This window comes from Bufo bufo, chromosome 4 (assembly GCF_905171765.1).
Source record: "Bufo bufo chromosome 4, aBufBuf1.1, whole genome shotgun sequence".
Taxonomy (NCBI): domain Eukaryota; kingdom Metazoa; phylum Chordata; class Amphibia; order Anura; family Bufonidae; genus Bufo; species Bufo bufo.
Window position 1 is genome coordinate 627,201,157 of NC_053392.1, and position 144,179 is coordinate 627,345,335.

General features: G+C 45.3%; 1 protein-coding gene across 1 annotated transcript; it reads right to left on the reverse strand.

The window, feature by feature from the left end:
- Window positions 1-2,460: 2,460 nt before the first annotated feature.
- Window positions 2,461-120,938, reverse strand: ZFAND3 (zinc finger AN1-type containing 3). Its single transcript, XM_040430776.1, has 6 exons — window positions 120,537-120,938; window positions 74,593-74,633; window positions 38,842-39,021; window positions 27,144-27,209; window positions 15,763-15,927; window positions 2,461-5,408 (listed from the first exon to the last, which is right to left on the reverse strand). Exons 1-6 carry the CDS (start codon window positions 120,605-120,607, stop codon window positions 5,254-5,256), a joined length of 678 nt encoding a protein of 225 aa, XP_040286710.1. The 5' UTR covers window positions 120,608-120,938; the 3' UTR covers window positions 2,461-5,253.
- Between the last annotated feature and the right edge of the window lie 23,241 nt (window positions 120,939-144,179).

The following is a 144,179-nucleotide window of genomic DNA, read 5'->3' on the forward strand; positions in this document are numbered from 1 at the left end:
TATATACAAGAATATAACTACTATAATACTGCTTCTATGTACAAGAATATAACTACTATAATACTGCCTCCTATGTACAAGAATATAACTACTATAATACTGCTCCTATGTACAAGAATATAACTACTATATTACTGCTCCTATATACAAGAATATAACTACTATAATACTGCTCCTATGTACAGGAATATAACTACTATAATACTGCTCCTATGTACAAGAATATAACTACTATAATACTGCTTCTATGTACAAGAATATAACTACTATATTACTGCTCCTATATACAAGAATATAACTACTATAATACTGCCCCTATGTACAAGAATATAACTACTATAATACTGCTCCTATGTACAAGAATATAACTACTATAATGCTGCTTCTATGTACAAGAATATAACTACTATAATACTGCCTCCTATATACAAGAATATAACTACTATAATACTGCCCCTATGTACAAGAATATAACTACTATATTACTGCTCCTATGTACAGGAATATAACTACTATAATACTGCCTCCTATGTACCAGAATATAACTACTATAATACTGCCTCCTATATACAAGAATATAACTACTATAATACTGCTCCTATGTACAAGAATATAACTACTATAATGCTGCTCTTTTGTTCAAGAGTGTAACTGCTATAATACTGCCTCGTATGGATATTTACTTGGTTGCGGTCTATGGGTGGTATGCATCCAGTATGATACACTATGTGGCATTATTCGAATGTTTCCCAGTGCAGGTTCTGTTATTGCGGTACAGTTTACGGGCTGCAGAATGATGTCACCTGCGCAGTGGATATTCTTACATTACACAATGTGATCGCTGCGGAGATAATTAGCAGTGCGGTGATTTCTGGATCAGCATTTTCGGCCTCAGTTGGATTCTTGCCGTAATAAATCATGTTCAGGTTTCTTCTTTCGTCCCTTCAGGTCGGAGGACTTTGTGTCTTATGGAAGGGAAATCCTGAGTGGATATTACGGGGCTTGGATTGCGTCTGGAACAGAATTCCTGCCCGGATCATCCACGGAAATCACCTTATATTATCTGTATGGACTGACTCATCAGTCCGACCAGCACTACAGCAGCAGCGGGGCTGGGGGGAGAGGGTGGCGGGCTGGAATAAACTGGAATAAACCATCTTGTGTTTTGGTTGTATCCTTTTCCGGTTCTATTGATATGGCCTTCAGTGTAAAGAATGGGGGTTTCAAGTATGGCTGCCCCACGTGTAGATTTGTACTAGAATTCACTCCTGTTCTATGATATTAATAATTTTCATATATCTTTCATATATATTGTTCCCCAAGCTGTGGCTTTTCCCAAGGTAAAACTACAACTCCCATCATGCCCAGAGAGCAGCATGCTAGGAGTTTTAGTTTCGCAACAGGTAAGGAGTTGCAGTTTGCAGAGTCTAGGTATATTTGCATGTTAATATCACGTGATGCAACAAGGACACCATACTCTACATTGCAGACTGCATCCAGAGTAACTGTTGAAAAAAACAAAAACACGTTACAAAGTAACTTTTCACTCTCACCATGCTTTACACTGCAGGCTACAATATAAGAACTGGAAAAAAAAAACAGGTACAAGCCCTAAACTTTTACCGGCAACAGATACACGAGCGGAGTCAATTTTTTTTTTATTTCAACCATTTAATTTTTTTCTTTCAGCAGGAAGGGAAAAATAGGAATAAAGTTACCAGAATTTTTTTTTACAATGTTAAACTAAAACCATCCTAGGCTACATGTGGTAAGTGAATCTAGAACACAAAGAAAGGTTAAATAAGATTTTTTCCTTTTTTTTTTTTAGGATACAAGAAATTAAAACTTTTCCTTACATTTAACAAACTTCACAGAACAGACACTGCAGTGGAAGAAACCCAGTGATCTACTGCCATGAGGCAACACAATGTTCATGGTAGTCTGCTCTGGTCAGAATCCTGGGGTGAGGACCTTTCTCTTCTCGTTCAGGAGGAATGGGGCTGGGAGATACCAATATAAAAATCCCAAAACTTAACTATAAAACAGAAATGAGGTCATGTACAGAAGTGACTACTGCATCATCTGCTGGTGAGTGTGGTGGGACATAGTGGTCTTTTGAAAGATGAACCATCAAAGAAGATCCAATGATCTTCCTTCACTGTTGAGAGAAGTTCGGTTCCTAAAAGAAACGAGAGGCTACTAATCATGTCTGTGACAAAAACACAACTGGGAGTAGAGAGTGGGCTTCATCTAGGGGGTCCAGATATAAACGATGGGTCACAGGATGGGGTCAACACCTGCAGGACATATCACGAGATGCTTCATGCTCAAATGTTTCCATTCATATCATAAGTATAGATTAGATGTGCATAAGTGCCAAGGGACCTGATAGGTCAAGGCAAACACTGTGGATGAGCGAGCTACCAAACAGTCATCAGCTCTTAATATTGAGGTGATTGGAATACAAAGTCAAGATAAAACTGAATTTCTACTGGTTTAAAGTGCAGTTGTAGTTTACGAGGAACCTGGTAAGAAACAGTAGAAGACCTGGAAAGAGTTCATCCGAGCCTTTAAAGACAGAAACATGTTGTCAAGTAGACATGTGAACACAATATGGTTCTTGAAGGTCTTAAGACCTGAAAAACTGTATACATTTGCTTGGCACCTCTCTAATCCTCCCTTGGGCCTGAGAGCATTTAAGACGGAAGCAAGTAGCCTTAAGGAGGCATGTGAATACCAAATATAGTTCTTGAAGGTCTTAGACTTCAACTAAGGTCTGAGAAATCCTATGAATGTCCAATTTAGCATTCCATCTTTTGGGCTTGCTTGGTTTCACCCCACTGTCTACCTTTCTCATTACGTGACAATTTATTTTTATTAACCAACCCACAAAGACTTGAAAAGTGTCTATCTTAGCCTTTAAGACGGAAGCAAGGGACCTTAAAGAGCTGCGGAATATGGTGGCGCTAATATAAAGTTTATTATTATTATAGATGCATGTGAAAATGCTATATCGTTTTGGAAACTAAGACCTGAGAAACCCTATGCATGGCCAAGTTGTCATTCTATTGTTTGGGCTTGCTTGGGTTTCCCCCATTGTCTCTACTTTTCTCATTAGGGGTCATTCGTTTCTTTATATTAACAAGCCCACAAACACGTGAAGAATTTAAGGAGGCATAAGAGCATGCTATATAGTTCTCGAAGATCTTCGACCTTAACTAAGGCTGAGAAACCTTACAATGTCCAACTGGCATTCCATCCTTTGAATTTGCTTGAGATTCCCCTATTTCTGATACGTTCTACTCAAGAGCAAGGTTTTATTGAACTGCCTTTGCAGATGTGAGGACAGTTGAGCCCTAAATTACCTCAAAGAGGCACATAAGCACGCTATATAGTTCCTGAAGGTCTTAGACCTCATATAATGCTGTCAAACCCTACAATGTCCAATTTGGCATTCTATCCCTTGGGCTTATTTGAGTCCCCCACCCCAAATTGTCTATTTTTTCATTAGGGGACAGTTTTTTTTATTTTTTTATTATGTTTTTTAATAAACCAGCTCTTGAAGGTTTTAAGAATGTTCATCTGAGCCTTTAAAACAAAAGCAATTGGCCTCAAGGAGGAATGTGAGTATTTTATATAGTTCTAGAAGGTCTCAGACCTCAAGTAAAGCCCAGAAACCTTACAATATCCAAGTTTCACTCCATTCTTTAGTTTGCCACCCGCCCCCCGTTTATCAAACCTCTTACCCAACAGCAAGGTTTCTGGGAACTGTCCTCATACATCTAGAATCAAGCCTTACAGCTTAAGAGACATGTGTGCTTACTACATAGTTCTTGAAGATCTTAGACCTTAACTGAGGCAAAGAAACCCTACAACATCCAACTTGGTATTCCATCTCTTGGATATGCTTGGGTTCCCCCATTTCTTATACCTCCAACTCAAGTTCAAGGTTTCTTGAAACTGATCCTAAAGATCTAGAGAGAGTTGAGCCTGTAAATGACCTTAAGGAGGCATGTGGGCATGCTATACAGTTCTTGAAGATCTCAGACCTCAACTAAGGCCTGAGAAACCCTAAGTCCAAAATACATATATATGCTATTATTAGCTGACCCTTGAAGGTATGGAGGATCTCCATCTAAGCCTTTAAGACATGAATGACCTTAAGGAGACATGTGTGCACCCTATAAAGTTTTTAGACTTTAACTAAGGCCTGAGAAAACCTAAACATATCTACCTTACAGTTCTCCACAACCATAATTTCCTCATTGAGGGCAAGTTTTTTTTTTCTGACCCTGCCCATGAGGATCTCCCATCCCTTTGGCTGCATAGAATCAAGGATGAGGAGCCCCCTTTTTTTTTTACACACAAAAATTTGTCTTTGCGGTTGTTCCTCAGCACAGTTACCGAGTTCTGTTTGCTACAAAATATTTCATTTAACCCTTCCCTATCCCAAGTATATATATATATATATATAGCTACAGAAAGTGGGTCTGTAGGCTGCAGCCATGGCAAGTGTGCTGTGAACTAGCCTTATCTGACCAGAAAGACCGTCACTTGGCAAATAGCAAACAAAAGCCAATCAGGTAAATCTAAGTCACTCTGGTAATATTGGGTGAGGTATAATCGGTGACCCCCCCCCCCCCCCCCCGGATTGATTTCTCGAATGAAAAGTGCATTGAGATGATGACAACTGCTGACCGTCTTGGCCGATGAGTAACAAACCTGACTGGGGGAGGTAAGGGGTGACCCCCTGGCCCAGTGAAATCCCTGATGCTTTTAATATAACACTCAGACACAGGACAAGAGTGACCACTGGGACCTTCACTAGCGAGGTCGAGTGACTTTGGACGAACCCAACTTTTTTATTGATAATCGATGCTTATTATGGGCTAACATCAAAACAATGAGTGAGACGATGGTGAGATGGTCCGACCGGGGAACGGGGTTGGAAGAGAAAGACAAAAACAATTATTATTATCATTATTACTTAAATCAGTGAAACAAAAATAAATGAACACAATTATAGATTAAATAAGTTCCTGGAGCTTTCATCATGGACGACGGCGACTGCCAACGTCGTCTAGATAAAGTACCTGCGCGGTTCTCGGAAAAAAAAACGAAAAACAGAAGGAACCTGATTGGCTGTAGTCTGTGACTTGCTCAGTAGTGAGAGCCTGCTTGACATTGTCCTAAATAAGGCTAACATTAGTGAACTAATAGAAACAGCATTTGGTTGTAGGAGGTTGGTGGCACTCAGGAGCAGCCCTCGCCGATACGCTGGCAGGACCTGCCCACTTTGCGGTCTAGCTTCACCATTTTCAGGATGGCCTCTTCGCGTCCGCGGCCCATGTGGTCGAACGTGCAATCGTGCTGCTCTGGGAGACGGTGTAACATACAGAAGACGTAACCTGCAAGAAGGGGAGATACAAAACAGATCTGTGACCCCCAATGTAGAATTTTTGAAATATTCCCCCCCTTCCCCACACACATTCCCAGCCAAAAAATAAATAAAAAATGCAATAGCATGAAGAAACGGTTAATAAAATCTTGGCGGAGAAAGAGAAAACGGCATTTACATATTTCACTTTTATGAGACTCAACTGCCAAGAAAAATAAAAAATACACGGCCGAGCGGCTGCCAGATAAGAGCGCGGAGGGGTAGGTGAACCGACGGGTGATATATGCGGCTGGTAGGACGATATAACACACAGGTGGACGCTCATCAACCTCTTCATAATCTTGTAACGTTATATGACAAATTGTTATATACTGATCGTCCAGAACGCGCCAGGAAATCCCTCGGCGCCTCCGAACGCCGCTCTCTATGAAACGCTCTGCGCAGCTGTACAGGAAAGAAGAGTACATGTCTGTCGCAATGCAAAAATAGCACGAATCAAAATGTGTGAACACTTATGCAACTGGGAAGTAGAGCGACTACAGGAATCACAGGATTCAAGTTAAAGCAACCTGCACCCCCACAAACTTCAAAGATGCAGCAGCAAACATGTCCTTCCATTGGAAAATGGCAGCTGAGCCTATGTTCTCCATTCAGGCGGATATTTGGGAATTAGTGATACGAAACGCGTTGCATCATGCAATTCAAGTCTTTCAAATCCTTCTTCCCCCCCATGGAAAATGTAGCAGACATTTACTTCCACCACAGTATGATAGCTGACAATACTCTCCATTCCGGCTGATGTTTGGGAATCAGCGACTCAAAACGCGTTAAAGTTGCATCATGCGATTCACGCAGTGCAAGTCCCTCCTGTGGAAAATGTAGCAGTAATGTCCTTTTGTTGTAGTATGAGAGAGGAGGCTACGTTCTTCATTCATGCTGATATTTGGTAATTAGGGACTCGAAATGCATTACAGTTGCATGAAGCAATTCCAGTCGTGCAAATAACCCCCTTGTGGAAATGTAGCAGCCTCCGCTCCTGTTTTTGGAGTATGACAGCCGACACCGTGTTTGACATTCAGGCAGATGAATTAGTGACTTGAAACGCGTGAAAGCTGTACCATGCCATTGTAGTCACCTGAATCCCCACTCGGAAATGCAGACGTATACCATTTCCTTCTATTGGAGTATACCAGCTGATAAAATCATTCTCCATATTTTGGAATTAGCGACTTGAAATGCATTACATCATGCAAACCCCCTTGCCCCATGGCAAATGTAGCAGACATTTCCTTCCGCCAGAGTATGACAGCTGACACAATGCTCTCCATTCTGGCTGATGTTTGGGAATCGGTGACTCGAAACGCATTAAGGTTTCATCACGCATTTCAAGTCACCCGCATCTCCCCCATGGAAATGTAGCAGCATTTATCATTTCATGCTATCGGAGTATGACAGCTGGCACCACGTTCCCGCTCAGGAAGGTGTTTTACAAATATTGACTCGAAACGCATGAAAGTTGCATCACAAAATTCTAATCATGTCATTCCTCTGCCCCATGTAAAATGCAGCAGCATTTAATATTTCTTACTACTGGAGTATGCAAGTTGACACCAAGTTCACTGTTCAAGCAGGAGTTTGAGAACTCGTGGTTTGAAACGCGTGAAAGTTGCATCATGCAATTCTAGTCAGCCGAATCCCCCCCCAAAGGAAATGCAGAGCATATAGCATTTGCTGATGTATGACCGCTGACTCGAAACACATCATAGTTGTATAATGCGTTTCAAGCCACCCCATGAAAAAGTAGCAGCACTCCTCATTTCCTGGTATTGAAGTAAGACAGCTGACGACATGTTCTGGCTGATGGTTCAGAAAGTGACTCAAAACGCGTGAAAACTGCATCAGGTAATTCCAGTTATGAGAGACGTGGCTGTGTGACACCACATACATAAGAATCCACCAAAATCTAGACCACATGCCATCAATTGCATTGGTTCGAAACAATTTTGTTGCCACAGACCACTACTCCCAGCAGCCATTCTAGGCTGGATCAAACAAACCACTGGTGCAGACCTGGCTGCTATTCCAACCCCCATCCCCATAACTAGGAATACGTGAGACAGGGGCCATACTGCTCGTCACCCAGCTTTTCAGGACACAGATGAAGTATATGCAGGGAGGGGCCCTCTGATGTGGCCGCCATTATATCAGTGATGTCATCAGCAGGGGGCGGGGCTGTGACAACCTCTCAGACATGATATACAGGGCAGGTTGTCAGCAGTAATAGCTGTGTGTTGCAGGACCGGTGCCGTTATATTTGGAGGGGCCCGGGCTCTTGTATGCAGAATATCTGACTACACCTTCCCCGTTTCCTCGCTCTGCCGCCAGTGATTGCAGCTCTGGGTAAATTAGACGATTTCTCAGCTTCTCAGATTTACAAGGTTTCGCCGGTTTCCAATTTCTGACATGTTTTTCTGCAAGAATGAAAATGAGTTTCTGCACCTGGTAATGAAATGCAGGATACGTTATACCGCTCGCCGTCCCCGCGCACAAAATGTCAGGATGTTAACAGCGGCTGGGGGATAGCGCTCTGCATACACAAGAACTGCTGTGACATGTACACGCCAAGATTCTGTCACATACATGTGAGCAGCAACATGGCCCGGTCTGAACAGGGTCTATATCTGGGCATACAGTGACCTGGCCCGGGGCGTGCGACAAAATCCTGGGCCCTATGCGTCCTCAGGGTCCTGTCCACTCCTGTGACTCCCTCCTGAGCCCTATGCGTCCTCAGGGTCCTGTCCACTCCTGTGACTCCCTCCTGAGCCCTATGCGTCCTCAGGGTCCTGTCCACTCCTGTGACTCCCTCCTGAGTCCTATGAGTTCTCAGGATCATGTCTACTCCTGTGACTCCCTCCTGAGTCCAATGAGTTCTCAGGATCCTGTCCACTCCTGTGACTCCCTCCTGAGCCCTATGCATCCTCAGGGTCCTGTCCACTCCTGTGACTCCCTCCTGAGCCCTATGCGTCCTCAGGGTCCTGTCCACTCCTGTGACTCCCTCCTGAGCCCTATGCGTCCTCAGGGTCCTGTCCACTCCTGTGACTCCCTCCTGAGTCCTATGAGTTCTCAGGATCATGTCTACTCCTGTGACTCCCTCCTGAGTCCAATGAGTTCTCAGGATCCTGTCCACTCCTGTGACTCCCTCCTGAGCCCTATGCATCCTCAGGGTCCTGTCCACTCCTGTGACTCCCTCCTGAGCCCTATGAGTCATCCGGGTCCTGTCCACTCCTGTGACTCCCTCCTGAGCCCTATGCGTCCTCAGGGTCCTGTCCACTCCTGTGACTCCCTCCTGAGCCCTATGCATCCTCAGGGTCCTGTCCACTCCTGTGACTCCCTCCTGAGCCCTATGCGTCCTCAGGGTCCTGTCCACTCCTGTGACTCCCTCCTAAGCCCTATGCGTCTTCAGGGTCCTGTCCACTCCTGTGACTCCCTCCTGAGCCCTATGCATCCTCAGGGTCCTGTCCACTCCTGTGACTCCCTCCTGAGCCCTATGCATCCTCAGGGTCCTGTCCACTCCTGTGACTCCCTCCTGAGTCCTATGAGTTCTCAGGATCCTGTCCACTACTGTGACTGCCTCCTGAGCCCTATGCGTCCTCAGGGTCCTGTTTACTCCTGTGACTCCCTCCTGAGCCCTATGAGTCATCAGGGTCCTGTACACTCCTGTGACTCCCTCCTGAGCCCTATGCGTCCTCAGGGTCCTGTCCACTCCTGTGACTCCCTCCTGAGCCCTATGAGTTCTCAGGATCCTGTCCACTACTGTGACTCCCTCCTGAGCCCTGTGCGTCCTCAGGGTCCTGTCCACTCCTGTGAGTCCCTCCTGAGCCCTATGTGTCCTCAGGGTCCTGTCCACTCCTGTGACTCCCTCCTGAGCCCTAAGTGCTCACAGTGTCCTGTTCACTCCTGTGACTCCCTCCTGAGCCCTTTGTGTGCTTAGGGTACTGTCCACTCCTGTGACTCCCTCCTGAGCCCTTTGTGTCCACAGTGTCCTGTCCACTCCTGTGACTCCCTCCTAAACCCTTTGTGTCCACAGTGTCCTGTCCACACCTGAGCCCTATGCGTCCTCAGGGTCCCGTCCAATCCTGTGACTCCCTCCTGAGCCCTATGCTTCCTCAGGGTCCTATCCACTCCTGTGACTCCCTCCTGAGCCCTATGCATTCTCAGGGTCCCGTCCACTCCTGCGACTCCCTCCTGAGCCCTATGCTTCCTCAGGGTCTTGTCCACTCCTGTGACTCCCTCCTGAGCCCTAAGTGTTCGCAGCGTCTTGTCCACTCATGTGACTCCCTCCTAAACCCTTTGTGTCCACAGTGTCCTGTCCACACCTGAGCCCTATGCGTCCTCCGGGTCCCGTCCACTCCTGTGACTCCCTCCTGAGCCCTATGCTTCCTCAGGGTCCTATCCACTCCTGTGACTCCCTCCTGAGCCCTATGCGTCCTCAGGGTCCCGTCCACTCCTGTGACTCCCTCCTGAGCCCTATACTTCCTCAGGGTCTTGTCCACTCCTGTGACTCCCCCCTGAGCCCTATGCATCCCCAGGGTCCTGTCCACTCCTGTGACTCCCTCCTGAGCCCTAAGTGTTCGCAGCGTCTTGTCCACTCCTGTGACTCCCTCCTGAGCCCTATGCTTCCTCAGGGTCCTATCCACTCCTGTGACTCCCTCCTGAGCCCTATGCATCCTCAGGGTCCTGTCCACGCCTGTGACTCCCTCCTGAGTCCTATGCATCCTCAGGGTCCTGTCCACGCCTGTGACTCCCTCCTGAGCCCTATGCGTCCTCAGGGTCCCGTCCACTCCTGTGACTCCCTCCTGAGCCCTATACTTCCTCAGGGTCTTGTCCACTCCTGTGACTCCCCCCTGAGCCCTATGCATCCCCAGGGTCCTGTCCACTCCTGTGACTCCCTCCTGAGCCCTAAGTGTTCGCAGCGTCTTGTCCACTCCTGTGACTCCCTCCTGAGCCCTAAGTGTTCGCAGCGTCTTGTCCACTCCTGTGACTCCCTCCTGAGTCCAATGAGTTCTCAGCGTCTTGTCCACTCCTGCGACTCCCTCCTGAGCCTTAAGTGCCCGCAGTCTTGTTCACTCGGACGGATGCACTAATGGCGTGTGCAATGGTGGGACTCCTCGGGGGCTCTCAGGGTGGTAGGAGTCATTGGGCAAGTGTCGGGTCAGTGGCAAAATAGGGGGAGAATGGGGTACAAAAGCAGAACCTGGAAAAAGATGTCCACAGGGAAGGACGAGGTAAGTCACTGACTGCTATCAGAGGAAATATCATGGAGTCAGTGAATATAATCCTAATTTTGTAATCCTCCCCGAGAATTCCCTCATCCGAGCGTTGCCCTAATGTGTCCATAAGGACTAATGATGGGGCAATTATAGGATGCAAGAACTATATAGAGTATATAGCATCCAAATCGGAGTGCTTCGTATATAAATATAGGGTTTACTGCATATGGGTTATGGGCTCCAGTGTCTACAGTATATACAGTATGTAAGGTCTGCCAATGTGTACAGTGTATATGTAAGTTCTGCAGTGCAGTATATAGTGTCTGCTGTGTGCAGTATATAGTGTGTGCAGTATATAGTGTCTGCTGTGTGCAGTAGTGTGTGCTGTATATAGTGTGTGCAGTATATTGTGTGTGCTGTATATAGTGTGTGCTGTGTGCAGTATATAGTGTCCGCTGTACATAGTGTGCAGTATACAGTGTGTGCAGTATATAGCGTCCGCTGTGTGCAGTATATAGCGTCCGCTGTGTGCAGTATATAGTGTGTGCAGTATATAGCGTCCGCTGTGTGCAGTATATAGTGTGTGCAGTATATAGCGTCCGCTGTGTGCAGTATATAGCGTCCGCTGTGTGCAGTATATAGTGTGTGCAGTATACAGCGTCCGCTGTGTGCAGTATATAGTGTAGTCCGCTGTGTGCAGTATATAGTGTAGTCCGCTGTGTGCAGTATATAGTGTAGTCCGCTGTGTGCAGTATATAGTGTAGTCCGCTGTGTGCAGTATATAGCGTCCGCTGTGTGCAGTATATAGCGTCCGCTGTGTGCAGTATACAGTGTGTGCAGTATACAGCGTCCGCTGTGTGCAGTATATAGCGTCCGCTGTGTGCAGTATATAGCGTCCGCTGTGTGCAGTATACAGTGTGTGCAGTATACAGTGTGTGCAGTATATAGCGTCCGCTGTGTGCAGTATATAGCGTCCGCTGTGTGCAGTATACAGTGTGTGCAGTATACAGCGTCCGCTGTGTGCAGTATATAGTGTGTGCAGTATATAGCGTCCGCTGTGTGCAGTATATAGCGTCCGCTGTGTGCAGTATATAGCGTCCGCTGTGTGCAGTATACAGTGTGTGCAGTATACAGTGTGTGCAGTATACAGTGTGTGCAGTATACAGCGTCCGCTGTGTGCAGTATATAGCGTCCGCTGTGTGCAGTATATAGCGTCCGCTGTGTGCAGTATACAGTGTGTGCAGTATACAGTGTGTGCAGTATATAGCGTCCGCTGTGTGCAGTATATAGCGTCCGCTGTGTGCAGTATACAGTGTGTGCAGTATACAGCGTCCGCTGTGTGCAGTATATAGTGTGTGCCGTATATTGCGTCCGCTGTGTGCAGTATACGGCGTCCGCTGTGTGCAGTATATAGCGTCCGCTGTGTGCAGTATACAGCGTCCGCTGTGTGCAGTATATAGCGTCCGCTGTGTGCAGTATATAGCGTCCGCTGTGTGCAGTATACAGTGTGTGCAGTATACAGTGTGTGCAGTATATAGCGTCCGCTGTGTGCAGTATATAGCATCCGCTGTGTGCAGTATACAGTGTGTGCAGTATACAGCGTCCGCTGTGTGCAGTATATAGTGTGTGCAGTATATAGCGTCCGCTGTGTGCAGTATATAGCGTCCGCTGTGTGCAGTATACGGCGTCCGCTGTGTGCAGTATATGGCGTCCGCTGTGTGCAGTATATGGCGTCCGCTGTGTGCAGTATACGGCGTCCGCTGTGTGCAGTATATGGCGTCCGCTGTGTGCAGTATATGGCGTCCGCTGTGTGCAGTATACGGCGTCCGCTGTGTGCAGTATACGGCGTCCGCTGTGTGCAGTATATATCGTCCGCTGTGTGCAGTATATGGCGTCCGCTGTGTGCAGTGTACGGCGTCCGCTGTGTGCAGTATACGGCGTCCGCTGTGTGCAGTATACGGCGTCCGCTGTGTGCAGTATACGGCGTCCGCTGTGTGCAGTATACGGCGTCCGCTGTTTAGTTTCCGCCATCGCCTGCACAGGCAGTGGCGGCAGTGCAGATGGAGCGGTTCTCAGTTCAGTCACGTCTGTCAGCAGCCGGCCAGGCGGCAGAGATATTACCCAGACTCTCACTGATCTGTTCTGCGCTGATTTTACAAACAAACCGCCTCTTAACTCTGCTGGTTTCATTTTCTCTTCCAGTTTCAATTTACGGGACGTCTTCGGTGCGCGGCTCGTGGGCGGCTCCTCTGTCTAAAGTCACCTTCCAGCTCGCCGAGAAGGAAAGCAATACTGTCATCGAGACAGGAGCGGGGAAAATCCGGGCTGGAAGCGGCTCCCAGCAACTGCTGGGGAGACTGGTGACCAGCTTACTGCCAGAGATGGCGCCTCTCTTGTCCATAGTGCAGTACTGCAGCTCAGGACCATGCAGGTGAATCAGCTGCAATACCAGCCGCTGCCAAGAGACAGGAGGGGCGCTCTTTCTGATCTTTATCTTATAAAACCCCTGTAATCATTTCTTAAAGGGCCAGTCATGGCATATTCTTAGATGCAGGTCCCAGCACTGGGATTTTCGGGGCACGTCATTGGAGAAGTGAAGGATGGGGTTAACGGCACAGCGCGCCAGCACGAACCAAGGATCCTAAACAATTAGCGATTCCTCTCACCTCCCCGCTCGGCTAAGTGCGGGCGCGCACAACTCATCCTACAAATTGCTCTTTTGAAGATCAAAGCCGAGCGGAATTTGTCTGTGTGCGCTGCAGATGGGATTGTAATTTAATGAATCCCCCCCCACATAGCGGCTCGGGGGCAGGGATTCACGGACGACAGAGCACAAAAAACGGGAGGTGTAAAGATTGGGGGGCTGGTGGCCTCGTCTCTCCTGAGCGCTCTCTTTGGCTTTAATTGGCACCTCATTAAAAAGTAATGAAAGTGACATCTTCTGTTCTCGCCGCTCCCGGCTCCGAGGGGCCGAGCCAAACTCACAACACGTTCAATTTATAAAGCAAAGCCTCTTAAGAATTATTTATGAGAAGCGATTTCCTGCCGGAGCGTAATAACCTGTAATTGGGGCAGTGCCGCTCCCCCCAACCTCTGTGGCCCCTTGGGCCCTGTTTTGGGCTACCACACAGGGCCCCATTGCATAGTCCCTACATCCAACCGGCACGCAATGCAAGAAAAAGCCCATCATGACCCAATCCTGCTCATAGAGCTAAGGGTTTGTTACAATGTATCAGTCAAAGCTATTCACGACAGCGCACGTCTCTTGTTACAATGTATCAGTGCAAGTTCAGGCTTGTTCTGATCACGGAAGACTGCTAGGCAGGATACAACTGTAGCAAAACCTCAGCTATGTGAGCAGGAGAAGGTCAGAGTCCGTCTCATCCTATTCACAAACAGCAAGCAGAGATCTTGAAAAAGGTGAGGAAAAGCTACAGGTGTTCTCATTGTAAAGTGATTTTGCATAAAACTGGAAAATTCCTTTAATTGACCCCGACTCCTGTGCATCAAATAAGAGTTGAAGACCAGATGCAGTTTATGCCCTGACCCTATGGTTGTCATGGTTACCGCGGATCCGATGTCCCAGGTGTATATTCCGGTAATGACGGAGAGATGCTGGGGGTTCCTGGGGCTCCTTGACGTCTCAGGGCCACTGCATATTAGCAAATTAATGATGGAAATTTGATTATCTCATTAAAAGAATTTTTAGCTTTGGGGACAATCCTTCTGATTAATGTTTTATGGTAATTTCTAAGCAGAAGAGCAATAATAGTGACCTGGAAAACGAGGCTGGGGGGAAAGCAGCTGGGGAGGGGGAGGAGGGGCTGTAAAACGCATCGGTTACATTGTATCCACACAAAGTAACTTTATCTGCACCACACAGAGTTAATAGTGTCTTACATTGTAGTCACCGCTGCAGTAAAAATTCTAGAACCATTTGGATCCAGTTAAAGGCAGCACTTTTTAGTATTGCATCTTACTCATTTTAGGTTAAAAAAATTAAATAAAAATTTCACTTGGTCTTTATTAAAAATGTTCAGCCGTTTCTGAGAACAGGGGTTCAAAAAATGTTCAGCCGTTTCTGAGAACAGGGGTTCAAAAAATGTTCAGCCGTTTCTGAGAACAGGGGTTCAAAAAATGTTCAGCCGTTTCTGAGAACAGGGGTTCAAAAAATGCTCAGCCGTTTCTGAGAACAGGGGTTAAAAAAAATGTTCAGCCGTTTCTGAGAACAGGGGTTCAAAATCAGTCTGTTTGCAGGCTGTCAGTTTCCGTTTCCTTTGAATACCATCATCTGACGGCTCACGTGTAGCTCTAATCTCTGATCACCTGAACTCCTAAACACTTAAAGGGCTTGTTCGCTTTTTTTATATATTGGTGCCCCATCCTCTCACCTTCAATAGGACGGCTCTGTAGCTTGAATGGGGTCAGAGGGGCTGTAATCACATCGCTGCGACGGCGAGCAGGTAAACTGTGAAGAGAAGTCAGCGCTTGCACAAGCGCTGCGTTCTCTTCAAACTGTTGATCGGCGGGCGTTCCGTCAGTTGGCCCCCCCGCCGATCTCGTACTGATTACCTATCCTAGCAGACAACCCCTTTAAGCCATATTCTTATCGGTATATTATGAACTGGGCTATAACGAGAGTTCATGTGGTCAGGAGTTCAGAGATAAGAGCTACACATGCTCCGTCAGATGATGGGATTCAAAGAAAACTGAAATTACCAGCCTGCAGACTGATTTTTAGTCTCTGTATCTCAGTAACTGCTGAACAGGAAATCAGCAGAATTCTGAATACTGCTCTGGAGGTGACCAGATGAAAAAGCAAGGTGCGCAGCAGAGGGGCATAGACCCTTTGGCCAAAGCAAGTTTACAACTTGAAAGAAACGCTTATAATGGCTTCTACTGTTTTGCAATGCTTGTCATATGGAGATTGATGGGGATAAGACCCACCGCCACTGGTCGAGGATATACACGACCTACAGGAGAAGCCGCCATTGATGAATGCCGGTGCTATAATAAGCCCCTTGTCCTACAGTCCCAATCATCGCTGGGGGGGGGGGGGGCGGGGGAGACATTCGGCTTGTTTGATCCACTCACCGCAGCGACAAGACCCCAACTCCTGTTGTACCAGCTCCAGTTTTATTTGGCAGCGGAAGCAGCGGCGTCGACTCTTCTGTTTGGGGCGGTTGCTGTCGGGTCGTTCCTCACTGTCTAGTAGTCGAGGCCGTTTTATAGGGGAAGCGTCATCCTCTGACTGGGAATCTGGAAGAGAAACATTGTCACATTAACGACTTAATAATGAAAGGATATGATACAAAGTAACAGCGGATGATGAGGGTGATTGTACACCCACGGTTTGCCATCATGGACCTGGAACCCACAGAGACCTGTATAGTGCAACATCTGGAGACCAGTCCTGCTCAAGGAGAACCAAGTACTGGGGATTACAAAGTTATGGGGGTTCTTGTGGCACTGGATCTTACTTAAAAGGCCACTCTCTTGGTGCTCTCTGTCTCATTGGCGTGGGCAGGTCTGGTGCCCCCGGTCTCATTTGCGTGGGCAGGTCTGGTGCCCCCGGTCTCATTTGCGTGGGCAGGTCTGGTGCCCCCGGTCTCATTTGCGTGGGCAGGTCTGGTGCCCCCGGTCTCATTGGCGTGGGCAGGTCGGGTGCCCCCGGTCTCATTGGTGTGGGCAGGTCGGGTGCCCCCGGTCTCAGACGTGGGCAGGTCCAGTGCCTTTAGTTTCAGATGTTGGCGGGTCTAGTGCCCCCGGTCTCAGGCGTGGGCAGGTCTGGTGCCCCCGGTCTCAGGCGTGGGCAGGTCCAGTGCCTTCAGTTTCAGATGTTGGCGGGTCTAGTGCCCCCAGTCCCAGATGTCTGTCAGGGACATCAGGACCCCCCAGGTATCTTATAAAGTAGTAATGGGAAAGCTGGACGCCAGGGGGGCTCTGGGGATCTGAATGGAGGATGCCAATGGGGGACCCTGGGGCTCTGAATAAAGGACACAGTGGGGGCCCTGAATGGAGGATGCCAGTGGGGGCCCTGAATGGAGGATGCCAGTGGGGGCCCTGGGGCTCTGAATGGAGGATGCCAGTGGGGGCTCTGAATGGAGGATGCCAGTGGGGGCCCTGAATGGAGGATGCCAGTTAAGGTCCTGGGGCTCTGAATGGAGGACACATTGGGGGCCCTGAATGGAGGATGCCAGTTAAGGTCCTGGGGCTCTGAATGGAGGACATGGTGGGGGCCCTGAATGGAGGATGCCAGTGCAGGCCCTGGGGCTCTGAATGGAGGACACGGTGGGGGCCCTGAATGGAGGATGCCAGTGGGGGCCCTGGGGCTCTGAATGGAGGACACGGTGGGGGCCCTGAATGGAGGATGCCAGTTAAGGCCCTGGGGCTCTGAATGGAGGACACAATGGGGGCCCTAAATGGAGGATGCCAGTGGGGGCCCTAAATGGAGGATGCCAGTGGGGGCCCTGGGGTTCTGAATGGAGGACACAGTGTTGCAGGAGACGTATCACTGCTGATTTCCCAATGATCAGTGTGAGATGCAATGGCAGCCAAATCTTCCGAGGCCCAGCTTTCCCATAGAGTATATATAGAGTCAGATATTTACTGCAGCTTCTTACATGTGAGGGGGACTGGGAGCCCAGCACAACCAGTATATACGGTGCTGTGGGATCATGTCCAGACTACTGGTTTCCGTGGCATGTGACATCCCTGGAGGGATCTGATCAGCTCTCTGCACCTCTATTATCCGGCTTTGTACGTGGGCCTCATGTCAGTAATCAGAGGACGACTCTTCCAGCGAAGGTTCTGTCGTCTGCGAGCGTACGCCGAGAACAAAGCACAGTGTGGTACGGCGGCTGCGGCGAGGATGAAAGTGGCGGGAGATTGTGAGATACACCGCACACTCCTGTGTCTGAGGAGCAATATAAATGTAAATCCACATAGCCCGGAGCCCAGGCGTGCCCCCGCACCGATACGCCCGCGTTCCAAGGCTATTCCTCTCACCATCAAGCACAGCCGGGACCGGCGACGACAGAGGTGCTGATACTAGTTTTATTTCTCATTTGTAAAACATAAGAACATTCTGGCTGCTTTGAAAGACGGCGTGCACCTGTCGCCTACGAGATGCGCTGATGGCGTCTTGGGGACTGGAGCAAAATTTATTATGCCCATCAGATATACAGAGATCTTCCCGAGTAAGAGCCATCAACAGTGTCAGAGGGAAGCGGCTGTGGTGCCTGTAGAGGCGGGCGGGCAGCCCGGGCAGGTCCTCCAGAGCTGCCCCCTTACCCCTGCATGGACCCCACAGGAGCCGCAGAAGCTACAACTTTATAATAGACCGCGTTTCAGTTTCTCACCATGTTCAAGATCTCTGCTTGCTGTAAACAAATGGATTTTTTTTTTTTTGCAATTATATGACAGAGCAATCCTCCATGTAGATCTGGTGACTCATGGAGGTGCAATGTATTCCTATGGCAGCCGCATACAAAGGAGAGCTGGAAAAACATCTGTGTGCACTGCCTCCAGATGCTGTGGACTGCAGTCAGGAAGGACTTTGTTTAATTAGGTGGATCTACGAGTATGAGGTAAGACAGCAGACCCTGAACTGACAAACCCCAATGAGAACGCTCCACCCATAGCTAACGCATCTGCAATAGATGCACTCAAACAAAGCCAATGGACGAGGATTCGAGACGACTGCACAGAGTATCCACTATACCCCTCGAAGAGGCACAGAAACTAAAGGGATATAAAGACATACTAATCAAACCCAGACTAAGCAAGCTGATGGCAGAACCAGCTTCAGGTGTAAGGTGCAGCAGATGCCTCCAACAGAATTAGTGAGAAACAAGCAAGAGACCTGCTGCTCGGCGCAGGCGATAACTACTGCACAGAGGTTGACCCGTGCACGATAACCGGCGACGCCAGACCCTTTCTTTAAAATTAGGCAAAGAAAACTTCAAAAGTTTTTCATCTACAGATGTTAAGTATTTTTTTTTTAGCTTCATGAACTATGGAGAACATGGAGGACCCTGGGGACTCCTGGGAGAGTCCCTTGTCCCCCTGAGGTAGGAGGTAGCAGTTCCAGTAGTCTGTAATTAATAGCTCCACGTCTTGAAAGTTGCAGCTACCTGGCAAATCGAGGCATCAGTATTCAAAGCAGACTCATTAACGGGATGAGACGTCTGGAGAGGAAGCGCTTGAGATGCTGCTGTGAGGAGTCAAGAGCCTACTGACCCCAAAACTAATCTAATTATGTTTTTCCAAGAAAATACAACGCGTCACATCAAAAGAGTCCATAGCCATGGAGATCATAAGGTCCAGGCCCTAACAAGCTACCGTGTGAACCGCGCCACAATGCTGGGCCGCTCCGTGCAGAACCTCATGAAGCGGTCGGCTGATTAGAAGAATATGGCTCAGGAGACGGTTACAGAGGATATTTATATCTTCTCTACATTCTATCCATTATCTTATATCTAGAATATTTTTATCTACCGCGATGGATACTGCAACCACATACTCCACAGCGCTGTACAAACCCCTCTAGACACATCTGACCCCCTCTATGCTATGCTTTCCCCCCCCTCTCCAGGCCCCAATCTCCCCTTCCAAACCTCTCTGGCCCTCTCCAGGCCCCTCTGTCCCCTAACAAAGCCCTCTGCCTCCCTCCAGAGCAGTCTATCCCCTCCTTCAGCCTGCCCCCTCCAGACTCCTCTCTTTCTCCTCCTCCAGGCTAGCTCTCCCCCATCCTGAGTCCCTCTGACACCCTCCATATTCCTCTCTTTCTCCCTCTCCAGGCTAGCTCTCCCCATCCTGAGTCCCTCTGACACCCTCCAGACTCCTCTCTTTCTCCTCCTCCAGGCTAGCTCTCCCCCATCCTGAGTCCCTCTGACACCCTCCGGACTCCTCTCTTTCTCCTCCTCCAGGCTAGCTCTCCCCCATCCTGCGTCCCTCTGACACCCTCCATATTCCTCTCTTTCTCCTCCTCCAGGCTAGCTCTCCCCCATCCTGAGTCCCTCTGACACCCTCCATATTCCTCTCTTTCTCCCTCTCCAGGCTAGCTCTCCCCATCCTGAGTCCCTCTGACACCCTCCAGACTCCTCTCTTTCTCCTCCTCCAGGCTAGCTCTCCCCCATCCTGAGTCCCTCTGACACCCTCCATATTCCTCTCTTTTTCCTCCTCCAGGCTAGCTCTCCCCATCCTGAGTCCCTCTGACACCCTCCAGACTCCTCTCTTTCTCCTCCTCCAGGCTAGCTCTCCCCCATCCTGAGTCCCTCTCACACCCTCCATATTCCTCTCTTTCTCCTCCTCCAGGCTAGCTCTCCCCCATCCTGAGTCCCTCTGACACCCTCCAGACTCCTCTCTTTCTCCTCCTCCAGGCTAGCTCTCCCCCATCCTGAGTCCCTCTGACACCCTCCAGACTCCTCTCTTTCTCCTCCTCCAGGCTAGCTCTCCCCCATCCTGAGTCCCTCTGACACCCTCCATATTCCTCTCTTTTTCCTCCTCCAGGCTAGCTCTCCCCATCCTGAGTCCCTCTGACACCCTCCAGACTCCTCTCTTTCTCCTCCTCCAGGCTAGCTCTCCCCCATCCTGAGTCCCTCTGACACCCTCCATATTCCTCTCTTTCTCCTCCTCCAGGCTAGCTCTCCCCCATCCTGAGTCCCTCTGACACCCTCCAGACTCCTCTCTTTCTCCTCCTCCAGGCTAGCTCTCCCCCACCCCGAGTCCCTCTGACACCCTCCAGACTCCGCTCTTTCTCCTCCTCCAGGCTAGCTCTCCCCCACCCCGAGTCCCTCTGACACCCTTCAGACTCCGCTCTTTCTCCTCCTCCTTCAGGCTAGCTCTCCCCCATCCCGAGTCCCTCTGACACCCTCCAGACTCCTCTCTTTCTCCTCCTCCAGGCTAGCTCTCCCCATGCGGAGTCCCTCTGACACCCTCCATATTCCTCTCTTTTTCCTCCTCCAGGCTAGCTCTCCCCATCCTGAGTCCCTCTGACACCCTCCAGACTCCTCTCTTTCTCCTCCTCCAGGCTAGCTCTCCCCCATCCTGAGTCCCTCTGACACCCTCCGGACTCCTCTCTTTCTCCTCCTCCAGGCTAGCTCTCCCCCATCCTGCGTCCCTCTGACACCCTCCATATTCCTCTCTTTCTCCTCCTCCAGGCTAGCTCTCCCCCATCCTGAGTCCCTCTGACACCCTCCAGACTCCTCTCTTTCTCCTCCTCCAGGCTAGCTCTCCCCCACCCCGAGTCCCTCTGACACCCTCCAGACTCCGCTCTTTCTCCTCCTCCAGGCTAGCTCTCCCCCACCCCGAGTCCCTCTGACACCCTTCAGACTCCGCTCTTTCTCCTCCTCCTTCAGGCTAGCTCTCCCCCATCCCGAGTCCCTCTGACACCCTCCAGACTCCTCTCTTTCTCCTCCTCCAGGCTAGCTCTCCCCATGCGGAGTCCCTCTGACACCCTCCAGACTCCTCTCTTTCTCCTCCTCCAGGCTAGCTCTCCCCCATCCTGCGTCCCTCTGACACCCTCCATATTCCTCTCTTTTTCCTCCTCCAGGCTAGCTCTCCCCATCCTGAGTCCCTCTGACACCCTCCGGACTCCTCTCTTTCTCCTCCTCCAGGCTAGCTCTCCCCCATCCTGAGTCCCTCTGACACCCTCCATATTCCTCTCTTTCTCCTCCTCCAGGCTAGCTCTCCCCATCCTGAGTCCCTCTGACACCCTCCAGACTCCTCTCTTTCTCCTCCTCCAGGCTAGCTCTCCTCCATCCCGAGTCCCTCTGACACCCTCCAGACTCCTCTCTTTCTCCTCCTCCAGGCTAGCTCTCCCCATCCCGAGTCCCTCTGACACCCTCCAGACTCCGCTCTTTCTCCTCCTCCAGGCTAGCTCTCCCCCACCCCGAGTCCCTCTGACACCCTCCAGACTCCACTCTTTCTCCTCCTCCTTCAGGCTAGCTCTCCCCCATCCCGAGTCCCTCTGACACCCTCCAGACTCCTCTCTTTCTCCTCCTCCAGGCTAGCTCTCCCCATGCGGAGTCCCTCTGACACCCTCCAGACTCCTCTCTTTCTCCTCCTCCAGGCTAGCTCTCCCCCATCCCGAGTCCCTCTGACACCCTCCAGAGCACTCTATCCCCTCCTTCAGCCACCCTCCGGTCCCTCTGTCTTCCTCTGGCTCCTCTGGGTGAAGGATTGGGTATTGAAACTCAACATGCCTGATCCATTTCTCCCAGGACATCATCTCATCACATCATCGCTAACCCCAAGGAATCGCAATCTAATCTCACAAAGAACCCCCGATCATCCACACCAAATCTAGAAAATTCTGTCAGGAAGTTCCTTATTCCATCCCCTCGAGCAAGAAATTTGTGCAGAGATGCTATTTTGTTGTTGTCCTTCAAGTAAAGAAAACTCCTGGGTGACCACCTCGTCCCCTCCATGCTAGAGGCAGCCCAGGGACCAGTACATAGTGAGAACCATGCAAACAGCGCGTCATAGCTCAACTTCCGAGACCCCTGTGATACATGGTGGGAGGAACTCTATTGGCCTCATTTTTCAGGTCTTTCCACCTTCAGATTTTGAGCCTGCGGTGTTCTAGTACAGACACCCACGCTGGGTTACCGCATTATGGGGACACAGACGCGCTGAATACACGCGGCTTAAATATCGTCAATTAGGAGCGAAATAAAACATCAGTTTACGGGCAACGTGTAAATGAAATTCAGATGCCGACAGAATCCCGGAGCATTCGGCTCACCCTGACTGCGCTGAGCAGCAAGAGCTCAAGACGAAATAACAGTCCAAGAGAGCGATGATGGCGCCGAATGAAGCTCAACCTCCACATGACAGCTAACCTAGGAAAAGCAGGGAACCCATGATACTAACGGCAGTCTTCACGGATGGGACAGATGATGGGAATTGTTGTCAGTGCCCGGCCGGTGACTCGTCTCATCATTAATTCATGTGTTTATTTCACTCTTCTCCAGTTCTTCTGCCGCCGCTCAGCTCTGTTTATCTGCCTTTGGACCTACGTGTTCCTTGTTCCCCGATGAGATCCGTGTCTTGTATACAGAAACAGGTCCAGAATGCTGAATGAGAAGTCAGAGGAAATCTGTGTCATCCCAGAAATCAGCCCGGGGACTGAACCGTAAAGAAACACGATGGCTTCCTTATAACCTGCCACGAGGAGCATTTGAGACCAGAATGTAGATGAAGCCATTAAGAGGACTCCATGAAGAAACGCTCATCTTGTCATCTCACCAAGTCGGGTTTTGAGAATTCAGAATGTATGGAGGTCAATGCAGATGATGAGAAGAAATGAGGAAGGCGAGGGTTACATGAACGAAGGAGGGTTAGGAGCTTCCAGTATTTCTCCACCATAGAGATGAACATATGGAGACTTCCTATCCCCCACTTAAGTCACCGCATCCGCCCCCGACAACTTGACTTCGATGAGTTGTAGATGGTCGTTCATGGTAGACAATTCTCAGACATCAAGGCGTCATCTATGGTCATACCTATTCCATTTCATGAAGTCCTTCCTCATCAAGCTTCAGAGGGAGCAAGGGGAATTATCTGCAACCAGGGCCAGCCAACCACAAGGAGCTCACAATATGGATTCCATGTACTGAAAGTCCCCAAAATAGATAAGAGTAGTCAGGAACTCAATAGGCCGGCCCCGGAGGCTGCACCGCATCTTTTATAATTTAACTCTTTTCCTGTCTTTGACCATTTTATTTTATTTTTTTAACGCAGACAACCCCTTTAATCGATATGTAAGAAAAGTCCTACAGCTTTCTAATAGATTTTATGTATTAATTATTCACCATTTTTAAAATGTCTACTTGCTGTCAGTGAACTGGAGGCAGGAATCCTGCGCACAGCTCCTCCTGTTCTCAGCTGAGACGTGGATACAACTGTATTCTAGACAATGCTCTGCACTCCAGACTGATACATTGTAGCAAACTAGCAGAGACAAGTGCATAATAAGCTTAACTCACAGAGCATTGTCTGGACTGGATACAACTAGAACAAGCCCTCAGTTTAGGGTGGGGGGGGGGGCAGTGACCTTCGCTTCATCTAGAAGATGCAGAGATACAAATATATGTAGTAATAAAGGCTACTCCCGGCCATCGGCTGCAGCGACCTCTTCTCCGCTTATAGCGCGGTATTCATTGCACACCTCAGCGGGGACCTCTCATATCAGCGCCGCGATGGCGAGCGGATTCTTTATGTGCTAATAAGTGACCGAGACGACGTCAACTGCACTGAAATAAGTGTCATCGGGGGCAGGCAGGTGGTGCTATATTCTGGGCGGGGACCACCTACGGTAAAGCCCCTCGTCTGATCACATCCATCAATCCGGCCAATTAGACACAGAGCAAAAGATTTCTCCACATCTCAACTAAATGAGGACCCCCTGACGGCATTCTCCGTGATGTCACCGCTGATCTCTAGTGAATGGATAGGCTGCATTCTCAGTGATGTCACCGCTGATCTCTAGTGAATGGATAGGCTGCATTCTCAGTGATGTCACCGCTGATCTCTAGTGATGGATAGGCGGCATTCTCAGTGATGTCACCGCTGATCTCTAGTGATGGATAGGCGGCATTCTCAGTGATGTCACCGCTGATCTCTAGTGATGGTCAGGCGGCATTCTCAGTGATGTCACCGCTGATCTCTAGTGATGGATAGGCTGCATTCTCAGTGATGTCACCACTGATCTCTAGTGATGGATAGGCGGCATTCTCAGTGATGTCACCGCTGATCTCTAGTGATGGATAGGCTGCATTCTCAGTGATGTCACCGCTGATCTCTAGTGATGGATAGGCTGCATTCTCTGTGATGTCACCGCTGATCTCTAGTGATGGATAGGCTGCATTCTCAGTGATGTCACCGCTCATCTCTAGTGATGGATAGGCGGCATTCTCCGTGATGTCACCGCTGATTTCTAGTGATGGATGGGCGGCATTCTCAGTGATGTCACCGCTGATCTCTAGTGAATGGATAGGCGGCATTCTCAGCAGATAGTTTACATTCAGCGTCTCGCCCGTGTTTTTGCGCCGCTGTCTGATATCTGGACGGTAGATGGGTTTCTCTATGGCGGTATATTTGGAGATCAGACACAAGGGGATGTAATAGAGGAGCAGCTGTGGACCCAGATTCTGCTCCGGAGTGATCAGAGTCCGGCCGGCGCAGGCGCTCATCGTACCGCCCTCCACACAGTAACACGGAGGCTGCGGCACTGGGGGGGTGTCCAGTTCGGCCAGACACTGCATCGCAGACCCCATCAGTCTAATCGTAGCAATACTGCACAGAGGTGGGCGAGGACCCCCGATGCAGACCCATTCATCTGACGGAGGGTATTTCTGCAGTGTGTGAATACCTCCTGAGCGGGTGGACAGGACGAGCGGCGGCGGCACAGGTTATTACATCAATCTCTCTCTCTGATCCGCTTCCCTCCGGCGGTTCCCTGCGAGCGCACTAATCTGACGGCTCCCCGCGGTGCAGAGGTCTCGGCCTCTCTAACAAGTCTGCAGAAGCCTCCTGTCTTCGAGTGTTCAGCTGCTGAGACCTCGGATGCCTGCGCCTCGTGCCTCGCAGCTGGTGACAGCACAGATCTGGAAGCCTCACAAGTGGGAAGACGATTTGCGAGTAATTAGTGATTTTCTCCCTGGGGATGAAACGAGCTTCTTGGAAGTCAGAGCGACGGGATCCCCGTGAGTCTCGGCTTCATGTTCGAAACGTGCAGAACGTTTACCGCTAAGAGTCAATGAGAGTTCAGAGATCGGGAACCCGCAGTACAATCCTGTCCTCACGCACACTTGGTGCTTAGTGTTCTGCTTTTACTACCGTCTCCCCCTCCATTGACTTCTATGGGGAAACCACGCGAGGTGTAATTTCCACATGCCGCTGTGTGGTGGCGTGTGATAACGCTCAGTCCTTGCGCTGGAGAGCTTCACTGCATCTTAAAGATACGGGATCTGGGTCTCTAGACCTGCCATCACCCGGGTGCAGCTCTTGTAGATGACCAGGGGTGGACTGGACATAGACCATGTACATAACGATCTGATGCTCTCAGTATTAATTAATGCTAGGAGCATCAGGTATTTTGCGCAGCACTATGGTACTGCAGGCCCCGCCACTTCCGTTGTCCAACCTGCTTGTGTTGACCCACCTTGGGCTTGCCTACAACATGGGGCCACTTTTACTTTTTCCCCAGGGCCACTCCTAGGTAGGTCTACCGGACTGCGGGTTACTCCAGAGCAAGAAGTGGTGACTGACAAACAGCCCTGAGCGAAGACCAGATGCCTTAATACGGATGCCCTATCCTCAGGATACGTGACGTCCGGCCCCGAGAGGTCCACTGCGGAGGGGTTAGCCGATCCGTCAGTCCTCGCTCCCGGCACTTCTCTAATGCAGATGTTTCTCCCTCGGATCACGATCAGATTCCTGGCAGGAAGGAGAAGCTGAATGGTGCAGGATGAGGAGGATGATACTGCGAGACGAGGCTCTAAAGCTTCATCAGCGCCTGCGCAGGCCCCTCCGCTGTACCCCACTTACAATTACTGATGAGAGGCATTACAGCCTCTATGCTTCAGCTGCTGCCCGCTCCGCTGGACGCCAACCGAGTAATAACTGATATTTACAATCACCTCGCTGCCTGCAGATGGGGGCGAAGGGTTAACCCCTAAATGACCGACCCCGGGAAGTCTGACAACTCCAAGTATTACTAGAGGAAAGGGTTAAAAGGACTGCAGGTGACATCTACTACATTATCTGTACTCAGTTATCACTGTGTTATCTGTGGTGTTACATAGGACTGCAGGTGACATCTACTACATTATCTGTATATTGTTATCACTGTGTTATCTGTGGTGTTACATAGGACTGCAGGTGACATCTACTACATCATCTGTACTCAGAGAGTTATCACTGTGTTATCTGTGGTGTTACATAGGACTGCAGACGACATCTACTACATTATCTGTACTCAGAGAGTTATCACTGTGTTATCTGTGGTGTTACATAGGACTGCAGGTGACATCTACTACATTATCTGTACTCAGAGAGTTATCACTGTGTTATCTGTGGTGTTACATAGGACTGCAGGTGACATCTACTACATTATCTGTACTCAGAGAGGTATCACTGTGTTATCTGTGGTGTTACATAGGACTGCAGGCGACATCTATTACATTATCTGTACTCAGTTATCACTGTGTTATCTGTGGTGTTACATAGGACTGCAGGTAATATCTTTTCACATTACATAGTCCTGGTGTTTGGTGGATCTGTCACATTTTATGCTACTTTTCTGTCTGAACTTGTCCCAATTTTCGCTCTGTCTTGGGGACTCGGAATTCGCTTTAGGCGTAGCGCTGTGTTTTGGACGAGACCTGTACATGTGAGGCAGCACCAGTTATATATCATTGGGGGGCATCGCTGCGCAGGATTACAATACTGAATACTGCGGCCCTTACCTGTGTCACAGGATCTTTTGGTTGGTGTGGTTAGAGAGACGTGAGCTGTATCTGTGCAGGGCCCACCTGGAAATACAAACAAACCAGTCAAAAGAGGAAACGGCCTAAATAGCAATTACCTAGAACAACACATCCATCTCATGCCTCATCAGCCAGCTAATCTGTTCCTCCGCTATACTTTAAACTGTAGCTCTGCTCTATTAAGGCACAGCAATGATCAATAACCCCAGCTTAGAGTTTACATTCGCCTGAAAGCACCTATCATCTTACTGGAGACCCGGAAAGCTGCTCTGCCCACCATGCTTTACATTGCACCTCTGGTTGTACCTCCAAAAACTTCTGCAAAGATATTAGGGAGTTGCCTTATGAGCAATTTCCTAATGACAGTCACTAGTTCATATTCCTCCACCTATGGACGCTCCCGGTCAGTGATGGCAGTCTTGATAGCAATGTGGAATCAACTAGGCTCATAGCGCAGTTTTCCAACATTTGCGCAAAAAGTTCACGCGCGGACACTTCAGAAGACGTTGTTTTCTACGTAATCAGCTTTCTATAACCAGAGATGTATAAAGAGAGCCGAGAATCATCCGTGAAGTTCAGCGCTTTCCTCATTTCATGTGCAGTAAATGCATATGAAAGCAGCCGAGAGATAAAGTCGTAGACAGCGAAGAGAGCGGCGGTGCGAGCCGCCGGAGCGGAGCCGGCCCTTAAATAATCGAGAGGATTATCAGGTCTCCAATGGTCCTGAAATGAGAGAAATGCCAGATTTGTAATGCAAATTGCCTAATGAAGCAGCGGGAGTGAACGCGCGGTCTATTTCTGGCGAGGGGCGACTGACGCACTTCATCATTAGCGCTCTCGCTGGGAGATCTGCTCGGCCTTCCCTGAGGTGAACTTACCTGGATTCCTCCATCGCCTCAGTCCAGCCGCTGGGACACAAGCATTTTAGGTTCTAATTAATGGGGCTGCGCTGGGCTTGGGAAGTCCAATTAATGGAGACTGTTGATGGATCTTCCTCTCCAGAGAACATGGCTGAGCGTAGAAACTATACCGTGTAGCAGTGCTGGGAATAGCGCAGCGATCTGAAACCGCGCACTGAATATATACAGCACTGGAAGGAAGCGTCCGTCTCCGATCTCATCCCTACAGAGAGCTCTACTGTGCGCGGACTTCATTAGTGGGGCAGGAAGCAGCTACCTTCCATCAGCCATATTGTCCGTCATCAGTTTCCCGGTCGTGAGTCTGGGTAGGCAAGGCTTCTTCACGTTCTTGTCAACCAATCATTGTAAGATAATCACTGTCTCAAAGAAGAAGTAATACAAGTCATGGATATCTCCGTTCACGCTAACATGGTCCAATGCGGGGACTACACTCTGCTTCAGGGCTAGGAGGACTATTTATGAGGACCATGGACAGCTCCCTTGCCCCCATTAGTCACTATAGATGAGACTACATATGCATAAGGACCATGGACGGCACCATTGACTCAGTCAGTATAGAGGACTATAGATATGTACGAGGACCATGGACAGCACCATTTGCTTGAGATGTCAGATTTAGCTCAGGACCGATGGAGAGCTCCACTTGATCAGGGACTAGATATCTGGATGAGGATTATGGAGAGCTCCACTTGATCAGGGACTAGATATCTGGATGAGGATCATGGAGAGCTCCACTTGATCAGGGACTAGATATCTGGATGAGGATCATGGAGAGCTCCACTTGATCAGGGACTAAATATCTGGATGAGGATTATGGAGAGCTCCACTTGATCAGGGACTAAATATCTGGATGAGGATTATGGAGAGCTCCACTTGATCAGGGACTAGATATCCGGATGAGGATTATGGAGAGCTCCACTTGTGAGACAAGATACCTAGATGAGGATTGTGGAGAGCTCAACTTCATTAGGGACTAGATATCTGGATGAAGATCATAGAGATTTCCCCTTGATCAAGGACTAGATATCTGGATGAGTATTATGGAGAGCTCCACTTGGTCAGGGACTAGATATCTGGCTAAGGATCATAGAGAGCTCCACTTGATCAGGGACTAGATATCTGGATAAGAATCATGGACAGCTCCACTTGATCAGGGACTAGATATCTGGATAAGGATTATGGAGAGCTCCACTTGATCAGGGACTAGATATCTGGATGAGGATTATGGACAGCTCCACTTGTGAGACAAGATACCTGGATGAGGATCGTGGAGAGCTCGACTTCATTAGGGACTAGATATCTGGATGAAGATAATGGAGAACTCCACTTGATCAGGGACTAGATCTGGATGAGGAGATGAGCTCTGCATTTATAAGTTTACTGGCAAATGACCATGGAAAGCTCCAATCTCGGGCTACTCAGTGATAACATAAAAATGGTCAGAGACTATGGGTGCTTATACATGTTTATAAGTCATTAACATATTAGCCAAAACAACAGACTACCATCAAGCTACTTTGTCTACCATTGAGGAATGCAGACTACCACAACAGACTGTAGACTACCACCAAGGAATGCAGACAACCACTGAAGGACTACCACTGAGTATCACAGTCTACCATACCAGACCCTAGACTACCACCAAGGGATACACACTACCATTTGAAGACTACCAAAGAGAATGCAGCCAGACACCGAAAAACGCAGCATCACAGAGTACAACACCAGATCATAGACCACCACCAAGGAACGAAGACTACCACACCTGATCGTAAATTACCACACCAAAGAGCACAGACTGAGAACTGCAGACTACCGCCAAGGACAGGAGACTATCGCAAAGAAATGTAGTCTACCACTGAGGAACACAGACTACAATACCAGACATATAGTACCACCAAGGAATGCACACTACCACCGAGTACTACAGACTACCACACCAGGCCAGAGACTATCACAGAGGAATGCAGACTACAACAGAATGTAGAATACCACCAAGGAATGTAAACTAGCATGAGGAACAGAGACTACCACCAATCATTGTAGACGACTACACCAGGCCGTAGACTATCAAGGAGGAATGCAGATTCCCCCACCTGATTGTAGACTACCACCAAGTACCACAGACTGCCAGACCATAGACTACTTCTGAGAAATGCTGAATGCCACTGAGAAACAGACTACCACAGACTTCTTACCAAGAACCATACACCACCACACAGGGTTAAGGGTCCCTATACTCATTTGCGGGGGGCTTCAGATCTAGGACATAACCATGAGACAACTGCAACCACTAAAACATGGTGGATGTTCCTTTTTAAAAACAAAAATTTTGTGTAAAAGCAAAAGCGTTGATGACAGTCACACAGATCGCCCTGCAGACATCTCCGCAGCCGGCACCATCACATGAAGAGACTGTGGCCAAGGGACATTACATAAAGCTCTGGGGTGATTTAACACCTGGTTTTCGTCACCCATTTTGCATTAGCGCACCAACATCATCTTCCATCCTGACACGGAGATGGCCCATAGATCACCGAAACGCCTCTCCTAAGTAAGAAGCCCACGCCACAAATAACATCCTGCCACTTGTAATGTGCGCTGCGCTCCCAATGATAAAGTCAACCCAATTTGTTTATTACCATCCACTGACGAAGAGATGAAAGGTTCATCAGCTCTTCACAGGTGGAATGTGGCAGGACGGAGAATTTACCGGGATGGATGGTGATAAAAGCTTCTCGAAAAAAGTCTACAAACTCAATTCTCCCGAGATTCGGGCAGTTTTTGTTGGTTGCATTTTTTTCCCTCTCTAAGTAGCAGTATTTTTAAGCTGGTCTGCAAATCAATGCTGGCCTACATCCAGCTCGTCCATCGCTCCCTCGTCACGTAGACGCTCTCAGGAGATCTTGTTAAGCCAACGGGCCAATTCAATGTATTCACTGCATAACCGTGAAGCAGGGATTTTTTTTCCCTTTACTGCAGATGGGTTAAGATAAATGGATAGCCCCGGTAACCGCTTCTGTGTTGCAGCTTTGATAATTGGACGCCGTTTCAAACAGGGAGACAAATTAAAGCAGCTGTTTAACAACGCGGCACAAGACGGACTCTTTTGTTACCGGCAAAAAGCAATGACCTTCAGATGCTTTATTTCCAAGGAATAAGAGTAAAAAAACAAGACAAAAAATATGTTTAACTTCTTCAGACAGAAGACGTGTAGACAAAGACGTGCTAGAACAGAGGCATCGCCAACACCACGAGTGACGCTCAGAGCAGGAACCAACCAATCAACACTGATCTTGTAGGACAGGGCAGCAAAGTCCCACCTGGTGGTGAATGAGCTTCACCAGAAAAACTACCGCAAACACACTGCTTACAAACCGAGCAGTAACGAGAAACTGAAAATCTGTACAATATGTGCACAAATCGCGAACATCATACAAACAACTGTATGGAACCAAATCTAGAACGTGACTGAGAAAACATCAGAGCCGAGGAAACAATGAAGCTTCTCCAGGAACCGACTCATCTGAGGACGAACGTTCTTCACAACTTCACCCAAGCTTAACATAGAAAGTATATTATAGTGCATTTGTATTGTGCAGCAGTTGTGTGCAGCTCTGCTAACATACCGCAGCTATACAGAGGGACAAACGCTATTGGAACAAATCATTTCTACTGCTGTGATTTACCAGTTGTCTCCCCCAAAAAAGTGATTAAAGCGGGGGTGCTATATACCAATAATATACTTTTATATAGTGCATTTAGGTAGTGCAGCATTTGTATGCGGTTTTTGCATTACTGCAGCTACACAGAGTGACAAACGCTATTGGAACAAATAATTTATTTTCTGTCCGCTGAATGCATAATTTTTGGGGCCTGTAGTCCACTGGCCTGCTGTAAAATTGATATCCAATGACCATGTAATCTACCTCCAGCCACATACTTGTTCTTTTCTGTACAGTGAATGCCTAATCGTTGGGGCCTGAAGTCCAGTGGCCTACAGTAACATTTTTATCCATTGACAGCATAAAGTACCTCGAGCCACATAATCAGAATTTCTTTTATGTCAGGTGAATGCCTACATTTTAAGGCCCGTACTCCCGTGGCCTAAAATAACATTTTTCTAGGCTCCAACAGGGCACATTTCAGAGAATTTCCCTTTAAGACGTATAAAAATGTCCCCTGATTGAGATACATATTTTTGGTTGGAATTTTTGTCATTGATCTCCCTCTAGTAAGTAACTGTCCATGTTGTGGGACTAAGTATTTGGTGGCTGCAAATATGAGCTGAAGGTTTGTCAGGTTCACCTGCTATTAAAGTGAATGGGGCCCGCCACGAACTTGCGGTTCGCGAACCGTCCCGGCCAATGTTCATCCATCACTAATTATCACATCTGATCAGATCCATGTCCCTGACTATGAGCAGCACTATAACAGTTATATTCTTGTACACAGGAGCAGTATTATAACAGTTATATTCTTGTACATATGAGGCAGCATTATAGTAGTTATATTCTTGTACATAGGAGCAGTATTATAGTAGTTATATTCCTGTACATAGGAGCAGTATTATAGTAGTTATATTCTTGTACATAGGAGCAGTATTATAGTAGTTATATTCTTGTACATAGGAGGCAGTATTATACTAGTTATATTCCTGTACATAGGAGGCAGTATTATAGTAGTTATATTCTTGTACATAGGAGGCAGTATTGTAGTAGTTATATTCTTGTACATAGGAGCAGTATTATAGTAGTTATATTCTTGTATATAGGAGCAGTATTATAGTAGTTATATTCTTGCACATAGGAGCAGTATTATAGTAGTTATATTCTTGTACATAGGAGCAGTATTATAGTAGTTATACTCTTGTACATAGGAGGCAGTATTATAGTAGTTATATTCTTGTACATAGGAGCAGTATTATAGTAGTTATATTCTTGTACATAGGAGCAGTATTATAGTAGTTATATTCTTGTACATAGGAGCAGTATTATAGTAGTTATATTCTTGTACATAGGAGCAGTATTATAGTAGTTATATTCTTGTACATAGGAGCAGTATTATAGTAGTTATATTCTTGTACATAGGAGCAGTATTATAGTAGTTATATTCTTGTATATAGGAGCAGTATTATAGTAGTTATATTCTTGCACATAGGAGCAGTATTATAGTAGTTATATTCTTGTACATAGGAGCAGTATTATAGTAGTTATACTCTTGTACATAGGAGGCAGTATTATAGTAGTTATATTCTTGTACATAGGAGGCAGTATTATAGTAGTTATATTCTTGTACATAGGAGCAGTATTATAGTAGTTATATTCTTGTACATAGGAGCAGTATTATAGTAGTTATATTCTTGTACATAGGAGGCAGTATTATAGTAGTTATATTCTTGTACATAGGAGCAGTATTATAGTAGTTATATTCCTGTACATAGGAGGCAGTATTATAGTAGTTATATTCTTGTACATAGGAGCAGTATTATAGTAGTTATATTCTTGTACATAGGAAGCAGTATTATAGTAGTTATATTCTTGTACATAGGAGGCAGTATTATAGTCGTTATATTCTTGTACATAGGAGTAGTATTATAGTAGTTATATTCTTGTACATAGGAGCAGTATTATAGTAGTTATATTCTTGTACATAGGAGGCAGTATTATAGTAGTTATATTCTTGTACATAGGAGCAGTATTATAGTAGTTATATTCTTGTACATAGGAGCAGTATTATAGTAGTTATACTCTTGTACATAGGAGGCAGTATTATAGTAGTTATATTCTTGTACATAGGAGGCAGTATTATAGTAGTTATATTCTTGTACATAGGAGCAGTATTATAGTAGTTATATTCTTGTACATAGGAGCAGTATTATAGTAGTTATATTCTTGTACATAGGAGGCAGTATTATAGTAGTTATATTCATGTACATAGGAGCAGTATTATAGTAGCTATATTCTTGTACATAGGAGCAGTATTATAGTAGTTATATTCCTGTACATAGGAGCAGTATTATAGTAGTTATATTCTTGTACATAGGAGCAGTATTATAGTAGTTAACATATTGTACATAGGAGCAGTATTATGGTAGTTATATTCTTGTACATAGGAGCAGTATTATGGTAGTTATATTCTTGTACATAGGAGCAGTATTATAGTAGTTATATTCTTGTACATAGGAGCAGTATTATAGTAGTTATATTCTAGTACATTGGAGGCAGTATTATAGTAGTTATATTCTTGTACATAGGAGCAGTATTATAGTAGTTATATTCTAGTACATAGGAGGCAGTATTATAGTAGTTATATTCTTGTACATAGGAGGCAGTATTATAGTAGTTATATTCTTGTACATAGGGAGCAGTATTATAGTAGTTATATTCTTGTACATAGGAGGCAGTATTATAGTAGTTATATTCTTGTACATATGAGCAGTATTATAGTAGTTATATTCCTGTACATAGGAGCAGTATTATAGTAGTTATATTCTTGTACATAGGAGCAGTATTATAGTAGTTATATTCTTGTACATAGGAGGCAGTATTATAGTAGTTATATTCTTGTACATAGGAGCAGTATTATAGTAGTTATATTATTGTACATAGGAGGCAGTATTATAGTAGTTATATTCTTGTACATAGGAGCAGTATTATAGTAGTTATATTCTTGTACATAGGAGGCAGTATTATAGTAGTTATATTCTTGTACATAGGACAGCAGTATTATAGTAGTTATATTCTTGTACATAGGAGGTAGTATTATAGTAGTTATATTCTTGTACATAGGAGCAGTATTATAGTAGTTATATTATTGTACATAGGAGCAGTATTGTAGCAGTTATATTCTTGTACATAGGAGGCAGTATTATAGTAGATATATTCTTGTATATAGGAGGCAGTATTATGGTAGATATATTCTTGTACATAGGAGCAGTATTATAGTAGTTATATTCTTGTACATAGGAGCAGTATTATAGTAGTTATATTCTTGTACATAGGAGCAGTATTATAGTAGTTATATTCTAGTACATTGGAGGCAGTATTATAGTAGTTATATTCTTGTACATAGGGAGCAGTATTATAGTAGTTATATTCTTGTACATAGGAGGCAGTATTATAGTAGTTATATTCTTGTACATAGGAGGCAGTATTATAGTAGTTATATTCTTGTACATAGGAGGGAGTATTATAGTAGTTATATTCTTGTACATAGGAGGCAGTATTATAGTAGTTATATTCTTGTACATAGGAGCAGTATTATAGTAGTTATATTCTTGTACATAGGAGGCAGTATTATAGTAGTTATATTCTTGTACATAGGAGGGAGTATTATAGTAGTTATATTCTTGTACATAGGAGGCAGTATTATAGTAGTTATATTCTTGTACATAGGAGCAGTATTATAGTAGTTATATTCTTGTACATAGGAGCAGTATTATAGTAGTTATATTCTTGTACATAGGAGCAGTATTATAGTAGTTATATTCTTGTACATAGGAGCAGTATTATAGTAGTTATATTCTTGTACATAGGAGCAGTATTATAGTAGTTATATTCTTGTACATAGAAGGCAGTATTATAGTAGATATATTCTTGTACATAGGAGGCAGTATTATAGTAGTTATATTCCTGTACATAGGAGCAGTATTATAGTAGTTATATTCTTGTACATAAGAGCAGTATTATAGTAGTTATATTCTTGTACATAGAAGCAGTATTATAGTAGTTATATTCTTGTACATAGGAGCAGTATTATAGTAGATATATTCTTGTACATAGGAGGCAGTATTATAGTAGTTATATTCTTGTACATAGGGGATGGTATTATAGTAGTTATATTCTTGTACATAGGAGGCAGTATTATAGTAGTTATATTCATGTACATAGGTGGCAGTATTATAGAAGTTATATTCTTGTACATAGGAGGGAGTATTATAGTAGTTATATTCTTGTACATAGGAGCAGTATTATAGTAGTTATATTCTTGTACATAGGAGGCAGTATTATAGTAGTTATATTCCTGTACATAGGAGCAGTATTATAGTAGTTATATTCTTGTACATAGGAGGCAGTATTATAGAAGTTATATTCTTGTATATAGGAGCAGTATTATAGTAGTTATATTCTTGTACATAGGAGCAGTATTATAGTAGTTATATTCTTGTACATAGGAGGCAGTATTATAGTAGTTATATTCTTGTACATAGGAGCAGTATTATAGTAGTTATATTCTTGTACATAGGAGCAGTATTATAGTAGTTATATTCTTGTACATAGAAGCAGTATTATAGTAGTTATATTCTTGTACATAGGAGCAGTATTATAGTAGATATATTCTTGTACATAGGAGGCAGTATTATAGTAGTTATATTCTTGTACATAGGGGATGGTATTATAGTGGTTTACTATTGAGGTATTTGCACCGTTGCTTATCTTGGATGATGCAGGATCGGTGAGGGTATTACTGATGGTAAGAAGGATAAATAGTACACATTGCCCATGTAGGTTAGTTTGTATATGAGCCATCCTATGGTATAAAAATACCCAATGTCATGAAGCACTTAAAATAAAGGATCATAAAGGGATTATTTCAGCTAACTGCTTGCAAGTAACATGCGGATGCTCACACCCTGTTCTGTCTCGTTCCTCTCGTTCCAGTGTATCAGTAATGGACGGTCCGGTCGTCGCTGTCCTCACAGGACCTGTGACTTGAGGCGACACATATCAGCCTCTTGGCGTCTCCAGGCATCTGATTCCTCCACTAATGAGATCACTTAAGAAAAATGGATTCATCATTCGTCCGGCTGGGAAGGACCGTCCGTCCTGAAGCTCTCGGAGTGCGCTGTACTCGGCGAGGGCGCTCATCAGATAGCGGCAGCTTTTCCGGCAGATTTATTGGTCTATCAAGCTTCTCTTAATTAACATGACATTTACATAACAGTAGCTCATTAATTTCAGGCTACGGGCGCCGGGGGCTAATTACTGATGCATTACCCCTTCTCAAACAGGTTGTCAGATTTCTGCTATTATCAACATCATCATCTCCGGAGCGCTAATGATTTACCTTTTTCACATTAAATGTGTCTCTCGGCTGCAGTACTGCAAACTGCAAAAAGGTGCGACCGCCGGCGTCTGACGGATCCTTAGTCTCTGCTGCTTAGGGGATGTTTCCGCCTGAATCCTTCCAGGATTCGTCCTCCGGGGAATGGCTGATCCTCTCTGATCTCCCACATCCCCAGCGCTGCGAGGGTCCGCACATTAATATGGCGGTGAGACGATGGAAACATCTTCACTTCTTTACATTCAAGCCTGTTAAAGTCTAAGTCTTCATATGGTTGTTTCTGGTGATCCGCGCTGGTAGGGCTGACACCCACTGAGTGTTAGGCTGAGGCCAATTAACTGGTTGTCACCTGATGTTTTATACATATGAATGACTTAACACCTGCTTACTTATATCCTACCAGTCTTTCTTTCTTACTAACTGGTTTGCATGTCAGTCCTTACTGTTACCATGGCATTCTATTCATGCATTAGAAAGCATGTGGTTGTTGTCAGGGATTGTCAGGGCCATCACTGCTGCCCCCGGACTTCAACAGGATTGCCACACCTACAAGGGTACGGGTAAGCTGCTGCTTACCACGAGGTTGGCGCTGCCGTGGGGGCATGTCTATGAGGCAGACACTACAGTGTGGGCACTTCTATGGTTACACTGACACATATGGAGCTGGCACTGCTACATTGACCATTGTACAGGATTGGCACTGCTACATTGACCATTGTACATGACTGGAACCACTACATTGACCATTGTACATGACTGGCACCACTACATTGACCATTGTACATGACTGGCACCACTACATTGACCATTGTACATGACTGGCACTGCTACATTGACCATTGTACAGGACTGGCACCACTACATTGACCATTGTACATGACTGGCACTGCTACATTGACCATTGTACAGGACTGGCACCGCTACATTGACCATTGTACATGACTGGCACTGCTACATTGACCATTGTACAGGACTGGCACTGCTACATGGACCATTGTACAGGACTGGCACCGCTACATTGACCATTGTACAGGACTGGCACCGCTACATTGACCATTGTACAGGACTGGCACCGCTACATTGACCATTGTACAGGACTGGCACCGCTACATTGACCATTGTACAGGACTGGCACCGCTACATTGACCATTGTACAGGACTGGCACTGCTACATTGACCATTGTACAGGACTGGCACCGCTACATGGACCATTGTACAGGACTGGCACTGCTACATTGACCATTGTACAGGACTGGCACTGCTACATTGACCATTGTACAGGACTGGCACTGCTACATTGACCATTGTACAGGACTGGCACCGCTACATTGACCATTGTACAGGACTGGCACTGTTGCACAGATTCCTTGGGTTATGTGAGGTCGTGGCGTGTAGCCATGCGTATATACTGCGTGTGCTGCCTGTAGACCCGATCGTCGTACCCACAGAATTGGGTAGAGGAGAACGGTGTAGTGGCGGCTGTGGATCGCCTGCAGGATGAACTGTATGTGCAACCCATCACCCGCCTGTTACATAATTACCCTGTGACTAATTGTGCCGCCTCTGATCCATCACTGGGCATGGACAGCGACGACTCCGCGAGTCTCTGCACTGGTGCACTCCAGGCATTACAGTGCCTGCAGCTCTGGATGTGAGCAGAGCACAGGGCGTGGTGTGTAGCAGGGACTTACATTCCTCTTCGCTGGGAGAAGCTACATTCAGGTCCGTGGAGAGCGGCTGGCTGGGACTACTGCTCTGCGAGGGTATAGAGGTATTTCCGTTGTCGCTGTTTATCTCGCTAGGGAACAGATCTGATTGGCTGCTGCTTGTGCTGGGGGCGGAGTCTTCGTCCGGCTGTTTCTTCTGGAAATCTTTAGATAAAAACAGGAAAAACAAATTAAGACTTGTTACAGGGAAACCATCATCATGTCCAGTCACACGGTGTGTGGGCGTGGCATTCACACGGCACCGCCCCCTTCTAGCACCTGCCTATTGTTTCCACCCCCTGCTCATGCAGAGGACGTGGCGGTATACATGGCTCCATTCCCTGTTAGCCATCAGCCCCTCTGCCTACTGCCTCTCCTCCCTGCTCATGGAGATGACGTGGCGGTATACATGGCTCCATTCCCTGTTAGCCATCAGCCCCTCTGCCCCCTGCCTCTCCTCCCTGCTCCTGGAGATGACGTGGCGGTATACATGGCTCCATTCCCTGTTAGCCATCAGCCCCTCTGCCTACTGCCTCTCCTCCCTGCTCCTGGAGAGGACGTGGCGGTATACGTGGCTCCATTCCCTGTTAGCCATCAGCCCCTCTGCCTACTGCCTCTCCTCCCTGCTCCTGGAGATGACGTGGCGGTATACATGGCTCCATTCCCTGTTAGCCGTCAGCCCCTCTGCCTACTGCCTCTCCTCCCTGCTCCTGGAGATGACGTGGCGGTATACATGGCTCCATTCCCTGTTAGCCGTCAGCCCCTCTGCCTACTGCCTCTCCTCCCTGCTCCTGGAGATGACGTGGCGGTATACATGGCTCCATTCCCTGTTAGCCGTCAGCCCCTCTGCCTACTGCCTCTCCTCCCTGCTCATGGAGATGACGTGGCGGTATACATGGCTCCATTCCCTGTTAGCCATCAGCCCCTCTGCCTACTGCCTCTCCTCCCTGCTCCTGGAGATGACGTGGCGGTATACATGGCTCCATTCCCTGTTAGCCATCAGCCCCTCTGCCTACTGCCTCTCCTCCCTGCTCCTGGAGATGACGTGGCGGTATACATGGCTCCATTCCCTGTTAGCCGTCAGCCCCTCTGCCTACTGCCTCTCCTCCCTGCTCATGGAGATGACGTGGCGGTATACATGGCTCCATTCCCTGTTAGCCATCAGCCCCTCTGCCTACTGCCTCTCCTCCCTGCTCCTGGAGATGACGTGGCGGTATACATGGCTCCATTCCCTGTTAGCCGTCAGCCCCTCTGCCTACTGCCTCTCCTCCCTGCTCCTGGAGATGACGTGGCGGTATACATGGCTCCATTCCCTGTTAGCCGTCAGCCCCTCTGCCTACTGCCTCTCCTCCCTGCTCCTGGAGATGACGTGGCGGTATACATGGCTCCATTCCCTGTTAGCCATCAGCCCCTCTGCCTACTGCCTCTCCTCCCTGCTCCTGGAGAGGACGTGGCGGTATACATGGCTCCATTCCCTGTTAGCCATCAGCCCCTCTGCCTACTGCCTCTCCTCCCTGCTCCTGGAGATGACGTGGCGGTCTACATGGCTCCATTCCCTGTTAGCCATCAGCCCCTCTGCCTACTGCCTCTCCTCCCTGCTCCTGGAGAGGACGTGGCGGTATACATGGCTCCATTCCCTGTTAGCCATCAGCCCCTCTGCCTACTGCCTCTCCTCCCTGCTCCTGGAGATGACGTGGCGGTATACATGGCTCCATTCCCTGTTAGCCATCAGCCCCTCTGCCTACTGCCTCTCCTCCCTGCTCCTGGAGATGACGTGGCGGTATACATGGCTCCATTCCCTGTTAGCCGTCAGCCCCTCTGCCTACTGCCTCTCCTCCCTGCTCCTGGAGAGGACGTGGCGGTATACGTGGCTCCATTCCCTGTTAGCCGTCAGCCCCTCTGCCTACTGCCTCTCCTCCCTGCTCCTGGAGAGGACGTGGCGGTATACATGGCTCCATTCCCTGTTAGCCATCAGCCCCTCTGCCTACTGCCTCTCCTCCCTGCTCCTGGAGATGACGTGGCGGTATACATGGCTTCATTCCCTGTTAGCCATCAGCCCCTCTGCCTACTGCCTCTCCTCCCTGCTCCTGGAGATGACGTGGCGGTATACATGGCTCCATTCCCTGTTAGCTATCAGCCCCTCTGCCTACTGCCTCTCCTCCCTGCTCATGGAGATGACGTGGCGGTATACATGGCTCCATTCCCTGTTAGCCATCAGCCCCTCTGCCTACTGCCTCTCCTCCCTGCTCCTGGAGATGACGTGGCGGTATACATGGCTCCATTCCCTGTTAGCCGTCAGCCCCTCTGCCTACTGCCTCTCCTCCCTGCTCATGGAGATGACGTGGCGGTATACATGGCTCCATTCCCTGTTAGCCATCAGCCCCTCTGCCTACTGCCTCTCCTCCCTGCTCCTGGAGATGACGTGGCGGTATACATGGCTCCATTCCCTGTTAGCCGTCAGCCCCTCTGCCTACTGCCTCTCCTCCCTGCTCATGGAGATGACGTGGCGGTATACATGGCTCCATTCCCTGTTAGCCATCAGCCCCTCTGCCTACTGCCTCTCCTCCCTGCTCATGGAGATGACGTGGCGGTATACATGGCTCCATTCCCTGTTAGCCATCAGCCCCTCTGCCTACTGCCTCTCCTCCCTGCTCCTGGAGATGACGTGGCGGTATACATGGCTCCATTCCCTGTTAGCCATCAGCCCCTCTGCCTACTGCCTCTCCTCCCTGCTCATGGAGATGACGTGGCGGTATACATGGCTCCATTCCCTGTTAGCCGTCAGCATGGCCGACAGTCGAGGACCAGGAGACTATCAGCCTCATCATCCCCAGGATGGGGCTCGTGGAGTGAGATGCATTCATTATCGGTGGAGCTGCTGAACTGAGAAACGTTTCAGCTACAAGTGCGTGCAATTAGCGGGGAAGGCGAGAAGCGAGACGTTAGCAGCTCGCCGCCAAACGCAACAAAGAATAATTGACTCCTTTTAATTGATCTGAAAGCGACGCTTCTGTCATGGAGAGGGAGGAAAGAGCATCCAGCGACGAGGCGTCAACCAGGGGGTACGCGGCGGCGGCACATAGGGTCAATTCACACCAGGCAGATTTGTGTGTAGAAAATAAAAAACCCGCACATAAATCCGCATTATTCGCGGTGCAGATTTTCTGTGTGCATAAAAACCCCACTGATGTCTACGGGGAAACCCACAAACTATTGACATGCGGCAGATTTTAAAAGGTCAATTTCAGCACCTAAGAAAAAAAGCAAAGTGTGAAAATCTCATTCACTCTGCTGGTATTGAATTACGGCGCGCGAGATCCGCGCAAAAAAACTCGCGTAATCTGCATCGTACGCAGCCGGCCTCAGGGTCAGATTGGTTACAGAAATGTCCGCTCCGACTTTATTCATGAGAATTGGGTTTGCAGTTCAAAAGCATGGGACGGATTTTAGGCACGTGTGTGTGTGTGTGTGTGTGGGGGGGGTACAGAAGACCCTTACTAGGCCTTAGAGCAGGGACCGGCGACCTTCGGCCCTCCAGATATTCTGAAACTACGGCTCCCGGAATGCCCCATTCACTGCTGTGCGAATTGTGAGAACGGGCGGGCATGTTTGCATGCTGGGAGTTGTAGTTTCACAGCAGCTGGAGTGCCGAAGGTTGCTGAACCCTGCCTTAGAGGAACGCTCCAGAAAGGGAGGTCCATGACAGTCTGACTCCATGCACAGAGGTCAGTATTTCTGGAGTGCCCCTTTAATATATCATTCTGATTGGAGTCATTTAGGAATGCGTCAGTGGTTTCCTTTCTGTGGCACCAACCACTTACCTACTCTCCTACTGTCTCCTATTGTGCCCGCTTACCAGTTCCTTGACTACGGGCTCCGTTTGTCGCGGGGTCTGTGCGTCTCTCTGGTACCAGACAACAAACCAAACCTGCAGAGTCTTTGCTAACTGACCCAATGGGTGCAAAGCAGCGTGACTGTAGGATCAGACTACACAAGGTCTGTTTGTAGTCTGTTACCATGGAGACACAGCTCTGCACAGCAATAGTAGACACAACATTTCAGGACATTTCCATTAGAATACATTGCTTGCTCGGACCTTCCCTCTAAATAGGGCTAATTGCAAAGCTGACGCACAAAAATCGTTTGTCTATGGATGTGGAGTAATCACAACAAAGGGACCTTTAAGAACCTGAAAATGGTGGCCGCACCGCGAAACTGCGAAACCTACCGCCACCTAACCTAGTGGCCAATGCATCACGGCGAGGCAGTGCACTGTACAGCAGGCAGAGCTTCCTGTGACCACCTCTACACATGGTGGTCACCCAGCTGCCGGAAAGTGGTGAGGGGATGTCGCCTCTCACCATCTCATAGACCCGCCGCTGCCGCTGGTGAAAATCCTGAGCTATCGGAGCAGCGGAGACACTTCTGGTCCCAAACTGTCAGGGAACATTCGTCATCCTCCGACGGCCGCTGAGCGAGGACGAGCAGAAAAATTCGCGAGAAGAAAATTTCCATACGCTCATGAATCAAAATGTCAGCCGTGCGGCACAGAAAGAGAAACTGACCTATATTTGTGAACCCAAAAGGTCAGAGCTGATAAATTCTTCTTAGGCGGACTGGGGGGTACACAGCAGAGCTGTGCGGGCGCCCGCGTCTTCGGCTTTACATAAATATTCAAAGCGGCGCCTCTTGTCAGGTATAAATGGCGCCCAAAATGAGAAAACGGCGGCGTCTGAGGCGTACATATAAAATAGCAAAATATGTAATTATCGCAACCCACGAAGTTAAAATAACTGGTCCGGTATGACATACGTGTTACAATGGTGCATGTGTCAGGCCACACCCCTTATTTAAAGGAAACTGTCAGCAATGAGGGAAAGCATCGATTGCCCAGCTCCAGTGTACACAGGGCATGCTTCGGTGTGCTGCATTGTGGGACTTGTAGGGTTAACACCAGGCGCTAAACTGTAGCCTGGAATAGACTGCTAGAATCCTAGCCCCACAGCCTGCAGAACTGTGAATGCAGCTCTGGAGGTTTACACCAGGAGCAGGCGCAATGACGTGCATGGAGGCTATAATGGGAGAGCGTAAATTATAAGCAGGATAATGGTCTCCTCCAGTAGATTATATCTGCATGGTGCACGCCACCCCCATCTTAGCCAAAATCTCATGTGTGACCTCCACGACCCCCAACCAGCTAACGCTTGCCTTCACCATAGGGCGCACAGTGTGCCGTAAACAGCAAAACTGCTGCAGAACTTCTTCCATCATGAATTAACGGGCACATATATATTGTTATAGTCCAGCACTGGAGGGGTTAACACGGCAACACTGAGTCTCCCTCCATCTTTGAGGGCCCTCCAGGGGCTCCCAAGCACAGCCCAGAAACCTAATACATACAGTAGGTTATTCCCGGGATGCGGAGGGACGCTGAGGGTCTGCGGGGGGCAATGGCAGCGTCTACAAATCCCCTTCCCTGACCTGCTCCCGCATTACAGCTGCTGATACAATTGTAGCCTCTGGAAGGAAAACGGTCGGAACTGCAGGGTGAAACAATGTATCAACAAACTATCAGAACATAAGATGATCTGCACAGATACACTGTAACAAACCCTCCACTGCGGGACACCAAGAGACTGAGAGAGTTCCAGAACTTGCTACATGAAGAAGGTTTAGGAATATACGGACAGGCAGATATTCTACAGGTGTCCGGGGAGGATACCCCAGCCTGACACTAACCCCTCATCACCCGCGTGGCAGATTAAGCCTCAATGTGTGAACGACGTCTTAGTTTCAGGAATCTCCACAGCTTTCTGAATGTGACAAACGCGCCAGCCGTCCCCGCACACAGACTGCCGCGCTTGTTGTGATGTCTCGTATCGGGCGGGTTGTAACTTACACGGAAATGGAGGCTATAATTATTATTTCCTGAGAAGAAAACGGCACAAAGAAAGCTCCAGAATCACATCCAGAGCTGTAATCCCAAATATACTGCCAGCTACAGGGCTGTGCACAGATACAGAGCTGCTCATGGTGCACTGTGGGAGTAGTAGTCTATAGACCGCCGTCAGAGAGCTATCACATTATTCAATGGGGTGTTACATAGGACTGCAGGTGACATCTACTACATTATCTGTACTCAGAGCGTTATCACTGTGTTATCTGTGGTGTTACATAGGACTGCAGGTGACATCTACTACATTATCTGTACTCATAGTTATCACTGTGTTATCTGTGGTGTTACATAGGACTGCAGGTGACATCTACTACATTATCTGTACTCAGAGAGTTATCACATTATTCAATGTGGTGTTACATAGGACTGCAGGTGACATCTAATACATTATCTGTACAACCAGTTTGCCCACTAGAGGGACAGAATAGAAATATTCTTATAACTCTGGGCTGCTTTGTGTTCGGGCTTCACACTTCTCTTCAGGTCAAACAAATAAACAGAAATACGTTTTATAAACCTTTACACTCTACAGACAGGAGGCGCTCTACCACGTCTTCAAGCAGTGATATGTGGAGGAAAATAGTCTAAAATAGCAGAATACCTGTCATATTGTGCAGAGTTATGAAACTGTTCAAATTCAACCAAGGGCAAAATCTGCTAAGTTTGTATATTCTCCCCGTGATTGCGGGCGTTACCTCCCAGACTGCAAAGACAGACTGATGGGGAATGTAGATTGTGAGCTCCAATTGGGACTGCAAATGATAATGTCTGTAAAGAATATATTGGTGCTATATAAGGAGTACAAATCTTATAATACTGCTCCTATGTACAAGAATATAACTACTATAATACTGCTCCTATGTACAAGAATATAACTACTATAATACTGCTCCTATGTACAAGAATATAACTACTATAATACTGCTCCTATGTACAAGAATATAACTACTATAATACTGCCTCCTATGTACAAGAATATAACTACTATAATACTGCCTCCTATGTACAAGAATATAACTACTATAATACTGCTCCTATGTACAAGAATATAACTACTATAATACTGCTCCTATGTACAAGAATATACCCTACTATAATACTGCTCCTATGTACAAGAATATAACTACTATAATACTGCTTCTATGTACAAGAATATAACTACTATAATACTGCTCCTATGTACAAGAATATAACTACTATAATACTGCTCCTATGTACAAGAATATAACTACTATAATACTGCTCCTATGTACAAGAATATAACTACTATAATACTGCCTCCTATGTACAAGAATATAACTACTATAATACTGCTTCTATGTACAAGAATATAACTACTATAATACTGCTCCTATGTACAAGAATATAACTACTATAATACTGCCTCCTATGTACAAGAATATAACTACTATAATACTGCTCCTATGTACAAGAATATAACTACTATAATACTGCTCCTATGTACAAGAATATAACTACTATAATACTGCTCCTATGTACAAGAATATAACTACTATAATACTGCTTCTATGTACAAGAATATAACTACTATAATACTGCCCCCTATGTACAGGAATATAACTACTATAATACTGCCTCCTATGTACAAGAATATAACTACTATAATACTGCTCCTATGTACAAGAATATAACTACTATAATACTGCTCCTATGTACAAGAATATAACTACTATAATACTGCTTCCTATGTACAAGAATATAACTACTATAATACTGCCCCCTATGTACAGGAATATAACTACTATAATACTGCCTCCTATGTACAAGAATATAACTACTATAATACTGCTCCTATGTACAAGAATATAACTACTATAATACTTCCCTCTATGTACAAGAATATAACTACTATAATACTGCTTCTATGTACAAGAATATAACTACTATAATACTGCTTCTATGTACAAGAATATAACTACTATAATACTGCTCCTATGTACAAGAATATAACTACTATAATACTGCCTCCTATGTACAAGAATATAACTACTATAATACTGCTCCTATGTACAAGAATATAACTACTATAATACTGCTCCTATGTACAAGAATATAACTACTATAATACTGCTCCTATGTACAAGAATATAACTACTATAATACTGCTCCTATGTACAAGAATATAACTACTATAATACTGCTTCTATGTACAAGAATATAACTACTATAATACTGCTTCCTATGTACAAGAATATAACTACTATAATACTGCCCCCTATGTACAGGAATATAACTACTATAATACTGCTTCTATGTACAAGAATATAACTACTATAATACTGCTCCTTTGTACAAGAACATAACTACTATAATACTTCCCTCTATGTACAAGAATATAACTACTATAATACTGCTCCTATGTACAAGAATATAACTACTATAATACTGCTCCTATGTACAAGAATATAACTACTATAATACTGCTCCTATGTACAAGAATATAACTACTATAATACTGCTCCTATGTACAAGAATATAACTACTATAATACTGCTCCTATGTACAAGAATATAACTACTATAATACTGCTTCTATGTACAAGAATATAACTACTATAATACTGCTTCTATGTACAAGAATATAACTACTATAATACTGCTTCCTATGTACAAGAATATAACTACTATAATACTGCCCCCTATGTACAGGAATATAACTACTATAATACTGCTTCTATGTACAAGAATATAACTACTATAATACTGCTCCTTTGTACAAGAACATAACTACTATAATACTTCCCTCTATGTACAAGAATATAACTACTATAATACTGCTCCTATGTACAAGAATATAACTACTATAATACTGCTCCTATGTACAAGAATATAACTACTATAATACTGCTCCTATGTACAAGAATATAACTACTATAATACTGCCTCCTATGTACAAGAATATAACTACTATAATACTGCTTCCTATGTACAAGAATATAACTACTATAATACTGCTCCTATGTACAAGAATATAACTACTATAATACTGCTTCTATGTACAAGAATATAACTACTATAATACTGCTCCTATGTACGAGAATATAACTACTATAATACTGCTCCTATGTACAAGAATATAACTACTATAATAATGTCTCCTATGTACAAGAATATAACTACTATAATACTGCTCCTATGTACAAGAATATAACTACTAATATTCCTGTACATAGGGGGCAGTATTATAGTAGTTATATTCTTGTACATAGGAGCAGTATTATAGTAGTTATATTCTTGTACATAGGAGACATTATTATAGTAGTTATATTCTTGTACATAGGGGGCAGTATTATAGTAGTTATATTCTTGTACATAGAAGCAGTATTATAGTAGTTATATTCTTGTACATAGAGGGAAGTATTATAGTAGTTATATTCTTGTACATAGGAGCAGTATTATAGTAGTTATATTCTTGTACATAGGAGCAGTATTATAGTAGTTATATTCTTGTACATAGGAGCAGTATTATAGTAGTTATATTCTTGTACATAGGAGCAGTATTATAGTAGTTATATTCTTGTACATAGGAGCAGTATTATAGTAGTTATTTTCTTGTACATAGGAGCAGTATTATAGTAGTTATATTCTTGTACATAGAGGGAAGTATTATAGTAGTTATGTTCTTGTACAAAGGAGCAGTATTATAGTAGTTATATTCTTGTACATAGAAGCAGTATTATAGTAGTTATATTCCTGTACATAGGGGGCAGTATTAAACTACTATAATACTGCTTCTATGTACAAGAATATAACTACTATAATACTGCTCCTTTGTACAAGAACATAACTACTATAATACTTCCCTCTATGTACAAGAATATAACTACTATAATACTGCTCCTATGTACAAGAAAATAACTACTATAATACTGCTCCTATGTACAAGAATATAACTACTATAATACTGCTCCTATGTACAAGAATATAACTACTATAATACTGCTCCTATGTACAAGAATATAACTACTATAATACTGCTCCTATGTACAAGAATATAACTACTATAATACTGCTCCTATGTACAAGAATATAACTACTATAATACTTCCCTCTATGTACAAGAATATAACTACTATAATACTGCTTCTATGTACAAGAATATAACTACTATAATACTGCCCCCTATGTACAAGAATATAACTACTATAATACTGCTCCTATGTACAAGAATATAACTACTATAATACTGCTTCTATGTACAAGAATATAACTACTATAATACTGCTCCTTTGTACAAGAACATAACTACTATAATACTTCCCTCTATGTACAAGAATATAACTACTATAATACTGCTCCTATGTACAAGAATATAACTACTATAATACTGCCTCCTATGTACAAGAGTATAACTACTATAATACTGCTCCTATGTACAAGAATATAACTACTATAATACTGCTCCTATGTACAAGAATATAACTACTATAATACTGCTCCTATGTACAAGAATATAACTACTATAATACTGCTCCTATGTACAAGAATATAACTACTATAATACTGCCTCCTATGTACAAGAATATAACTACTATAATACTGCCTCCTATGTACAAGAATATAACTACTATAATACTGCCCCTATATACAAGAATATAACTACTATCATACTGCTCCTATGTACAGGAATATAACTACTATAATACTGCCTCCTATGTACAGGAATATAACTACAATAATACTGCTCCTATGTACAAGAATATAACTACTATAATACTGCTCCTATGTACAAGAATATACCTACTATAATACTGCTCCTATGTACAAGAATATAACTACTATAATACTGCTCCTATGTACAAGAATATAACTACTATAATACTGCTCCTATGTACAAGAATATAACTACTATAATACTGCTCCTATGTACAAGAATATAACTACTATAATACTGCCTCCTATGTACAAGAATATAACTACTATAATACTGTCTCCTATGTACAAGAATATAACTACTATAATACTGCTCCTATGTACAAGAATATAACTACTATAATACTGCTCCTATGTAAAAGAATATAACTACTATAATACTGCCTCCTATGTACAAGAATATAACTACTATAATACTGCTTCCTATGTACAAGAATATAACTACTATAATACTGCTCCTATGTACAAGAATATAACTACTATAATACTGCTCCTATGTACAAGAATATAACTACTATAATAATGTCTCCTATGTACAAGAATATAACTACTATAATACTGCCCCTATGTACAATAATATAACTACTATAATACTGCCTCCTATGTACAAGAATATAACGACTATAATACTGCCTCCTATGTACAAGAATATAACTACTATAATACTGCTTCCTATGTACAAGAATATAACTACTATAATACTGCTCCTATGTACAAGAATATAACTACTATAATACTGCCCCTATGTACAATAATATAACTACTATAATACTGCCCCTATGTACAATAATATAACTACTATAATACTGCTCCTATGTACAAGAATCTAACTACTATAATACTGCTTCCTATGTACAAGAATATAACTACTATAATACTGCTTCCTATGTACAAGAATATAACTACTATAATACTGCTCCTATGTACAAGAATATAACTACTATAATACTGCCCCTATGTACAATAATATAACTACTATAATACTGCCCCTATGTACAATAATATAACTACTATAATACTGCTCCTATGTACAAGAATCTAACTACTATAATACTGCTTCCTATGTACAAGAATATAACTACTATAATACTGCTCCTATGTACAATAATATAACTACTATAATACTGCTTCCTATGTACAAGAATATACCCTACTATAATACTGCCTCCTATGTACAAGAATATAACTACTATAATACTGCTCCTATGTACAAGAATATAACTACTATAATACTGCTCCTATGTGCAAGAATATAACTACTATAATACTGCTCCTATGTACAAGAATATAACTACTATAATACTGCTCCTATGTACAAGAATATAACTACTATAATACTGCTCCTATGTACAAGCCTATAACTACTATAATACTGCTTCTATGTACAAGAATATAACTACTATAATACTGCTCCTATGTACAAGCCTATAACTACTATAATACTGCCTCCTATGTACAAGAATATAACTACTATAATACTGTTCCTATGTACAAGAATATAACTACTATAATACTGCCTCCTATGTACAAGAATATAACTACTATAATACTACCTCCTATGTACAAGAATATAACTACTATAATACTGCTCCTATGTACAAGAATATAACTACTATAATACTGCCTCCTATGTACAAGAATATAACTACTATAATACTGCTCCTGTGTACAAGAATATAACTACTATAATACTGCTCCTATGTACAAGAATATAACTACTATAATACTGCTCCTATGTACAAGAATATAACTGCTATAATACTGCTCCTAATTATCAGAATATAACTACTATAATACTGCTCCTATGTACAAGAATATAACTACTATAATACTGCTCCTATGTACAGGAATATAACTACTATAATACTGCCTCCTATGTACAAGAATATAACGACTATAATACTGCCTCCTATGTACAAGAATATAACTACTATAATACTGCTTCCTATGTACAAGAATATAACTACTATAATACTGCTCCTATGTACAAGAATATAACTACTATAATACTGCCCCTATGTACAATAATATAACTACTATAATACTGCCCCTATGTACAATAATATAACTACTATAATACTGCTCCTATGTACAAGAATCTAACTACTATAATACTGCTTCCTATGTACAAGAATATAACTACTATAATACTGCTTCCTATGTACAAGAATATAACTACTATAATACTGCTCCTATGTACAAGAATATAACTACTATAATACTGCCCCTATGTACAATAATATAACTACTATAATACTGCCCCTATGTACAATAATATAACTACTATAATACTGCTCCTATGTACAAGAATCTAACTACTATAATACTGCTTCCTATGTACAAGAATATAACTACTATAATACTGCTCCTATGTACAAGAATATAACTACTATAATACTGCTTCCTATGTACAAGAATATAACTACTAGAATACTGCTCCTATGTACAATAATATAACTACTATAATACTGCTTCCTATGTACAAGAATATACCCTACTATAATACTGCCTCCTATGTACAAGAATATAACTACTATAATACTGCTCCTATGTACAAGAATATAACTACTATAATACTGCTCCTATGTACAAGAATATAACGACTATAATACTGCCTCCTATGTACAAGAATATAACTACTATAATACTGCTTCCTATGTACAAGAATATACCCTACTATAATACTGCCTCCTATGTACAAGAATATAACTACTATAATACTGCTTCCTATGTACAAGAATATAACTACTATAATACTGCTCCTATGTACAAGAATATAACTACTATAATACTGCTCCTATGTGCAAGAATATAACTACTATAATACTGCCTCCTATGTGCAAGAATATAACTACTATAATACTGCTCCTATGTACAAGAATATAACTACTATAATACTGCTCCTATGTACAGGAATATAACTACTATAATACTGCCTCTTATGTGCAAGAATATAACTACTATAATACTGCTCCTATGTACAAGAATATAACTACTATAATACTGCCTCCTATGTATAAGAATATAACTACTATAATACTGCACCTATGTACAAGAATATAACTACTATAATACTGCCTCCTATGTACAAGAATATAACTACTATAATACTGCTCCTATGTACAAGAATATAACTACTATAATACTGCTCCTATGTACAAGAATATAACTACTATAATACTGCTCCTATGTACAAGAATCTAACTACTATAATACTGCTTCCTATGTACAAGAATATAACTACTATAATACTGCTTCCTATGTACAAGAATATAACTACTATAATACTGCTCCTATGTACAAGAATATAACTACTATAATACTGCCCCTATGTACAATAATATAACTACTATAATACTGCCCCTATGTACAATAATATAACTACTATAATACTGCTCCTATGTACAAGAATCTAACTACTATAATACTGCTTCCTATGTACAAGAATATAACTACTATAATACTGCTCCTATGTACAAGAATATAACTACTATAATACTGCTTCCTATGTACAAGAATATAACTACTAGAATACTGCTCCTATGTACAATAATATAACTACTATAATACTGCTTCCTATGTACAAGAATATACCCTACTATAATACTGCCTCCTATGTACAAGAATATAACTACTATAATACTGCTCCTATGTACAAGAATATAACTACTATAATACTGCTCCTATGTACAAGAATATAACGACTATAATACTGCTCCTATGTACAATAATATAACTACTATAATACTGCTTCCTATGTACAAGAATATACCCTACTATAATACTGCCTCCTATGTACAAGAATATAACTACTATAATACTGCTTCCTATGTACAAGAATATAACTACTATAATACTGCTCCTATGTACAAGAATATAACTACTATAATACTGCTCCTATGTGCAAGAATATAACTACTATAATACTGCCTCCTATGTGCAAGAATATAACTACTATAATACTGCTCCTATGTACAAGAATATAACTACTATAATACTGCTCCTATGTACAGGAATATAACTACTATAATACTGCCTCTTATGTGCAAGAATATAACTACTATAATACTGCTCCTATGTACAAGAATATAACTACTATAATACTGCCTCCTATGTATAAGAATATAACTACTATAATACTGCACCTATGTACAAGAATATAACTACTATAATACTGCCTCCTATGTACAAGAATATAACTACTATAATACTGCTCCTATGTACAAGAATATAACTACTATAATACTGCTCCTATGTACAAGAATATAACTACTATAATACTGCTCCTATGTACGAGAATATAACTACTATAATACTGCCTCCTATGTACAAGAATATAACTACTATAATACTGCCTCCTATGTACAAGAATATAACTACTATAATACTGCTCCTATGTACAAGAATATTACTACTATAATTCTGCCCCTATGTACAAGAATATAACTACTATAATACAGCCTCCTATGTACAAGAATATAACTACTATAATACTGCTCCTATGTACAAGAATATAACTACTATAATACTGCTCCTATGTACAAGAATATAACTACTATAATACTGCTCATATGTACAAGAATATAACTACTATAATACTGCTCCTATGTACAAGAATATAACTACTATAATACTGCTCATATGTACAAGAATATAACTGCTATAATACTGCTCATATGTACAAGAATATAACTACTATAATACTGCTCCTATGTACAAGAATATAACTACTATAATACTGCTCCTATGTACAAGAATATAACTACTATAATACTGCTGCTATGTACAAGAATATAACTACTATAATACTGCTCCTATGTACAGGAATATAACTACTATAATACTGCTCCTATGTACAGGAATATAACTACTATAATACTGCTCCTATGTACAAGAATATAACTACTATAATACTGCTCCTATGTACAAGAATATAACTACTATAATACTGCTCCTATGTACAAGAATATAACTACTATAATACTGCTCCTATGTACAAGAATATAACTACTATAATACTACCTCCTATGTACAAGAATATAACTACTATAATACTGCCTCCTATGTACAGGAATATAACTACTATAATACTGCTCCTATGTATAAGAATATAACTACTATAATACTACCTCCTATGTACAAGAATATAACTACTATAATACTGCTTCTATGTACAAGAATATAACTACTATAATACTGCTCCTATGTACAAGAATATAACTACTATAATACTGCCTCCTATGTACAAGAATATAACTACTATAATACTGCCTCCTATGTACAAGAATATAACTACTATAATACTGCTCCTATGTACAAGAATATAACTACTATAATACTGCCTGCTATGCGGACAGGTTGGAATGGCTCTCTCATACTCTCTATATTCCGGATACATTCTCTGTAAATATATTAGGTTGTATTTCGCTTTTCTTCACGGATCGCATTTCAGCCAGTTTTCCGGTTTGGATAAGCGGCGCATACATTATGGGAGGGCTTATCTCTGTTCGGGCAGCTATGGGGATGAATTACATTATACCTTTTACACTGGAAATATTCAGGAACTGGGTGTCTTGCGTTATAAGGTTACGGTGAGGCCAGGGTGAAATTTCCAACTCTCCAACGCTCTGCGCTAAAAGGCAAGAAATCCAATACCGCGGAATAAATCATGAGGAGATGAAGTGCAGCTCGCGAGGACTCCGCAGATAGAGAAGCATCGGCTCAGATGTGAATATCTACATTATCTGTGCTGCCTGCAAGAGACCGGCGTGACCACAGGGGACAGAGGTGCTAATGCTGTGTTAGGAGGTTCTGCAGAAGATGGGGCGGGAGTATTATACCGTAATATGATGAGGAAGACAACACCACAAGCTGTTCCACACGATTAGCTCTGCTACATCTGTCTATAGCGCTGTGAGTGATCAGTAGTAAAATGTATCCATTTTCCATCATTACTTGTCTCTTCCAGGTGACGGATTCTCATTCCAAAGCCAATTGTTGGAGTCAGCGTGGGATTGCACTGGATGATAATGAGAACACTCAAATGAAGACAGACGAGAGGACCTTATCGCCAGATGAAATGTGACGCCCCCATCTGAGGAGGTGAAATGAGGTCCCATGACTGCTCTCACTCCATAATCAGCCACCAGGAACACTAACCCCTCCACCCCTTTGGTCCCTGATAATTCCACCCTCTGCTCCTCAGGTCTATGGTTCCCTCCTCTGTTCCTCAGGCCTCTGGACGTTCAGTTCCCTTTTCTTAAGGTTTCTGTCCTCTGCTCCTCAGGGCTCTGGTAATTCTACCCCCTGTTCCTCAGGTTTCTGGTGTTTCTTTAACCTGTTCCTCTGGTCTCCGGCGTTTCATTCCCCTGCTCCTCAGGTCTCTGCCGTTTCCTCTAGTCACTCATTGGGTTTCCAGTATTTCCTCCATCTTTTCCTCAGGCCCTCAATATTTTCTTCTCCTCATCCCAAAGTCTCAGTGGATTGGACATATAGGTAAAAGGTACTGAATACAGTGAATTGGACAGAGAGATACAAGTGCTGGACATGGTTGGCCAGATGGGTAAGGGTTCAGGAGATGGTTGTTGGACATATGGGTTAAGGGACAGGAAATGGCTGTTACACAGGTGGGTGAAGGTGCAGGACATGGCTGTTGGACAGATGGGTAATGATGCAGGGTGTGGTTGTTAGATAGATGGGTGAATGTGTAGGACATGGGGGTTGGACCGATGAGTAGAGGTTGAGGACATGGTTGGAAGGGGTGAAGGTACAGTATATGGGGGTTGAAAAGATGGGTGAAAGTGCAGGAGTCACCTTGGGGTTGAACAGGGGGTGAAGGTGCAGGACATGGTGATTAGACAGATAGGTGAAGTTGGAGGACACAGTGGAAAGGAGAGATGGGGAAGGTGCATTATATGGGGGTAGGACATGGTGGATTGGACAGATGGATGAAAGTTGAGGACACGGTGGTTGGACAGGTGGGTAAAAGGTGTTCTCTCTTCCTCATTTGACCCTGTAAAAAGTCTCCAAGCTCCTCTCTTCTTCTCGATGACTTGCAGTAGAGATCTTATTCCCTCACACCTTCTTCAGTCTCACCACCCAGCTGTCAGTCACCTAACTACATTTATCCTCTCTCTCTTCTGGTATCTTTTGGTCCTCTTTTAAACATTCTGTTATAATGCGACTACTAAAATAAAAAACCTCTCGACCCAATCTGTGCTGCTAACTACCGACCTGTCTCTAACCTCCCCTTCATCTATAAACTCCTGGAACATCTTGCCTACTGCCGCCTAATAATCCACCTTTCTGCTAACTCTTCTCGACCCCTTACAATCTGGCTTTTGACCTCAAAGTGTCTAGTGATCTATGGACAGTAAAAAAAAGAATGACAACTACTCTCTACTCATTCTTCTGGATCTCTCTGCTGGATTTGATACTGTAGACCACCATCTCCTCATCACCATGATCCAATCTATTGGCCTTAAAGGGGTATTCCCATCCTGGACATTGGGGGCATATCGCTAGCTTGGCTCTATCTCCCCTCCTCCCTGTCTTGCTGTTGGGGTTCCTCAGGTTTCAGTCCTAGGTGCTCTCCTCTTTCTCTTTACAGAGCCCGTATTTGACAGACCATCAGCAGATTTGGTTTTCACTATCATCTCTATGCCAATGACACCCAATTATATACCTCATCTCATGACCTCACCCATGCTGTACTTCAGAGCACCAGTGCCTGTCTCTAACATGTCCTCACTCTGAAACTGAATCTCTCAAAAACTGAAATTTCACCATCTACTAACCTACCTAAACCTGATGGCTCACTCTCAGTTTGTGGCACTACCAGAAACCCGAGGCTGCACATCTGGTGTCTTGGGGTTATGTTTGACTGAGATCTTTCCTTTGCTTTTCATATTTAATCACTTGCACACTCATTTTGTCTGCACCTCAAGAACATCTCCAGAATTGCTTTTTTTTTTTTATAGTGGAAATGCCCAAATCTCATGTTTGCAGGACATGCGTTGGATAATAAGTGAAAGTGCATCACATGGGGGTTGGACAGCGGGATGAAGGTGCAGAACATGGAGGTTGGACAGCGGGATGAAGTCGCAGAACATGGGGGGTTGGACAGCGGGGTGAAGGTGCAGGACATGGGGGGTTGGACAGCAGGGTGAAGGTGCAGAACATGGGGGTTGGACAGCAGGGTGAAGGTGCAGGACATGGGGGGTTGGACAGCAGGGTGAAGGTGCAGGACATGGGGGGTTGGACAGCAGGGTGAAGGTGCAGGACATGGGGGGTTGGACAGCAGGGTGAAGGTGCAGGACATGGGGGGTTGGACAGCAGGGTGAAGGTGCAGGACATGGGGGGTTGGACAGCAGGGTGAAGGTGCAGAACATGGGGGTTGGACAGCAGGGTGAAGGTGCAGGACATGGGGGGTTGGACAGCAGGGTGAAGGTGCAGGACATGGGGGGTTGGACAGCAGGGTGAAGGTGCAGGACATAGGGGGTTGGACAGCAGGGTGAAGGTGCAGAACATGGGGGGTTGGACAGCATGGTGAAGGTGCAGGACATGGGGGGTTGGACAGCGGGGTGAAGGTGCAGGACATGGGGGGGTTGGACAGCGGGGTGAAGGTGCAGGACATGGGGGGTTGGACAGCGGGGTAAAGGTGCAGGACTTATTTCTGTATAATATTCAGTGGATCGGGGAGGTGCGACGCTCGCTGTTTTTGCTGCTGGGAACATTAGATGATTGAATTCCATACTGTAAGACCCTGAGATGCTGATGAGCAATGTAATTATTACACTTTCACTAATTTTTCTGTAATTAATTACAGCGTCTGGGTGGTGGCTTCACACAAACACTGCAGCTATTTAGACGCGAGGAAAGTGCGATTTCTCACTTTTTTATGGAGCCATTAGTGGGTTGGGTACAACATATAGCAGATGGCCCATGTCACTCCACTTCACAGTCAGCCACTAATAGACGGAAGCCAGTGAGAACAGGAATGAAGACAAAAAACCTTTTGAATGTGGGGGAGGGGCGCCGTCTACACTCGATAGCGGCTCAGCTGCTGCCATATGGCGATACTCCCATCATTTCACTGCACCAGGTAACCACAGGTCACCTCTGAGCTCCAAGCCTCCAAGTCTGGTCCTCACTGCCCTTCCCTTGATGGACTACGTATGGCGGGGGAGGGGGTTACATAAATACATCACTGTAATATTAGGTTCTGAAACTTGTCTTTTTTGTTACATTTCCTTCGCTTTCAAGATCTCTGCTTGATGTGAGTGAACAGAAACATTGTCTTCCAACTTCTCATAGCTAAGAGTTGGTTACAGTTGTATCCAGGGAGTTCGACACATCAGCAACAGATTGTTACAATGTATCAGAGGATTGTGTGGACTGGATACAAATGTAGCAGCGTATGGAACCTTCTCTAGACGTCACACGCCTCACAGGTTTTATTTTTTAGATCAATGATGATTCTTTTCACTGACAGTAAGCAAAGATCTCGATAACGGTGAAGAACTGCAATTCAAACGACTTGTATCAATGTTGTGCCATATTATTATGTGGATTTCTGTCAGCAGACGACATCCAGTTAATGACCAGCTGTCTATCCGAGGAGCGCGATGCATTGGATTTATTATGTCAAGCATCGTTTTGATAATTATATCGCACGTTCTGAGGTAAATGATCCTCGTCAATGGCCGGGAGCTGAAGCTTACTGGCGGCACCCTGCATTGCTGCTGCTGGACACAAGAGGGCGCTGAGGAGAGGTAGAATGAATAAGAGCCACATTCAGCACATCACTGAGGCTCCAGCCATAGTATACAGCAGTGGAAGGAGTCCTTCTACATCGGTGTCTGTCATTTACATATAGGGCTCATTATACATTTATCTGACACATACATTAACAAAAAATCAAACATGGCACTAAAATAAATTATTCCTAAGCTGTGGTTCTACAGTTTCAGACGGGTGGCCTACCATAATGTTCTGGGCGGAGGGTCCCTTAAAATGTCGCCCTCTAAACTTAACATCAGGGCAGCAGGGTGGATTCGTCTTTGGGTGCAACATGTACACGCCGCCCAATGGGCAACCTTGAGTGCCATCTGGATAGCGCTATGACGACCCCCCGCCCCACCATGCTTTATGCTACAGGCAGCTGAAGGACCCGGCTTTCATGTAATGTTTGTGTGTGTCTTTTAATCAAATAATGTGGATAATAAAATGTTAAGTATAACCCCCACAAAAAGGATTATACTTAGGTTAAATAAAGTAGTGTGGCTGGATAGCATATAACTGATACAATGTATACACAATGTGGGTCACTTGGTCAGAGTATGCTGTAACCAGAGAAGCGAGGTGTTGTCGGGAGATGACCTATCCCTGGGTGTCCTTTTTGGCTATCCCTGCCTAAGAGCGGAGTACCTGCCCCAAAAGGGGCGACCCCTTTAACAGTGACCTCCACAGCATCCTGACCCCTTAACTGTGACCTCCACAGCAGCCTGCCTGCAGGGCCTGGACGGACACAGGGATGTCCCTTTGAACAGCTCGCTCTCAGACGGCAGCACTGTGCTGTCCGAGTGTGAGCTGCAGGGAGAACGTCACCCTCCCTCCCACCCCTGAAGCTGATTTTTACCTTCATTTGTTCAATCCCCGTTGGCTGTGGAGTGGGAGGGGGTGTGGCCTGGCTTAGCGGAACCCGGGGGTGGGTTTTTTAAGTCCGTCTTTTAAGGGTGGCCTGATCTGCCACCCTACCTGCCCCCTGAACTGTGACCTCCACAGCACTCCGCTCCCTTAACAGTGTCATCCACAGCAACGGTACGGATTCCTTTAGCGGACATACACACATCTTTATATATTAGATATAATACTCAGATACTTCTTTTTTCTGGGGGGGGGTGGGGGGATCGTTACTTTTGTGCTCGGATCCCATGACAGGAATGCCCGCTACGGTGGCGTGTCAGAATTAATTTGAAGGGAGATGACGAATGGCTGAATATCGCGGCTGCAGGATTAATCTGGTCCCATAGATCAAGAAACCTGAAAGCGCTTGACAAGTTCATTCAGAAAAGAGCCGTATATTACAGCTAACGGGACGCGTCACGAAGGGGGGGGGGGGGGGGGGTGATGACTCTAATCAAGCTGGAGAAGCATACAAATTAATATGGAGGGTCCGGAGGCCCTGCAACAAAATAACCATCGGTCTTCGTACGCCGATCATCTCTACAGACGAGAGGCGGCGCAGGAATTGACAGGTTCTAATGGGCGACTGGCGGGAGCTCGACTACTGCAGGCAGATATCACTGAGTGATGGATGCTTCACAGGAACGTGGCGTGCACAGTATACATATGTACATACAGGCCCAGCCTTAAAGGGGCCTTCCACCCACAGAGCTGCTCCTCCCTACATGAACTCATCACCCCACCATATATTCTGCACATTAACAGGCCCCTCAATTACCTGTTAGGCCCTTCACTCCACCAATTCCCTACTAAGCAGAGTAATGGCTGCCACTTCCCAAGTTGCCTGAAGAAGGCCTCAGCTCGGCTCACCAATGATATCAGACCGGAGGGAGTCACATTGTGCTGCTCTGCTCTGAGACCAGCTGCTAGCTGCTTCACTGGTGTCACAGCTTTAGTTTAAGTGCATCATATTAAGGTATCAAAGTGCAAGATAAAATCCCCCTCCTGCATATTCATTAAAAATCTTGTGGAACCTGCCGAGTGGGCGGGCTCTTCCTGGTGTGATGTCAGAGCTCCGCTGTATGCTCTGAGCCAATCAGATATCTCACCCTGCTCCTCCCTCTCCCGTATCTCTGCCAGGTGGGCGGGCTCTTCCTGGTGTGATGTCAGAGCTCCGCTGTATGCTCTGAGCCAATCAGATATCTCACCCTGCTATCAGATATCTCAACCTGCTCCTCCCTCTCCCCTCTCTCTGCCAAGTGGGCGGGCTCTTCCTGCTGTGATGTCAGAGCTCCTCTGTATGCTCTGAGCCAATCAGATCTCTCACCCTCCTCCTCCCTGTCCCCTCTCGGCCAAGTGGGCGGGCCCTTCCTGGTGTGATGTCAGAGCTCCTCTGTATGCTCTGAGCCAATCCTAAATCTCACCCTGCTCCTCCCACTCCCCACCAAGTGGGCGGGCTCTTCCTGATGTGATGTCAGAGCTGTATTATCAGAACCAATCAGATATCTCTCCCTGCTCCTCCCTTTCCCCTCTCACAGCATAAGAAAGATTCTGCAGCACCATCCCCCTCCTCCCTCTTTTCTATTTACGACTTCACATTCAATGTTTTTTTTTTGGTTTCTAAGAAGTGAGAAGACAACACTTTCCTTCCATTACATTTACAGACTTTTATAAGCATACAACAGCTTTATGTTTTTTTTGTTTTTTAAAGTTACTTCAGGTGCAATTTAAAGAAACAGTACAGACTAATTTAATTGGGAGATAAAATAAATTCTATGGTGTGACTTTACAGAAATTAAATGAGAAAAAAAACTAAAAAATACCACCACACCTGACCACAGGTTGTATGTGGTACTGCGGCTTGGCTGACATTCACTTCAAGGAGCTGAGCTGCAATACCAGACACAACCCTTCGGACAGGTGTGGCGCTATTTCTGGAAAAAGGCGGCCATGTTTCTCTTCACATTTTGTTAATTGAATATTTTTAATAAAACTACATATTTCTGGTTTCCTTGATTACTGTAGACAGATGAAAGTCACGCTTTCTCAGCTTCCATGATGGAGGGGGGGGGGGGGGGACACACCATGTTTTATGACATATTGGACCTCCCGCCCAAGGTTTATCATCCGAGGTCAGCAAGGTCTGATGATCAGAACTGGACTATTTCCAGGTTTCCTTTAAGAATTAAAAAAGTTATGAAGTAACAAAATCTGTTTCTCTCGAAAAATCAATGGTATTAAAATTGCGTCTGAGAGCGCGGCCTAAGAGCGCGCGGCTTCTCCGCAGTCATCAGTCATCGTGACGAGCAGCGAGAAGAGAAAAAGAGGAGCCCAAAACCGTCTTATCAATCTGGTCTGCAGGCAAAAAACATCACTGCGAACTCCGAGGGACGGCACGAGGAACACGAGGTCTGAGAGTGGGGGGGGGGGGGGGGGGGGGGGGGGGTAATGAAATGGGAATAATATGGGATCGACATGTTACTGAGAGCATAGGAAGACGCAGTGAAATTTAGAGTTTCTTGATCATGTGCGGATGGCTTTTGCACTGTGTCAGTCTTCACTGTCTGGAATTACATTTATGAAATATAGAACTGGAAAACAGGGGTCTGTGATCCCATCAATAAGTCCAAATGTGCACAATGCCAGGTAGATTGCTGCAGCCTGTAATTCTAGCGGATGCAGGGGCCCCCATCACTGCCATATATCCTGTTACTGATGGTATTACATGTAATGTAAAGGGGAACACCAGCTGAATGGATTATTGAATCTTAAGATAAGAACATTATATTAGGAATTTGCTACTGAGGCAATTACCTTACAGCAGCTTCCAGAAAGGTGAAAATATTAGGACGCCTCAGTATTGGTCTACAATCCGGAAGCTGCATCTCACGATACTATCAGGAGGGTTATCGGAAAAACAACGCGGCACACAGGTGGTAGCTCCTCACCATCTATGAGAAAGTGGCCCCCGGGGACGGGGCAAAGCTTCATTAACAGCACACAAAGCCTCGCTTACTATTCATAGAATATTCAAATCCTCGTCCTGTGTTATTCACAGAAACAATGGAGATTTGGCTAATGATGGATTCTGCCTTTCAAATAACAGACGGAGCCCCGAGGGTAAAGTGGAAGAACAAAGAAAAGTCAAAGAATGATCCTAAAAAAATAAATAAAAAATGTGTGGATTTATGTGGCCATGGAGGATGAAATGCCAAAAAAGTCCAAACCCACAAGGATTCCAGAAGACCCCCAAGTAACCGACCATAAATGAAAAGAAGAAACTGGACACATGAGAACACAAAGATTAATAACCAGTGAACTTAAAAATGTAAAAAAAAAACAACTGAAAAACTTCAGTCAGATTAATACTGACATGTCCAAACCATCAATGTACAAGAATATAACTACTATAATACTGCTCCTATGTACAAGAATATAACTACTATAATACTGCCTCCTATGTACAAGAATATAACTACTATAATACTGCTCCTATGTACAAGAATATAACTACTATAATACTGCTCTCCTATGTACAAGAATATAACTACTATAATACTGCTCCTATGTACAAGAATATAACTACTATAATACTGCTCTCCAATGTACAAGAATATAACTACTATAATACTGCTCTCCAATGTACAAGAATATAACTACTATAATACTGCTCCTATGTACAAGAATATAACTACTATAATACTGCTCCTATGTACAAGAATATAACTACTATAATACTGCCTCCTATGTACAAGAATATAACTACTATAATACTGCTCTCCTATGTACAAGAATATAACTACTATAATACTGCTCTCCAATGTACAAGAATATAACTACTATAATACTGCTCTCCAATGTACAAGAATATAACTACTATAATACTGCTCCTATGTACAAGAATATAACTACTATAATACTGCTCCTATGTACAAGAATATAACTACTATAATACTGCCTCCTATGTACAGGAATATAACTACTATAATACTGCTCCTGTGTACAAGATTATAACTACTATAATACTGCTCCTATGTACAAGAATATAACTACTATAATACTGCTCCTATGTACAAGAATATAACTACTATAATACTGCCTCCTATGTACAAGAATATAACTACTATAATACTACCTCCTATGTACAAGAATATAACTACTATAATACTGCTCCTATGTACAAGAATATAACTACTATAATACTGCCTCCTATGTACAAGAATATAACTACTATAATACTGCTCCTGTGTACAAGAATATAACTACTATAATACTGCCTCCTATGTACAAGAATATAACTACTATAATACTGCTCCTATGTACAAGAATATAACTACTATAATACTGCCTCCTATGTACAAGAATATAACTACTATAATACTGCTCCTATGTACAGGAATATAACTACTATAATACTGCTCCTGTGTACAGGAATATAACTACTATAATACTGCCTCCTATGTACAAGAATATAACTACTATAATACTGCTCCTATGTACAAGAATATATCTACTATAATACTGCTCCTATGTACAAGAATATAACTACTATAATACTGCTCCTATATACAAGAATATAACTACTATAATACTGCTCCTATGTACAAGAATATAACTACTATAATACTGCTCCTATGTACAGCAATATAACTACTATAATACTGCTCCTATGTACAAGAATATAACTACTATAATACTGCTCCTATGTACAGGAATATAACTACTATAATACTGCTCCTATGTACAGGGATATAACTACTATAATACTGCTCCTATGTACTAGAATATAACTACTATAATACTGCCTCCTATGTACAAGAATATAACTGCTATAATACTGCCTCCTATGTACAAGAATATAACTACTATAATACTGCTCCTATGTACAGGAATATAACTACTATAATACTGCTCCTATGTACAGGAATATAACTACTATAATACTGCTCCTATGTACAAGAATATAACTACTATAATACTGCCTCCTATGTACAAGAATATAACTACTATAATACTGCCTTATATGTACAAGAATATAACTATTATAATACTGCTCCTATGTACAAGAATATAACTACTATAATAATGCCTCCTATGTACAAGAATATAACTACTATAATACTGCCTTATATGTACAAGAATATAACTATTATAATACTGCTCCTATGTACAAGATTATAACTACTATAATACTGCTCCTATGTACAAGAATATAACTACTATAATAATGCCTCCTATGTACAAGAATATAACTACTATAATACTGCTCCTATGTACAAGAATATAACTACTATAATACTGCTCCTATGTACAAGAATATAACTACTATAATACTGCTCCTATGTACAAGAATATAACTACTATAATACTGCTCCTATGTACAAGAATATAACTACTATAATACTGCCTCCTATGTACAAGAATATAACTACTATAATACTGCCTCCTATGTACAAGAATATAACTACTATAATACTGCCTCCTATGTACAAGAATATAACTACTATAATACTGCTCCTATGTACAAGAATATAACTACTATAATACTGCTCCTATGTACAGGAATATAACTACTATAATACTGCCTCCTATGTACAAGAATATAACTACTATAATACTGCTGCTATGCACAAGAATATAACTACTATAATACTGCCTCCTATGTACAAGAATATAACTACTATAATACTGCCCCTATGTACAAGAATATAACTACTATAATACTGCTGCTATGCACAAGAATATAACTACTATAATACTGCCTCCTATGTACAAGAATATAACTACTATAATACTGCTCCTATGTACAAGAATATAACTACTATAATACTGCTCCTATGTACAAGAATATAACTACTATAATACTGCCCCTATGTACAAGAATATAACTACTATAATACTGCCTCCTATGCACAAGAATATAACTACTATAATACTGCCTCCTATGCACAAGAATATAACTACTATAATACTGCCTCCTATGTACAAGAATATAACTACTATAATACTGCCTCCTATGTACAAGAATATAACTACTATAATACTTCCCTCTATGTACAAGAATATAACTACTATAATACTGCTCATATGTACAAGAATATAACTACTATAATACTGCCTCCTATGTACAAGAATATAACTACTATAATACTGCTCCTATGTACAAGAATATAACTACTATAATACTGCCTCCTATGTACAAGAATATAACTACTATAATACTGCTCCTATGTACAGGAATATAACTACTATAATACTGCTCCTGTGTACAGGAATATAACTACTATAATACTGCCTCCTATGTACAAGAATATAACTACTATAATACTGCTCCTATGTACAAGAATATATCTACTATAATACTGCTCCTATGTACAAGAATATAACTACTATAATACTGCTCCTATATACAAGAATATAACTACTATAATACTGCTCCTATGTACAAGAATATAACTACTATAATACTGCTCCTATGTACAGCAATATAACTACTATAATACTGCTCCTATGTACAAGAATATAACTACTATAATACTGCTCCTATGTACAGGAATATAACTACTATAATACTGCTCCTATGTACAGGGATATAACTACTATAATACTGCTCCTATGTACAAGAATATAACTACTATAATACTGCTCCTATGTACAAGAATATAACTACTATAATACTGCTCCTATGTACAAGAATATAACTACTATAATACTGCTCCTATGTACAAGAATATAACTACTATAATACTGCCCCTATGTACAAGAATATAACTACTATAATACTGCTCCTATGTACAAGAATATAACTACTATAATACTGCCTCCTATGTACAAGAATATAACTACTATAATACTGCCTCCTATGTACAAGAATATAACTACTATAATACTGCCTCCTATGTACAAGAATATAACTACTATAATACTGCTCCTATGTACAAGAATATAACTACTATAATACTGCCTCCTATGTACAAGAATATAACTACTATAATACTGCTGCTATGCACAAGAATATAACTACTATAATACTGCCTCCTATGTACAAGAATATAACTACTATAATACTGCCCCTATGTACAAGAATATAACTACTATAATACTGCTGCTATGCACAAGAATATAACTACTATAATACTGCTCCTATGTACAAGAATATAACTACTATAATACTGCCTCCTATGTATAAGAATATAACTACTATAATACTGCCTCCTATGTACAAGAATATAACTACTATAATACTGCTCCTATGTACAAGAATATAACTACTATAATACTGCTCCTATGTACAAGAATATAACTACTATAATACTGAACCTATGTACAAGAATATAACTACTATAATACTGCTCCTATGTACAAGAATATAATTACTATAATACTGCTCCTATGTACAAGAATATAACTACTATAATACTGCCTCCTATGTACAAGAATATAACTACTATAATACTGCTCCTATGTACAAGAATATAACTACTATAATACTGCCTCCTATGTACAAGAATATAACTACTATAATACTGCTCCTATGTACAAGAATATAACTACTATAATACTGCTCCTATGTACAGGAATATAACTACTATAATACTGCTCCTATGTACAAGAATATAACTACTATAATACTGCTCCTATGTACAGGAATATAACTACTATAATACTGCTCCTATGTACAGGAATATAACTACTATAATACTGCCTCCTATGGATGAAGCCATTGAATCTTGAGGGGCCACAGTACTACTACAACCTTTGTCTGATGTGGTTTCATACTACATCTGATCCATTTCTGGGCTACAGCAGAAATCTGGTGCACAGTGGTTGCGGTACATCATGCTGTGTGTTACTTCCATGGCTGGTGATGTGTGTCCCCTTGTTCCTGTGACTGGTGAGGGCAGGGAAGGGTTAACCTAGCTGCTGCCTCCACTCTCCGGGGGCGGCGGTGGCACTCACAGATGCCATGTTTTATTTAAAACACACTCTCTCAGTAACCACTTGTTCTAATTGGTGAAGCAAAGCCATGTCCCCAAAGCACACGGCTCATTACATTCAACTTGGATTATGGCGAAAAAAACACCACAAAACAAACTGCATTGCAATCTACAAATTAAGGGCTCAGGCGTGCGCGACACGGACACGGAATTAGATTGTAATATGGAGTACAGTCCGCAGGGAAAGAAAACCTGGAGCTACCTGAGCGATCCGCCGCTCCGGCCTCCAGCAAACAAACTCAATCCAAAAATAAAACCAAAGCCGCAAAATAAAGGTCAAGGTGACTAGAGCCGCGAAAGAAACGGGGAAAAAAAGGATCGTCTGACAGCTATACATGGAAGTGAGAAGAGATTAAGGGTCCATTCACACGTCCGCAAAATGGGTCCAGATCCGTTCTGCAAAGTTGGATTAGGACCCATTCATATTAAATGGGGCCGCAAAAGATGTGGACAGCACACAGTGTGCAATCCGTATCCGTAAAAAAATCCGTAAAAGGCATTTCTATTTAAAGTGTCGGCCATGTGCGGTCCACAAAATGCGGAACGCACATGGCCAGTGTCCGTGTTTTGCAGAGCTGCAATTTAATTATACTCCAGAGCTGTACTCCCTATTCTGCTGGTGCAGTCACTGTGTACATACATTACTTATCCTGTACTGATCCTGAGTTACATCCTGTATTATACTCCAGAGCTGCACTCACTATTCTGCTGGTGCAGTCACTGTGTACATACATTACTTATCCTGTACTGATCCGGAGTTACATCCTGTATTATACTCCAGAGCTGCACTCACTATTCTGCTGGTGCAGTCACTGTGTACATACATTACTTATCCTGTACTGATCCTGAGTTACATCCTGTATTATACTTCAGAGCTGCACTCACTATTCTGCTGGTGCAGTCACTGTGTACATACATTACTTATCCTGTACTGATCCTGAGTTACATCCTGTATTATACTCCAGAGCTGCACTCACTATTCTGCTGGTGCAGTCACTGTGTACATACATTACTTATCCTGTACTGATCCTGAGTTACATCCTGTATTATACTCCAGAGCTGCACTCACTATTCTGCAGGTGCAGTCACTGTGTACATACATTACTTATCCTGTACTGATCCTGAGTTACATCCTGTATTATACTCCAGAGCTGCACTCACTATTCTGCTGGTGGAGTCACTGTGCACATACATTACTTATCCTGTACTGATCCTGAGTTACATCCTGTATTATACTCCAGAGCTGCACTCACTATTCTGCTGGTGCAGTCACTGTGTACATACATTACTTATCCTGTACTGATCCTGAGTTACATCCTGTATTATACTCCAGAGCTGCACTCACTATTCTGCTGGTGCAGTCACTGTGTACATTACATTACTTATCCTGTACTGATCCTGAGTTACATTCTGTATTATACTCCAGAGCTGCACTCACTATTCTGCTGGTGCAGTCACTGTGTACATACATTACTTATCCTGTACTGATCCTGAGTTACATCCAGTATTATACTCCAGAGCTGCACTCACTATTCTGCTGGTGCAGTCACTGTGTACATATATTACTTATTCTGTACTGATCCTGAGTTACATCCTGTATTATACTCCAGAGCTGCACTCACTATTCTGCTGGTGCAGTCACTGTGTACATACATTACTTATCCTGTACTGATCCTGAGTTACATCATACTCCAGAGCTGCACTCACTATTCTGCTGGTGCAGTCACTGTGTACATACATTACTTATCCTGTACTGATCCTGAGTTACATTCTGTATTATACTCCAGAGCTGCACTCACTATTCTGCTGGTGCAGTCACTGTGTACATACATTACTTATCCTGTACTGATCCTGAGTTACATCCAGTATTATACTCCAGAGCTGCACTCACTATTCTGCTGGTGCAGTCACTGTGTACATACATTACTTATCCTGTACTGATCCTGAGTTACATCCAGTATTATACTCCAGAGCTGCACTCACTATTCTGCTGGTGCAGTCACTGTGTACATATATTACTTATTCTGTACTGATCCTGAGTTACATCCTGTATTATACTCCAGAGCTGCACTCACTATTCTGCTGGTGCAGTCACTGTGTACATACATTACTTATCCTGTACTGATCCTGAGTTACATCCTGTATTATACTTCAGAGCTGCACTCACTATTCTGCTGGTGCAGTCACTGTGTACATACATTACTTATCCTGTACTGATCCTGAGTTACATTCTGTATTATACTCCAGAGCTGCACTCCCTATTCTGCTGGTGCAGTCACTGTGTACATACATTACTTATCCTGTACTGATCCTGAGTTACATCCTGTATTATACTCCAGAGCTGCACTCACTATTCTGCTGGTGCAGTCACTGTGTACATACATTACTTATCCTGTACTAATCCTGAGTTACATTCTGTATTATACTCCAGAGCTGCACTCCCTATTCTGCTGGTGCAGTCACTGTGTACATACATTACTTATCCTGTACTGATCCTGAGTTACATGCTGTATTATACTCCAGAGCTGCACTCACTATTCTGCTGGTGCAGTCACTGTGTACATACATTACTTATCCTGTACTGATCCGGAGTTACATCCTGTATTATACTCCAGAGCTGCACTCACTATTCTGCTGGTGCAGTCACTGTGTACATACATTACTTATCCTGTACTGATCCTGAGTTACATCCTGTATTATACTCCAGAGCTGCACTCACTGTTCTGCTGGTGCAGTCACTGTGTACATACATTACTTATCCTGTACTGATCCTGAGTTACATCCTGTATTATACTCCAGAGCTTCACTCACTATTCTGCTGGTGCAGTCACTGTGTACATACATTACTTATCCTGTACTGATCCTGAGTTACATCTTGTATTATACTCCAGAGCTGCACTCACTATTCTGCTGGTGCAGTCACTGTGTACATACATTACTTATCCTGTACTGATCCTGAGTTACATCCTGTATTATACTGCAGAGCTGCACTCACTATTCTGCTGGTGTAGTCACTGTGTACATACATTACTTATCCTGGACTGATCCTGAGTTACATCCTGTATTATACTCCAGAGCTGCACTCACTATTCTGCTGGTGCAGTCACTGTGTACATACATTACTTATCCTGTACTGATCCTGAGTTACATCCTGTATTATACTCCAGAGCTGCATTCACTATTCTGCTGGTGCACTCACTGTGTACATACATTACTTATCGTGTACTGATCCTGAGTTACATCCTGTATTATAGTCCAGAGCTGCACTCACTATTCTTCTGGTGGAGTCACTGTGTACATACATTACTTATCCTGTACTGATCCTGAGTTACATCCTGTATTATACTCCAGAGCTGCACTCACTATTCTGCTGGTGCAGTCACTGTGTACATACATTACTTATCCTGTACTGATCCTGAGTTACATCCTGTATTATACTCCAGAGCTGCATTCACTATTCTGCTGGTGCACTCACTGTGTACATACATTACTTATCGTGTACTGATCCTGAGTTACATCCTGTATTATACTCCAGAGCTGCACTCACTATTCTGCTGGTGCAGTCACTGTGTACATACATTACTTATCCTGTACTGATCCTGAGTTACATCCTGTATTATACTCCAGAGCTGCACTCACTATTCTGCTGGTGAAGTCACTGTGTACATACATTACTTATCCTGTACTGATCCTAAGTTACATCCTGTATTATCCTCCAGAGCTGCACTCACTATTCTGCTGGTGCAGTCACTGTGTACATACATTACTTATCCTGTACTGATCCTGAGTTACATCCTGTATTATACTCCAGAGCTGCACTCACTATCCTTCCAAGAAGAGATGTCCACATCTTGTGTTGATCAGTGAGGTATCTCTTGCAGTAAGGTTGGAGGAGGCGCGGGGGGGAAGGGGGGGGGGTGTATGATATAAGGATATTCTGTATTATTATAAGAGACTAGCAGAAGGACGCGGCTTCGCACGGGTATATTTCATCTATTTCATTTTATGTTTCTGTGTGCCGTAAAAGGATATCGACAGTTTCCCCCATAACGGTGACCTCTAGAGTGGCCGCCCCTTTAACATTGACCTCCACAGTGCCTGCCCCTTTAACAATGACCTTCACAATGCCCGTCCCTTTAACAATGACCTTCACAATGCCCACCCCTTTAACAGTGACTTCTACAGTATCCGCCCCTTTAAAAGTGACCGCCCCTTTAAAAGTGACTTTCACAGTGCCCGCCCCTTTAACAGTGACCTTCATAGTGCCCGCATGTCTGGCGCATAAAGAACGTCCAGACAGACAGACGTCCAGACAGACAGACAAATTCAGTTTTATATATATAAGAGATATCACAATCCGTGACAGCGAAGAGCGATATCATGAGAGCGCTGGGTGGGCGGTCAGAGGTCTCTGAGCACAGAGCAGACATCTCACGTCCTGACACAATGTCACAGCTTCATTTGGCGTGCCGTCAGTGTGACCCGCCTCGATCTGCTGCATCCTGGGGTTCATTGGAGACAATGGCGCCTGTCGGGTGGAATAGATCAGGTTTACAGGCGAATGAACCGCTTCATATGAATCAAATTCCTTCAAAAACCAGCCCCCTTGAGCAGTGAGGGGCGGCCCCCTGGAGCCCCCCTACCTGAGCAGTGCAGATCCTGGCTGTGCTTGAGCCCCCTACTCGGAGATTGACAGGGCCAAGTGAGATGTCTGGCTCTATCAATCACGGGAGCGGGGGGAGTCTCAATCAGTGGGGCGAGACCCTCAATGCTCAGAGGCTGGGATCTGTACGAATCGAGTCCCTGTTCTCTAGTTAGGATGCATCAGGCAGCAGCGAAGAGTCCGTGTCTGAAGCTGACGAGCTGGCCTAGGAATCGGAGCAGCTCCGACCAAGGCTCATTGATAGGGGGGGGGGGGGGGGGGTTAGCCGTCTGGCCTGAACCCCACAAAAGAACTGCTATAGAGCAAACTGCTGACATCCTTATGGTTTGCAAGGACAGAAAGGTGTCAGGACACGCAGGACATCTAAGCTTGCTGTGTATGGGGCTGAGAAGCCATAGACCGGTCAGAGCGCTCACAAGGACCCTGATCCATGGTCAAAAGTGTCCATCAGAACTGGGGTATGTAGCAATGGAAGAAGACGGCCTGGTCTGATGAATCAGGTTACATCAGGTGGACGGCCAGGTTTGTGCATCACTTACCTGGAGAAGAGATGGCACCAGGTGCACTATGGGAAGAAGATGACCTGGTCTGAGGAATCAAGTTACATCATGTGGACAGCCGGGTGTCTGGGCATCACTTACCTGGAGAAGAAATGTCACTAGGTGCACTATGGGAAGAAGGTGGCCTGGTCTGAGGAATCAAGTTACATCATGTGGATGGTCCGATGTGTGCGTCACTTACCTGGAGAAGGAATGCCACCAGGTGCACTATGGGAAGAAGGTGGCCTGGTCTGAGGAATCAGGTTACATCACGTGGACAGCCGGGTGTGTGCGTCACTTACCAGGAGAAGAAATGCCACCAGGTGCATTATGGGAAGAAGGTGGCCTGGTCTGATGAATCAGGTTACATCATGTGGACGGCCGGGTGTCTGGGCGTCACTTACCTGGAGAAGAGATGGCACCAGGTGCACTATGGGAAGGAGGTGGCCTGGTCTGATGAATCAGGTTACATCATGTGGATTGTCCGGTGTGTGCCTCACTTACCTGGAGAAGAAATGCCACCAGGTGCACTATGGAAAGAAGGTGGCCTGGTCTGATGAATCAGGTTACATCACGTGGCCAGCCGGGTGTGTGCGTCACTTACCATGGGAAGAAGACTAGATGGCGGAGGCAGAGTGATGCTCTGGGCAATGTTCTGCTTGAAACCTTGTGTTCTGGCACCATGTAGATGTGCCACGTACCACCTACCTAACCAGACAAGTACCCCCCCCTTCATGGTAGCAGCGCCCCCTGCTGGCAGTGCCCTGCACAAACTGTTCACGAATGAGGAACATGACAAAAAGATGAACGTGATGACTCCAAATTCCCAATCGTCATCTATGGGACCAACCTACAGGATCTGCTGCCAGATACCACGGGACAGGTCAGCGGTCAGGTAGAGATACAGAATACCAGTCTTAATGTTATGGCTTCTGGGTGTATATACAAGGCCCCCCATGGTTGTATCACATATATACCGAGTACATGTGACCAAATCAATCCTGTCGAGGTCTCATATGAAGCTGCACCATTCATGGGTTGAAGCAGAGGACGCCCCCAGTCACTGCCCCTATTACTATACATTATATCATCTCAGGGACCCCTTTAAGTGGTGCACCTCTCCCTAACTAGCTTATGTTGTGCTTTCCTGGCCTGGCACAGCATACAAGACACAGCGGGCACACTGGGGGTACAGTAGGTATTGGGGCGCACAGGTACTCACCCGCAAAACATTTCGAGCACAGATTCATCGTCTCACTGGACCTGGAAGAGAAAGGAGACAGAAGAAAGTTATAAGTCTGCGAGGACGGGGCTGACCTTCACATCATCACACACCGCATCCTAGTCATGATCCGTACAGATGCCTGAGAGCCAACAGAAGTATGAATGCAGCTCTGGAAGGGACCAGAGTATCAGATGAATGCCTTCACAATAACCAAAACTCAACCACATTTTTGATTTCCAACCTATACCCGCTGGCGCAGTTTGCAGCGACGACTCGCAAGTCACGTGATCAGATATGAAGGGCGGCCATGGAAAAATAGCAGAGCCATACAAGGTTCCTCTAGTCGCCGCCATTATTCTCGGCTCAGTAAGGGAAGCCATAGTGAGGTCAGTGAGGCATAAGGCGCCTCAGGCCTCAGTGATTTCTGCCAATCCTACAGCAGTAATTCCGCCCATGGGGTCAGGTCACCAGAGAAGAGATTTTGCGCTTGTCTCGATGCTGCCCCTTTAATCCGACAATATGGCGTCCCCTGCGCTGAGCCCACACGACCCTTTAAGGATCATCCTCCTCCGTAAACGACGACCGCACTCAGCAGTCGAATCTCCGCTTACTGCAAACATGAAATTAACGAAAATACATTTGGGGGAAACCGCTGTTTCATATAAACCTCCCTGCGCTTCAATTACACGGCGTGCGAGGAGAGACGCTAAATAAGCGAAGAGCGCGCTCTGCTCCCCGCCGCTTCTGATTATCACTACGGGCCCGCGACCGCTGCAGACGAGGCTTTCGTGACGGCGCTTTAAACAAACAGCGAAATAAAAAAATAATAACATAAAAAGCTTCATTTCTCAAATCTCTCTGAACAAGCCTCACACTGAGCCAAATGGCTGCTCTCTGCCGCCGCCGCTCCGTCCCTGGCACCGCGCCGCCGCATACACAACATCACCATAAATATTTAGAGCGTTCGCCCGGGCGGAGGGGCTGAGCAGCCAGATTCATCATCGTGCCAACCCGAATACATCACCCGAATAAAAAATACGACGTGCACCTCTCAGGACCAACCCCAAATAACGTCGCTGCAAAAATGATACAAAGTATCGAATGTTACGTTTAACAAATAGAAAATAAGTCACAGAATTTTCTATCATTTCTGATATAATATTGGTGAAAAAGGCGCTGGTTTATGCCACAACCCCAAGTGCAGCCTTACCCTAAAAAAGTAACCCCCAGGCATGCCGACCCCGGGGACCCTCTGCTGGCACATTCCCATCGGGCACCAGGACTATTTCCCAGCACGGAGGAGCTGCTGGCATTCACAGGAGCATGGGGCCCCCTTCATTTTGTCATGGGGGTCCCGGAGGTCAGATAGCATCTCACCTATAAGGGCCCCCCACGGACACTCGAAGAGGAGTCCTGAGCCCACGTGGTAAGCAGTTTGAATGGAGCGGCGGTCAAACATGGCAGCAGATCCTGTGATCGGTGGGGGGTCTCAGCGGTGGGGGTCTTATACAAAAGGAAATCTGATAAATGTATGCGATAAATGACTAACGTTTCTCAATGCCAAGCGGCAGCCGGACAGTAGTAAAGCCCCCACACTGGAGCAGTGAAGGAACGGGTGGCACTTCTCCCCGTAGATGGTGAACATGTCCTGCTCGACTGTGGAGGGTCCTTAGATCCTTAAACCCCCTGCGACCTAGTCCGGCTCCCACAGGCAACCAGTAACAGCACACCTCTCTCCTGAGCGTTACAGTGTATCAGTGCAGGGCTGCTGACCGAATACACTGCAACAAAACCTCGTTTGTCAGATTTATAAGGTTTATAGCTCTTGCATTCACTGACAGTAAGCAGAGATCTTGAAAATGATAAAGGAATCAAAATGAAAACACATTAATTGCAGAACTTTTCTGGACCAGCACAGTGAATTGCGCTCGCTTCCCCCCCCCCCCCCTCTCGTCGGTACTAATATGTGGATTCGGTGATATTTCGGATGTACAGAACACACGTACTGCGCGGCGGCGGAGCGCTGACGGAAGGATTAATCCTCCTCCTGCCCAGAACAAAGAGCCTTTCTTGTGGGCAGTCACAAGCACACAGAACAATAAGACGAAACAGAAAACAATAAAGCGGAAGGATTATGCGTTCCCAGGGCCGCGCCACGAGAAGGCGAAAAGTTTGGATGTAATTGTTCGGAGGGAAGGATTTGTTATTAACAGCACTTCCATCTTCTTATATTAGCGGCGGCGGCTTTAGAGGCAGCAAATTACAGCAACCCACCGGTGGATAGAGCACGGACGAGAACTGCGCCGCCGAACGATCGCCGGGAACACGGTAATAAATGGCGCAACTCCTCAATTATATCCATTACAACGTAGGATCTGACCCTGCAAACTGCAGCTATTGTGAAACTACAACTCCCAGCATGGCCTGACACACAGAAGTTGTAGTTTGACAACCGCCACGACAACAAAGATGGCAGAAAAGTAAAAGGAGCAAAGACACTTAAAGGGGTTGTCCAGAATTAGAAAAACATGGCTGCTTTCTCTCGAACACAGCGCCGCACCTCGGCAGCTCAGTTCCAGTCACTTCGATGACGAACTCCTCGGCAGGGTTGACGCTGATTTTGGAAGAAAGCAGCCATGGTTTTCTGCTGGTGGACAACCCCTTTAATTATACTTTATAGCACCTAGTCCTGGAACCTACATAAATATTAAAGAATTGCATAAAAAAACTAAATCCGTAAAAGTCCCATCATGGGCACCACCCCGTGCCCGCCGACAGATTCCTGGGTCAACGGTGGAGAAAGGGAATCCCCCTCCAAGATCGGAAAAGGACTAGGGAGAAATTACTGCTTAAAGGGGTACTCCGGTTAAGGTATAACTAGTGCAATGGGAAAAGTTCCATCAAGTAATTGGAAGCGTTGTCATTATAAAGCAATTTCCTGAAAAAAAGGATCGTACATGAGATTTGTCTGATCTCATTCACTTTGCTTGTAGTGTTCTACTCTGCGGTTTTTCCTGCGCGCAGCGCAACGTGTGCAGGCAGCCTGAACCGTCTCAGGAACTGACCTGACTACAAGGTCCCCCCCCCCCCCGCGCCCCCCCCAGCCTATAATAACAGGACGGAGCATTAGGAAGGGCCAAGGGGGACCTTCACATCACGAATCAGCAGCTTAATATTCCAGGCAGCGCTCGGCGACCGCTCTCGGCGACATTTGCATATCCTGAGCGCTGATTACAAAACATCCAGCTGCGTTATTATAATTTTGCTGGAGAATTTTATATTTCCTCAATGGGAGTCGAGTGGCGTCCGGGCTCCATAGGAAGGACAAAGAGGAGAGAGCCGGACACGGACCACTTTATTAACCCCTTGAGAACACCAAATTTGCAGTGTTTTCAACTTCTGAATTAAAAGGGCTGTCAGCAGTTTTCACCATGGAAACTATACTAGGCAGGTGCTGGGGAGAGCATCTGGGAGCTTTTCTCATCAGGAGTAGTGTGAATAGAACATTTTATTCTACCAAATTCTGCTCCTGCAAGTGCCCAGAAGGTGGAGCTTCACCATTAAGTGCTCTCCGTATTGAGCCGCTTCACATCCCCTCCCCCCAGTAATACATGCTGGATGTGAGGTCTGTGTCCCCCAATAATACATGCTGGATGTGAGGTCTGTGTCCCCCCAGTAATACATGCTGGATGTCTGTGTGTCCCCCAGTAATACATGCTGGATGTGAGGTCTGTCTCCCCCCCAGTAATACATGCTGGATGTGAGGTCTGTGCCCCCCCCCAGTAATACATGCTGGATGTGAGGTCTGTGCCCCCCCCCAGTAATACATGCTGGATGTGAGGTCTGTCTCCCCCCCAGTAATACATGCTGGATGTGAGGTCTGTGTCCCCCAATAATACATGCTGGATGTGAGGTCTGTGTCCCCCCAGTAATACATGCTGGATGTCTGTGTGTCCCCCAGTAATACATGCTGGATGTGAGGTCTGTCTCCCCCCCAGTAATACATGCTGGATGTGAGGTCTGTGTGTCCCCCAGTAATACATGCTGGATGTGAGGTCTGTCTCCCCCCAGTAATACATGCTGGATGTGAGGTCTGTGTGTCCTCCAGTAATACATGCTGGATGTGAGGTCTGTGTGTCCTCCAGTAATACATGCTGGATGTGAGGTCTGTGTCCCCCCAGTAATACATGCTGGATGTGAGGTCTGTGTGTCCTCCAGTAATACATGCTGGATGTGAGGTCTGTGTGTCCTCCAGTAATACATGCTGGATGTGAGGTCTGTGTCCCCCCCCAGTAATACATGCTGGATGTGAGGTCTGTGTGTCCCCCCAGTAATACATGCTGGATGTGAGGTCTGTGCGTCCTCCAGTAATACATGCTGGATGTGAGGTCTGTGCGTCCTCCAGTAATACATGCTGGATGTGAGGTCTGTGTGTCCTCCAGTAATACATGCTGGATGTGAGGTCTGTGTGTCCTCCAGTAATACATGCTGGATGTGAGGTCTGTGTGTCCCCCCAGTAATACATGCTGGATGTGAGGTCTGTGTGTCCCCCAGTAATACATGCTGGATGTGAGGCCTGTGTGTCCTCCCAGTAATACATGCTGGATGTGAGGCCTGTGTGTCCTCCCAGTAATACATGCTGGATGTGAGGCCTGTGTGCCCCCAGTAATACATGCTGGATGTGAGGCCTGTGTGTCCCCCAGTAATACATGCTGGATGTGAGATCTGTGTGTCCCCCAGTAATACATGCTGGATGTGAGGTCTGTGCCCCCCCCCAGTAATACATGCTGGATGTGAGGTCTGTGCCCCCCCCCCCAGTAATACATGCTGGATGTGAGGTCTGTGCCCCCCCCCCAGTAATACATGCTGGATGTGAGGTCTGTGCCGTCCCCCAGTAATACATGCTGGATGTGAGGTCTGTGTGTCCCCCAGTAATACATGCCGGATGTGAGGTCTGTGTGTCCCCCAGTAATACATGCTGGATGTGAGGTCTGTGTGTCCCCCAGTAATACATGCTGGATGTGAGGTCTGTGTCCCCCCAGTAATACATGCTGGATGTGAGGTCTGTGTGTCCTCCAGTAATACATGCTGGATGTGAGGTCTGTGTGTCCTCCAGTAATACATGCTGGATGTGAGGTCTGTGTGTCCCCCCAGTAATACATGCTGGATGTGAGGTCTGTGTCCCCCCAGTAATACATGCTGGATGTGAGGTCTGTGTGTCCTCCCAGTAATACATGCTGGATGTGAGGTCTGTGTGTCCCCCAGTAATACATGCTGGATGTGAGGTCTGTGTCACCCCCCCAGTAATACATGCTGGATGTGAGGACTGTGTGTCCCCCAGTAATACATGCTGGATGTGAGGTCTGTGTTCCCCCAGTAATACATGCTGGATGTGAGGTCTGTGTCCCCCCCAGTAATACATGCTGGATGTGAGGTCTGTGTGTCCCCCAGTAATACATGCCGGATGTGAGGTCTGTGTGTCCCCCAGTAATACATGCTGGATGTGAGGCCTGTGTGTCCTCCCAGTAATACATGCTGGATGTGAGGCCTGTGTGTCCTCCCAGTAATACATGCTGGATGTGAGGCCTGTGTGCCCCCAGTAATACATGCTGGATGTGAGGCCTGTGTGTCCCCCCAGTAATAAATGCTGGATGTGAGGTCTGTGTGTCCCCCCAGTAATAAATGCTGGATGTGAGGTCTGTGTGTCCCCCAGTAATACATGCTGGATGTGAGATCTGTGTGTCCCCCAGTAATACATGCTGGATGTGAGGTCTGTGCCCCCCCCCAGTAATACATGCTGGATGTGAGGTCTGTGCCCCCCCCCAGTAATACATGCTGGATGTGAGGTCTGTGCCCCCCCCCCCAGTAATACATGCTGGATGTGAGGTCTGTGCCCCCCCCCAGTAATACATGCTGGATGTGAGGTCTGTGCCGTCCCCCAGTAATACATGCTGGATGTGAGGTCTGTGTGTCCCCCAGTAATACATGCTGGATGTGAGGTATGTGCCCCCCCCCCCAGTAATACATGCTGGATGTGAGGTCTGTGTGTCCCCCAGTAATACATGCTGGATGTGAGGTCTGTGTGTCCCCCAGTAATACATGCTGGATGTGAGGTCTGTGTGTCCTCCAGTAATACATGCTGGATGTGAGATCTGTGTGTCCTCCCAGTAATACATGCTGGATGTGAGGTCTGTGTGTCCCCCCAGTAATACATGCTGGATGTGAGGCCTGTGTCCCCACAGTAATACATGCTGGATGTGAGGTCTGTGTGTCCCCCAGTAATACATGCTGGATGTGAGGTCTGCGTGTCCCCCAGTAATACATGCTGGATGTGAGGTCTGTCTCCCCCCCAGTAATACATGCTGGATGTGAGGTCCGTGTCCCCCCCGGTAATACATGCTGGATGTGAGGTCTGTGTCCCCCCCCAGTAATACCTGCTGGATGTGAGGTCTGTGCCCCCCCCCCCCCCAGTAATACATGCTGGATGTGAGGTCTGTGTGTCCCCCAGTAAAACATGCTGGATGTGAGGCCTGTGTGTCCCCCCCAGTAATACATGCTGGATGTTAGGTCTGTGTCCCCCCCAGTAATACATGCTGGATGTGAGGCCTGTGTGTCCCCCAGTAATACATGCTGGATGTGAGGCCTGTGTGTCCCCCAGTAATACATGCTGGATGTGAGGTCTGTGTCCTCCAGTAATACATGCTGGATGTTAGGTCTGTGTCCCCCCCAGTAATACATGCTGGATGTGAGGCCTGTGTGTCCCCCAGTAATACATGCTGGATGTGAGGTCTGTGTGTCCCCCACCCACCACAGAGCTGTCTCTACTGGTTTACATAGTGGTAGACGTCTTGTTCACACTGCATCTCCCAATATGCATTCAGCAGGGCGGGTGGCGGATAATGAGTACATATGCATTACATAGGGTAGCTGCACTGTTCCGCATTCTGTACAATATAACTATACAGAGGGGTTTAGAGACAAGACCTTGACAGCAGCGGCAGGAGGTAGAACTTCCCCTTTAAGAGCGGAGTGGTTTGGTATCCGCACAGCCATATTTACTTCACGTTCTGTCATAGCTTCTCGCTGATTACAAGCTCCTGATTTATACGAGTCTATAAAAGAACCTAATTACAAAGCATACGAAGTCTCTGGATGCTGGATGGGCCCCTGTAGGGCGATACGTTACCGGCCGAAACGCAGACGCTAGGTAAACCAAGGACGGCGAGACTCAGAACCTAAACTGGACGACTGAAAATCTTTAAGGTGTCCCTTAGAGGACTTATGAATAAGGAGGAGAGCACTGTACCTTCTTCTGACCTCAGGACACAGCAGTTAAAGGGACGGCGCCCCCATTTCATCCTCACCTGTAACCCATCTATGATGCAGAGGGCAGCAAGCTCCAAGTCCATCAATTTCTATGCACCCCGTTCGTTCATCAAACATACAGATATACTACAATGCAGAGTCAATATGAAGGCAGATAAAGAATCAGATCTATAGGCGAGGACAACGAGAGTCCCCAAAAATAATGACTGTAAGAAAAGATGTAGGATCAACCTCTGCACGTGCATGTCCCTTTAACAGCAGGCGACATATGCCGCTGTATTTAGGGATGTGGGGCCTTTATCTCTCACTTTACACAGCAATCCCTCCGATTTATGAGGAGATCAATGTCACGTATTCTAAGTATAGAAAGAGATGCTTCAAATGCCACCATATTGTTCATCCGCCTTCAGGCATTCTTCACTGAAGAGCCCGAGAGGCTTCCCCCCATTTACACTCAGACTGGGCAAAATACAGAGAACTAGTAACCTTTACCGAACAAAAGCCGGCAGCTTTAGGGAGGGACGGGCCGGCTCTGCTGGACCACGGGCCGGGGTCTGCGCTCATTCAGCTGCTCACAAAAGATCCTGTCGATATGTTTGTGTGGAAAGGCTGCGGACTCCGCGGAGTGAATGAGGCCAAGAGCTGCTGCAGTCAATAGAAGGAAATCTCTCAGAGCGGACGTTTCCAAAAGAGACTTCAAAAGTCAATTCTAATATGTGGTCAGATCAAAGAACATGAGAATAGCCGAGAATATATCATAAACCTGCACAAAACACTACTAAAAGAATCGTGCAAAACAAAAGCTTCTAACTAATAAAGTAATACTGCCCTCTATGTACAGATAAATATGATGAAAATATTATAAACCTGCCGCTCTGTACAAGAAAACATCTATTATAATACTTCCCTCTATGTACAAGAATATAACGACTATAATACTGCCTCCTGTGTACAAGAATATAACTACTATAATACTGCTCCTATGTACAGGAATATAACTACTATAATACTGCTCCTATGTACAGGAATATAACTACTATAATACTGCTCCTATGTACAAGAATATAACTACTATAATACTGCTCCTATGTACAAGAATATAACTACTATAATACTGCTCCTATGTACAAGAATATAACTACTATAATACTGCCTCCTATGTACAAGAATATAACTACTATAATACTGCTCCTATGTACAAGAATATAACTACTATAATACTGCCTCCTGTGTACAAGAATATAACTACTATAATACTGCCTCCTATGTACAGGAATATAACTACTATAATACTGCCACCTATGTACAAGAATATAACTACTGTAATACTGCTCCTATGTACAAGAATATAACTACTATAATACTGCTCCTATGTACAAGAATATAACTACTATAATACTGCTCCTATGTACAGGAATATAACTACTATAATACTGCTCCTATGTACAAGAATATAACTACTATAATACTGCTCCTATGTACAAGAATATAACTACTATAATACTGCTCCAATGTACAAGAATATAACTACTATAATACTTCCCTCTATGTACAAGAATATAACTACTATAATACTGCTCCTATGTACAAGAATATAACTACTATAATACTGCTCCTATGTACAAGAATATAACTACTATAATACTGCCTCCTATGTACAAGAATATAACTACTATAATACTGCTACTATGTACAAGAATATAACTACTATAATACTGCTCCTATGTACAAGAATATATCTACTATAATACTGCCTCCTATGTACAAGAATATAACTACTATAATACTGCTCCTATGTACAAGAATATAACTACTATAATACTGCTCCTACGTACAAGAATATAACTACTATAATACTGCTCCTATGTACAAGAATATAACTACTATAATACTTCCCTCTATGTACAAGAATATAACTACTATAATATTGCTCCTATGTACAAGAATATAACTACTATGATACTGCCTCCTATGTACAAGAATATAACTACTATAATACTGCTCCTATGTACAAGAATATAACTACTATTATACTGCTCCTATGTACAAGAATATAACTACTATAATACTGCTCCTATGTACAAGAATATAACTACTATTATACTGCTCCTATGTACAAGAATATAACTACTATTATACTGCTCCTATATACAAGAATATAACTACTATAATACTGCTCCTATGTACAAGAATATAACTACTATAATACTGTCTCCAATAAAAAACAAAACAAAAAAAGTCACTTGTATTTGTACTCTGATTCCTGCCGATTCTTGAGCAGTTTCTGCTTCTGTTTACGGTTTTTCTCTCTGAACCTTGCAGTGATCGGAGGTTTTCCCTCTTGGACGCAGTGGGGTGGTCGTTGCGTCTAGGAGGGGTCGTAAAACACGGGAACAAAACTACTTGGCTCTGAACACGGTGTAAGAATCAGGAAAGGAATTTCTATCATCCCAACGTATAAAAATTATTTGATGAGATCAGAGAAACAGAAAGGTCACCTGATAAATCGTCAGCGGTAATGTCTCTAAAAATAAAGGACTCTGAATTATTCTCAGGGACTTTATCACTCCGGGTACTGAAAATCAGCTGCAGAAAATGGAAAGTACATAAATTAGATTCTCTGCATGGCTGAACGGCGCAATAAAGTGCGGGAGACCCACAAAGTCAAATGTAAAAGACACCAGCATTAGAAGGACACCGACTGTATTCAATAGACAGGGAGCAGTCAGATCTAAGCAAACCTCCTCAGCCCTGGGAGGCAGTATTATAGTAGTTATATTCCTGTACATAGGAGCAGTATTATAGTAGTTATATTCTTGTACATAGGAGGCAGTATTATGGTAGTTATATTCTTGTACATAGGAGCAGTATTATAGTAGTTATATTCCTGTACATAGGAGCAGTATTATAGTAGTTATATTATTGTACATAGGAGCAGTATTATAGTAGTTATATTCTTGTACATAGGAGCAGTATTATAGTAGTTATATTCTTGTACATAGGAGGCAGTATTATAGTAGTTATATTCTTGTACATAGGAGGTAGTATTATAGTAGTTATATTCTTGTACATAGGAGCAGTATTATAGTAGTTATATTCCTGTACATAGGAGCAGTATTATAGTAGTTATATTCTTGTACATAGGAGCATTATTATAGTGGTTATATTCCTGTACATAGGAGGCAGTATTATAGTAGTTATATTCTTGTACATAGGAGCAGTATTATAGTAGTTATATTCTTGTACATAGAGGGAAGTATTATAATAGTTATATTCTTGTATATAGGAGCAGTATTATAGTAGTTATATTCTTGTACATAGGAACAGTATTATAGTAGTTATATTCTTGTACATAGGAGCAGTATTATAGTAGTTATATTCTTGTACATAGGAGCAGTATTATAGTAGTTATATTCTTGTGCATAGGAGGCAGTATTATAGTAGTTATATTCTTGTACATAGGAGCAGTATTATAGTAGTTATATTCTTGTACGTAGGAGGCAGTATTATAGTAGTTATATTCTTGTACATAGGAGGCAGTATTATAGTAGTTATATTCTTGTACATATGAGGCAGTATTATAGTAGTTATAGTCTTGTACATAGGAGCAGTATTATAGTAGTTATATTCTTGTACATAGGAGCAGTATTAAAGTAGTTATATTCTTGTGCATAGGAGGCAGTATTATAGTAGTTATATTCTTGTACATAGGAGCAGTATTATAGTAGTTATATTCCTGTACATAGGAGCAGTATTATAGTAGTTATAGTCTTGTACATAGGAGCAGTATTATAGTAGTTATATTCTTGTACATAGGAGCGGTATTGTAGTAGTTATATTCTTGTACATAGGAGCGGTATTATAGTAGTTATATTCTTGTACATAGGAGGCAGTATTATAGTAGTTATATTCTTGTACATAGGAGCAGTATTATAGCAGTTATATTCTTGTACATAGGAGCAGTATTATAGTAGTTATATTCTTGTACATAGAGGCAGTATTATAGTAGTTATATTCTTGTACATAGGAGCAGTATTATAGTAGATATATTCTTGTACATAGGAGTAGTATTATAGTAGTTATATTTTTGTACATAGGAGCAGTATTATAGTAGTAATATTCTTGTACATAGGAGCAGTATTATAGTAGTTAAATTCTTGTACATAGGAGGCAGTATTATAGTAGTTATATTCCTGTACATAGGAGGCAGTATTATAGCAGTTATATTCTTGTACATAGGAGGCAGTATTATAGTACTTATATTCTTGTACATAGGAGGCAGTATTATAGCAGTTATATTCTTGTACATAGGAGCAGTATTATAGTAGTTATATTCTTGTACATAGGAGCAGTATTATAGTAGTTATATTCTTGTACATAGGAGCAGTATTATAGTACTTATATTCTTGTACATAGGAGCAGTATTATAGTACTTATATTCTTGTACATAGGAGGCAGTATTATAGTACTTATATTCTTGTACATAGGAGGCAGTATTATAGCAGTTATATTCTTGTACATAGGAGCAGTATTATAGTAGTTATATTCTTGTACATAGGAGGCAGTATTATAGTAGTTATATTCTTGTACATAGGAGCAGTATTATAGTACTTATATTCTTGTACATAGAGGGCAGTATTATAGTAGTTATATTCTTGTACATAGAGGGCTGTATTAGTTGTTAGATCACCTGTAAACTTAGCTCACATTATAAAACCTCCACCGTGTTGCTGATGATGAATATTTATATTGTTCACGTCTCTGGTATTGTCCTGTAATGATAATGCACCTTCTGTTTCTCTGCCCTGTTGTGCCCATTATTCACCAGTTGATGCCCGCCATCTCTCTGCATGTGATTCTACGTTGATGATGGAGCAGGTCGGATAACATGTAGATGGACAGTGAGGAACACAGGTGGCAAAGACAGTTTTTAGTTTGATATTATGTATGTCTGGAAGGTAATTGGGGCCACGTGGCGAGGGTCTGTAAAACAGCGACTTATTTAGCCTCATGAGCGCACAGTTCAGCGCTGTGCGCACATCTTGATTCATTAATCCTGCAACAAGAGCGTCCGATAGAAAGGCTCTGCCCGGGCCGCCCGCACTGAGGTTCTGCCCTCTTACCTACCTCTGCTGAGAGCGCAGAACAGAACAATACGGCTGCAGAGCTACAGGTAATAGCTTAAAAGGTAAAAGCATTAACTCAGACGCTCCACGGAACCCATTGAACCGGCCCTTATGCCGCCTGGAATAAATCCATAAAAACCGCTTTGGAAAAAAAAATTATTGTACAATGAAAAACAAACAAAAATCAAAAGCTTTTACTGCGAGGCAAATCAGCAAATGAAAAGCCCCCCGCCCGCCGCACAGATACGAGGAAAATGACAAAAAAAACTAAATGGAATTTGCAGGGCATGTTGGGCAAATATTTTGAGAGGAAAAGGCACAGAGGACAACTACTCCCAGAATAAGTCGCATTTGTGGGGGCGATCAGACCCCAATATGTAATATGGTGCGTTCTACAAATAACACACAATAGAAGTAAGTGGGTAAAATCAATTAAAACCTATTAATAACGGATTCAGCGTGAACACGAAATCAAAGACGGAAAAAATAAAGAAAATAAAAAGAATTGCACAACTTGTCCATCAGATGTAGATAATGGATATATGTGAGCGCCCCGTATAGACTCACATTCTAATTGCAGATGAGACCTCTCAGCTCGTGTATGACGTTTATTAGTGACGCTCATCATTGGCTCATCCGACCACAAGGCGTCTCTTTACAAGTGCGGTTCGTTTAAAACTTAACTGTTATTTTAATTCTCATTAAATCATCTACATATAGAAAACGTGACCTACAAAAACACTGAGAGAGTATATAAAAATCTCAGCAGTTAGTAGGCAGATACCTTCATCTATGTGAGGGGTCACTGTTCATTTCCTTCACACTCTGCTATTTGTAACAATGTAGCAAAGTAGTCAGTGCGGCTATGACCGGCTACATGGCACTTCTTTTGTATCCACTACTTCCCACTCATTGCCTTGGAACGGGTACACTGCCTCCTACTGAACTAAAACACCACACTGCCACCCGACAAACCAGCGTCCTCAGGGGATCGGGCAGGCATCACTGCCTGATCACTACCTGCCCGATCCCCGAGGACGCCGCTGTGTCTGTTAATCTACTTCTTATCATCCTGGGAGAAAAATAGAAAATTCTCTTATATATATAAAAATGAGTTTGTCTGTCTGTTCTTTATGCGCGACCAAACGACTGGACCGATCTTCACCAAATTTGGCACACAGGTACATCAGGTGTCCGGGAAGGTTTTAGACCGGGTCTCAGCTCTCTAGCACGTACCGTTCCTGAGATATTCCCAAAAAATTACCTCCATTAGCCAATACAAGCCTGCAAGTCTTTCTCTTCATGTCCCAAATGCCATACACACGGTCACATGACCCTTATCAGCCAATAGAAGCTCACAGGCCCTTAGTCTCTACATACACGCAGTTTTACTCCAGGTTTCCATAACAACCCAGCAATTTTTCTTCACTGCTGTAGGTCAGCTTTAGGCTACACCACACTACTACATATGGTCACACCAATGTCGTGCAACAATTTTTATAATGATTATAAAAATTGTTGAGACAAAAATGTCGCGCGACACATTTCGTCGTGTAGCCCTAGCATTAAAGGGGCAGAGCGCTGTGGAGGTCACTGTTAAAGGGCCAGGCACTGTGGAGGTCACTGTTAAAATGGCGTTCAAGGTGGATGTTACTGTTAAGGGGTTTAGGCCGCTGTGGAGGTCACTGTTAGGCCTCTTTGACACAGGCGTCGCGGGAAAATGTGCGGGTGCGCTGCGGGAACACCGCGGAGAAAAATCGCGCATGTTTGGTACCCAAGATTGTATTATTTTCCCTTATAACATGGTTATAAGGGAAAATAATAGCATTCTGAATACAGAATGCATAGTAAAACAGCGCTGGAGGGGTTAAAAAGAAATAAAAAATAATTTAACTCACCTTAGTCCACTTGATCGCGTAGCCCGGCATCTCCTTTTGTCTCCTTTGTTGAATAGGACCCGTGGTGAGCATTAATTATAGGAACAGGACCTTTGATGACGTCACTCCGGTCATCACATGGTACGTCACATGATCTTTTACCATGGTGATTCACCATGGTAAAAGATCATGTGACGTACCATGTGATGACCGGAGTGACGTCATCAAAGGTCCTGTTCCTATAATAATAATAATAATAATAATAATGATCGGGTCTCCATCCCGATCGTCTCCTAGCAACCGTGCGTCAAAATCGCACCGCATCCGCACTTGCTTGCGATTTTCACGCAACCCCATTCACTTCTATGCGTGAAAAACGCAGAATATAGAGCATGCTGCGATTTTCACGCAACGCACAAGTGATGCGTGAAAATCACCGCTCATGTGAACAGCCCCATAGAAATGAATGGGTCGGTATTCACCTCACGCATCGCATCCGCGCGGAATACTCGCCCGTGTGAAAGGGGCCTTAAGGGGGCAGGGGCCACTATTAAAGGGGCGGCTGCTGTGGAGGTCACTATTAAGGCAGCAGGGTACTGTGAGGTCACTGTTAAGAGGGCGGGCCTCTGAGGAGGTCACTGTCAATGGAGAAAGGTGCTGTGAAACTCCCTGTTAAAGGGGCGGGCTGCGGTGAAGGTCAAAGTTAGGGGGATGGGCTGCTGTGGAGGTTCCATTTTAAAGTGGTGGGGCACTGTGGGGGGGGGGGTCAGTGTTAAGGGGCGGGGGACTGTGGAGTTCACTGTTAAAGGGGCGGGGTGCTGTAGAGGTCACTGTTATGGGGGATACTGTCGATATCTTAACGACACACACAAACATTAAATGAAATATACAGTACATGTGTGAAGCCGGGTCCTTCTGCTAGTTCATTATAAATTATAATATCACCAAGACGGAGGTCCAAAAAAAAATAATATCATAATCATCCCTGGGGTCTATGGGAAAAAGTAATTCCACTGCACACCAGGAAAACTGGAATTATTAGCATTAAAGGGGTTCTCCCCTGATTAATGTAAAAAATTACAATCAAATAGTAGGCGACAATCTCTAACAAAGCTGGATCCAGTCCCGTACCTCACATGGATCCAGAGATCTCCACATTCATTGCTCTGCTAGATTTATATCAAGCCGACAGCTCAAGGGGAGTGTCCTTTCCGCTGCAGTCCAGGGGGCGTGCCCTTTCTGCTGCAGTCCAGGGGGGGGCGTGCCCTTTCTGCTGCAGTCCAGGGGGGGGGTGCCCTTTCTGCTGCAGTCCAGGGGGGGGGGTGGGGGGCGTGCCCTTTCTGCTGCAGTCCAGGGGGACGTATCCTTTCTGCTGCAGCCCGGGGGGGGGGGGGGGGGGACGTGCCCTTTCCGCTGCAGCCCAGGGGGGGGCGTGCCCTTTCCGTTGCAGCCCAGGGGGATTCCTGTCCGGACACAGAACGCAACAAACCGGAACGGAAACATTCTGCTGAGCGCGCTTCCGGTTTCTTCAGTTTTGTAGTGGGACAAAACTGAAGCTTTTTCCTCCGGTTTTGAGATTCTCTGCCAGATCTCAAAACCAGAAAGAAAACGACATATGTGAAAGTTGCCTAAGGAGGACGAGGCAGAGGTGAGAAACCTGGAAGAGGAGGAGAAATAAAGAGGAGGAGAAGGGGCAAAAGAAGGAGGAAAACTGCTTGCATCCAAGGAAAACGACCACCCTGCAGTCCAGCAGCGGTGGTCGTGCTTGCATACTATAGGAAAAATTCTGGCCTACGTGTACTCCACCAGAGAGGCCAGCACTATTTCCTATAGTGTGTAAGCACGACCACCGCTGCTGGACTGTAGGGTGGTCATAACCATGGAAACGAGCCGTGTATAATGTGATGGAAAAATGAATCAAGCCAGCAAAGGAGGCGATATGGGCAATCACAATACATTAGTGAGTGCCTTGTATTAACTGCATCTACATGATAAATGCCATTTACTGAAGTGCGAGGACCCCTTTAACCTTGTAGACAGCAGAGATGATATTATTAAGCCCCTAGATCAAGGACATCTTCACAGATTCCGGAATGCCGATTCTAGCACGTGATCAGCATTTAACTTCTTGCATTTTTTTTAATCACAAGCCGTTTCATCACATCCATTGTCCACTTCCTACATTACAGACATTTACACCGAGAGCAGAGACGACGCGCTGGTCCTCAGACTCTGGGGAAGTGGGCACAAGTTCTGGTCCTTTCAACAGAAACCACAAAGACAAGAGACGCAATCAACACGAGATGAGCGGAGAGAACACGAGAAGCTACAAGACTGCAGATCGGCGGGAGACCGAATACCGCACACGACCGACTGATTAATAGGCTACTTTCACACTTGCGTTGTTCTTTTCCGGCACTGAGTTCCGTCACAGGGGCTCTATACCGGAAAAGAACTGATCAGTTTTATCCCCATGCATTCTGAATGGAGAGTAATCCGTTCAGTTTGCATCAGGATGTCTTCAGTTCAGTCGTTTTGACTGATCAGGCAAAAGAGAAAACCGCAGCATGCTACGGTTTTATCTCCGGCTAAAAAAACTGAAGACTTGCCTGAATGCCGGATCCGCCATTTTTTCCCATAGGAATCAATTAGTGCCGGATCCGTCCTTCCGGTATGCACAGACTGAAAAAAAGGTGAAAAAATAAATGCCGGATCCGTTTTTGCCGGATGACACCGGAAAGACGGATACGGCATTTCAATGCATTTTTTGGACTGATCAGGCATTTGCCATAAGGCTACTTTCACACTTGCGGCAGAGAGATCCGGCAAGCAGTTCCGTCGCCGGAACTGCCTGCCGGATCAGGCAAAATGTATGCTAACTGATAGCATAAGGCCTCTTTCACACTTGCGTTGTCCGGATCCGGCGTGTACTCCACTTGCCGGAATTACACTCCGGATCCGGAAAAACGCAAGTGTACTGAAAGCATTTGAAGACGGAACCGTCTTCCAAATGCTTTCAGTGTTACTATGGCACCCAGGACGCTATTAAAGTCCTGGTTGCCATAGTAGGAGCGGGGAGCGGGGGAGCAGTGTACTTACAGTCCGTGCGGCTCCCGGGGCGCTCCAGAATGACGTCAGAGCGCCCCATGCGCATGGATGACGTGATCCATGCGATCACGTGATCCATGCGCTTGGGGCGCCCTGACGTCACTCTGGAGCGCCCGGGGAGCCGCACGGACGGTAAGTACACTGCTCCCCCGCTCCCCGCTACACTTACCATGGCTGCCAGGACTTTAGCGTCCCGGCAGCCATGGTAACCACTCTGAAAAAGCTAAATGTCGGCTCCGGCAATGCGCCGAAACGACGTTTAGCTTAAGGCCGGATCCGGATCAATGCCTTCCAATGGGCATTAATTCCGGATCCGGCCTTGCGGCAAGTGTTCCGGATTTTTGGCCGGAGCAAAAAGCGCAGCATGCTGCGGTATTTTCTCCGGCCAACAAACGTTCCGTACCGGAACTGAAGACATCCTGATGCATCCTGAACGGATTACTCTCCATTCAGAATGCATTAGGATAATCCTGATCAGGATTCTTCCGGCATAGAGCCCCGACGACGGAACTCTATGCCGGAAGACAATAACGCAAGTGTGAAAGAGCCCTTAGTAAGACTGATCAGGATCCTGATCAGTCTTAAAAATGCCTGATCAGTCGAAAAAATGCATTGAAATGCCGGATCCGTCTTTCCGGTGTCATCCAGCAAAAACGGATCCGGCATTTATTTTTTACCTTTTTTTCCAGTCTGCGCATGCGCATACCGGAAGGACGGATCCGGCACTAATGCATTCCTATGGGAAAAAAATGCCTGATCCGGCGTTCAGGCAAGTCTTCAGTTTTTTTAGCCGGAGATAAAACCGTAGCATGCTGCGGTTTTCTCTTTTGCCTGATCAGTCAAAACGACTGAACTGAAGACATCCTGATGCAAACTGAATCGATTACTCTCCATTCAGAATGCATGGGGATATACCTGATCAGTTCTTTTCCGGTATAGAGACCTTAGGACGGAACTCAGTGCCGGGAAAGAACAACGCAAGTGTGAAAGTAGCCTCGGTTTGCATACATTTTGCCTGATCCGGCAGGCAGTTCCGGCGACGGAACTGCTTGCCGGATCTCTCTGCCACAAGTGTGAAAGTAGCCTTACTACGAGAGGAGAAACTGATCAGATCCTCGACTCAGGACCCGGAGCTCAAACTGTGGACAAAAACAACTTATCTGCTGGAAACGACTTCATGATCATAAATGTCAATGTAATAAAGCAGTGAAAACTCATTTTCTCCAGAACTTCTAAATAAGCTATGATTTCTGACGACAATCTGTACAACCAGTGTAAGAAAGAAGCCGGTACTACTGACCTGCTGTAAAAGGACACTATGGATTCCCAATATAACTACTACTACTACTACTACTACTACTATAATACTGCCCTCTATGTACAAGAATATAACTACTATAATACTGCTCCTATGTACAAGAATATAACTACTATAATACTGCTCCTATGTACAAGAATATAACTACTATAATACTGCCTCCTATGTACAAGAATATAACTACTATAATACTGCTCCTATGTACAAGAATATAACTACTATAATACTGCCTCCTGTGTACAAGAATATAACTACTATAATACTGCTCCTATGTACAAGAATATAACTACTATAATACTGCCTCCTATGTACAAGAATATAACTACTATAATACTGCTCCTATGTACAAGAATATAACCACTATAATACTGCTCCTATGTACAAGAATATAACCACTATAATACCGCTCCTCTGTACAAGAATATAACTACTATAATACTGCTCCTATGTACAAGAATATAACTACTATAATACTGCCTCCTATGTACAAGAATATAACTACTATAATACTGCCCATATGTACAAGAATATAACTACTATAATACTGCTCCTATGTACAAGAATATAACTACTATAATACTGCTCCTATGTACAAGAATATAACTACTATAATACTGCTCCTATGTACAAGAATATAACTACTATAATACTGTCTCCTATGTACAAGAATATAACTACTATAATACTGCCTCCTATGTACAAGAATATAACTACTATAATACTGCTCCTATGTACAAGAATATAACTACTATAATACTGCTCCTATGTACAAGAATATAACTACTATAATACTGCCTCCTATGTACAGGAATATAACTACTATAATACTGCCTCCTATGTACAAGAATATAACTACTATAATACTGCCTCCTATGTACAAGAATATAACTACTATAATACTGCCCATATGTACAAGAATATAACTACTATAATACTGCTCCTATGTACAAGAATATAACTACTATAATACTGCTCCTATGTACAAGAATATAACTACTATAATACTGCCTCCTATGTACAAGAATATAACTACTATAATACTGCCCATATGTACAAGAATATAACTACTATAATACTGCTCCTATGTACAAGAATATAACTACTATAATACTGCTCCTATGTACAAGAATATAACTACTATAATACTGCTCCTATGTACAAGAATATAACTACTATAATACTGCTCCTATGTACAAGAATATAACTACTATAATACTGCCTCCTATGTACAAGAATATAACTACTATAATACTGCTCCTATGTACAAGAATATAACTACTATAATACTGCTCCTATGTACAAGAATATAACTACTATAATACTGTACCTATGTACAAGAATATAACTACTATAATACTGCTCCTATGTATAAGAATATAACTACTATAATACTGCTCCTATGTACAAGAATATAACTACTATAATACTGCTCCTATGTACAAGAATATAACTACTATAATACTGCTCCTATGTACAAGAATATAACTACTATAATACTGCTCCTATGTACAAGAATATAACTACTATAATACTGTACCTATGTACAAGAATATAACTACTATAATACTGCTCCTATGTACAAGAATATAACTACTATAATACTGCTCCTATGTATAAGAATATAACTACTATAATACTGCTCCTATGTACAAGAATATAACTACTATAATACTGCCCTCTATGTACAAGAATATAACTACTATAATACTGCTCCTATGTACAAGAATATAACTACTATAATACTGCTCCTATGTACAAGAAAAATAACTACTATAATACTGCTCCTATGTACAAGAATATAACTACTATAATACTGCTCCTATGTACAAGAATATAACTACTATAATACTGCTCCTATGTACAAGAATATAATTACTATAATACTGCCTCTTATGTACAAGAATATAACTACTTTAATACTGCTCCTATGTACAAGAATATAACTACTATAATACTGCTCCTATGTACAAGAATATAACTACTACAATACTGCCTCCTATGTACAAGAATATAACTACTATAATACTGCTCCTATGTACAAGAATATAACTACTATAATACTGCCTCCTATGTACAAGAATATAACTACTTTAATACTGCTCCTATGTACAAGAATATAATTACTATAATACTGCCTCTTATGTACAAGAATATACCTACTATAATACTGCTCCTATGTACAAGAATATAACTACTATAATACTGCTCCTATGTACAAGAATATAACTACTATAATACTGCTCCTATGTACAAGAATATAACTACTATAATACTGCTCCTATGTACAAGAATATAACTACTATAATACTGCCCTCTATGTACAAGAATATAACTACTATAATACTGCTCCTATGTACAAGAATATAACTACTATAATACTGCCCTCTATGTACAAGAAAATAACTACTATAATACTGCTCCTATGTACAGGAATATAACTACTATAATACTGCCCTCTATGTACAAGAATATAACTACTATAATACTGCTCCTATGTACAAGAATATAACTACTATAATACTGCCTCCTATGTACAAGAATATAACTACTATAATACTGCCTCCTATGTACAAGAATATAACTACTATAATACTGCTCCTATGTACAAGAATATAACTACTATAATACTGCCTCCTATGTACAAGAATATAACTACTATAATACTGCCTCCTATGTACAAGAATATAACTACTATAATACTGCTTCTATGTACAGGAATATAACTACTATAATACTGCTCCTATGTACAAGAATATAACTACTATAATACTGCTCCTATGTACAGGAATATAACTACTATAATACTGCTTCTATGTACAAGAATATAACTACAATAATACTGCTCCTATGTACAAGAATGTAACTACTATAATACTGCCTCCTATGTACAAGAATATAACTACTATAATACTGCTCCTATGTACAAGAATATAACTACTATAATACTGCCTATGTACAAGAATATAACTACTATAATACTGCTCCTATGTACAGGAATATAACTACTATAATACTGCCCCTACATACAATATATATAGAACTCTTAGACCCCTTTGGCAGTGCTCAGAGATTGCCGACACAACATATGGCGGTTGACACACACTAATGACAGGTGCTCACAATGTTGTGTCAGGTTTACAATAAGAGAAATCTCGGAGCCGCGGTGAACGTGTTTCTATTCTGCACACAGTCTTTCGTCTCACATGATGGCGGATGATACAATATGTCACTTCTTGCGTCTCGATGACTGCCCTGTAAATACTGCCATCAGTAGAACGGTGACACATTAGAGAGCAGCCACCCCGGCCACGGCACAGTGCTGAATACCTACGAGTCACCGCTCGGTGAGACTTAATTATTTTGTATGGCGGCTGTAAAATGAATTCTACTGAGGAATAAACAGCGCTGAATGCGCAGTCACATCTCAAGTGGAGCCGCCGAGATTTTACAGCCCTAATAATAATAAGAGCAACATAAAGCCGAGCCGCCGCTGCAGCAAACACGTTACTGCTGCCGACGAGGACACGCAGAGAGAGCACGAAACCCAGCGCTCGGGGTCTCGTCTAATCAGCCATCACTTTGTTAAATCTGCTCCGAACACTATGGCCGGAGCGGCGGGGTCATCCTGCAGGGGCGGGGAGAGCATGCGCAAGAGGGGCGGGGAGAGCATGCGCAAGAGGGGCGGGAGAGCATGCGCAAGAGGGGCGGGGAGAGCATGCGCAAGAGGGGCGGGGAGAGCATGCGCAAGAGGGGCAGGGGGCATGCGCAGGAGGGGAGAGCATGCGCAGGAGGGGCGGGAGGGCATGCGCAGGAGGGGCGGGAGGGCATGCGCAGGAGGGGCGGGAGGGCATGCGCAGGAGGGGCGGGAGAGCATGCACAGGAGGGGTGGGAGAGCATGCGCAGGAGGGGCGGGAGGGCATGCACAGGAAGGGCGGGAGAGCCGGCATGCGCAGGAGGGGCGGGAGAGCCGGCATGCTGCAGCAGCCCATGTTTGGCGCAGTCAGCCAATCATGGATCGTCCTGCTATATTATCATGACGCAGGTCAACGCAACCGACTATAATTTACCAGTTGCTCCAGAATTCTGGTCTAATTGGCACCACATTTATTAAGCAGTTTAGACTGACAGAGGGGACGTGGCTTAACCCCTTAATCACATAAATGTACATCATTAGCTTTAAGGGGTTGCATGCAGTGAGCTCACACTCTGAACTCGCTCCACACATGGTGGATGCTGGCTGTACAATACAGAAGAACCGGTTGCAATGACCGGGATCGGTGTCATCGCCGATTAATGTCCATTAAATCCTCAGATGCGGCCGTCAATAGCAATGGTGTCATCTGTGGGGTTAGGCAGAGGGACGGGCCTCCTTTACCTTCGGATCAGAGCCCCTGCGACTAATTTGTCGGTTGCCATGACAGCCTGGGGCCTTGTAAGAGTTCCCGAGCCCGTCATGGCTAATTGCCTGAAGAGTCTTGCACAAGGCAGCCTGTCCCATAGACTGCAATAGTATTCTACTGCAGTCCATGGGTCAAAAAGTCATACATACTCCAAAATGGTACCTAATGAGGGAAGATATAGTAAAAAGAAATATAAAAATGCTATGGCTATGGTGATGTTTTTCGGGCTCCGTTGTGGAGTCGCACCTATCAGGTATTGGTGGCATATCCTAGTGCTAGTTCACCAATGCTTGAGATGACAATGCCCCTTTAAGAGCTGTTAAAGGGGTATTCACGGATTATACTATCCCTCAGTATAGGCCAGCATTCTCTGACCGGCGGGTCCGACCCCCGCACCCCCACTAATCACCAACCTCCGGCACTCCAACTGCTGTGGAACTACAACTCCCAGCATGCACACATTTGGCTGTTCTTGTAATTCTCATAGAAGTGAAAGGAGGATTCTAGGAGTTGTAGTTTCAGAACCATGTAATTTCATACCATGATCTTTCTTTGGCCTCCTACTCCACCTCTAAAAGGACCCCTCTCGTTCGATGGGAACCGAATTTGCACCATCATATGCAAGTCTCTTCATGGGTGTTTTTGGTCTTCTGTTTTATCGTAGATTCATCGACGATATGATTTTTGTTTGGCGGGGAGAAGCTGCCATTTACCCTGGAGTACGATCCCGCAGAGGTGGACTTTTTGGATTTACACCTGACCATTGAGAATAGAAAGAGAATTACTAAGACTGATTTCAAGGGCGTGGACGCCAATAGTCACTTAGACTATAAGAGCCGTCACCACCCCAAGTGGAAGCGAAATATCCCCTTTAGTCAAATGAAGAGGATCAGGAGGAACTGTTCTGACGATCGAACTACGAAAAATCTGATAGATTTACTAAAAAAACAGGGGATATCGCAGGAGACTATCGGAAGATTCAACGAGGAGAATCTCCAAAGTTTCCCGAAAAGAAAGTCTATTACCTAAAACTAAACAGCCCGAGAGTCCTCTTCGCCACCTCGGCATGGTCACTAGATTTAACCCCCAACATACCTGGATTAGAAAAACCTTGACAAACAATTGGTCGATTTTAATGAAAATAATCCCTCCAGCCCCCATTATTATCATCTTTCGAAGAGCAAAGACCCTGAAAAACCCGTTGGCCCCTTCATGCCTCAAACTAAATAATCAGGAAAAACTGTGGGGCAAAAAGATCCAGAGACTTCGAAGTGTAAAGCCAAGAGACGCAAGCGCTGTAATAGGACTACGCACGGTGTAAAGGGGACCACGAAACATGGAATGGACTGTGGGAGCACAAACATCAGGTATCTCCTGCAGCGCCCCTGTAATCTCCTTTACGTTGGGCGTACAACTCAACCCTTACGTGAAAGGACGAACGAACCGCGTTCTGATATTACCAGGAAAGAAGTAACCCACAGGGTTTCCTTCTCATGACGGAGACCCTTCGTCCCTGCGGGTCACTCCGAAGGAATGCGATATACAATCCTATCCTAATGTATTGGATTTTCCGATTTAATACCCTGATGCCTTATGGCCTTAATGAATCATTAGAATACACCTTGGTCTATCCGAAAAATCCTGACCCCTAATAGGAATAGGCAACATAGTGGAGGCCGGGCTACATGTTCCATATATTCATCTGTTATTGTAACAGAATACGGACATTCAGAAGTCTATACATTTTATACTCATTTTATTATATTATGCTATGGCTATTTATATTTTCATCTATGTATATTTATATTTTTTTGATGTATTTTTTTATGTTATTTCTAGTTTTAGATGTGTATACCCCCTTAGCTTCATTAGGTTTTATTACGTATGGTATACCTAGGAGTAAATGTTATTTTTTTTCTGTGTGGGACCCTGATAGACAGTCCCTTGCCCCACATATTTAATAAAAGAATAGGGCAATTTTGTATTATGTGTAGGTGTAAACTGGTTTATTGGGGTATGTATGTATGTATGTGCGTCTACAGGGCTGTGTGCGCGTATATACCCCTGTATATGTATATATGATCAGCCTCTTACCTTGTGTCTATAAAGAGACGGGGAATCCTGGTTAAAGTTTTTGCTTCCACATATTTATTAACTTATATTTAGAACTAATATCCCCTCCTTTTAATATTAGAGGTGGAGTAGGCGGCCATAGAAAGATAATGGTATGAGTGACGCGTTCCACGCTGGAACGCACCGCTAGATCACAAAGGAAATGTGAGGGTGAGGTGCTCCACGATGGAACGCGCCGCCGGATATACACTCACCTAAAGAATTATTAGTGCCCCCATACTAATACGGTGTTGGACCCCCTTTTGCCTTCAGAACTGCCTTAATTCTACATGCCATTGATTCCACAAGGCGCTGATAGCATTCTTTAGAAATGTTGGCCCATATTGATAGGATAGCATCTTGCAGTTGATGGAGATTTGAGGGATGCACATCCAGGGCACGAAGCTCCCGTTCCACCACATCCCAAAGATGCTCTATTGGGTTGAGATCTGGTGACTGTGGGGGCCATTTTAGTACAGTGACCTCATTGTCATGGTCAAGAAACCAATGTGAAATGATTGGAGCTTTGTGACATGGTGCATTATCCTGCTGGAAGTAGCCATCAGAGGATGGATACATGTTCTCATTCTGTTTACGCCAAATTCGGACTCTACCATTTGAATGTCTCAACAGAAATCGAGACTCATCAGACCAGGCAACATTTTTCCATTCTTCAACAGCCCAATTTTGGTGAGCTCCTGCAAATTGTAGCTTCTTTTTCCTATTTGTAGTGGAGATGAGTGGTACCCGGTGGGGTCTTCTGCTGTTGTAGCCCATCCGCCTCAAGGTTGTGCGTGTTGTGGCTTCACAAATGCTTTGCTGCAGACCTCGGTTGTAACGAGTGGTTATTTCAGCCAACGTTGCTCTTCTATCAGCTTGAATCAGTCGGCCCATTCTCCTCTGACCTCTACCATCCACAAGGCATTGTCGCCCACAGGACGGCCGCATACTGGATGTTTTTCCCTTTTCACACCATTCTTTGTAAACCCTAGAAATGGTTGTGCGTGAAAATCCCAGTAACTGAGCAGATTGTGAAATACTCAGACCGGCCCGTCTGGCACCAACAACCATGCCACGCTCAAAACGGCTTAAATCACCTTTCTTTCCCATTCTGACATTCAGTTTGGAGTTCAGGAGATTGTCTTGACCAGAAGCACCCCCCTAAATGCATTGAAGCAACTGCCATGTGATTGGTTGACTAGATAATCGCATTAATAAGAAATAGAACAGGTGTTCCTAATAATTCTTTAGGTGAGTGTATAACTCAGATCCCTATCAAGGATCTAGCGATGTTCCCATCAGCGGATTCCCGTTTATATGGGTATGGGGGGGGATGGTTTCCCTCCCCCCTCTTTTATATATCATGTTCCATTTTTAAATATAGCGTTTCACCTTGGAACCAGAAGTGAGGTTTCGCACTTTCCACACGTGTCCCTTAGCCCTGTGATCTAGGGAGCACTGATATATAATGTACTACCCCTGAAGGTAAGTATCTTTCCAAACTCCTATGGCTTTAGGTTATTTCCACTTTTCAATATTTTTTCTATGATTATTTGTATGGATGGACCTTTGTATTACTCCTGAAGAAGGGGGCGTTCAGACTCCCGAAACGCGCTGGGCCGTATATTGTGTGAATAAAAGCGATTGATCAGAAGCCTCCAGATGTGGGCCGTCATCAAACATCTCTACGTGAGATCCTGGCCAGGAGGGGGTTAAAAGTCTCCCGTGTCTTGAGCGGATCCTGTTGACGACCCCCCCTGTGAAGTGAGTGCACCGATTTCAATTTTCCTTGGTTTTATCATATTTTAACCCTATCTTGTACTGATGCCTATTCTACATCCACCTAACGGTATATACCATCCGATACTGTTTACAATTATTAGGAAGTGGCACCTTATTGTGCGTTTCCGTTTTTTCTTGACAGCCCACGGGTGAGATTTTTACCGGATTCCACCTGTGCCCGCCTCCCCCCTTTTTATCTAGACAGTGATAGGCCATCAACAGTAAAATCCGGGAATACCCCTTTAAGATGCGACACTCTTCTCAAAGTAAAGCCTCATGCAGACGTCCGAGGAACACGGTCCGTGAGATACCGGACTGGCACAGCAACCAATGACGCCGTGCGCTCCTGCAATGCCAGTCCGGTATCTCCTGGACCGTATTCCACGGACGTCTGCATGAGGCCTAACAGGTGGTGTGAACGTGGACCAGAGCGCGCGGCGGAGCGGATGGGTAGACGGTCCTGTTTACGCTGTCTGTAATTCTGTATTAGTAAATTAGCACCCACGTCTTTTGGCGAGCACTGAGCGCCATTAATAACGCGCTGCCAGGGTGACAGATGGCGGGATTATTTTGGGACTGTGTTTGTGATTCCTGGTTTCGACAATAAATGGAGTGTGAAGCTGAAAATCGTCACTGAAGACACCGGCTGCTGAAAATCCGCAGGCCCCGCGAAAATAAGAGAGGCCTGCAGCCAGAAATACACCGAGGCCTGACCCCTACTGAGGGTGAGAACAAAGGATGCAGGCAGGAAGTGCACTTCACCAACTATACCCCGAAACAGAACAACAGCAGCACAGAGCATCTCAGGAGAGAGCTGATCATGTGTGAAGTTACATAGAGGAAGGAGCATGGTCCTCAGCAGCACAGAGTATTTCAGGAGAGGAGTGTGCTGATCTTGTGGGGGGGGGGGGGTCATAGGATGAGAATTACATAGTGGAAGGAGCATGGTCCCCAGCAGCACAGAGGATTTCAGGAGAAGAGTGTGCTGATCTTGTGGGGGTCATAGGATGAGAATTACATAGTGGAAGGAGCAGGGTCCCCAGCAGCACAGAGGATTTCAGGAGAGGAGTGTGCTGATCTTGTGGGGGTCATAGGATGAGAATTACATAGTGGAAGGAGCAGGGTCCCCAGCAGCACAGAGGATTTCAGGAGAGGAGTGTGCTGATCTTGTGGGGGTCATAGGATGAGAATTACATAGTGGAAGGAGCAGGGTCCCCCCATCAGCACAGAGGATTTCAGGAGAGCTGTCTGTCTATATATTGTAATGCATTCTCTGGTAACAGAATGGAGACCACATATAAGAACACGAGACGGGAGAATATACATATGGCGTTATAGGAGCGCTCCGTGTTGGATCCCCAGAGACGCCTGTAGGAGATTTAAATGCGCGGAGCCGAGACCCCCACAGCGTTTACCTGGCCTAATTCTGTCCCCGGATGCAGTCCTCCGACTAATGAAGTGTCTCTGAATGCAAATAAATCAGAACATTTTGCGAGGCCTGACACAACAGACGGCACCGCCGCCGCCTTGCTGGAGGAGGGTCATTACATTCTGCGGAGTCCTGCGCCTGGAAAATGGGCCACGCATTTCGGGAAGCGTTAATTAGGCAACGTGTAACAGTCCAAAGCCTTAAAAATACGTGACGGGGGGGGAAGGGGGGGAGCGAGGGACGTCAGGACGAGCTCCGAACGAGCCAGCACTGCAGCCGGAGAGCAGCACCTGAGGAGCAGCGCAAGCCTGGGGTGTACTGTTTCAATTACTCGCTATTTCATGATCTCTGATTGCTGTCAGTGAACATCACTCAAAACCTGTGTAGACCAATACTTCTCAAACCTGAAGGCTTGTTACAATGTGTCCAAACATCCTGGACTCAGACTGATACATTGTAACACCAGGGGTCAGCAGCTTCCTACACTCCAGCTATACTGAAACTACAACTCCCAGAATGCCCCATTCATTCTTTCTATGGGAGTTACAAGAGTAGCAAAGCCAGGGCCGTCTTTAACAAGGGGCAAAAGGGGCAGCTGCCCCGGGCCCAGTTTCTCCTGGGGGCCCAAGGCAGCTCCCTCTTGAGCCCTGCTGGAGTGGCCACTGCCCCGGGTGTCAGGCTGCCATCCCATGCCTGCCGGCACTCCAGGCAGTGAACTATGAGAGCTGTGATTCTCTTAAGGACCTTAGATGACATCATCACCATGTGACCAGTAACCTAGCAATATTACTGGTCACATGGCTATGATGTCATCAAAGGTCCTGTCTAAAAGGAGCGTTGCTGCAGGAGAAGTTTGCCAGACTTGTGGAGCTTTTTTTGTGAAGATTACATCAGGAAAAGGTGACAGGGGCTGTTATACTAATATACTGTAAGCTACTGTATACTGTGGGGGGCTGTATACTGTGAGGTGCTATACTGCTCTACTGTATACTGTGGGATGCTGTATACTGTGAGGTGCTGTATACTGTGGGGTGCTATACTGCTCTACTGTATACTATTGGGTGCTATATACTGTGGGGTGCTATACTGCTCTACTGTATACTATGGGGTGCTATACTGCTCTACTGTATACTATGGGGTGCTGTATACTGTGAGGTGCTGTATACTGTGGGGTGCTATACTGCTCTACTGTATACTATGGGGTGCTATACTGCTCTACTGTATACTGTGGGATGCTGTATACTGTGAGGTGCTGTATACTGTGGGGTGCTATACTGCTCTACTGTATACTATGGGGTGCTATATACTGTGGGGTGCTATACTGCTCTACTGTATACTATGGGGTGCTATACTGCTCTACTGTATACTATGGGGTGCTGTATACTGTGGGGGGCTGTATATTGTGGGGTGCTGTATACTGTGGGGGGCTGTATACTGCTCTACTGTATACTGTGGGGTGCTGTATACCGTTGGGTTGCTGTATACTGTGGGGTGCTATACTGCTCTACTGTATACTATGGGGTGCTATATACTGTGGGGTGCTATACTGCTCTACTGTATACTATGGGGTGCTATACTGCTCTACTGTATACTATGGGGTGCTGTATACTGTGGGGGGCTGTATATTGTGGGGTGCTGTATACTGTGGGGGGCTGTATACTGCTCTACTGTATACTGTGGGGTGCTGTATACCGTTGGGTTGCTGTATACTGTGGGGTGCTATACTGCTTTACTGTATACCTGGGGTGCTGTACACTGAGGTGCTGTATTCTGTATAGTTTGGGGTGCTGTATACCATGATGTGCTGTATATTGTGGAGTGCTATACTGCTCTACTGTATACTGTGGGGTGCTATATTGCTTTACTGTATACTGTGAGAAGCTGTATATTGTGGAGTGCTATACTGCTCTACTGTATACTGTGGGGTGCTGTATACTATAGGGTGCTATACTGCATACTGTGTGGTGCTGTATACTATAGGGTGTTATACTGCATACTGTGGGTTGCTGTATACGATAGGGTGCTATACTGCATACTGTGGGGTCCTGTATACTATAGGGTGCTATACTGCATAATGCGGGGTGCTGGGGTGCACTGTAACGCTAGGGTGAGCCGAGCCCCGGTCTCCTTCCTGCAGAGCGGTGCCCACTTCCAGCCTGAGCCCAGCTGCCCAGAGCACTGAACCTGAGCCGAGTCTTCAGAACTGGAAGTATTTATATCACTGGACTCTACCAGATGTGTGGATTTTTTGTGTGTGTGTTGTGGTGGAGGCCGTGACTGCATGCTGGGGTGTGGGAAGGCGGGATCCAGGGGGCCCAAGTAAATTTTTGCCCGGGGTCCAATCAATATTAAAAGACGGCCCTGAGCAAAGCAAGTGTGCATGCTGGGAGTTGTAGTTGTAGCTGGACTGCTTATTATATACCCCAACACGATGATCTCCTGAGACGGATTCCATGACACGATCGCGGTCATGTGACTCATTCGCGCGGATGTTTTCTTTTACAGAACTACTACTACTATTGGATTCTAGAAAATTCCAGCCTGGTCATGTTCGAGATGCCAGCTCTGAAGGAGTTGGCGACAATCTAGCTGGGCGCCATGAGGAGCGGCGCTGGCTCCGCCCTGTTCACAACGGTCAGATATGAACCCATAAAGGCCGCCATCTGCATACGGATCGCTCGGCTAAGCGCTATTAACTCCCCATCATCACGGGGCGCGGCCGCTTTACACACAAATCGCTCCAATCCCAATAAAACAGCTCGTTAGCTACAAGATGCTTGCGGTCCTCGCGGCGCAGTTATTGCTTTAACCGTTTCACGGCCGCGCACCAGAGCTCAATATAACCCGTCATGTTCAGCTCTAATCACGGCCAAGGGAGGGGACCACGTGGGTGGTAGGCTGACGAGCGTCTCCTATAGTGGGCGTCCCTCTCTCCTACTGCTCTGTGTCAGTCTTCACTGTCTTCACCATTCTATTCCTAAACCAAAATACTGCAGACCATTGAGGGTGCAGCTTTCATAGGGAGCTGATTAGGTGGTGGTTTGTTAGTTCGGTACCTGGTGGTCTGGTAATCTGGCACAGGATGGAAACGATCCCATGACAGCTGCTCCGGATGTGGGGTCAATAGCATCTCATTGTGACAACACCGATGGGCGATGAGGGCACGCTCCCGCTGATGCCCGCCGTCTTCGGGAACATATGTTTGGGTTGTAACGGAGTGCCTAGGAGGAGGCAATGCCATGGCTGTGCCTAGGTGCCGATCCCTGCGGTCATGTGACCAGGTGCCAGGTCTCCTCTCCCATAGGTCAGACGCGGGTCCTTTATGAAGCCATTATACGAGCGCTCTTCTAATTAGCGTACGGCCGGCAACGCATTACCATCCACCTCGTGGAATCCTATTTCCGTTATCTACATAACTGTAATAACGAGAAGAATTCAATTCTAGGATTGCGACCACCTTGGCGGTGTGCATGGACGCTGCAGGCCAGGGGGCGGAATGCTGCAATGATCCTGCGACGGTCCTCTCATCTTGTGCAGGTCTCTCCACCTCGGAGCGCGGAGGGACCATATCCCATAATCACCGTCTCCACCGCGTGCGCAGCATCAAACTTACAACCAATTCTACACGCACCGCGATTATTTCACGGACCCGTCGAACTTTGCGACTCTCATAAAGGAGAAGGTAATATTTGCCGTCAGGTGTCATTTGCATAATTACTCATCACTAGGAAAATGGCGCGGCGATAAAATGCAGTAAGGTGTAAAACGCCACCTCCGGGGCGTAAAATAAGATTGGTCTATAACGTTCCCGCTCCGTCATTAATACCGCCGCACGGGAATCAGAGCCAGACGCTCTGGCAGAATGATTCCATCCGGAAAGTCCCCATAAAAGCCGCAGAGCGTGCTGGGAAATGAAGGTTTACTGCAGGGCGGAGCTACAGGGCGCCAAAACGGCACAGCAGTCGGCATTCATACTGGGGGGGGAAATGTCTGACAGAACAGGACGCCACTTTAGGGTGGCAATGAGAAGAAGGTCTGATGCCAGCTCGACAATTTTAGGGTACGTCCACACAGGTTATGCAATAAATGTCCAGAGGGGACAATCCCTTTAAGTTCTGCACTGCAGGTCAAGTTGTTACATGGCGGGTGTGGATCCGCGGTGTGTCTTGAACAGATTTGGCTTATAAGAGCATTATTTAAGTGGTCCTTTAACCCCTATACAGAGATCTGGACTCTGCTGCAGGGGGACCACCAGGCCACTACCTCCCGGAGTAGTCTCTGACTATAATGCTATGCGACCCAGTCAGTGCTGGGAGGTCAGGACTGGAGCTGCTGCATACTCGCACTGCGGGTCTGAACTGAACATGGTGCCTGAGCTGCAGGAGGAGCTGAGCAGATTAATATATAGTTTTGTGGGAAAAGACTCAGTATCTCTCATAGTTTACACATTTACATTCCTGCTCATTTTGGTCTTTGAAGTCCAGGGGGGCGGTCCTATCAGTGATTGACAGCCTGTGTATATCAGTCATTGATAGGACCGCCTCCTGGACTTCAAAGCCCAGAATGAGCAGAGATATAAATGTGATATATGCCGAGTCTTTTACCAGAAAACGATATATCTGCTCAGCTCCTCCTGCTCTATAACAATCTGCTTGTAGCTTACATCACATTTTCATGGTGATAGGTCCCCCTTTATGGCAGCCCCATGGGCCATAGACACAATGGTCAGGAGGGGGCGCTATTGACTTCTTATGGGAGAGAGTCTTCTAGGCATGAGCTGCGACCTGTGCAGAGGTCATTGTACAGGGAGGGAATAGATAAGCTCTGACAATCACCTATTGTGAATGGGGGATCCTGCCTTACCCGTACACAGAGGTGATATCATTACAGGCAGGATTAGAATGACAGATAAGCAGGTAACTGCAGTAAAGGGATCTGTACAGACCAAAAAGTGGCGCCTATTGCCGTTTTTAGTGGAATGTGCGAAAACTGCAGGATTTTATGGTCTTTGTTGAAACACAGATATTAAAATGGAAAATTAAAAATTCTTTAAAAATAAAGTCATGACAAACAATAGGTTATTTTCTGACAATACACTCCCTTTAACCCATTCCCTGCTGTCTAACGCAGCAGTTGGGTATTTAAAGATGGCGCTCACGCATGAGTGCAGGGGGAGCCATAGCCGTCAGGAGTCTGCTGTTTTAAACAGTAATGTATGTGATCAATGAGAACGTCGATCGCACACATTTAACCCTTCAGATGCTGCGGTAAAATCCAGCGAGGATAGGGGGAGCCGGATGTAGTGTGCGGCAGCCTCTGTGCTCCTGCGTGATACATGGCTGCTGCACGTTAGTTCCCATGGGGAGCCTGCCTGTCTCGCGAGACTTCGGAGATAACGAATGTCACCTCCACGGAGCCCATACATTTGAATGCTGTACAGAGACGGATCTCCGCCGAAGGGGCACTGGATCTACGATCGGAAGTTCGCTTCACTCAACACTAGTGTCTATGAAAGAAGCAATCTAATGACTGCTTGCTCAAGCTCCTTAGAGGAAATAGTAAAAAGTGCAAAAAAAAAATAAAAATTTAAAATCACCCCTTTTGCCCAAGATTAAAATAAAAATACATAAACAATTAAAAAAATAAACATCATAAGCATCGCCCTGTGCAAAAACACCCATAACTATCAAAATATGTATCTCATACGGAAAACAGTAAAACAGAAAAAAGTAAAAATGGCCAATTTGCTTTTTTTTTTTTACATAGTTAATACGGTTGAAAAAAAAACAAAAACAAGTCCATCAAATTCAACCAAGGGATCGGTGGGGACGCGAATCCCAGAAGGAAGTGACTCCGATTTTTACACGTTTCCATAAGCATTAATGTCATTTACTTTTAGGAATTCATCTAAACCCTTTATAAACCCGTCCCCTGTTCCTGCTGTGACCACGTCCTGAGGTCTCTATCCCACAGATTCACCGTTCTTACAGTAAAGAAGCTTTGACGCTTCCGGAGACTGAACTTCTTCCTCTCCAGTCGGAGGCAGCGCCCCATTGTCTTTTGAGAGCATTTTACATGGAACAGTTTTTCACCGTATTTTTTGTACGTCCCATTTATATACTTGTACAGGTTAATCATGTCCCCCCTTTAGACGTCTCTTCTCAAGACTAAATAAACTCAATTCTTTTCATCTTTCTTCATAACTAAGACCCTCCAGGCCCCTTATCAGTTTAGTCGCTCTCCTCTGTACTCTCTCCAGCTCCAGGGCCTCCTTTCTATGGACTGGTGCCCAGAACTGGACTGCGTATTCCAGATGAGGCCACACCAGCGCTTTGTAAAGTGGTAATATTACATCCCTGCCCCGCGAGTCCATGCCTCGTTTAATGCATGACAATATCCTGGTGGCTTCAATCTACCATCTACAAGGAGACCCAAATCCTTCTCTACAAGTGACTCTCCCAGTGTCACATCCCCTAGGACATATGAAGCACGGAGATTATTACTACCAAGATGCAGAACTTTACATTTGTCCACATTGAACCTCATTTGCCAAGTTGATGCCCAATCACTCAGAGTGTCCACATCAGCTTGTAGTTTGTGGACATCTTCCATAGACCGTACAGTACTACACAGCTCAGTGTCATCTGCAGAAATAGAGATGGTGCAGTCATGTGAGGAGTCCACCATGTATCAGCCCCACCAACTACATCTACGTGTTCTTCTAGTACCAGAGCCTCCAGCTGCCCCAATATTCTAGCTAGACTTCTTGCATTTGTGAAAATACATCATAAATTACTATTACCTGTAAAGTGAATATCTGGGATTTTTGGGTTACCTTGGTTGATGTTTGTATGTAACAGGTTCTTGTCACCAGCAGTTCTATATTTCATCTGTATATAGTTCTGCCCAGTCTTCTCCCTACTTTCCTCACTAACCCCAGCCCCCACTAAATCCCCACTGTCCCCTCCTATATCCCACTCTCTACCCTCTTATTAGTATGACCCCCCACCCCACCCCAGATCCTAGTTTAAAAGCTCCTCCAGCCGTCTAACCATTTCCCCCCCAGGGCAGTTGCACCCTCCACATTGAGGCGCCGCCCGTCCCTACTGTAGAGCCTGTAACCGACAGAGAAGTCGGCCCAGTTCTCCATGTTGCTTCACCTCCCACAAAAATTTAATAAAAAGTGATCAAAAAGTCATACACACCCCAAAATTGTATCGAAAATCATCAGGTCATGAAGGGGTTAAGTATTCCTGGGTGACCAACTGGCTGGTAAACATCACGGTGCATGCTGGCCCTTTAAGAGTCAAGGGAAGTGAAAGGCAGTGTAAGCAGGATTCGAGAGGAGACAGCAGCTACTCTGGTGGCCCCAACCACTGGGGAGGAGAAGTAGGGTACCAGCGGGTACTGGCCACTGGCAAATAGGAGCAGAGAGGCCAGCGAGCAGGGCAGTGGCCGAGCCCGACAGGGAGAGCAGGGCAGTGGCCGAGCCCGACAGGGAGAGCAGGGCAGTGGCCGAGCCCGACAGGGAGAGCAGGGCAGTGGCCGAGCCCGACAGGGAGAGCAGGGCAGTGGCCGAGCCCGACAGGGAGAGCAGGGCAGTGGCCGAGCCCGACAGGGAGGGCAGGGCAGTGGCCGAGCCCGACAGGGAGAGCAGGGCAGTGGCCGAGCCCGACAGGGAGAGCAGGGCAGTGGCCGAGCCCGACAGGGAGAGCAGGGCAGTGGCCGAGCCCGACAGGGAGAGCAGGGCAGTGGCCGAGCCCCACAGGGAGAGCAGGGCAGTGGCCGAGCCCGACAGGGAGAGCAGGGCAGTGGCCGAGCCCCACAGGGAGAGCAGGGCAGTGGCCGAGCCCCACAGGGAGAGCAGGGCAGTGGCCGAGCCCCACAGGGAGAGCAGGGCAGTGGCCGAGCCCCACAGGGAGAGCAGGGCAGTGGCCGAGCCCCACAGGGAGAGCAGGGCAGTGGCCGAGCCCCACAGGGAGAGCAGGGCAGTGGCCGAGCCCCACAGGGAGAGCAGGGCAGTGGCCGAGCCCCACAGGGAGAGCAGGGCAGTGGCCGAGCCCAACAGGGAGAGCAGGGCAGTGGCCGAGCCCCACAGGGAGAGCAGGGCAGTGGCCGAGCCCCACAGGGAGAGCAGGTGGCAGTGGTTCTGTCTTCTATTGCGCTTGTGCTGAAAGTGTTCAGTGCAGTTGTGGATACAGCACATCCAGGGAAGCCATGCACCTCCTGCATCTGCGCAGGCACTGAACATTTTCAGCGCATGTGCAGTAGAATTTGCAGTGGCCATCTTGGAAAGTCTATGGGTGACGTTGATACCCTTGGGTGCTGGAGGACAACTCCACGTGGGTCTGGAGGAACTTGCATACAAAGAAGACAATTCTTTGAAATACACAGGGAATCGATTTATACAGCGTCGTCCACTACGGATTTCACCCTTTTTCGATGCACAAAGTGAACACGTAGCAAATCTGAGGCAAAGTCTGCAACAAATCTGCACAGGACTCATCGCAGATCTGCAGCAAATTTTTCTATCGCAATTTATGTCCTTTGTGAATACACTCTTAACATTATCCACAAAAAAAGAGCCGTAAAATACGCTAAAATCATTGTGCAGTGCATCGATACCTGCCTGGAGGAGCTGGAGAGAAGCGAGTAAAACAGACCATGTGAGTCGTGCCACATTTACGATTCGATATGTTCCATTTCAACAAATTCAGTGCAATTTGCACCAATATTACTGCAGCCCGAAGACACAGCGGATAATACTCCGTGTGCACGCAAACCAATACCAAGGGGGAGGGGCAAAATCCATCCACCCCCAATATTAGGTAGGAGGGGCATAATCTATCCAAACCCACTACTAGAGGGAAGGGTGTAACCCATCCAAACCCAATGCCAAGGGTGAGGGGTGTAACCCATCCAAACCCAATACTAAGGTGTGGGAATATAACACATGGGTATATTATAACACATGGGTATAATATAACACATGGGTATAATCCATCCAGCTGGAAGCGCGCAGTGTAGCTCCGGCGGTGTGTACACAGCCCTATGCAGGGTATTGCCGCACTGGATTCGTATCCTTTGCTCTCCCCATAGATCAGAATGCAGACAAATTAGAAGTAGAGTCCTGGCTGCATAATGGGGAAGGCAGGGGCCCCGGCGGCCTCACCGCACTTACGTGAATAATAAAGCCGCCATTTAGAGTGGATGTAATTTACCGGCCGCGATGATTACAGCAGGTATCTTGCAGGATATCGCCATCTGCATTTCACATTTACTCGGAAAAATAATTGGAGCTTAAAGTCATCGCCGCTGTGCACTTGAAAGAGTCTGGAGGTCTGTTCATTTCAGGAGGCTTCAATCCCTCAAGTTTGGAAAATTGCTTCTCGTGCCGCTGGGTTCTATTCTAATTGTCTGCGCTTGTTTGCAGTGGATTTAAAACTTCCTGCGTTACGCCGCCCGCGAGAGACTTAAAATACACTAAACGCGAGCTCTCCGATTTCCTGATAAGTGGTTGACCTGTAAGATATTCACGATGCAACCCTCAAATCGAGGCGGCCGCTGTGACAACTGATGGAAGACGGGAGTTGTCAAATGCGCCACTTACATCTAATTGCACTGCTATAGAGAGCAATAAAACTGCTACATGTCTGGGCATCTGAGGGCAACAAAACAGCTACATGTGTGTGTATTAGGAAGAGGCAACACAATCGCTACATGTCTGTGTAAGGGAGGACAATAAAACTGCTACATGTCGGTGCAGTCACTGTGTGCATACAGTACATTACTTATCCTGTGTTACATCCTGCATTATACTCCAGAGCTGCACTCACTATTCTGCTGGTGCATTCACTGTGTACATACATTACTTATCCTGTACTGATCCTGAGTTACATCCTGTATTATACTCCAGAGCTGCACTCACTATTCTGCTGGTGCAGTCACTGTGTACATACATTACTTATCCTGTACTGATCCTGAGTTACATCCTGTATTATACTCCAGAGCTGCACTCACTATTCTGCTGGTGCATTCACTGTGTACATACATTACTTATCCTGTACTGATCCTGAGTTACATCCTGTATTATACTCCAGAGCTGCACTCACTATTATGCTGGTGCAGTCACTGTGTACATACATTACTTATCCTGTACTGATCCTGAGTTACATCCTGTATTATACTCCAGAGCTGCACTCACTGTTCTGCTGGTACAGTCACTGTGTACATACATTACTTATCCTGTACTGATCCTGAGTTACATCCTGTATTATACTCCAGAGCTGCACTCACTATTCTGCTGGTGGAGTCACTGTGTACATACATTACTTATCCTGTACTGATCCTGAGTTACATCCTGTATTATACTCCAGAGCTGCACTCACTATTCTGCTGGTGGAGTCACTGTGTACATACATTACTTATCCTGTGCTGATCCTGAGTTACATCCTGTATTATACTCCAGAGCTGCACTCACTATTCTGCTGGTGCAGTCACTGTGTATATACATTACTTATCCTATACTGATCCTGAGTTACATCCTGTATTATACTCCAGAGCTGCACTCACTATTCTGCTGGTGCAGTCACTGTGTACATACATTACTTATCCTGTACTGATCCTGAGTTACATCCTGTATTATACTCCAGAGCTGCACTCACTATTCTGCTGGTGCAGTCACTGTGTACATACATTACTTATCCTGTACTGATCCTGAGTTACATCCTGTATTATACTCCAGAGCTGCACTCACTATTCTGCTGGTGCAGTCACTGTGTACATACATTACTTATCCTGTACTGATCCTGAGTTACATCCTGTATTATACTCCAGAGCTGCACTCACTATTCTGCTGATGCAGTCACTGTGTACAGACATTACTTATCCTGTACTGATCCTGAGTTACCTCCTGTATTATACTCCAGAGCTGCACTCACTATTCTGCTGGTGCAGTCACTGTGTACATACATTACTTATCCTGTACTGATCCTGAGTGACATCCTGTATTATACTGCAGAGCTGCACTCACTATTCTGCTGATGCAGTCACTGTGTACAGACATTACTTATCCTGTACTGATCCTGAGTTACCTCCTGTATTATACTCCAGAGCTGCACTCACTATTCTGCTGGTGCAGGAAATTCCCTTTACATATTGTACATATTAATTACAGAAACTCGCCCCAAACATCAAGCTGACATTCACTGACCAATGACAGACCAGAGATATACACACCGGACACTATGAGGTCTGATAACGGACTCTGGGCGGCTCATATATACCCCGTGCACCGCATGTGTGGGCAGGCAGCTGGTGATTCAGCACCGCCATACCGTACATCAGCCATCCATTTGCAATAACCTGGGGGTTAGCGGCATTTATTGCATGGCAGTAGGGTTCAGGAGTGCGCCCCAATACTGCAGTCTGCTGAACCTCATACATTGTGTGAAGATGCAATGAAAGGTGCCAGGGCCCATCTGGGGGCATCAGATGGCATCAGTATACATAATGGGCAATGAATCAACATCTCACAATATCATAAAGCGGCAGCATCCGGGCAGCAGGAGTCACCACGTTCCCAAGATCTGCAGCGATGTGCATTATATAGCATTATGCTGCGTGGACACGGTGGGGGGCACTGTGGTACCAGGCATGGCAGAGCCTCATTGCCAAGGCCTTATAGATCACACATAAAAATATAAACATAAGAACATCTTCACCGCAGTCAGAGAGGATTATGGGAAATAAAACATGCGCACACAGTGACGAAAAACAACAGAGGAGTCAGGGGGGCGGCAGTGGGCACTGACAGCTGTGTGGGGTGGTGCTGGGGTTATCAGGTGCCCTCTATAATACAGGGGCCCCTGACATGTTGGCACTGGGAATGAGCAGGACTAATATGGGGGGAGGGGGGGCACTGTGGTGAAAGGGCTCAGTGTATTTCATATTTCAGTTCTTCATAATTATCAAGACCTGTGCTTGCTGTCAGTGACAGGGAATATTCATAGGTTGAAAAGACCTTTGTGTAAAGTGGATACAATAATAACGACCTCATGTTGACACATTTTATCCACACTGATACATTGTAACAAACATATATCTGGGACAATCATATATCTGCCTTTTTGTATTCACTCTTTTGGTACATCAGATGCCCACACCCGGATACACCTGTGCGGGCTATACAGGGTCAGGGTGGCACAGTGCGATGGCATACAGGGTCAGGGTGGCACAGTGCGATGGCATACAGGGTCAGGGTGGCACAGTGCGATGCTATACAGGGTCAGGGCGGCACAGTGCAATGCTATACGGGGTCAGGGTGGCACAGTGCGATGGCATACAGGGTCAGGGTGGCACAGTGCGATGGCATACAGGGTCAGGGTGGCACAGTGCGATGCTATACAGGGTCAGGGTGGCACAGTGCGATGCTATCAAGGGTCAGGGTGGCACAGTGCGATGCTATACAGGGTCAGGGTGGCACAGTGCGATGCTATACAGGGTCAGGGTGGCACGGTGCGATGCTATACAGGGTCAGGGTGGCACAGTGCGATGCTATACAGGGTCAGGGTGGCACAGTGCGATGCTATACAGGGTCAGGGTGGCACAGTGCGATGCTATACAGGGTCAGGGTGGCACAGTGTGATGCTATACAGGGTCCGGGTGGCACAGTGTGATGCTATACAGGGTCCGGGTGGCACAGTGTGATGCTATACAGGGTCAGGGTGGCAGTGTAATGGCATACAGGGTCAGGGTGGCACAGTATGATGGTATACAGGGTCAGGGTGGCACAGTGTGGTAGTATACAGGGTCAGGGTGGCACAGTGCGGTGGTATACAGGGTCAGGGTGGCACAGTGCGGTGGTATACAGGGTCAGGGTGGCACAGTGCGGTGGTATACAGGGTCAGGGTGGCACAGTGCGATGCTATACAGGGCCAGGGTGGCACAGTGCGATGCTATACAGGGTCAGGGTGGCACAGTGAGATGCTATACAGGGTCAGGGTGGCACAGTGCGATGCTATACAGGGTCAGGGTGGCACAGTGCGATGCTATACAGGGTCAGGGTGGCACAGTGCGATGCTATACAGGGTCAGGGTGGCAAAGTGCTATGCTATACAGGGTCAGGGTGGCACAGTGCGATGCTATACAGGGTCAGGGTGGCACAGTGCGATGCTATACAGGGTCATGGTGGCACAGTGCGATGCTATACAGGGTCAGGGTGGCACAGTGCGATGCTATACAGGGTCAGGGTGGCACAGTGCGATGCTATACAGGGTCAGGGTGGCACAGTGCGATGCTATACAGGGTCAGGGTGGCACAGTGCGATGCTATACAGGGTCAGGGTGGCACAGTATGATGTTATACAGGGTCAGGGTGGCACAGTGTGATGCTATACAGGGTCAGGGTGGCACAGTGTGATGCTATACAGGGTCCGGGTGGCACAGTGTGATGCTATACGGGATCAGGGTGGCACAGTGTGATGCAATACAGGGTCAGGGTGGCAGTGTAATGGCATACAGGGTCAGGGTGGCACAGTATGATGGTATACAGGGTCAGGGTGGCACAGTGTGGTAGTATACAGGGTCAGGGTGGCACAGTGTGGTGGTATACAGGGTCAGGGTGGCACAGTGTGGTGGTATACAGGGTCAGGGTGGCGCAGTGCGATGCTATACAGGGTCAGGGTGGCGCAGTGCGATGCTATACAGGGTCAGGGTGGCGCAGTGCGATGCTACACAGGGTCAGGGTGGCGCAGTGCGATGCTATACAGGGTCAGGGTGGCGCAGTGCAATGCTATACAGGGTCAGGGTGGCGCCGTGCGATGCTATACAGGGTCAGGGTGGCGCAGTGCTATGCTATACAGGGTCAGGGTGGCGCAGTTCGATGCTATACAGGGTCAGGGTGGCACAGTGCGATGCTATACAGGGTCAGGGTGGCACAGTGCGATGCTATACAGGGTCAGGGTGGCACAGTGCGATGCTATACAGGGTCAGGGTGGCACAGTGCGATGCTATACAGCAGGCATGCTCAACCTGCGGCCCTCCAGCTATTGCAAAACTACAACTCCCATCATTCCCTGATAGCCTACAGCTATCATCCTACAGAAGGGCATCGTGGGAGTTGTAGTTTTACAACAGCTGGAGGGCCGCAGGTTTAGCATGCCTGCTATACAGGGTCAGGATGGCACAGTGTGATGGTATACAGGGTCAGGGTGGCACAGTGTGGTAGTATACAGGGTCAGGGTGGCACAGTGCGGTAGTATACAGGGTCAGGGTGGCACAGTGCGGTGGTATACAGGGTCAGGGTGGCACAGTGCGGTGCTATACAGGGTCAGGGTGGCACAGTGCGATGCTATACCGGGTCAGGGTGGCACAGTGCGATGCTATACCGGGTCAGGGTGGCACAGTGCGATGCTATACCGGGTCAGGGTGGCACAGTGCGATGCTATACCGGGTCAGGGTGGCACAGTGCGATGCTATACAGGGTCAGGGTGGCACAGTGTGATGCTATACGGGATCAGGGTGGCACAGTGTGATGCTATACGGGATCAGGGTGGCACAGTGTGATGCAATACAGGGTCAGGGTGGCAGTGTAATGGCGGCACAGTATGATGGTATACAGGGTCAGGGTGGCACAGTGTGGTGGTATACAGGGTCAGGGTGGCACAGTGTGGTGGTATACAGGGTCAGGGTGGCACAGTGTGGTGGTATACAGGGTCAGGTGGTCAGAGTGGCACAGTGTGGTGGTATACAGGGTCAGGGTGGCACAGTGTGATGGTATACAGCAGGCATCCTCAAACTGCGGCCCTCTAGCTATTGCAAAACTACAACTCCCAGCATGCCCGAACAGCCTACAGGTATCAGCCTATAGCAGGGCATGGTGGGAATTGTAGTTTTACAACAGCTGGAGGGCCGCAGTTTGAGGATGCCTGGTATACAGGGTCAGGGCGGCACAGTGTGGTGGTATACAGGGTCAGGGCGGCACAGTGTGGTGGTATACAGGGTCAGGGTGGCACAGCGTGATGCTATACAGGGTCAGGGTGGCACAGCGTGATGGTATACAGGGTCAGGGCGGCACAGCGTGGTGGTATACAGGGTCAGGGTGGCACAGCGTGATGCTATACAGGGTCAGGGTGGCACAGCGTGATGGTATACAGGGTCAGGGTGGCACAGCGTGATGCTATACAGGGTCAGGGTGGCACAGCATGATGGTATACAGGGTCAGGGTGGCACAGCGTGGTGGTATACAGGGTCAGGGCGGCACAGTGTGGTGGTATACAGGGTCAGGGCGGCACAGTGTGGTGGTATACAGGGTCAGGGTGGCACAGCGTGATGCTATACAGGGTCAGGGTGGCACAGCGTGATGGTATACAGGGTCAGGGCGGCACAGCGTGGTGGTATACAGGGTCAGGGTGGCACAGCGTGATGCTATACAGGGTCAGGGTGGCACAGCGTGATGGTATACAGGGTCAGGGTGGCACAGCGTGATGGTATACAGGGTCAGGGTGGCACAGCGTGATGCTATACAGGGTCAGGGTGGCACAGCATGATGGTATACAGGGTCAGGGTGGCACAGCGTGGTGGTATACAGGGTCAGGGTGGCACAGCGTGGTGGTATACAGGGTCAGGGTGGCACAGCGTGGTGGTATACAGGGTCAGGGTGGCACAGTGTGGTGGTACACAGGGTCAGGGTGGCACAGTGTGGTGGTACACAGGGTCAGGGTGGCACAGTGTGGTGGTACACAGGGTCAGGGTGGCACAGTGTGGTGGTACACAGGGTCAGGGTGGCACAGTGTGGTGGTACACAGGGTCAGGGTGGCACAGTGTGGTGGTATACAGGGTCAGGGTGGCACAGTGTGGTGGTACACAGGGTCAGGGTGGCACAGTGTGGTGGTACACAGGGTCAGGGTGGCACAGTGTGGTGGTATACAGGGTCAGGGTGGCACAGTGTGGTGGTACACAGGGTCAGAGTGGCACAGTGTGGTGGTATACAGGGTCAGGGTGGCACAGTGTGGTGGTATACAGGGTCAGGGTGGCACAGTGTGGTGGTACACAGGGTCAGGGTGGCACAGTGTGGTGGAACACAGGGTCAGGGTGGCACAGTGCGGTGGCATACAGGGTCAGGGTGGCACAGTGCGGTGGTATACAGGGTCAGGGTGGCACAGTGCGGTGGTATACAGGGTCAGGGTGGCACAGTGCGGTGGTATACAGGGTCAGGGTGGCACAGTGCGGTGGTATACAGGGTCAGGGTGGCACAGTGTGGTGGTATACAGGGTCAGGGTGGCACAGTGTGGTGGTATACAGGGTCAGGGTGGCACAGTGCGGTGGTATACAGGGTCAGGGTGGCACAGTGCGGTGGTATACAGGGTCAGGGTGGCACAGTGCGGTGGTATACAGGGTCAGGGTGGCACAGTGTGGTGGTATACAGGGTCAGGGTGGCACAGTGTGGTGGTATACAGGGTCAGGGTGGCACAGTGTGGTGGTATACAGGGTCAGGGTGGCACAGTGCGGTGGTATACAGGGTCAGGGTGGCACAGTGCGGTGGTATACAGGGTCAGGGTGGCACAGTGTGGTGGTATACAGGGTCAGGGTGGCACAGTGTGGTGGTATACAGGGTCAGGGTGGCACAGTGTGGTGGTATACAGGGTCAGGGTGGCACAATGTGGTGGTATACAGGGTCAGGGTGGCACAGTGTGGTGGTATACAGGGTCAGGGTGGCACAGTGTGGTGGTATACAGGGTCAGGGTGGCACAGTGTGGTGGTATACAGGGTCAGGGTGGCACAGTGTGGTGGTATACAGGGTCAGGGTGGCACAATGTGGTGGTATACAGGGTCAGGGTGGCACAATGTGGTGGTATACAGGGTCAGGGTGGCACAGTGTGGTGGTAAACAGGGTCAGGGTGGCAGAGTGCGGTGGTATACAGGGTCAGGGTGGCAGAGTGCGGTGGTATACAGGGTCAGGGTGGCACAGTGCGGTGGTATACAGGGTCAGGGTGGCACAGTGCGGTGGTATACAGGGTCAGGGTGGCACAGTGTGGTGGTATACAGGGTCAGGGTGGCACAGTGCGGTGGTATACAGGGTCAGGGTGGCACAGTGTGGTGGTATACAGGGTCAGGGTGGCACAGTGTGGTGGTATACAGGGTCAGGGTGGCACAGTGTGGTGGTATACAGGGTCAGGGTGGCACAGTGTGGTGGTATACAGGGTCAGGGTGGCACAGTGTGGTGGTATACAGGGTCAGGGTGGCACAGTGCGGTGGTATACAGGGTCAGGGTGGCACAGTGCGGTGGTATACAGGGTCAGGGTGGCACAGTGCGGTGGTATACAGGGTCAGGGTGGCACAGTGTGGTGGTACACAGGGTCAGGGTGGCACCCCTCGGTGTCCTGTAGGTTTGGGGGCTCTGGGGGTCAGGCTGCGCCCCCCTGCTCTCAGCACACTATCAGGGCTCTCTGCCCGGGTCTCTTACCCCCAGAATCCGCAGGGGCAGCGCGGGGGGAGGCTGGGCGGCTTGCTGCGCTCGCTGCCGGTGTCTCCCATGTCTGACAGGGCCTGGGCCGCTCTCTACACACCAAGGCCGGGGCCTCCGCGCCGCTCACACTCCCTGCTGCCCCTGAGCTGTCCGAGACCCTCACAGGATAGCGGCCGGGGGACAGGCCCGACGGAACACGGCGACTCCGGGCGACCAGTCCGAGGCTCCAAACCGTGATTCCAGGCCGGTCAGCTGGAGGCGGGGCGTACCAAGAGCGAAACGGGGGAGCAGCCGCCCTAGGGCGCTGAGAAGGTCAGCAATGTCGGCGACTAATGCCGGATGTCGCAGTCCTAACGATATACACGATGATAACGGCGGAACATCTGTGTAATAACGGCCACTTCACACCGGCAGCGGCTCTGACACATACACTACAAGTCCGGACACCCCTATTCAGTTAGTGGTGCAGTCCTCTCTGGAGTCTTGGTTCAGGCGAAGAGGCACAGACCTGAAATCAGCTGGAAAAGGACGAAACCATTCAGCAGCTGGGGGGGAGGAAGAATTTACTACAGGTACTCTGCCCAGACAGGTGTCAATGTTCTGAACGATCCGGACAAAAACGCGAGAAATTAATGGAAAACAATAGAGATATGATATAAATAAGCCCCTGTCACATAATATAGCTATAATACACTCTGACTGTCAATAGAGAACCCCCCGACAACCAGTGGTACAGGCGGGAGAGGGTGCTGTTTGGTTTACGTTGGACCAGAGCCAAAATAGAGGAGGAAATACACAGAACACAACATGATACAATGTATCCAGCACTGTACACCCCCCATATACAACTGATACAATGTATCCAGCACTGTACACCCCCATATACAACTGATACAATGTATCCAGCACTGTACACCCCCCCCCATATACAACTGATACAATGTATCCAGCACTGTACACCCCCATATACAACTGATACAATGTATCCAGCACTGTACACCCCCCATATACAACTGATACAATGTATCCAGCACTGTACCCCCCCCCATATACAACTGATACAATGTATCCAGCACTGTACACCCCCATATACAACTGATACAATGTATCCTGCACTGTACACCCCCCCCATATACAACTGATACAATGTATCCAGCACTGTACACCCCCCCCCCCCTATACAACTGATACAATGTATCCAGCACTGTACACACCCATATATAACTGATACAATGTATCCAGCACTGTACACCCCCCATATACAACTGATACAATGTATCCAGCACTGTACACCCCCCCCATATACAACTGATACAATGTATCCAGCACTGTACACCCCCATATACAACTGATACAATGTATCCAGCACTGTACACCCCCATATACTACTGATACAATGTATCCAGCACTGTACACCCCCATATACAACTGATACAATGTATCCAGCACTGTACACCCCCCCCCCATATACAACTGATACAATGTATCCAGCACTGTACACACCCCCATATACTACTGATACAATGTATCCAGCACTGTACACCCCCCATATACAACTGATACAATGTATCCAGCACTGTACACCCCCATATATAACTGATACAATGTATCCAGCACTGTACACCCCCCCCCCCATATACAACTGTTACAATGTATACATCACTATATATTCCCCATATACTAATGATATAAAGTATCCAACACTATATATTCCCCATATACTACTAATATAATGTATCCAGCACTGTAAAAACCCCATATACTACTGATACAATATATACATCACTATCTATATACCCCTCTACGCTACTGAAACAATGTATCCAACACTATATATTCCCCATATACTACTAATATAATGTATCCAGCACTGTCAAAACCCCATATACTACTGATACAATGTATCCAGCACTGTACACCCCCCATATACAACATGATACAATGTATCCAGCACTGTACCCCCCCCCATATACAACTGATACAATGTATACATCACTATCTATATACCCCTCTACGCTACTGAAACAATGTATCCAACACTATATATTCTCCTTATACTAATGATATAAAGTATCCAGCACTGATCAACCACTATATCCTACTGATACAATGTATCCAGCACTGTCAAAACCCCATATACTAGTAACATAGTAACATAGTAACATAGTACATAAGGCCGAAAAAAGCCCTCTGTCCATCCAGTTCAGCCTGTCATCCTACAAGTTGATCCAGAGGAAGGCAAAAAAAAAACTGTGAGGTAAAAGCCAATTTTCTCCACTTTAGGGGAATAAAAAATTCCTTCCCGACTCCAATCGGGCAATCAGAATAACTCCCTGAATCAACGACCCCTCTCTAGTAGCTATAGCCTGTAATATTATTACACTCCAGAAATACATCCAGGCCTTTCCTGAATTCCTTTATTGTACTCACCATCACCACCTCCTCAGGCAGAGAGATCCATAGTCTCACTGCTCTTACCGTAAAGAGTCCATAGTCTCAGTGCTCTTACAGTACAGAGTCCATAGTCTCACTGCTCTTACAGTACAGAGTCCATAGTCTCACTGCTCTTACCGTAAAGAGTCCATAGTCTCACTGCTCTTACCGTAAAGAGTCCATAGTCTCACTGCTCTTACCGTAAAGAATCCATAGTCTCACTGCTCTTACAGTAAAGAGTCCGTAGTCTCACCGCTCTTACAGTATAGAGTCCATAGTCTCACTGCTCTTACAGTAAAGAATCCATAGTCTCACTGCTCTTACCGTAAAGAGTCCATAGTCTCACCGCTCTTACAGTATAGAGTCCATAGTCTCACTGCTCTTACAGTAAAGAATCCATAGTCTCACTGCTCTTACCGTAAAGAGTCCATAGTCTCACTGCTCTTACAGTAAAGAGTCCATAGTCTCACTGCTCTTACAGTAAAGAGTCCATAGTCTCACTGCTCTTACAGTGAAGAGTCCATAGTCTCACTGCTCTTACAGTATAGAGTCCATAGTCTCACTGCTCTTACAGTGAAGAGTCCATAGTCTCACTGCTCTTACAGTAAAGAGTCCATAGTCTCACTGCTCTTACAGTAAAGAGTCCATAGTCTCACTGCTCTTACCGTAAAGAATCCTCTTCTATGTTTGTGTACAAACCTTCTTTCCTCCAGACGCAGAGGATGTCCCCTTATCACAGTCACAGTCCTGGGGATAAATAGATGATGGGAGAGATCTCTGCACTGACCCCTGATATATTTATACATAGTAATTAGATCTCCCCTCAGTCGTCTTTTTTCTAACGTGAATAACCCTAATTTTGATAATCTTTCAGGGTACTGTAGTTGCCCCATTCCAGTTATTACTTTAGTTGCCCTCCTCTGAACCCTCTCTAGCTCTGCTGTGTCTGCCTTGTTCACAGGAGCCCAGAACTGTACACAGTCCTCCATGTGTGGTCTGACTAGTGATGTGTAAAGTGGTAGGACTATGTTCTCATCACCGCCATCTATGCCCCTTCTGAGGCAACCCATTATCTTATTGGCCTTGGCAGCAGCTGCCTGACACTGGTTTTTGCTGCTTAGTTTGCTGTTTATTAAAATTCCTAGATCCTTTTCCGTGTCAGTGTTACCGAGTGTTTTACCATTTAGTATGTACGGGTGACTTGCATTTTTCCTTCCCATGTGCATAACTTTACATTTATCAGTGTTAAACCTCATCTGCCCCTTATCTGCCCAAGCCTCCAATCTATCCAGATCCCTCTGTAGCAGTATACTGTCCTCTGTAGTATATATATACAGTATACTGTCCTCTGTAGTATATATACAGTATACCGTCCTCTGTAGTATATATACAGTATACTGTCCTCTGTAGTGTATATACAGTATACTGTCCTCTGTAGTGTATATATACAGTATACTGTCCTCTGTAGTGTATATATACAGTATACTGTCCTCTGTAGTATATATACAGTATACTGTCCTCTGTAGTTTATATACAGTATACTGTCCTCTGTAGTATATATATACAGTATACTGTCCTCTGTAGTGTATATACAGTATACTGTCCTCTGTAGTATATATACAGTATACTGTCCTCTGTAGTGTATATACAGTATACTGTCCTCTGTAGTATATATACAGTATACTGTCCTCTGTAGTATATATACAGTATACTGTCCTCTGTAGTTTATATACAGTATACTGTCCTCTGTAGTATATATATACAGTATACTGTCCTCTGTAGTGTATATACAGTATACTGTCCTCTGTAGTATATATACAGTATACTGTCCTCTGTAGTGTATATACAGTATACTGTCCTCTGTAGTGTATATATACAGTATACTGTCCTCTGTAGTATATATACAGTATACTGTCCTCTGTAGTATATACACAGCATACTGTCCTCTGTAGTGTATATACACAGTATACTGTCCTCTGTAGTATATATACTGTGTACTGTCCTCTGTAGTATATATACAGTATACTGTCCTCTGTAGTATATATACAGTATACTGTCCTCTGTAGTAGTATATACAGTATACTGTCCTCTGTAGTATATATACAGTATACTGCCCTCTGTAGTATATATATACAGTATACTGTCCTCTGTAGTATATATACAGTATACTGTCTTCTGTAGTATATATACAGTATACTGTCCTCTGTAGCATATATACAGTATACTGTCCTCTGTAGTATATATATACAGTATACTGTCCTCTGTAGTATATATACAGTATACCGTCCTCTGTAGTATATATACAGTATACTGTCCTCTGTAGTGTATATACAGTATACTGTCCTCTGTAGTGTATATATACAGTATACTGTCCTCTGTAGTGTATATATACAGTATACTGTCCTCTGTAGTATATATACAGTATACTGTCCTCTGTAGTTTATATACAGTATACTGTCCTCTGTAGTATATATATACAGTATACTGTCCTCTGTAGTGTATATACAGTATACTGTCCTCTGTAGTATATATACAGTATACTGTCCTCTGTAGTGTATATACAGTATACTGTCCTCTGTAGTATATATACAGTATACTGTCCTCTGTAGTATATATACAGTATACTGTCCTCTGTAGTTTATATACAGTATACTGTCCTCTGTAGTATATATATACAGTATACTGTCCTCTGTAGTGTATATACAGTATACTGTCCTCTGTAGTATATATACAGTATACTGTCCTCTGTAGTGTATATACAGTATACTGTCCTCTGTAGTGTATATATACAGTATACTGTCCTCTGTAGTATATATACAGTATACTGTCCTCTGTAGTATATATACAGTATACTGCCCTCTGTAGTATATATATACAGTATACTGTCCTCTGTAGTATATATACAGTATACTGTCTTCTGTAGTATATATACAGTATACTGTCCTCTGTAGCATATATACAGTATACTGTCCTCTGTAGTATATATACAGTATACCGTCCTCTGTAGTATATATACAGTATACTGTCCTCTGTAGTTTATATACAGTATACTGTCCTCTGTAGTATATATATACAGTATACTGTCCTCTGTAGTGTATATACAGTATACTGTCCTCTGTAGTGTATATACAGTATACTGTCCTCTGTAGTGTATATATACAGTATACTGTCCTCTGTAGTATATATACAGTATACTGTCCTCTGTAGTATATACACAGCATACTGTCCTCTGTAGTGTATATACACAGTATACTGTCCTCTGTAGTATATATACTGTGTACTGTCCTCTGTAGTATATATACAGTATACTGTCCTCTGTAGTATATATACAGTATACTGTCCTCTGTAGTAGTATATACAGTATACTGTCCTCTGTAGTATATATACAGTATACTGCCCTCTGTAGTATATATATACAGTATACTGTCCTCTGTAGTATATATACAGTATACTGTCTTCTGTAGTATATATACAGTATACTGTCCTCTGTAGCATATATACAGTATACTGTCCTCTGTAGTATATATACAGTATACCGTCCTCTGTAGTATATATACAGTATACTGTCCTCTGTAGTTTATATACAGTGTACTGTCCTCTGTAGTATATATATACAGTATACTGTCCTCTGTAGTGTATATACAGTATACTGTCCTCTGTAGTATATATACAGTATACTGTCCTCTGTAGTATATATACAGTATACTGTCCTCTGTAGTATATATATACAGTATACTGTCCTCTGTAGTATATATACAGTATACTGTCCTCTGTAGTAGTATATACAGTATACTGTCCTCTGTAGTATATATACAGTATACTGTCCTCTGTAGCATATATACAGTATACTGTCCTCTGTAGTATATATACAGTATACTGTCCTCTGTAGTATATATACAGTATGCTGTCCTCTGTAGTATATATACAGTATACTGTCCTCTGTAGTATATATACAGTATACTGTCCTCTGTAGTGTATATACAGTATACTGTCCTCTGTAGTGTATATATACAGTATACTGTCCTCTGTAGTATATATACAGTATACTGTCCTCTGTAGTATATATATACAGTATACTGTCCTCTGTAGTATATATACAGTATACTGTCCTCTGTAGTAGTATATACAGTATACTGTCCTCTGTAGTATATATACAGTATACTGCCCTCTGTAGTATATGTATACAGTATACTGTCCTCTGTAGTATATATACAGTATACTGTCTTCTGTAGTATATATACAGTATACTGTCCTCTGTAGCATATATACAGTATACTGTCCTCTGTAGTATATATACAGTATACCGTCCTCTGTAGTATATATACAGTATACTGTCCTCTGTAGTTTATATACAGTATACTGTCCTCTGTAGTATATATATACAGTATACTGTCCTCTGTAGTGTATATACAGTATACTGTCCTCTGTAGTATATATACAGTATACTGTCCTCTGTAGTATATATACAGTATACTGTCCTCTGTAGTATATATATACAGTATACTGTCCTCTGTAGTATATATACAGTATACTGTCCTCTGTAGTAGTATATACAGTATACTGTCCTCTGTAGTATATATACAGTATACTGTCCTCTGTAGCATATATACAGTATACTGTCCTCTGTAGTATATATACAGTATACTGTCCTCTGTAGTATATATACAGTATACTGTCCTCTGTAGTGTATATATACAGTATACTGTCCTCTGTAGTATATATACAGTATACTGTCCTCTGTAGTATATATACAGTACACTGTCCTCTTCAGTGTTAATTACTTTACACAGTTTAGTGTCATCTGCGAAAATTGATACTTTACTATGCAAGCCTTCTACAAGATCATTAATAAATATATTGAAGAGAATAGGGCCCAATACTGACCCCTGAGGTACTCCACTAGTGACAGTGACCCCTCCAGTACTGACCCCTGAGGTACCCCACTAGTGACAGTGACCCCTCCAATACTGACTCCTGAGGTACCCCACTAGTGACAGTGACCCCTCCAATACTGACCCCTGAGGTACCCCACTAGTGACAGTGACCCCTTCAGTACTGACCCCTGAGGTACCCCACTAGTGACAGTGACCCCTCCAATACTGACCCCTGAGGTACCCCACTAGTGACAGTGACTCCTCCAGTACTGACCCCTGAGGTACCCCACTAGTGACAGTGACCCCTCTAGTACTGACCCCTGAGGTACTCCACTAGTGACAGTGACCCCTCCAGTACTGACCCCTGAGGTACTCCACTAGTGACAGTGACCCAATCTGAGTATGTACTGTTAATAACCACCCTCTGTTTTCTATCATTGAACCAGTTACTTACCCACATACAGACATTTTCTCCCAGTCCGAGCATTCTCATTTTATATACTAACCTTTTATGCAGTACAGTGTCAAATGCTTTGGAGAAGTCCAGATACACGACATCCATTGATTCGCCGCTGTCAAGTCTAGTACTTACCTCCTCATAGAAACTGATTGAATTAGTTTGACATGACCGATCCCTCACGAAGCCATGCTGATATGGCGTTATTTGCTTATTTCCGTTGAGATGCTCTAAGATAGCATCTCTCAGAAAACCTTCAAACAGTTTACCCACAACAGATGTTAAACTTACCGGCCTATAGTTTCCAGGCTTTGTTTTTGGACCCTTTTTGAATATTGGCACCACATTTGCCATGCGCCAATCCTGTGGGACATTCCCTGTCAGTATAGAGTCCGCAAATATCAGAAATAAGGGTCTGGCTATGACATTACTTAATTCCCTTAGGATGCGGGGGTGTATGCCATCTGGTCCTGGCGATTTGTCTATTTTGATATTTTTAAGTCGCTGTTGTACTTCTTCCTGGGTCAGACAGGACACTTTTACTGGGGAATTTATTTTTACATTCTCCATGTCATCTGACAGTTTATTTTCCTCAGTGAATACACTGGAGAAAAAAATATTTAACAGCTTTGCTTTCTCCTCATCGCTCTCTGCGAATCCCCCCTCATTACTCTTTAAAGGGCCGACACCTTCAGATTTATACTTTTTAACATTTATATAATTGAAGAACATTTTAGGGTTAGTTTTACTCTCTTTGGCAATTAATCTCTCGGTCTCTAGTTTGGCCGCTTTTATTTGTTTTTTACATGTTCTGTTTTTTTCCTTATAGTTTTTCAGTGCTTCCGTGCACCCTCCTGTTTTAGTGATTTATATGCTTTCTTTTTGTCATTTATTGCTTTCTTTACAGTTCTGTTTATCCACATTGGTTTCTTTTTGTTACTTAACCTTTTATTCCCATACGGTATGTACCTCTCACAATGAGATTTTAGGATACTTTTAAAGATATCCCATTTTGTGGCTGTATTTTTAGTTTTGAGGACTTTGTCCCAGTTAGTTAGGCCTATGGCCTCTCTTAGTTGGCTAAATTTAGCTTTTTTGAAGTTTGGTATTTTTGTTCCTCCCTGTAGAAACGCTCTTTTGAATGATAATTGGAAGGTTATTACTTTATGGTCACTATTTCCCAGGTGTCCCCCGACCTGCACGTCTGTTGTTCTGTCAGGTCTATTGGTTAATATTAAGTCCAGTATGGCCGTCCCTCTAGTCGGGTCCTGAACCAGTTGGGAGAGATAATTGTCTTTGGTTATTGCCAAGAATCTGTTTCCTTTATGAGATATACAAGTTTCAGTTTCCCAGTCTATATCTGCGGAGTTCCCCCATAATAACCTCCTCATTATGATTTGCCGCCTCGTCTATCTCGTTTAGTAGTAGATTTTCTGTGGACTCTGGTATATTAGGCGGTTTATAGTAAACTCCTATTAGTAATTTATTGTTGTTTTTAGCTCCATGTATCTCTACCCCCAGAGACTCCACATGTTCATGTCCCTCACTTATATCTTCTCGGACTGTGGGCTTTAGACAGGACTTTACATAAAGGCAGACCCCTCCACCTCTCCGGTTTTGACGATCCTTTCTAAACAGACTGTAACCTTGTACATTAACTGCCCGGTCATAGCTATCATCCAGCCATGTCTCAGTTATTCCCACTGTCATAGCTAACATCCAGCCATGTCTCAGTTATTCCCACTATGTCATAGTCCTCCTCACACATCACTAATTCCAGTTCACTAATGATATAAAGTATCCAACACTACACTGCGTGCAGAATTATTAGGCAAATGAGTATTTTGACCACATCATCCTCTTTATGCATGTTTGTCTTACTGCAAGCTGTATAGGCTCGAAAGCCTACTACCAATTAAGCATATTAGGTGATGTGCATCTCTGTAATGAGAAGGGGTGTGGTCTAATGACATCAACACCCTATATTAGGTGTGCATAATTATTAGGCAACTTCCTTTCCTTTGGCAAAATGGGTCAAAAGAAGGACTTGACAGGCTCAGAAAAGTCAAAAATAGTGAGATATCTTGCAGAGGGATGCAGCACTCTTAAAATTGCAAAGCTTCTGAAGCGTGATCATCGAACAATCAAGCGTTTCATTCAAAATAGTCAACAGGGTCGCAAGAAGCGTGTGCAAAAACCAAGGCGCAAAATAACTGCCCATGAACTGAGAAAAGTCAAGCGTGCAGCTGCCAAGATGCCACTTGCCACCAGTTTGGCCATATTTCAGAGCTGCAACATCACTGGAGTGCCCAAAAGCACAAGGTGTGCAATACTCAGAGACATGGCCAAGGTAAGAAAGGCTGAAAGACGACCACCACTGAACAAGACACACAAGCTGAAACGTCAAGACTGGGCCAAGAAATATCTCAAGACTGATTTTTCTAAGGTTTTATGGACTGATGAAATGAGAGTGAGTCTTGATGGGCCAGATGGATGGGCCCATGGCTGGATTGGTAAAGGGCAGAGAGCTCCAGTCCGACTCAGACGCCAGCAAGGTGGAGGTGGAGTACTGGTTTGGGCTGGTATCATCAAAGATGAGCTTGTGGGGCCTTTTCGGGTTGAGGATGGAGTCAAGCTCAACTCCCAGTCCTACTGCCAGTTTCTGGAAGACACCTTCTTCAAGCAGTGGTACAGGAAGAAGTCTGCATCCTTCAAGAAAAACATGATTTTCATGCAGGACAATGCTCCATCACACGCGTCCAAGTACTCCACAGCGTGGCTGGCAAGAAAGGGTATAAAAGAAGAAAATCTAATGACATGGCCTCCTTGTTCACCTGATCTGAACCCCATTGAGAACCTGTGGTCCATCATCAAATGTGATATTTACAAGGAGGGAAAACAGTACACCTCTCTGAACAGTGTCTGGGAGGCTGTGGTTGCTGCTGCACGCAATGTTGATGGTGAACAGATCAAAACACTGACAGAATCCATGGATGGCAGGCTTTTGAGTGTCCTTGCAAAGAAAGGTGGCTATATTGGTCACTGATTTGTTTTTGTTTTGTTTTTGAATGTCAGAAATGTATATTTGTGAATGTTGAGATGTTATATTGGTTTCACTGGTAAAAATAAATAATTGAAATGGGTATATATTTGTTTTTTGTTAAGTTGCCTAATAATTATGCACAGTAATAGTCACCTGCACACACAGATATCCCCCTAAAATAGCTAAAACTAAAAACAAACTAAAAACTACTTCCAAAAATATTCAGCTTTGATATTAATGAGTTTTTTGGGTTCATTGAGAACATGGTTGTTGTTCAATAATAAAATTAATCCTCAAAAATACAACTTGCCTAATAATTCTGCACTACCTGTATATACCCACCTATACTACTGATATAATGTATACATTACTATATACGCCCCCCATATACAACTGATACTATGTGATATTCTCACATAGTTACATAGTTAATACGGTTGAAAAAAGACATAAATCCATCAAGCTCCACCAAGGGATCGGTGGGGACACGAATCCCAGAAGGAAGTGACTCAGATTTTTACACGTTTCCATAAGCATTAACGTCATTTACTTTTAAGAATTCATCTAAACCCTTTATAAACCCGTCCCCTGTTCCTGCTGTGACCACGTCCTGAGGTGACTATTCCACAGACTCACAGTTCTTACAGTAAAGAAGCTTTGACGCTTCCGGAGACTGAACTTTTTCCTCACCAGTCGGAGGCAGCGCCCTCTTTTACATGGAACAGTTTTTCACCATATTTTTTGTATGGCCCATTTATATAGTTGTACAGGTTAACCATGTCCCCCCTTAGACGTCTCTTCTCAAGACTAAATAATCTTTCTTCATAACTAAGACCCTCCAGGCCCCTTATCAGTTTAGTCGCTCTCCTCTGTACTCTCTCCAGCTCCAGGGCCTCCTTTCTATGGACTGGTGCCCAGAACTGGACTGCGTATTCCAGATGAGGTCGCACCAACGCTTTGTAAAGTGGTAATATCACATCCCTGCCCTGCGAGTCCATGCCTCGTTTAATGCATGACAATATCTTGGTGGCCTTAGAAGCAGCTGATTGACATTGTGCTGTTATTTAATCTACCATCCACAAGGACACCCAAATCCTTCTCCATAAGTGACTCTCCCAGTGTCACATCCCCTAGGACATATGAAGCACGGAGATTATTACTACCAAGATGCAGAACTTTACATTTATCCACATTGAACCTCATTTGCCAAGTTGATGCCCAATCACTCAGAGTGTCCCAGTCAGTTCGTAGTTTATGGACATCTTCCATAGACCGTACAGTTCTACACAGCTCAGTGTCATCTGCAAAAATAGAAATGGTGCTATTAATCCGGTCCTCGATATCATTAATAATAGAGGACCCAGCACTGAACCTTGGGGTCACCACTTATAACCCGGGACCATTCTAAATAGGAATCACTGACCACAACTCTCTGGACACGGTCCTTCAGCCAGTTCTCAATCCAATTACAGACTATACTTTCCAAGCCTACAGACCTTACTTTACCTATTAAATGTCTATGAGGGACAGGATCAAAAACCTCAGCAAAATCCAGAAACACGACATCCACAGCCGCCCCTCTGTCCAGGCTACTACTCACCTCACTACATCCACAGCGGCCCCTCTGTCCAGGCCTCTACTTACCTCACTACATCCACAGCCACCCCTCTGTCCAGGCTACTACTCACCTCACTACATCCACAGCCGCCCCTCTGTCCAGGCTTCTACTCACCTTACTACATCCACAGCCGCCCCTCTGTCCAGGCTTCTACTCACCTTACTACATCCACAGCCTCCCCTCTGTCCAGGCTTCTACTCACCTCACTATATACACAGCCGCCCCTCTGTCCAGGCTTCTACTTACCTCACTACATCCAAAGCCGCCCCTCTGTCCAGGTTTCTACCTACCTCACTACATCCACAGCCGCCCCTCTGTCCAGGCTTCTTCTCACCTCACTACATCCACAGCCGCCCCTCTGTCCAGGCTTCTACTCACCTCACTACATCCAAAGCCGCCCCTCTTTCCAGGCTTCTACTCACCTTACTACATCCACAGCAGCTCACTACATCCACAGCTTTCCCTCTGTCCAGGCTTCTACTCACCTCACTACATCCACAGCCTCACCTCTGTCCAGGCTTCTACTCACCTCACTACATCTAAAGCCGCCCTCTGTCCAGGCTTCTACTCACCTCACTACATCCACAGCTGCCCCTCTGTCCTAGCTTCTACATACCTCACTACATCTACAGACGCCTCTTTGTCCAGGCTTCTACTCACCTTACTACATCCACAGCCGCCCCTCTGTCCAAGCTTCTACTCAACTCACTACATCCAAAGCCGCCCCTCTTTCCAGGCTTCTACTCACCTTACTACATCCACCGCCGCTCACTACATCCACAGCTGCCCCTCTGTCCAGGCTTCTACTCACCTCACTATATCCAAAGCCGCCCCTTTGTCCAGGCTTCTAGTTACCTCACTACATCCACAGCCGCCCCTCTGTCCAGGCTTCTACTGACCTCACTACATCCACAGCCGCCCCTTTGTCCAGGCTTCTACTTACCTCACTACATCCACAGCCGCCCCTCTGTCCAAGCTTCTACTCACCTCACTACATCCACAGCCACTCCTCTGTCCAGGCTTCTACTCACCTCACTACATCCACAGCCTCACCTCTGTCCAGGCTTCTACTCACCTCACTACATCTAAAGCCGCCCCTCTGTCCAGGCTTCTACTCACCTCACTACATCCACAGCTGCCCCTCTGTCCAGGATTCTACATACCTCACTACATCCACAGCTGCCTCTTTGTCCAGGCTTCTACTCACCTTACTACATCCACAGCCGCTACTCTGTCCAGGCTTCTACTCACCTCACTACATCCAAAGCCGCCCCTCTTTCCAGGATTCTACTCACCTTTCTACATCCACAGCCGCTCACTACATCCACAGCTGCCCCTCTGTCCAGGCTTCTACTCACCTTACTATATCCAAAGCCGCCCCTCTATCCAGGCTTCTACTCATCTCACTACATCCACAGCCGCCCCTCTGTCCAGGCTTCTACTTACCTCACTACATCCACAGCCGCCCCTTCGTCCAGGCTTCTACTTACCTCACTACATCCACAGCCGCCCCTCTGTTTAGGCTTCTACTGACCTCATCCACAGCAGCTCACTACATCCAGAGCTTTCCCTCTGTCCAGGCTTCTACTCACCTCACTACATCTAAAGCCGCCCTCTGTCCAGGCTTCTACTCACCTCACTACATCCACAGCTGCCCCTCTGTCCTGGCTTCTACATACCTCACTACATCTACAGACGCCTCTTTGTCCAGGCTTCTACTCAACTCACTACATCCAAAGCCGCCCCTCTTTCCAGGCTTCTACTCACCTTACTACATCCACCGCCGCTCACTACATCCACTGCTGCCCCTCTGTTCAGGCTTCTACTCACCACACTACATCCACAGCCGCCCCTCTGTCCAGTCTTCTTCTCACCTCACTACATCCACAGCCGCCCCTCTGTCCAGGGTACTACTTAACTCACTACATCCACAGCCGCCACTCTGTCCAAGCTTCTACTTACCTCACTACATCCACAGCCGCCCCTCTGTCCAGGCTTCTACTTACCTCACTAGATCCAAAGCCGCCCCTCTTTCCAGGCTTCTACTCACCTTACTACATCCACAGCCGCCCCTCTGTCCAGGCTTCTACTCACCTCACTAGATCCAAAGCCGCCCCTCTTTCCAGGCTTCTACTCACCTTACTACATCCACAGCCGCCCCTCTGTCCAGGCTTCTATTTACCTCACTACATCCACAGCCGCCCCTCTGTGCAGGCTTCTACTCACCTCACTACATCCACAGCCGCCCCTCTGTCCAGGCTACTACTCACCTCACTACATCCAAAGCCACCCCTCTGTTCAGGCTTCTAATCATCTTACTACATCCACGGCCGCCCCTCTGTCCAGGGTTTTACTCACCCCACTACATCCAAAGCCGCCCCTCTGTCCAGGCTTCTACTCACCTCCCTACATCCACAGCCGCCCCTCTGTCCAGGCTTCTACTCACCTCACTACATCCACAGCCGCCCCTCTGTCCAGGCTTCTACTTACCTCACTATATCCACAGCCACCCCTCTGTCCAGGCTACTACTCACCTCACTACATCCAAAGCCGCCCCTCTGTCCAGGCTTCTAATCATCTTACTACATCCACGGCCGCCCCTCTGTCCAGGCTTTTACTCACCCCACTACATCCAAAGCCGCCCCTCTGTCCAGGCTTCTACTCACCTCACTACATCCCCAGCCGCCCCTCTGTCCAGGCTTCTACTCACCTCACTACATCCACAGCCGCCCCTCTGTTTAGGCTTCTACTCATCTCACTACATCCACAGCTGCCCCTCTGTCCAGGCTTCTACTTACCTCACTAAATCCACAGCCGCCCCTCTGTCCAGGCTTCTACTCACCACACTACATCCACAGCCGCCCCTCTGTCCAGGCTTCTACTCACCTCACTACATCCACAGCCGCCCCTCTGTCCAGGCTACTACTCACCTCACTACATCCACAGCTACTCTTCTGTCCAGGCTACTACTCACCTCACTACATCCACAGCCGCCCCTCTGTCCAGGCTTCTACTCACCTCACTACATCCACAGCCGCCCCTCTGTCCAGGCTTCTACTCACCTCACTACATCCACAGCCGCAGCTTTGTCCAGGCTTCTACTCACCTCACTACATCCAATGCCGCCCCTCTGTCCAAGCTTCTACTCACCTTACTACATCCTAAGTTACCCCTCTGTCCAGGCTTCTACTAATCTTTCTCCATCCACAGCCCTCCTCTGTCCAGGCTTCTACTTATCTCACTACATCCAAAGCCGCCCCTCTGTCCAGGCTTCTACTCACCTCACTACATCCACAGCTGCCCCTATGTGCAGGCTACCACTCACCTCACTACATCCACAGCTAATCCTCTGTCCAGGATTCTACTCACCTCACTACATTTACAGCTGCCCCTCTGTCCAGGCTTCTACTCACCTCACTATATCCAAAGCCGCCCCTCTGTCCAGGCTTCTACTCACCTCACTACATCCAAAGCCGCCCCTCTTTCCAGGCTTCTACTCACCTTACTACATCCACAGCAGCTCACTACATCCACAGCTTTCCTTCTGTCCAGGCTTCTACTCACCTCACTACATCCACAGCCTCACCTCTGTCCAGGCTTCTACTCACCTCACTACATCTAAAGCCGCCCTCTGTCCAGGCTTCTACTCACCTCACTACATCCACAGTTGCCCCTCTGTCCTGGCTTCTACATACCTCACTACATCTACAGACGCCTCTTTGTCCAGGCTTCTACTCACCTTACTACATCCACAGCCGCCCCTCTGTCCAAGCTTCTACTCAACTCACTACATCCAAAGCCGCCCCTCTTTCCAGGCTTCTACTCACCTTACTACATCCACCGCCGCTCACTACATCCACAGCTGCCCCTCTGTCCAGGCTTCTACTCACCTCACTATATCCAAAGCCACCCCTTTGTCCAGGCTTCTAGTTACCTCACTACATCCACAGCCGCCCCTCTTTCCAGGCTTCTACTGACCTCACTACATCCACAGCCGCCCCTTTGTCCAGGCTTCTACTTACCTCACTACATCCACAGCCGCCCCTCTGTCCAAGCTTCTACTCACCTCACTACATCCACAGCCACTCCTCTGTCCAGGCTTCTACTCACCTCACTACATCCACAGCCTCACCTCTGTCCAGTCTTCTACTCACCTCACTACATCTAAAGCCGCCCCTCTGTCCAGGCTTCTACTCACCTCACTACATCCACAGCTGCCCCTCTGTCCAGGATTCTACATACCTCACTACATCCACAGCTGCCTCTTTGTCCAGGCTTCTACTCACCTTACTACATCCACAGCCGCCCCTCTGTCCAGGCTTCTACTCACCTCACTACATCCAAAGCCGCCCCTCTTTCCAGGATTCTACTCACCTTTCTACATCCACAGCCGCTCACTACATCCACAGCTGCCCCTCTGTCCAGGCTTCTACTCACCTTACTATATCCAAAGCCGCCCCTCTTTCCAGGCTTCTACTCATCTCACTACATCCACAGCCGTCCCTCTGTCCAGGCTTTTACTTACCTCACTACATCCACAGCCGCCCCTTCGTCCAGGCTTCTACTTACCTCACTACATCCACAGCTGCCCCTCTGTTTAGGCTTCTACTGACCTCACTGCATCCACAGCCGCCCCTCTGTCCAGGCTTCTACTCACCTCACTACATCCACAGCCGCTCCTATGTCCAGGCTTCTACTCACCTCACTACATCCAAAGCCACTCCTCTGTCCAGGCTTCTACTCACCTCACTACATCCACAGCCGCACCTCTGTCCAGGCTTCTACTCACCTCACTACATCTAAAGCCGCCCCTCTGTCCAGGCTTCTACTCACCTCACTACATCCACAGCTGCCCCTCTGTCCATGCTTCTACATACCTCACTACATCCACAGCTGCCTCTTTGTCCAGGCTACTACTCACCTCACTACATCCACGGCCGCCCCTCTGTCCAGGCTTCTACTCACCTCACTACATCCAAAGCCGCCCCTCTTTCCAGGCTTCTACTCACCTTACTACATCCACAGCCGCTCACTACATCCACAGCTACTGCTCTGTCCAGGCTTCTACTCACCACACTACATCCACAGCCGCCCCTCTGTCCAGTCTTCTTCTCACCTCACTACATCCACAGCCGCCCCTCTGTCCAGGGTACTACTTACCTCACTACATCCACAGCCGCCACTCTGTTCAAGCTTCTACTTACCTCACTACATCCACAGCCGCCCCTCTGTCCAGGCTTTTACTCACCTCACTACATCCACATCCGCTCCTCTGTCCAGGCTTCTACTCACCTTACTATATCCAAAGCCACTCCTTTGTCCAGTCTTCTACCTACCTCACTACATCCAATGCCGCCCCTCTGTCCAGGCTTCTACTCATCTTACTACATCCATGGCCACCCCTCTGTCCAGGCTTCTACTTACCTCACTACTTCCACAGCCGCCCCTCTGTCCAGGCTTCTACTTACCTCACTACATCCACAGCCGCCCCTTTGTCCAGGCTTCTACTTACCTCACTACATCCACAGCCGCCCCTCTGTCCAGGCTTCTACTCACCTCACTAGATCCAAAGCCGCCCCTCTTTCCAGGCTTCTACTCACCTTACTACATCCACAGCCGCCCCTCTGTCCAGGCTTCTACTCACCTCACTAGATCCAAAACCGCCCCTCTGTCCAGGCTTCTACTTACCTCACTACATCCACAGCCGCCCCTCTGTCTAGGCTTCTACTGACCTCACTACATCCACAGCCGCCCCTCTGTGCAGGCTTCTACTCACCTCACTACATCCACAGCCGCCCCTCTGTCCAGGCTACTACTCACCTCACTACATCCAAAGCTACCCCTCTGTCCAGGCTTCTAATCATCTTACTACATCCACGGCCGCCCCTCTGTCCAGGCTTTTACTCACCCCACTACATCCAAAGCCGCCCCTCTGTCCAGGCTTCTACTCACCTCACTACATCCACAGCCGCCCCTCTGTCCAGGCTTCTACTCACCTCACTACATCCACAGCCGCCCCTCTGTCCAGGCTTCTACTTACCTCACTATATCCACAGCCACCCCTTTGTCCAGGCTACTACTCACCTCACTACATCCAAAGCCGCCCCTCTGTCCAGGCTTCTAATCATCTTACTACATCCACGGCCGCCCCTCTGTCCAGGCTTTTACTCACCCCACTACATCCAAAGCCGCCCTTCTGTCCAGGCTTCTACTCACCTCACTACATCCCCAGCCGCCCCTTTGTCCAGGCTTCTACTCACCTCACTACATCCACAGCCGCCCCTCTGTTCAGGCTTCTACTCATCTCACTACATCCACAGCTGCCCCTCTGTCCAGGCTTCTACTTACCTCACTAAATCCACAGCCGCCCCTCTGTCCAGGCTTCTACTCACCACACTACATACACAGCCGCCCCTCTATCCAGGCTTCTACTCACCTCACTACATCCACAGCCGCCCCTCTGTCCAGGCTACTACTCACCTCACTACATCCACAGCTACTCTTCTGTCCAGGCTACTACTCACCTCACTACATCCACAGCCGCCCCTCTGTCCAGGCTTCTACTCACCTCACTACATCCACAGCCGCCCCTCTGTCCAGGCTTCTACTCACCTCACTACATCCACAGCCGCAGCTTTGTCCAGGCTTCTACTCACCTCACTACATCCAATGCCGCCCCTCTGTCCAGGCTTCTACTCACCTTACTACATCCTAAGTTACCCCTCTGTCCAGGCTTCTACTAACCTTTCTCCATCCACAGCCCTGCTCTGTCCAGGCTTCTACTTATCTCACTACATCCACAGCCGCCCCTCTGTCCAGGCTTTTACTTACCTCACTACATCCACTTCTGCCCCTCTGTCCAGGCTTCTACTTACCTCACTACATCCACAGCCGCCCCTCTGTCTAGGCTTCTACTGACCTCACTGCATCCCCAGCCGCCCCTCTGTCCAGGCTTCTACCTACCTCACTACATCCACTGCCGCTCCTCTGTCCAGGCTTCTACTTACCTCACTACATCCACTGCTGCTCCTCTGTCCAGGCTACTACTCACCTTACCATAAAAACAAATCAGGTTAGTCTGACAACTTCTGTCCTTGGTAAATATATACAGGTGAAACTCGAAAAATTATTAGAATATCGTGCAAAGTTCATTTATTTCAGTAATTCAACTTAAAAAGTGAAACTAACATATGAGACTCATTGCAGGCAAAGCGAGATATTTCAAGCCTTTATTTATTATAATTTGGATAAAGATGGCTTACAGTTTATTAAACCCAAAAGTCACAATTTTGAGGTACCCTTTGCTCAGGGGGTATAGAATAATTAGCTGACTAGAGGGTGACACTTTGAGCTGAGAATATTGAACCTTTTCACAAAATTCTAATTTTAAGCTGCATTATTGCATTTCCTTTTAATTTGCATTACTGAAATAAATTGACTTTTGCACGATATTCAAATTTTTCGAGTTTCACCTGTATCTACTGATACAATATATCCAGCACCATATTCCCTGATATACTACTTATACATTGTATACATCACTATATACTCCCAAATACTACTGATACAATGTATTCATCACTATATACCCCCATATAACAATAATCTTTATATAACACCAACATCTTTCGCAGCACTTTACAGTTCACGGGTTCATGTACAAAAAGTCATCAATAACAGAGCAACAGACAAGTCAATAATTAAAACAAGAGGAATGAGTGCCGTGCTCGCAAGAGCTTACAATCTATGAGGGAAAAGGGGTGACACAAAGGGTAAAAGTGCTTGTTTTATACAATGATCCGGCCATCTTTGGAAAATAGAGGATTAGATATAAAGCTACATGTATCCAACGCTTTATACCCAGTATACTACTGACACATTGTATACATCACCATATACTCCCATATAGTCCTGATATAATGTATACATCACTATGGGGCACATTTATTAAGAACAGCATTTTTTACGCTGGTCTTAATAAAGCCTCTGTGCTGGTGGTGGATCTGCCGGAGTTATGTAGGGGCCTCTGCATAACTTCAGCGTATCCAGCGACGCTTCTAAATGTAAGAAGCTTCCTTGCTGTCTTACATTTTACTTTCACACTAGCGTTATTCTTTTCCGGTATTTAAATCCAGTGAAGGGTCTCAATACCGGAAAGAAATGCTTCAGATTTGTCCTAATGCATTCTGAATGGAGAGCAATCCTTTCAGTATGCATCAGGATGTCTTCAGTTCCGTCCCTTGTACGGTATTTTACCGGACAAAATACAGGACTAATACCGCACTTGCTAGATCCGGCATTCATTTCCATAGAGATATATTAATGCCAAGTGTTCCGGAAATTGCCGAATCCGGTTTTCCGGTCTGCACATGCGACGGGATATAGGAAGAGCGGGTTTCGCTTTTGATCTTTGAAAAAAATAATAATACCGGATCCGTTATTCCGGATGAGACGGATCCGGTATTTCACCAGATCCGACTAACTGATCCAGAAAAAAAGGTTTATCAGTTTGCATCCTGTTTGCAACGGAACTGCCTGCCGGATTCAAACGACGCTAGTGTGAAAGTACCCTAAAGCAGACGTAGGAAATGATGAATGGGACGGGCCTACCAGCCCCTACCCTTACCACCCACGCCACGCCGACAAATATTGACCTGGCGTGAGTGAGGAAAATTTGCAGATAGGCATATTTCAATATAATAAATGACCCCCTATATACCCACCTATACTACTGATACAATGTATATATTACTATACACCCCCATAAACTACTGACACAATGTATCCAACACTATATACCCCCATATACTACTGACACAATGTATCCAACACTATATACACCCACCTATACTACTGATACAATGTATACATTACTATATACCCCCCATATACTACTGACACAATGTATACAACACTATATACCCACCTATACTACTGATACAATGTATCCAACACTATTTACCCACCTATACTACTGATACAATGTATACATTACTATATACACCCCATATACTACTGACACAATGTATCCAACTCTATATACCCCCATATACTACTGACACAATGTATCCAACACTATTTACCCACCTATACTACTGATACAATGTATACATTACTATATACCCCATATACTAGTGACACAATGTATCCAACACTATATACCCACCTATACTACTGATACAATGTATACATTACTATATACCCCCCATATACTACTGACACAATGTATCCAACTCTATATACCCCCATATACTACTGACACAATGTATCCAACACTATTTACCCACCTATACTACTGATACAATGTATACATTACTATATACCCCATATACTAGTGACACAATGTATCCAACACTATATACCCACCTATACTACTGATACAATGTATACATTACTATATACCCCCCATATACTACTGACACAATGTATCCAACTCTATATACCCCCATATACTACTGACACAATGTATCCAACACTATTTACCCACCTATACTACTGATACAATGTTTATATTACTATATACCCCCCATATACTACTGATACAATGTTTATATTACTATATACCCCCCATATACTACTGATACAATGTTTATATTACTATACACCCCTATAAACTACTGACACAATGTATCCAAAACTATATACCCACCTATACTACTGATACAATGTATACATTACTATATACCCTCATATACTACTGACGCAATGTATCCAACACCATATACCCTCATATACTACTGACACAATGTATCCAACACTATTTACCCACCTATACTACTGATACAATGTATACATTACTATATACACCCCATATACTACTGACACAATGTTTCCAACTCTATATACCCCCATATACTACTGACACAATGTATCCAACACTATTTACCCTCCTATACTACTGATACAATGTATACATTACTATATACCCCCATATACTACTGAAAGTATGTATCCAACACTATTTACCCACCTATACTACTGATACAATGTATACATTACTATATACCCCCATATACTAGTGACACAATGTATCCAACACTATATACCCACCTATACTACTGATACAATGTATACGTTACTATATACCCCCATATACTACTGACACAATGTATCCAACGCTATATCCCCACCTATACTACTGACAGTATGTATCCAACACTATATACCCCCATATACTACTGACACAATGTATCCAGCACTGTATACCCACCTATACTACTGATGCAATGTATACATTACTATATACCCCCCATATACTACTGACACAATGTATCCAACACTATATACCCACTGTGGGGGTTCGCTCTGATAGGCAGGTTAGCAGACGCAGTATAGAGGCAACAACAAAGTTCCCACGCCTCTTTGGCCACGTCCAACAAACCGCGAGGGTGTCTGCCGTATAGCAGTTTGAAGGGCGAGAACCCAGTAGAGGCCTGGGGCACCTCTCACACTGCGAACATGAGATAGGGTAGAAGAAGGTCCCAGTCCCTCCCATCCTTAGACACCGCTCTTTTTAACATGTTTTTTAATGTTTGAATAAATCTCTCTACCAGACCGTCCGTTTGCGGATGATACACGGATGTCTGTAGTTGTTTTATGTGGAGCAACTTACAGAGTTCCCTCATCACCTTGGACATAAAAGGGGTCCCTTGGTCGGTCAGAACCTCCTTAGGCAGACCCCCCTTAGGCAGACATCTCCATTAACTCCTTAGCTATGATTTTGGCTGATGTATGTCACAGTGGCACCTCCTCCGGGTACTGAGTGGCGTAGTCGAGGATGACCAAGATGTGTTGGTGCCCTCTAGCGGACTTCGGAACTGGGCCTATGAGATCCATAGCGATTCGCTCGAACGGGACCTTGATAATCGGGAGAGGCACCAGGGTACTCCGAAAATATGGCTGGGGGCTGGTTATCTGGCAGGTTGGGCAAGACTTACAAAACTCTTCTACCTCTCTGAACACACTGGGCCTGTAAAACCGCTGGAGCATCTGGTCCTGCGTTTTCTACCACCCCAAGTGACCGCCAAGAACATGTTGGTGGGCTAACTCCAATACGAGCTTGCGATTGCCTTGGGCACCACCAGCTGTTCAATATGCTCACCCCATAGTTGGTTTACCCGATACAGCATTTCCTGGTGAACGACAAAACGGGGAAACATCGACTCGGCCCCAGGTTTTTGTGGTTAACCATCAATTATTACCACATTCTCCCAGG

What these genes read in the sequence shown, in the direction of transcription:
- ZFAND3 (XM_040430776.1), bottom strand. Translation starts at nt 120,607, where the DNA reads ATGGGAGACACCGGCAGCGAGCGCAGCAAGCCGCCCAGCCTCCCCCCG. An exon ending in GTGCTCGAAATGTTTTGCGG is followed by an intron (nt 39,022 to 74,592) that starts GTGAGTACCTGT and finishes TTTTATCTAAAG; the next exon opens with ATTTCCAGAAGAAACAGCCG. An exon ending in CAAAAGATCCTGTGACACAG is followed by an intron (nt 15,928 to 27,143) that starts GTAAGGGCCGCA and finishes TTTCTCTTCCAG; the next exon opens with ATTCCCAGTCAGAGGATGAC.